Here is a 108,626-nt window from a genome sequence, read left to right on the forward strand (position 1 = left end):
CCAAAACCAAACCCGTACACGAGCAGGTCATGCATTGTGATCAATTTTAAAATGAAAATGCGTTAATACACACATCACGATATAATTTCGTGAGCAGATCGAGCAGATCTACATCACCATTGGTGCGAGCTGAAACAACAAATTTCATCCATTGTACAAGTTAAGTTTTAGTTGAATAATACATGCTTATATGATCAAGATAAGGTTAGTATTGCAATATAATTATAATTATAAATTGATATACAATTGAGTTGGGTCACATGCTATAAACAAGTCAGATTAGGGCCATCCGGGCAACAGTTTTTGGTGTTTTATTCTTCTTATTATTGTCGATTTATTTAGTTTGCTAATCGACAGCCTAAAGAATTTAAGTACCTTTGTCGATGGGAGAGTGAATGGTCAAGTTTAATACTCCTTTATGGTCGTTAATATTCAGTATCGTTAAATGAGTCATATATTCGCACACGTCAACCGCAACTTCAAATATCTCTGAACATTAAACCTTAAAGCTGCACTCTCACGATTGACCGTTTGAGAATTTTCTATTATTTTTTTTTGTCTTTTAATGAGCCATTTTTTTCTTCAATGTCTGGAAACCAGTGATAGGAGACACCTGCCAAAATAATCAGATCGCAGTTTTTCATAGTTATGGTCGAAAACTGATGTTTTATAGCAAAAAAAGCGTTTCTAGCATAAAACTTCAATTGTCAAACGTAAATTTGAAAAACTGCGATCTTATTCTTTTAGTCAGCAGTCTCATATCACTGGCTTCAGACATTTATGCTAAATTGGCTCATTCCAAGACAAACAATAAAAGGTTGTCAAAACGGTCATACTGTGCAGTGCAGCTTTAAGATGAGCATAATACTAGTATGTATTTAAATATTTGTTAAGTTAACATTCGATATTTTATCTATGGAAGAATAAAGAAGCTAGCACAATAAACAGATTAAAGTTAATACAGGACGCGTTATACCCTATTGGTCCCATATGCGAACCGCCATGAAGTTAAACGCTTACAACGAACATTTATATCGAACGAGCTCCAGTTTGTTCCAACATGTAACCATTAACCGACAAGTCATTCTATTGAAAAAATCAAATCTATAGGTTCAATTACTTCGAGATCTGTCCGAGCCGGAGACATTTTAATATGTAACTCGATACAAATGAAAACATGAACGCCGCGGGGCTTATTTGTTGTCGAAAAGAGACTTCTGGGCCATGCTATACATGCCATAATCTTATACTGGTAACATGTGTTCGAAAATTCATTAGTTATTTCTTTTTGACTTCTTCAAACAAGGAAGTTGCATAACACAAATATTATCAAGTTTCATGTAAATATATTTGAACGGCTATTGTTCAAACTGAGCATGACGAAGGATACGAAAACGAAGCTATCACGATAACTTGACTGTATATTTAAATAAAAACACACGCATAAACTAGAAATGTGTCCATAGGACACAGCTTCTCCAACTTCCGGCCTTTGTCACAAAGTTAAGGCCATAATTCCGTCTATCGTCGATAAACGTGCATCAATTACCAGTTACACAAAGACAGAGTTGGGGCAAAAAAGGCAGTACCAAACTTTCCACATCGAAATATACTAACATAACATATGTTATCACTAGTTTAATTTAAAATAAACATGAACAATCATTCTATCTGTCAAGTAGCAGCGACCTTGACCTTGATTCCAGGTGAACAACTTCACAAGTCTTATGTCACATTAATTATATCAAGGGCCATAATTCTGCTGGGCACAGCCAAAAACAAAAAACCCAGATGCACAATGCCACATGCTGATTAACATAACTCTAAAGTTTCCAGACTTATGGAAACAGAATGTTTTAACTAACTTAATGGCAATAAAACTACTCTGGTATTACTTGGGTTCAGTCACACACCGTTCCCAAAGTGCACAACTTCACTTGCTGGTCAACACTCATGTCAAGGTGTTCACACTGTACTCATACATGTGTAGATATGCAAACAATAAGACCAAAATCTACGTTTTTGTGGTGTGTTTTCCTAATGAAAAGCTCATGAAAACTTGCTTATGAAATATTTTTAGAAGACGGAAACCATTACTTTTGGATAGATGGATGGAAAAGGCCAAATATATGCCACCCCCCTCTACAAACTCTTTTTAGAGGGGGCATAAAACAAACATATAATCGGGGCATAAAACAAACATAAAATCTGAAAATGAGATATTACCATTGAGTGTCATACAATAACCCTATTTTAATATTACAAACAATGAAAAATCAAAACTTTAAGCCTTTTTTATTTTTCCTCACACTGGAACTACTAACACAATACTTTTTTTTAATGAACATGTGTTTATATATAACAAGTGTTAGTTTTATTAGTTTGTCAAACAGCATGGTGTGCAGGTTTAATGGTAATACGTAGTGTTTAGTACATGAAATGAACAGATTCAATACATTAAACTCTTGATTAAACTGTAAATACTTTGACCATACAAATCACGAATATAAACACATATATGGAAGAAACTCTTTTCGTTGGTTAATTATCCTTATTAAATGCAACAATACTTAAAGCACATCAACATAACAATAATGCTGTAACTCAAGTTATGCACACCAAACAATGACATAAATTGACAGCAGAGTTCCACTATTCCGGCTTTAACATTTAATCAGTGACCTTGCTAAGGTACATTGAAATTTTAAATAGAAGCAATTGCATGCATATAATGAGCATTTAAAATTAAACTACCAACATAAATAGTCCTTTGTATGATACTGGCAAAACATTGGTGCACTAGAAATGTTCTTTCTGAATATGCCAATAAAACTTGAAATTTACTTATATAGACTTAAAAGCTGAGAGGGCATTTGCAATGCCTTTAACTGGCTTAAAAGAACAGGTGCACTACACAGCACTAAACAGCAAAAACATTTGTTTTCAATCAACACATTCCTTCATATTCCTAATACATTCCCAATATCAGCAATAACCACAAACAACAATAATATGTTCTGAGAGTTCCTTCTTGAAACATTTTTAAATTACTATATTTATACTATACAATAACATTCTGCACAAAGCATTAAGTTCAAGGAACACAACATTTTACAACTTCCTTACATTATTGAGCAGAATATACACCATTATCTAGTCAATAAATATAGGAAGAACATATTTATCAATTACAAACATACATGAATGCTCTGTAACACATGTATCAAATAAAAAGTTCTCTGCAGTACTAATTTAAAACTGATCCGAAGTTCTGCCCTGAACAGAAGTTAGAAATACATTCAGACAATTTTTTCATGGCAAGACTAGCTCCAACATTTAGATCACACCAAATACACGCTTGGCAATGCTAGTAAAACCTAGCTGGCACTTAAAGCTAAACTTTGTTGTTCATAAAATATAAAAAATAAAACATAATACTTCCTAATTCCTTATCTCTACATTGATAAATATATGCCCTTTAAAACAAGTTATACATGTTTTAGACAATAAAAAGCCAACTGGAGTAGTACTTAGTCAATAATTATTTTGATTTCATGTAAAAAAAATTGCAACAAAAACAGTTATAAAATAAACAAAACTAATGTATCTAGGCCTTGAATACACATGACTTCGACTAGACAAGTATTACAAATGTATAAAACTTTCATATTAATAAAAAATTGATTTAAAAAAACAACAATTTACTCTATTTAAACAATTTAATCTATTTTTAAAACTAAAAATGAAGAAGACATGAACGTTTCAGTTACATGAACACGGTCATAAACAATCTTATTGTTCAGTTTAAATATACATTTAAATATACATTATGTAATAAATAATTTACAGAATCTTAAAAAAAAAATGAAAATATAGTACTAGTACATTATATTTTCTGCAAACAGGAACTTAAGTCTGTAAAATAGAACTGCATCTAATGGAGTTTACTCATGAACCAAAAAATAGAAACTGATAAACTTTTGTATAATATATGATAACAAATATTGCTGTTATTGGGTATGGGAACCTAAAGTATAACAATACTGACTTAACATCACAAACCCAATGAACTATAAGCCTTATTCTGCAATTGCTTTTGCTAAACAGTATCAGAGACGTTCCTTTATTTATGCCTTCTGTCCCCATGTATCTTTCATCTCCTTGTGAATTGAAGCCACCTCTACAATAGAGACCTGCGAGTAATAATTTCTAGTGCAAATACATGAAACATTACCCATTTATTATGTTCAATGGAAGCCTTGTTTGCTTTCAGTAAATGGATCTGTACACAGTATTATAAAGATCTTTTTTTAAGGCATACACTTTCAAGCTGTAAATATCCCAGCACTACATCTCAGTATTGAAATGCAAACATCATGAATGCTTCATTCAGCCTTTTCAGTTTTGGACGGCTGGTTTCCATTTACGTGGATTCCATTGACATGGTTCCCGTTGCTTTGGAGACCGTTGCTATCGCTGGCTGGATCCTGGTCGTCAGGTTGGTCAATGCTCTGGGAGGGGTTGACAGGGATTGGGCGACGCTTTACTCTTGCATATGGTCCGATAGCTGGGTCGAATACAAAGTCCCAGATGACCTTTACCCAAGATGTGTGGCAGGGTAGATTGTCATAGTACTCAGGTGCAATCTTCCTCACCTGAAATAACAATCAACTATGTTAGCATTACCATAACTCAAATTACCATTTGCCACTAATGCACCAGTCATTTGTAAACATGCTCCCCCCACATGGTCTTGGGAAAAGCATGGACTTTGACTATCGGTCCAGCCAAGCCCGGGCCAAGTCTCCTGCGGGGACAATCTGCTGATTGTAACCACGCCCCCCCCCCAGGTCCGGGGGTATACCGGGGAAATTGGCCGTGTTTTTACCTTTCAAGTGTCCCCGCAGTGCCGGGTGAATGCGGTGGTTTTGTCATTGCACCAAAAATAGCAGGGAATGGTCCTTATTAAGGGTCCCTGAGGGCATTTAATTTGCGGGGATTTAACCAGCAGTTCGTCCCGGCGGGACGGGGATTTTACCCGGGCTTGGCCGGACCAAAAGTCCCCGCTATTCCCCAGACCTGGAGGGGCCGTAGTTACAATTGACTGGTGCATAAACATGTACACAAGGAATGTGTAAGGTTCTCTATTCTGCTAAATAAATAGTTCAGGCCATTAATCTGCTTTTATTTTTCTTGCAATATTCGTTCTCAACACTGACACTGAAGACAATCCATTCAAAAACTTGTTTTATTACTATTGATTTGATTAATTGATATAAGACCTAGTACTTAAAGACGTTTGGCAGGATGCCAAAATATCAGAAGGTAAACTTATGCAAAAAATAAAATATTGATCTGATATTGTAATCTTTCCAATATTGTTCCTTCTTACCAACCAGCTATTTTGCCTGATTAAACATCAACTACAAACTTTATAATTTACATGGCCGATGTTTGGTCCTTTTATTCCAATTATTTGCTGAACTTGTACAAAAAATGACCTAATGATGTATGCAACTTTGAACATATTAAATTGATAATCCCGAAAACTTCGGTGTGACTCATGCCACAATAGTGACACAGAAAGGAAAGGACAATTATCAAGAAAATGTAACTTCTTCTATAATAAAAGAGTTACTTGCTAACTAACTAACTGGTTTCATGCATGTCTAGCCAATTTAATAAATGTAATACACTGGAGGGTAGATAACACAGATCACTGACAATGAAGTGTTTTAACCAAAGCACTTGTATGAACTCTCTACCATGTGTGTGATTCATGTGACAAGTTAAAACAATTCATCTTCGGCAATGATATTGAACATGCTCTCTGTATGCAAATAATCGTATCTCCTGTTATCAAACACTTGAAACAATCTAAGGGGCAAGCCATGATATTGATTTCAACTAGAAAATAATACTAATCTATCATTAAATTTCAGATAAACTCTCAAACTTCAAATGATCTATGCAAATATATGCAGTAAGGTACTAAGCAAGCAGAAATCTTTACATATAATGTTGATTTCTCCATGTTACTCAACCAAACCTGATGTACTGGCGGGTCTTTAAATAAGAACAGAAGGAAGTGGTTGGACTCTAAACACACTTTCAACAATATAACCTGTTAGCATTAGCTGAAAAATGTGGGTTGCTTTTTAACATTTTCTTGAGAAGCGATTACTTTCAGGTAAAACATACTCACTATTCAACAAACTTAAATTTCCTTATCCAATATGGATTGTCATGTTAACAATTGAGTCACACTTTATACTTTAAGGCTTCATATTTGTCATTGTGAGAGAGTGTTTAATAACTTGTCTTGTTACATTAGCAGGGTTCTGTATGTTCAATAGATATGTTTATATTATATACATATTTGCCGGCTGCATTTCGAGTGTATTTCTTTATGTAGTATGTAAGGTATTATAGCGTTATAAAACAGTTTGCCTTCTCGAGGAAATCCTTAGAAAATAGTTATTTCCAGATTTTGTTAGTAATTGATTGAAATGTAATGTTTCTCTCTGTTTACAATTTGTGGATAAATACGATAAATTTGGGGTAAATACCTTAAAAAAATAACAATCTTAGTTCTGTTTTCATGTTTCATGATCACATGTCGATAACTCAAACATTGTTTTAACTATGAAATAATAAGTGTTTCATTATAGCAAAACGTTCCTTGAACATATTTCGTCACGAAGCATGTCCAATTGACCAGGCTAATGAGGAGATGTGCACTTACCATGGGCAGACGTGAGCCGGGGATGCTGGGAAAATCGTGGTGCTCGTTGTGGTAACCAACGTTAAACGTCAGGTAGTTGAGCGGTCCGTAGTAGGAGTAGGTCTCGTACCCCTCCTTAAACATGTAGTGCTCCGAGATGAAGTGTCCAGCCATCGGGTGCATCCCCGTGGCTAGCAGCGTACCCGCGATCATGTAAACAAGCGACTTCGTGCCCCAGAAGTACACAATTAAGGCGTCTACTGAGATCTGAAGAATGATGTTAACAATCTCGAGGGGCTGTAACGCCTTTGGCCGAACAAAAAACGGACGTATACTGTAGAATAGTGGCTGTAAGATTACCCATAGAATTTTTGTTGCCGTATTCACAAAAAACTTCCCTTCAAAATCTGTTGGTATATCGACATCCTTTTCAGTGTCACCTTGGTAACGGTGATGTTCTAAATGATACTTTCTAAAAGAAATAGATACAGGAATTCCTAGTGGTAAGTTGGCTAGAAAGCCAAGTATTCTATTTGCAATCGGTCTGGCGTGCCCAAACGCGAGGTTGTGTGAGATCTCGTGGATAGCGAGAGACATGGAGTGGTTGATTGTGCCCCCGAGGCAGTAAGCGAGGGCGATGACAGTGACCCATGAAGCATCGGACACCATGAAAGCCATGAACAACTGAAAGGCTACCGCCGCCAACACGATATACTTGGTGTTGGGTTCGTGGCCCATCAACTTCTTCATCTCTGGGTACTTCCCTGAAATACATAAAACATATGCATCAGTTAGTCTAAATAACAGTTAAGACAGCTGTACCATCAATGATTTACGCAAGTCAATCGCATCTGCTTTATTTGCAAGAAAATGTTTTTATTAAACGTCATGTCAGTTTGTATTAGTACTTAATGCGCAAGTGGAGATTCGTATAAGCCGAGTGATCATCGTTTGCAAAAACCAACAGTCGACCTCTCTGAATAAAACGCAGCACATTTGTTAAATACATATCAATAATTTAAATCATATAAAAGTCACGTAATAACATATTACATTTCAATGACGCAGTATTTTGTGTCATTTAAACATCGCGCAAAAAAAAACATATTATGACGTGACTCCATCAGACAGGCCTACGGCCGTACTGCCCATGTTGTTTGGATCAAAACGCAGCACTAATTACGATATACCTTACAGGTTTAAATGACGAAGAAGACTCGTTGTAGCATGTAAATAAATGAATATTGTTATTTTACAACGAACTATATTGTGTAATATCCTAATCTAGGTACGCGCAATAATTCTTGTTATGACACGAGGTCGAAGTTTGTGAAACGTATTGCTTCCGTATATTGAAATGATTTAGCGACTAATTGTGCAAAAGCTTTGTTTGCGGTCAGGCACAATTTACCATCGCTTTCAACAATGCTTTAACTATACAAAGAAATCTAGCGAGAGTATTTTTGTCACTTTTATAGATATATCTGATTACACTACTTTGAACTCCCCGCCCTTGTAATATTTTCGAGATACACAATAAGCCCTCGGATTTAAGAATTTTGCAAAATAGCGGTATTTAAAGCGAATTATTAATACCCCATGTCACGGTGACAAACGTAGGTTGAAGTAGCTTTTTACAATCAAAGCCAGCAAAATCGGCATGTTTAGCGGACACAATCGCACTGGTGACTGGTTAACTTCAATACAATCACGCTCGTACGATTAACCAGACACACAGTGGCGCGATCGCGGCTCGCAGTAGTTGAGGTTAACAACAGTAATGTAGCAGATCTATGCTTACATAACTATGCACATTTAGGATTAGTCAAGTTCGTTGGATTATAATAAACATTGACTTAAACGAGTGCTCCTGATTAACTATGTCTAATCGAATCAAGGCAATCAATTTTGGCCAATGAACTTATATATTTAAATGATATAACTGCCACCAACAAGTGGACTAGTCTACGTTGGCTTTCATGGACGAGATACCCACCGGCCTTTACCCAGGCATGTTTCCCTACCCCCAGGCATTAGTATCGTAGCCGGGTTTCGCCGATACAATGGACAAAGATGGCCACTTTATCACCTCTCATCATTGGTATTCGCCGGTATCTCCACTATGGGAAACTTGCAAGACCTTTTATAACATGTTCCATTACAATGATTGTTTACATTTGATATCTATGGAAAGAACTATACCATCTATCATTGAACATTTATTATCATTGATTGGTCTGTGTTTCATTTCATCGCTTCCATGTAGATCATGAATTTTTGCCAAGAGAGCTCTGCCAGGTTATCGCATGTATTTGCATGCAATTTATTACAATGATTTGTGCATACTCTATCCATTGCATGCAGCATTTTAAGCATGTTACATAATGTGTATGTATTCATGTCAACAATCAAATAGTGCATGTGTATAGCAGGATATTAAAAAGACTTTCAGAGCTCTCCTTACAAGTGAAAGCAGTATCAAGGAACCAATTTATACATTCATTTTAGCATCATTCACCCGGGCTTTCTGCATCTTGTGCAAATCACAGTCCGTGAGACAATTCTCATGCATGCCAAGTGTTTTTTCTTTACGATCATACTTTATCACATAAGGGTGTATTTATAACGTGCTAGAATATCCCTCATTTTGATTAAGCAGAGATTGTTGGATAATACCAACAGGCAGACATTGCACTTTAACACAACCATGACACAGTATATGCAAGCTTATTAAAGTGTCATGAACGACATGTGTGGAATGTTCGTAATACATAAGTATGTTTGTATGTCTTGCCTTTGCCATAAAGTGGTTATAGTTTGTAAATGGTCAAATATTGATTGCCAATCAAATTTGAAACTTTATTATAACTGCTTGTTCTTATATCAATCAGTATCGTAATAGAACAAAATATTTATAACAGAACAAGATTTATTTATCGTCATTTAAGCAAATATGCTTGTATAAAAAAACAAAAAACAAAACAAAAAACATGGCATGTGATACTGGAAAATGTTATGCTAATATTATAAAGTTATTTAAGGAATAAATTGCGGGGTTGATGTCATTATCGGGGTATGAACGCAATTGGGTTGGTCAATGTGTGTGGAGTCCGAAGGACCCCACGCGTACTTTGACCAACCCAATTGCTTTCATATCCCCGATAATGACATCAACCCCGCAATTCATTCCTTATATTTACACCAATAGTTCATTATTTCATTCAAGAATTGTTAAAAAAAAACTATTTAATTTCATTTAAGAAAACTTTTCAGTAATCCGTTCTTACCCATTCTGTAAATAGAACGACCCGACTATAACCGGAAACATTTTTTTCAAATGACGTCACAATAACGCGGGAAAAGATCAACCACTTGAAATCACTTTAAAACGTAAAAATTGAAACACTTCTGGCCCCAATATATTTAAAATATAATAAAATTACACTTCCTAAAATGTTGATCTATATTTTACGGGACCTGCTGACACAATACAACCAATAACAAGATCAATGGCTTTCATGTATATTGTTATGCAATGAATTACGATCCGAACATATCCGAAGATGTTGCGTTCATCGATTGATGAACGCAATTGCCGAAAGGCAGTTCATATAAGAATGGAAGTTGAGGTGTAAATATATTTGCTTAAACACAGAAAAGAGGAAATAATTTCTTCCTTGACATTTAAGTACAACAGCGAGCTTTAACAGTTGTATAACACATAGATAAGTTGTTCAAATGTTATATTTTTACTAGTTTGCGTATGTAAATGATCGGTGAACAGTTATTATAGGCCAAATAGTTTTGTAGCATGTACTGTATGACTGTATGCTAAGTTCGACCAGCCCATAGATTTCACCAGTTTAATACAATCATCCTCATTCATCAGAGGTTCGATCTTGATAAATCTAACGCATACAGTAGTCATGGTAGTTATAGCATAACGGGAATGAATATGAGTCGCCAGTTACAATAGTGTATGTTACACCTCGATGACCCTTGATAAATATCGGACGGTCAAACTGAATCAGTCATTTATAGACTGCTAATACTAATATCTCATTCTGGTATACTGCATAATTTAAATTTGAAGTTTAATTTGCACAGAACATGGTTTCATATTTTTACAGTAGCGTTGCAGTTGAAGCCAGTGACCATATATCATCAATGATCAGTTGATATCAGGGTGACAGCCACTTCAAGTGATAATAACGCTAGGCAATGTTACATGTCAAAAGCAGTTTAAGGCACGCACAATCTGATATACATTCATGCGTTTTTCGTCAGTTGTGTAATTGTACACTTTTCGCTTTGCGAGGGTGAAATGTCAACACTGACAACCTACAAACCAGATACCAGTACATAACTGTACAATTGTGTACATACTGTACGTGTACGCTATTTTAATGCTATGTCTTTGTATCAAGACATATTTTGCATCTTCTATATTCAAAGGAAAAAAATGCCAGTAATCACAATTTTAAAGCTCGCCAACTACCGAAACAAAAAGGGACACTTACTACTGCTGCGGGTACTGGGGTAGTGTACCAGTGGTAGATGTGACTCGGGTACATGAGCTTCATAAAAAGAACCAGTATTGGTACATAATTTATTTTGTTCTTGGTGATTTGGTCGAAATCAGGCAAACATGCACGCTTAACTAATCCCGATCGCCTGATACACAAAAGAACAATCTGAGGCATCAGAACTGACTTCTGAAAATATTTATTTATAACGATACAAGTACAGACTAACGACATAATCACATAACATTAACAAGAAAATAACATGAAATAAACATACCAAGCATTTCTTTTCGTCGAGTTGCATGTGGCTCCTGTGTGTAGGACCACTCAAAATCAGTTCTTGAAACAGTAGCTCCCATTTTGAATTACTGATAATTTCTTATATAACGAATATCCAACTACCGTTAAGCGTCCTTTTAAACCCACTCCATGTGTCAGACTGCATGTAAGCAGGCTCTTCCGACATGACGTCACTACTAATTTGCATAAATACATCACGTGACTAATATGGGTCACGGTCTCGACAAGGGAAAAAACACTTAATTATCGTTTATCACCTTCACTAAGTACTACTTCCCTTGTGGTTTCTTCGTAAGGGACTCAACATTTTAAATCGTTTCAAAGTTAATCAAAAGCAACAACAACATTAACAAGAATAAATAAATGACAAAGAAAAAGTAAATATACAATGCATTTTTTTAATTTCTCGCCAACTGATAATAAATACTGTTTATTTTGACATGCCGAAATTATAATGTTGTACATAAAGAACCTAAAGTAGCATAGACAGGCCATTTTTTTTAAAAATCCAAAATATATAGTATTATATATCATTGGAAAGGTATTTTCAAATGTAAAACAATGCTTTTTATTTGAAGTGTCTATCTCTTTTGGTTAAAATTTTACAACCATCTGAAGTATCCTTACTTCACAATCACGTGATGCCATAATTTGGACAAAAAAGTTTGTAAAAATGTTTATCATTTACATGACACCATAATTCTGAAAAACAGTATATCTTTATAACATTTATTACACATACCAATCACTGCACCAGAACTCTAAGGTCCCCTATTCTGTAATCTTCCAGGAGCCTGTAGACATAAACGGACGTGTCACCTTCGTATGTGATGTTAAAATACTCCGGGTAACCAGGCACCTGAAATTATGTTAAAACAAATTATTGTTTTGTAATTGTACCCTACTTTGGCACTACATTAAGTTGAATAGGTGAATGTACATCAAGTAAATTATTTAAAATACTTTCTAAATAATGATTTAATATGTTACACTTATAGTCTATTATAAAAATATACATTCATCTTTGAAAAAGAGTAAACAATAAGCAGACTGAATGTTAACTTAAAATACATATTAAAATTTAGTCGGCGTACAAGAAGAGTTAGTAATGGAGTTATTAGTTAGTAGTTTTATTTTAGCACTGAGTAAAGGTTTAAGTAAATAGAGAACACCAGTTATTAAAAGAATACACTTGTTTAAATGCCCTTGAATAGTTTTACGCTCCACAGGTATTGGGGAATATATTGATTACTGTACGCTTCCTGTGTTGTTGACAGCTTTAACACTGAAAATTACCTGTGAGATAACTTTACCCTTCCACCATCTGCTTTCACCATCTTCAATAAAGCGATGGCTAACGGTTTTGCTGGTAAGAATGGGCAGATCAGGGTTGGGATCGTGGCATTTATCAATGGAGAAGGCGTGTCTTACAAGCTTTTTTTATATTAGATGCTAATTCATCAACAGTCAACATGCACTTGACGTTATCTACTTTCTTTGAAAGTAGATACAAGTTCTCTTTGTTCTTTGGGTCTTGTTTCAAAACATGCTTTCTAAAGTTTAATTGAGCTTTTAGAGCTTCCATTGTTTCCTTTTTGGTACTTATCTCTTTCAGGGCACTATCAACTTCATCCTCAGTTTGCCACAGACCGTAATAAATCATCTTCTGCGTGTAACCTTCCAGCCGATTCAGTCGCCTATACTCAATTGCCTCTGCCTCACGAATAGACTCTTCAACCTTTCTCCTTTGATTCGCTTCAATTTCTTCTTTCATTCTTTTGTAATTTGCCCTCACCAAAGAAACATTCTTCATTGCATCTTGTATAAGCGAGTTCTTTTCAAAGTCGGTTTTTCTTTCCAGCCATTGTTTGGTTTTATTTGCCGAGAACATAACGAAAGCTTCTGAAGCTAATGCTGATACGTTTGGCTTCATCCTAAGTAAAGTGTCCAGATAACCAAATATTGATTCCGCAAATTTGTTGTGTTTGGCAGCTCCAGATGTTCTTTGTCGCATTTCATCAGTAACATTTTCCCAGCAACCACCAGGCAAGTGGTCAGCAAAAATCCTTTTGCTTAACTGACTGAGTGCTGAACTATATATTCTAAACTGAGACATAAATATTATTCTCCATATACCAAGAGGGTCGCCGCTAAGCTGAAGACATTTACGTTGCAAAAGATAGAAGAAAGGTGAAGGGTATGGTAAGTCGGTGCTCTTATGGATTTGCCTTATTATATAGAAGTATGTGTTAAATATGCCGCAAGTTTATAGCAATAACACGTTCAAGTATGCATTTATTGGCATCGAGAAGACATTTAATCTTGACTGTCATAAAGCATTACAGATGAAACAACTAAACTCAGGAATTAGTTGTAAGATGGTAAATATGATGACAATTATATACATGTATGTCATTATTCAATCCTTTGTCAAGAACTCTCAATGATTTATCATACTCTGATATTTTCGATGTAACACAGGGTGGCGGCCTATATGTTTCTCCGTTGTTGTTCATACTTTTTCACAAATCATATTAAAGACTGTAATACTATTGACAGCCTTACTGGTAAAGATAGGTTGTTAAGTATTTGCTAACGATATTGTTCTTTTCACCAATGGTCAAGTAAGTCTACAGAATCAGTTCAATTCAGTACGCCCATCATATTCCTGTAAACGCGGAGGCTGTTAAAATGTGTGTGTGTGTGTGTGTGTGCGTGTGTGCGTGTGTGATATTCAAGAAGTAGACAAACTACATTATAAAGTCTGTTAATAAGAATGCACTTACCGTTCGGCCCATGAAATCCAGTGCCTGTGGCATTCTTGCTGAATCGGATAGATCTTCTTAAGACTTCCTTTGTAAACCGCGGGCTAAACATTATTGATTTCAAGTATTAAATTATAAAAAAAAATAACTAATTGTAGTGTTTAAACATGTGAATTGTATTACTAAGTTCAAATGTCTTCCCCATTTAAGCAATAATTGCTTAATTAATAGAGAAGTCCTTACAGTTTTAACTGCTTAGTTAAAATGACCTCGCGATCTATTTGCAGGGTAGTAATATGTAAAAAAATGACATTGCAAACCGTCCTTATACACCCGAGGTTGTTTTCGATGGAAATTCTTCATTTATAAAATGGCTACAATTACAAAGAAAGGGTAACTCATCACCTATATCTTGTTGATCAAATTAAGACATATAATTTTACAAAGAACAATAGCTGAGCGTTTTGGTAAACATAATAATAATTATCAAAACAGCCAGTTATACAGTATCAGGGGGGATCCAGAAGTTATCGTTAGAGGGGACGTAACTTGTTGGCGTAACCTTTTGACTTGCGCCCCCCTCAGACTAGAAACTGATTCAACGATTTAAATGTTGACAGGTGCCCCCCTCCCCTGCATCCGCCAGAGATTATCAATTTAAAAAAGCAGGTCTCTCCCAGTATTTTAATATTTAATTACGAGAAATGAAGTTTGGACTTTCATTATGCAGAATTAATTGCTATACATTACAAAATATTTGTTATGATTGCTTGATTTTTCCTTTGTAATGTCACTCCTGATGACGACGCATGATGCTCTTTTAAAGTTCTATCCATTTAATCGTTGGGCCATAAAAGGGTTAGGGTTACATCATTTTCAAACAGGCGGGTTGTTAGGCTTTTTAATTGTTTAATTAGATGTAATGGAATAGCGTTATTGTTATCATTGATTAATGGCGTTTGTATAATCTTCTGTATAACTTGAAGCTTTAAAGGTTTTAAACTATCCTTTTATTATAATATTGTTATAACATATTTGTATTCAACGTGAAACATTACCGTACTAGGTATTGGTCAATTATTTCAATTTTAATTTCACAGTTGATATAACAAGCAAAGTTACATGGCTTAAAATTTTGGCAGGAAGAATGGGGGTGCTCACTAAATATTTTTTTTTACAATTCAAGTCCAAAACATTTGTGCATTATTTAAAGCGTATTTGATTATTTCTTCTCCGATATCGAAATAAAAAGTAAACTATGACGAATCCCCTGAATCCAATACAATAACGTTCAATATACCTTTACATGTAGCCTAGATAGCGCTTGGCTTTCTATCTATTGACACTGCGAGTGCTTTGATAATGATATGTTGCGTATTCATGAGGTCACGTGATAACACGGATGACCTCAGTCGCACTTGTGGCCGCCATTACGGTAACAAAGATGGCGTCGATCATCGGTTCAGAAGTTGAAATACAAGAAGTCGAGATAGAAACGGTTCCCGTGGATTTACCTATTGAGACAGTTGAAACGTCTGACAACACTATAGAAGTACAACCTATGATAGCCTTACAGCCGCTTCCAGAGACTGGTCATGAAGAAATAGTGCTACAGACACGGGAAGAAGTGGTTGGAGACCTCGTGGGGGACGGGATGACAGTCCCGGCCCCGGACATTGAGCTTGTCACTGAAGATGTCACAACATCAAGGAAAGGAAAGGGTGGTAAAAAGAAGAGTGCAAGGTCGAAATTCATTTCAAATACTGGGCTGAATGAGCTTGGCCTTGACATGCCAACCACGAACAAGAAATGGGAACAGAAACAAGTTCAAATAAAAACACTGGAGGGTGAATTTTCTGTGACAATGTGGGCTTCAGGTAGGAACTAAAGCATATGAGAATCGTAAGGGTGACAGTAGTCCTGGCAATTCCAGAAACTGTCAAATTCCGAAGCGTTTCTTAGCATTTTTCAATCTGATATGTCAAAATGTTTCAATGTGATTTTCAAAGGTCACAAAGGATGTAAGACGCCAGACAGAATGTAGGTCATGTGCATTTCTGTCTATAATATCATATTCCTACAAGTGAGATGTCGATTAGTGGACTCAGCAAATAATAACACTGTATTTTATTGTTTGTTTTGATTTGATGTCCGCCATCATGAATTTCGTGGGCGCCGCCATATTCTTGAAAGATGGCGGATAAAAAAGTAATGGCGGACAGGCGCCATTTGTGTTATAAACGAGTACATAATTGGCTATTATTCGGGTTAATTCAGGGCATGCGTCGCTCAAAGATTGTCTACCATATTCTAGAAGTATGACTGCGTATTTATTTCTGCTTTATTAATTGCGAGTTTCTTCGTAACACATGTGAACTGGTGCAAATGAAAGATTAAAGCCTTTAACGTTTTTAACAAAATGGCGGACATTTATTTTCAGGTCGGTCACGTGATAGGGTGCATCGGAGGTGAACCGATTTATTTTTAGATCTCTTGTTTATAGTTTCAATGCTTACTGATTTGCATTGTTTCAGGCGATGACAAGAAACTTGAGGAGGATTCAAGTGTTTCAGAGTCTGATGCAGACTACACTGAATACATGACAGGCAGAAAGTTGCCTCCAGGTGGCATCCCAGGCCTTGATCTGAGTGACCCCAAACAGTTGGCAGAATTTGCAAGGTATTCCATGACAGATCCATCAGGCCACATTTCTATTGTTTTGGTTATGCTGTTACTAAATGTATTATTACGACCGCTTAATCAGACAAGTAATGATTCATAAATGCCATATCCCCTTGCGGAGCAAAAAAATCCCCAAATTTCAGCCGATCCCCAGGTCCCCCTCCTGGGGATCCATATCCCCTGGAATTAAAAAAATATTTTTTTTATTTTTTTTTAAACTAGCTCAAGATTGACAGTGGAAAGCATCCATAATATTATGAGTGTGAAATCCCATGAAGGACAATGACGACTTAGTCTAATTAATTGTAATTAAGAGTGTGTTTTTGTATTTATTCATATATCATGACATAAATGTAAGTATAATTTCACTTCGAAAAAAACCCTGGTGTAATATCATAATCCCCTAGAACTCGGACCAAAATCCCCTGGGAAGTCTATAAGTATGAGTCATCATATAATGGAATTGTTCCTTATTCAATGGAAGGCATGATAGTTTTAGAAAAAAAGAAAAGAACTCTCAGTGTGTGTTTTTTCACTTTAAAGGGATTGGTGACGGGGGGCTTTGAAACTGGAAAAGCTGTATTGTTTTGGTAAAAGGGGAAAAACACAAACATGATTTAAATAATGTTGAACTTGTTTCAAATCTTTTGTTCAACAAACCTAACTTAAGGGATTTGTGGCAGGGCCTTTTGATTGTGGAAAAGCTTTGTTGTTATTGCATTAAGGGTTAAATACAAACACAATTAAAATAACGTTCAATTTCTTAAAAACATTTCATTCAACAAACCTATCAACATATTCACAAATGGCACTAAATTGCAGAATTTACTAATTTCTAAGAGATCAATGCACTCCCCCCGCCTCCCAAAGGGCTGCAATAAAACAGTAATCTTCTGCTTTTGTTACTATGTAAAATATTCAAATGCCATCCAATCATTCAATATCCTGCTTATGTATTTTCAAGCATTAAGCAGAAGAAGCCCTCGGATGATGTCCCAAGAACAGTTCCATGCCCACACAAAGGCTGCAATAAGATGTTCCGAGATAATTCTGCCATGAGGAAGCACCTGCACACCCATGGGCCCCGAGTGCATGTGTGTGCGGAGTGTGGTAAGGCCTTCGTAGAGAGCTCCAAGTTGAAGCGACATCAGCTGGTACACACTGGCGAGAAACCTTTCCAGGTGGGCAACAAGTGTCAGGGCAACAATTACAATAGTATTATGATTGAAGCTGTCATATCATATGTAGTGTTCATATTGTAGCAGAACTCTGGACAGTGGCTTTAGTATTTAATCAATTTTCTGACATGATGAGGTAATTGATATCAAAGTTTTTTATGCCCCCTTTCAAAATTTTAAGAGATACATAGGTTTGTTAATGCCAGTAGGTTGGTAGCTCTGTCTGATGGTAATATTGAAATACTCTATAGAAAAAAATGACTCTGTATTTGTTAGGATTTCAATATTTTGTTTGCAAAGCTTATAATTTTTGTTAAATATTTTAGTGCACGTTCGAGGGGTGTGGCAAGAGGTTTTCTCTTGATTTCAACTTGCGTACACATGTGAGAATCCACACTGGTGACCGGCCGTATGTATGTCCGTTTGACGGCTGTAACAAGAAGTTTGCCCAATCCACAAATCTCAAGTCCCACATACTTACACATGCAAAAGCCACCAGGTAAAAATATATCATTTTTATACTAGTCTTTATGTATAAATTATTATCATATAACCGAAGGATCAATGATGTATCTTTTTACTTCAGTTTCGTTAAATAGATTATTTAATTTTATTTTCTTCCAAATTTTTGTCATTTCTGTTTTCTTATTGTAATTCTTGTCTTGACCAATAAACAAACATTATCCTGCAGTTGAATTATTTGTTTTGTCACAACCAGTATTTCCCCAAGGAATTTCTGAAAGGATTGCAGTGGATCAGGTAGAGGGGTTCCCTCCCTATGTTCGATTTTTAGTGCAATTTCACAGACGTTCTATAGACAGATTCAACGTACCTTAGCAGGAGTCTGATAGTCTAAGACTCTTTAAATATGTTTCGGAATTCTTGATTTTGCGTCATTGTTTGTTAAAAAAAAATTAAAACTGTATACAGGTGGCAGATCTGTAAAAACTTAATGTAGTCTTACTTCCCATTGTAATTGGCGCTGAATGAATAAGAATAAATGACATTGATATATACACCTCACTGACTGGGTTGCCTTAACTGTAGGTATCCCTTTACACTTCACTATTTGAGGCTATTAGAGGCACACGGCATGTCATTACACTTTACAGTTGGATTGCCAGGTGCAAATGAGGGGATTTAACTATAGGTTATGTCATGAGTGTGGAGTAAGCAGGTCACAGTAATTAAAATGTGCCAGAGTGCCAGTTCAGCTTTGTAATAGGCCTGGGGGAAATACTGGTCACAACTAAGCAGAAGATTAATTATACTAAAAAGGAAACTAAATCAAGTATTATGTTGAATGCAGACTCTTTAAATTAATAATAGTTAATAAACTCCCTTGTCTGTGTTAAGCTTTCAACATGTAGATCAGCAGTAAGTGTGCAACTGTGAAGTTCTGCTGGATTAAGTGTTTGTGATTTTTTGTCAATGAAACTTTCTGACTCTACATCTACAAGTAGTCCACTGTAGGCTATCATTGTGTGTTTTCAGTCAGCTTGGTGCCACATACTCTACTTCTCAAGAAATAGGTCACCCCCAACTAGAAATAGGGTAGGTTCACATTGTGACCTTATGCAGTGGGTCCAACGTAATTCATATTTGCGGAAATTTAAGTGAGGGAAATGTTTTACTTACACTTATATGAACGCACCCTTATTTTGATTCTGCATCCAACATAAAGTTCCACGCCAGACATAAAAGGTGTTTAAACGTACAAAATTGGTCTTCACAAATTACTGCACAAGCCGTCAGAAAGAAAAAATGCAAAACTCAACAAAACCCCCAGCTTGAATAGGTACAAAAATGGTACACTTTGACAAAAAACACAGTTTCAAGTCACGCAATTTTCTATTTTCACTTTGTAAACAAGCAATCGTTCATGCTTATACTTTCAATAACTTTTTAGTGAAGTCCTCTAGAAACATTAATAAAAAAATGGATAGAAGTTTACATGTCTGGCCTCCAGTTAGGCGTATTAATGTTGCAATATAAAGTGTTATAAACATACTTTACCAGGTCAAAATATCCTCTGAAAGCACTTAAATACTTTCACAAACGGCCATTTTGTTTCACATCTTACATATCCCTCACTTAAATTTCTGCAAAAAAATAAATTATGTTGGACCCCATGCTAATGAATCTTGCCTCACACAATTTTCCTGTTTTGAGTTCAAATCATGTTACAAATAAAAAATAAACTAACTGTCTGAAGAAAAGATTTATGGTGATAACTTCTAACTCTTATTTGGCTGCTTTGTTGTGTACAGAGTTTAGTTGAATAAGATTTTAATTAGCCAGTTATTTCGCCAAGTCACTGTGAGATTGATGTCCAGTAATTGACATTTCCTGTCTTACAGTATTGGTTGGCACAAGCTGATTTGAATACATCTTATTTATTGATCTGCATGTATACATAATATAAAGTTTGTTACTTGATCCTAAAAACTTTGCTCTTACATATCTATTTATATATATAAATTACAATTTGTTACCTGTTCAGATGTTTGTGTTTGATTTATCTTGACAAACAACAAATAAAATCAAGCTGTTGACTGCACAATTCGTTGGGTTTATGCATAAAGTAACAATAACCTATATTCTAATGTTGCATGGTTTTGACTGGTTTTAATCCCACAAATTATGTTCAACCAAGCTATTACTTTAACTTGTTTCTTTCAAAATCAGTGCGTAGAACATGGAATTTATGAAACATTGTCAACACTTAATCTATAATTTTTCAAAGATCGATACTTTTCGCCATTGTCTTTGCAAGCTTTAAGCACTGCCATAGACAAGCTGTAAGGACCAGCATAGTCACGTGGGCATAGTTGAATGAGCTATCGCTGCAGTACTTCATGGTCAATGCAGAAATGTGGGAAAGGTTATAATGCAAGCCATGTTTTTTCCTCTCAAAATTGCATTTATTGAAAACATGAAGTCTGATGGTCTTTCTCCATCTCTGCATTTATCACTGCTTCTGTTAATTTGTCTACCAATTGTAAGATGTTAAAATTGTTTTAAGTTCTATCATGAAATCATGATACTTCTGTTAGCAAAAGAACGAAATGATGCTTGTTAATCATTTAAACAGAGTCTTATCACATTACCATTTTGTGCCAAATAACAGTCAATTTGTACCAACTCGCCAGCGGCTTTGAATAGTCAGTGGCACCTCTTCAGAGCTTTGTTTGTTTTGAGCCATTCTTTCGAGCTTAATTTACATATTAATTAATCAGTTAAAGTAATACAGATTTATGCAAACTTCGTGTATGGCTGCTTACCAGGTATGAGCCCGCTTCTTCAGCGGTTAGTTGCACATGACAAGTGAAAGTATATGCAGGTGGTAGTACTAAGTAGTTGATTTCTTTGATATGTGCTGTAGATTGACACTATAGTTTTTGTGTCAAGTTCATTAGCAAACAGAACTTACTGACACATTTCAATGAAATAAGTGTCTTCTAACATGTTTGTGATAAAAATATTAGGACAGTAGTTCTGATAGTATACATTATTTTGTTTTAATCAAATTATGATGCATCCTGTTGTATTTTAACATACTGGAAATGGTTATTTTACAGAGTTCAACAAGGCTATCAGGTCCAACAGTAAGTACCAGATGTGTTTATTTAATATTTAGAAATTTTACATTTATACGGCATTTGATTGTGCTTGTGTACATGTATTTTTTGAGCTAGAAATCATATATGAGAACAAGTAGTACTTTTTTATGGATAATGAATATGATTACAACATTATAAAATGCATGCTACACTGTGCTCATGTTGGCTTAAATTCATGCAAATTAATGACACAAATTATTGATGTAAAGCCTAAAAAAAATTGTTTGGGTAGGGTTGGATCCTTTTCAAAAATAGGTAGGGAAGGTAGGCTTTATATTTTTTGTATTAGGCTTTATATAAGAATGTCATTTTCATCATTGGATAATGGTGTTTAAGTTATCTTCTGTATTAGCAGTTAAGGTTTTCAACCACAAAGTAAAAAAAAATCTTCTTTTTTTTTTCAAACGGACTATAAAAATTGTAGGGTCAGCGCCTCTATTCCGTAGGTAGGGTCGGGTAACCCAAACCAAATGTTTTTGTTTTTTTTAGGCCTAAGCATGCCATTTGTTTGTGAACAAAATATCAGGCAGATGAAATATACATTAGTTGAAGATAATTTCTCATATGTAAAAGGTATTTTTAAAAACTACAGCAGAGATGATGAAATGATTGTATGTTTGTAGGGAGACAATGTTGATAGGCTACACATACGAGGAACAGTGACTAGGCGAGGCTGTAGAACGGGCCGAGGAAATCGAATAGTAAGACTTCTGGACATACTTCTTAGTGTAGTTTAAACTTCTTCATTTTACAAGTCATTACACTATATAAGAGTGTGGGCTTGTTTGTTGGGGGAAACTGAAGTGCTCAGAGGAAACCTTGTCCAGCTTGGTGATCACAAACCAAACTCACATATGCTTGAAGGCCCCCCCCCCCCCAAACTGCGTATAGTACACAACCTCTGTTTATTGATCTTAATCTACTAGCCTTGATCCCTCTTATCTGATCTCCGATCTGAGTCTCCTGCTGTGCAGTTTTAGAAGTTTTATTATAGAAATGGACCCTATATGGCCCTGAGCCAATAAAGGAATACACAGGAAATTGGCCCAATACTTTGACACCAGTGCAATTAGCAGGAGATGCACAGCAGGGGAATATCATGCCAAACATTCCTTAAACTAGGCCTTTAAAGTAAGCAGAAATTGAACCAAGTACCTCCATGAGGCAAAACTGTAACAAAACAAAAAAAATATCTGAAATGAAAAATGCAAATGATGCTTAAGTGGTCGTTTCAAACCTTTTCCTAAGTAAGTAAGAGTAAGTATTGATGAATGATCATCGTATTAAAAATCTGTTATAATTCTCTAAGTAATTTTGTCTGTCCTTTGCTCTGCTTACTCAAAACAATTGCGTAAATAGAATTTATTGGAACAATTTTTCCATTGTCTAATACAGATTCAGTTCAGGATTATGTTCGGATGGGTTAAAGTGCAATTAAGTTAATCTTTCTTCTTTTTATGAAAAATGACAAAATTGTAAAAAAAAAATTTCACTCACTCGCTACAATATTATTTGGCAAAAATCTGTGGAACAAAATATTAATGTTGTGTGGCTTGTTGGATATTTATGATAGGGGAAAAAACACAAAAAACTGTTGTGTACATTTATGTTTTCAATTGTACACTAGAAAAAGGTTGCATGATAGGATGGTTTTATTTGTTATTAGTATATTTGTTGCATAACAGCATTGAATTTATTTCCAGAAGTTGAACTGTATTAATTTTAGTAATAAAAAAACAACTTAATGCTGTTTCTGTTTTCATTGCAGTGAGAGAAGTTTCCTTGAATCATCGTCATCATCATCATCCAAGTGACTGAGGTGGTGTATGGGTTTACGTGTATATGCCCAAGTGTTATGGACTGCAGGGCCACGACTGCCCTGGCCCTCTCACCATGTTGGAGGGCCACTAGTGCGGTCTCACTCACAGGGCTGAAGTTTGTCACAGACTATGTGTTTCTAACCACGGATGAACTGTCCACGCTAAACTTACTCTGTGTGTCACTTGTTGCTCATCTGACAGACTTAAAAGAATGAGATACGAGTGATTGAATGGTTGAAACAAAATACAATGGAAACATCAACACAACAAATTCAAATTGTTAAGGTATACACACAGATGTTACAATTACTGATAATGGTTTTGGTCCTCTTTTTACATGGTCCATTAAGGAAGTTTTTATGCCCATGTGGGCATATTGAAATCGCTCCGTCAGTCTATGCAATTTCTTGTGTTCGGACTGTAACTTTCTCTTGTATGGACAGATTTTAAAATAACTGGCTACATGTGCTAAATATACCAAGAAAAAATGTGGCTTTAAGATCCATGTCCCAACCTCTAAGGTCATGGTCATACTTAGTGCAGTGGTCTAAATTCACACAAGTCCGTAAGCCCTGCACTGGTTAAATGTCTTCCGGGCTTGCTCAAATTCTAAATAATATATAGCAGGGCTTGTTCAAAAATTGGATGCCATACATAAGTATAAAAATTCAGGCTTGTTCTAATTTTGATGACTGTTAGTGTTTGTTTACTATGGAATGCTGCTATAAGGACAAACGTATAGGTGGTCGTGTTCGGGTTGTAACTTTCTCCTGTACAGACAGAATTTAAAATATTTTGCCACATGTTTGACATACCAAAAGGACTTGTCGCATGCAAGGGCCCTGTCCTTACTTCTAGGTTGGTCCTGTCTGGGCTGTAACTTGATCATACGGAGGAATTTAAAAATTACTTGGCACATGTGTTTTGTACATTAAGACAGGTATTGCATGCAAAACTGAAGTCCCTTCCACAAAGGTGATGGCCACATGTTTATCATTAAGGAATATATATGCAGCATTCCATAATGATATATATATACACACACACAGTATAGTTGGTCATGTCAGAGTTGTAACTTTGTCCTGCACAGAAGGATCTCAGACTTGATGGCAATTCTGGGACATTTGTCACATACTGTGATGGCTCTTGTTATTTAATACACAGTCTGTGTTGACTAGTTTGTTTTCATTGCTGGTGTCAAAAGGTTTTCATCCTGAGAAGTTAAAAGCTTCAAACAAGTTTTTGTTGTATTATTTATGGTGGTGTCGAAATGCAGCATAAAGTGATGACAAATTACTGGTTTTCATCTTGATAATATGAAAGTAAGCCTCAAATAAGTTTTTGTTTTACTATTGGATGTTCTTAAACAACTCAACTCGTTGGTTTATGAAATGAGTGACCATGTATTATAAATGTTGCAGAAAAAGTGTTAATCTCTATTTGTTTATTAAGCTTTCTATTTCGAAGGCTAGTTGTACATTTTTATTATTTATAGTTGTTTGTAAATGATTTGTAATAATAGATCATGACATATTTTCACAGTAAATGTGATTGAAAATCTAAGATTTGTGTGTTGTTTTTAGTATGTGATACATTATTATCCTGTGTTTTATCGGATGATGCAGTGAAACATTATAAAAAAAGTTATCATTCAATGAACAAGTTAATTAACTGAAGTATGTAACACAATAAATATTAGGCATTAATTAAATACGAACGTCTTATTTCCAATGTTTCCTTATTAAAGAAAAGAGACACATATATGGATAAAGCAATAATGAGCATTAAATTAAAACACGGACCTTCGACCGGCGCGCGCGCGCTCTAAAATCGTCCAAGTTTTCCTTTTTATTTCAATATAGGAGAAGAGAAGTAATAAAATACGCCCAAAATGCACCTTTTCGGACTAAAAATTGTTTATAATAAATCCCTGCTTGTACCATATTGCTCACAAAACGTTACGGTAAAATTCATAAGGTATGACAAAGTAGTTGAGGAATAACAGTGGCCAAAATGAAGCATCTACATACAATTTGTATATTTGTATGTAAAGGAGGAGGACGAGCTAGGAGGTACATAAAAAATGTTCAACTCTGCTGCAATTGATAACACCAGGCTTTAACGGTCGTTTCAGTTTTATATGAACGCATATATTGTGGTAATTAAAGTGTTTTGAGCGTTCTGGAATGCTTCTTGTATTGTGTTTTATACAAGCAATACACCGTCTTGTTGATTTGTTGTATGATAAGATATCGTAATCATGGCTCGTATGTAACTAGGTGTAAGCTTATGTAATATGATTTATCTACCAAAACAGCCGTTTGATACTTGCACTTTGGTAATAGAATTATAATTTCAAAATTTGGTAGATGTTGACTCGGAAGAAAAAAAAATTAGAACGGCCAACTTTGATATCTATTTATTCAAGTTGAAGCATTACCAGTTTCATATAGTTTCAGTAGACCAGAATCAGTATAAAGAGAAAAGACTGAATGCTTCATTTTGTGGTTCCATTAGTCTGATGGACACCAAAAGTACACATGAACACAACTAGAAGAATTGGACAACATTCGAACATTTTTTAAATATAAGTATGCAAGTATGTAGAATGTCCCGCTTGTCGGACTGAAATTATGTTTTGAGTCGAGCTTATTTAACTATGAAATAACGTAGGAGCGATGGGACCCAAACGGTGCTCATGCTTTGCGATAAAGCAGTCCTAGTTTCGAATTATACTGCTCTTTTGATGAACTGTCGACTACTGTAAATATGAGTAACCGTAAGCTGTTTAGACGCTAGATGGAAAATCGGAACAAATATGCTGACGGCGCACCATTTCAACTCTGTTCAACTCATACTTTTATTGACTTAGATTTCATGACTTCTTGAGATTTATTGCTCTATTCTACATTCGCCTCGATACACAGTGTCTGATTGATATACAATGTAGTTTTCATTTGTTCTACTAAGATACATTTTGCGACTTAAGTGCAGATTTTTTTAAAACAAATCGGTATGTGTTAAATAAACAATTTGCGGTTTACCTACATAAAGCTATTAAATATTCATCAAAACACGTATAATACCGGTGAATTTCTCGAAGCTAGGCTCCCATGCATTATACAGATGGCCTGTATCCTGCCCTATCGGGTTTCCACATCTCGGATCTCCTTTCAGTTCGGCGATCGTTTACGGCCTCCAGCCGTTTTCTTATGCACATGGAAGGGCCGCGGGGACATTATTGACACTGCTTTACTATAGGTGACGGATTATGGTTTATATCTGTATTGTGTCGGGATACAATTGATCTTACATCAAATTGTGCTTCATACAATGGACACGTGATGTCATGTTTTGTTAAGGAATGCAAATGATCAAACAATCCGCGGATGTTAATTAGTTATAAAGTACAAAGTTCTATTCGAATACCCAGATTCAACTGTGCGTGATTCCTGGTTCATAAACATACGAAACGGAAATGAAGTATAGAATGTTGATTATTTATGTATGATAACTATTTAACTTGTGTTAACGATACTATTTTAAACACATATTTCTGCTCGGGAATATAAAACAGAACAGATTTTATTTCAACTTATGCATAAAGCATCTCGTTACAGTATTCGTACAAAGAAAAGACAAATGTCATAATATGTGATCAACGTGTATTAAAGAGAAATAGCACAAATAACAGTTTGTGCGTAACTTTTTCTGAGACTCCCGGTAATAATAAAGAAGCGCTAATTAACATGTCTATCGGCGATCTGCTGCCCGTCAGCTTCTTCGAGGTGGCCTTTCTGGCCACATGGCTACTACTTCCTGTGCTTGTGTGGCGCGCGGACGTGGAGGCGTACGTATTTGGCTTGATCGTCATATACATGTGCATCCGGACCATTCGCCGAAGGAGACGGACATTACTTCCGGTGACCGGAAAGGCCGTCCTCGTTTCCGGCTGCGATTCTGGTAAGTTTAAAGCAACAGATATTGCAAGGATATTACATGTAAATCGTAACATTCATCTTTGTAAATAATACATCTCCTTATTAAACATATATGTTTAGTAGTAACGTCAAACGTAGGATATCCTATATCATAAAAGTTTAAAGACCTATACGTTTATCCACAACTAGAGTACTCGGTCTTCCTTGCTTGAGTGAGACATGCAAAGCGAATTCAAGCTGAATGCACGAGCATGGTAATTTGTTATATTTCAGGATTTGGGCACATGGTGGCAAAGAAACTAGACGACCTAGGTTACAAGGTGTTTGCGGGCTGTCTGTCTGTTGACGGCCCGGGAGCGGCAACCCTGAAGGAGAGCAGTTCTGCCAACTTTCACATCGTACATCTTGACGTCACCAGTGACATCAGCGTAAGGGAGGTCGGCCAGTACGTCCGTGATAACATTGGAGACGCAAGTAAGCTGCATCTGTTGATTTCTATCTTTATGTGCATTAAATTTTCGTTTTAATCACTCCCATGTCGCAAGAATGACAGCAGACACATTTCAGCGAAATATGAGTATGCTTAAAAAGGCTTAAAAGAGGCAAGTTTCCCCGAATGCCCATTAAATTCCTCGCGTTGTGACTAGTATTGGTATTAACCACATGTTTAATCGTATGTTTACCATTAAATTGATGTATACGCGTTTACCTTAGAACTATGGGCGCTAGTTAACAACGCCGGCGTTTACGGTCACGGTGACGTGGAGCTCTGTTCGTTGGAGACGTATCAACGTCTAACAGACGTCAACCTGTTCGGGATGATCCGCGTCACTCAGGAGCTGCTCCCTCTATTGCGACAGTCCCAAGGTAGGTCACAGCTGGTCAATGACCACGTGTTGTTCTGTTATTGTCTGTTACACATTGTAGGATTGTTAAATATTGTGTTTCCATGGATATTTTAACACTTACAGCAGAACTGTGATCTGCCTTTCCCGTTGGTCAATAAGAATTTACACCGTTTTCATTACACAAAACAATGATAATATTTAAACCATGCTTTCTCACTGTTTAAAAAGTACCACATATACTGGTACTGTTTCATTTTGATTGGTATTTGAATATATTGTAGGTCGAGTGGTTACAATGTCGAGCATAAACGGTCGGTTCCCGTGGCCCAGTACTTCCGCTTATAACGCCACCAAGTATGGTCTGGAGTGTGTGTCTGACTGTCTTCGCCTAGAGATGACCAAGTTCGGGGTGCGCGTCGCCCTCGTCGAACCCGCCATGTTTGGAGGCAGCACAGACATACACAGTCCACAGAACGTGAGACACAATTCTTATAAATCGTTTTATTTGTTTGTCCTTTGGCATGATGTATTTTAAAAAATAACCAAAATAACGAGGACGAAATTGGACTAGTGGTATATGTGACCGCCTCTCCCCCAACAGATCACTGCTTCGAGCCGAACAACTGCAGCAATCCGATTAATTTCCTTGTGACCTCTCAAAATTTACACAAATGTTGGCTTCTATTCAAGAAACGAACGCGTGCAATGGTTCTACTTCCTAGTTTCTTGACAATCGAGCTTAAAAAAGTAGTCTGAACTGAGACCATTTGTTTATCCTGCAGGTCGACCGACATTACAAGGCAATTGACACCCAGTTGGAAGGTAGCAGACCGGAAGTGAAGGAGACTTACACCAGGGAGTACATGCGCACCCAGATAGACACAATCATCCATTTGAAGAAGCGGCTGAACGCGAAGTCACCGGACGCTGTTATTGACGCGGTCGTGGACGCCGTGAGCAGCTCGGAGCCGCAGTACAGATACGTCGTCCACGGCGGACCGTTCCAAATCGATCCACTGGCGGTAATTTTAATTTTAAATACGCGTATACAGAATGTTTATCTTAAATACATGTTGCGTTGTTTAATTCTATAAAAGATCATCACATTTTTTTCAGATTGAGAGGCGCGCATAAAGTGATCAACGATCTTTTCTCATTGAGCTTGTAGCAAGATAATAGGTGTTTTAACTTTTTGGGCGCACCACCATTTTCTCTAGGTATGGTGATAACTGATTGTATCAAAACATAAAACATACAACTTAAACTAGCATCGTTGTGTTTATTTAGGTGTTCGGTCAGATTTACCCGTACTTGCCCGAGTGGCTGTCAGACTGGATGATTTGCCGCGCCACTGGCCATAACTCCCTGCAGATGCTGGGAGGTGACGCGTTCGGGCATCCGGGACCGGAGAGCGTTGGGCAGAAACAGGAGTAGATACTTGGTGAATAGAGGCCCTATACACCCATTCCTACAGATAACGAGGTCGACTGGGGGTACATGTGCCCTATACGCCTGTAAGGGCCGCGGTTTGTGACACAAGGACAACGCGAAGTTGATGAGAGCACGAGCAGAATTGCGGAATTCAGATGGCAATCAAGGTTCTGTGGAGAATATTACTGTATAAACAAAGTGAACATTGCGCCGACTGATTCTCTCTCTTATGCAATAAAAACAGAGAGGATGTGTTTTGCTTCCGAATCAGTGCATGAAAAACTCAGCCGACAAACTTGATCTACTTTCTGTTTTATTTCCTTTTATCTTTAATCAAAAAGAATAAGATCAATGTGTTGTTGTTGTTTTTATTTAAACCTTATAACGGTTATACATTGGTAAAATATAGTTCTAAATAAAACTGCGAAAAATAAATGTTTCTGTTGGTTAATGTTAGCAGAAAATGAGAAAAAAAATCATATCATATTTTTACAAATTATAGTAAAACATAACAAACTAAGGTTGAAATTTTGTTTTTGTAACAAAGAAAATGTTCTATATCTGTGTAGGCACATATAGACATATAGCTATTAAATGATGTTTTTTATTTCCGAGATCAGATGTTATCTTTAAAACAGCAATTATCAGAAGGCCAACGTAATTAACAACGATAAAGGTGTAAAAGCAAAGCCAAAATTATCAAAGAATCTACATCAACGGGGAGTACAGCAAATGCATAATTAATTTTCAAGCATATCACCTACTACACATATACTCTGACTAATATTGCTAGTATTAAATTGCTTCAACTTAGATATTATTCATAAACTCTGGTATATACAAAAATAATCACAACTCTTCAACACAGTTCACTGAGTAACAACCAACACAGACATACACGCGAACGGACATCAGGGACTAGACTTTTTAACCACGTTTTTCTCACTGCCCCCGTATATTATGCTGTAAGGGTTGGCATTTGAGTCCAAGTCCTGATCCTCGGTCATGAACGGGAACATGTCTCTAAATTTCTCCTCGTAAGTCCCCTCAGAACCCTGAAACACACACTGTATGCTATAACATAGTTATAATAATTATAATTAAGTGCTACACTGATGAAACACCAACAATGCTAGTTCTTATTCACGTTTAGAGGATGCGGCTGGAAATGTGTTCACTTAGTAGACCAAACACACTTTTATTGACTATATCCATTTGGAAGAAATGACGTAAGTAAGTACAATTTGGAAAAGATACCCTTTAGAATCACAAACCACATACGAAGTACGAAAACCAACAAACTGTTAAGCTGCCTACCATGTCCTTCTTCAATTAACTAGCAATTAAACGACTTGTACTAGTATGTACGTATCTTATATAGAAGTATGCCAAGAAGAGGCTGTGGGTGGAAATTACAAAATTAACCTGATAAAGCGTGCTATGAAAGTCAAAAATGAGAGAAAAATGTACAAGAGTGTGTGCTATAACAGGAAATGTTATACGATAATTTTGCGAAGTGAAGACAATCACTCTGAATAAGTTGTGAATCGTGAAAGTATTCGTGCAAAGTACAGTAAACATTGTACATCTTGATAACTATATGTTACTACATGTAGCAAAACATTTAAAGCTGAAAAGCATGATTGCCTGGCTGGTTCAACACAACCTACGAAATGTCTAGAATATCTTAGTTTAGTTATTTTTGTTTTGGCATGGTTGTGACAGTAGTGTTTCCAAGTCCAAAAGAGATGTTATGAGCAATAACGATCAGAATAGTTAAAGACGTATGGACCAGCCGAGCAGGGCCGTACACTCCGAACTAGCGCTGTCTGAAAATAAATTCGTTCTTACGGGATAATCCATGTCTTAAAATCGTTTCCAATGTCAAATATATTTTGTATTCGTCCAGGTCATTATATTGGAAATAACAACTTCATGGACCAGGAACTCATTCGCGACGTCAGGAAAGAACATAACAGAAAAGAACAGGGATTCACTTAATGCCCGAAATCAAAACATGCAAGACAGTTCCAGATATGTATATATGATCAGCATATGCAACAATGTATGCAGCTTTTGTACTTAGACAGAAATAACATTCTGCTGTTATGAACCCTATCTCGATAACCACGGCCTTAACGATGGTCAGACAAGCTCTTTGTAGAGTGCCTGTTCAGCCCATCAATTGGCTTAAGTAGAAGGAAGATTTTGGAATGTACCAAGGGATGATAGAATTTGTGTCCACTGTAACAATTTATTTTAATGAATATGTGATAACATCCTCCTTCCTATTACAAACATGTTGTCAAATACTGTGTCATATTGCCGGCGTGAATGTATATTTAGTTATTATTATATACGTTTGTTGCCATAGATATGTTTATTATTTCTCCCTAGTCTGTTCTGTGCTGTTCTTTCCCGATGTCATTCGGGGCGTCTTGCAACAATTTAAGTAAAACATGACGTCATTTTGCCAGTAAGCCCAGAGTGTACGGCCAAATGGGTGATAGGTGGCGACACAAGCAGCTAGAGGCCCTAGGCTACCGATGTTCCACTCACCCGCTTATGTACCTCGTGAGATTTCTTTACTATAAATCTTTGACGCTTTCGGCTTGCGCTCAAAAACGGATCGTTTGTCTGTAAAACAGCAGCAACTAAGTGTTAGACAATGCTCTCTGACGTACAATTATAACGTGGGAAGTCTGTATTTCTTGGATCAATACTCGTTCTCTATCATTCCATGGAAAACATGTTAATTAAGGCCCCATAGGAGGCTGATATTTCAAGACGTACATCAAATTCAGGAAACCAATATGGCATTCAAAATTGAGTTGTTTTATGTCTCGGTACCACAGAAAGATCTCTTCCATGAATACTATCAAATTTCCTCCTCATACATATGGAATCCTCATTGCAATACGTACATAGAAATGATATCGTTGCATGGGTAAATGTCATAACATACCAAGCCAGATTTAAGATTCAATGGGTTGATATCTTCAGGCACAAACCCAAAATTGTTCTTCAATTCTTGGGAAAAAATATGATGGTACGCAGACTTATTACATAGCCCATACCAGATCAATGTCGCCAAGGGAGTCAATGGATCCCAGGTCCCCTCCGTTCATGCCGTCACTGACGAATCCAGACTTGGGGTCGATGGTTTTCTTGCCCGGGGGACAGGTGATCATGTGTTCGGCGTCACACGGACAATCTTGCCCCTCCAGCAGGCGGCGGTTGTTCTCGGGCGAATTCTCGAATACCTTTACACAGTTGTCCGGGCCTGCACAGGGATTGTTGAACACATATGTACGTGTATAGTCATTCATTTGTTTTAATTGTTGTATGATTATCATATTTAATCAATTATCCAGTGCAAAACGTGATTGCAAATTATGATACATATTTTTGCTATTATATGACCATTAAGAAATCGATTTTGTAAAATAGTGAAAAGAAAGTGTTTCTAAACAAGGCATGCTTAATGGATTACTTATGAGGTCCATAGTCACGTGTTCACACGAAAAAAAAGAGAACTAAAGTGTAGTAAAGAGCGCGGTCATACCGTCATATCCCTGGGGGCAGGGGTTGGGTGGGGTGCAGTAGGCCGGAAGAACCTTGTCTGTCTTCACCTCGGACGGGTCCTCCTCGCGCCCTGTCCCACCTGTCACCAGGACAAACATTTCATACGATAGGAAATAAAAAGCTCTGCATTAAATATTCGTATCAAGAAATACCAGTTTAAAGAGAAGGCAGAGTTTCAAGTTTTGACACAATTTAATACAACAACCAAACTACCAAATTCCAGATTGAGTAAGGACTTGACTAAACTGGTTAATCAACGTTTTGGAGCGGATAAACGAGCAATTATCATTCAACATAATTATTCAAACCAAGTTTTCATTCTCTACACTGACCAGAGATGAACTGGTATCCGGAAATTGGGAGCTGTTTCATATACTCCTGGTCCCGGAGTGCCGCCTCGCCGTAGTCCCGTGCCTCCTTGGGGGACGCCTCGGACAGAGGGTCGGGATACGCCACGAAATCACTACTCAGCTTGTCACTGTAGACAGGCACAAATGCAACGGTTAATCGTTAATGCGAATATGTGTTGAATGTTGCAAACTAAGAGAAGGGTTAGTTTTACAACCAAAATGTAGCCAGCACTAGTATTTGGAATGTGGGTTACATTTTTTTAGAATTCATGACTTATTCAGCAAACAGTGAAACAAATTATATGATTAAACTGAAAACACACACAAAATAACAACATTTCTTCAGATTAAATGAAACCATTAATTCGTGTATAACTTTCAAGAATATACAATCCTGACAGTGTTCAATTAAAGCTTCTCGTAAAAAAACACCAAGTCACTGATTCAACATTCGCGGGTAACGCGGGGTAACGCAGGGTAGCGGCATATGATTCACCTATAAGGGTCGTCTGGGTAGAGGTCCTGGAGCTTGTTCAGGTTGTAGAGGTACTGAAAGTTCGACAGGAAGTCGGTGTAGCTCGCGTCCCCGTACGGCGCCGACGCTCGCAGTCCACCCATCATGGCCGCCACGCATAACACACCATACATATACATCGTCTGTCTATATCCGGTAAAGCAGATTCAATTTATATGAAACGTCTCACGTCGCAATTGAATTACAGATAACGCCTAGAGACGTCGCATACGGATTACGTCATAATTTTATGAAGAATATAATAAACCCGATAATGCAGGTTGTTTTGCTAGCGATGAGTTCAGGCTATCAAAAACAAACATGTTTTAATACATAAACATTGACGTTATCTGAATAAAAAATGTAAAGAAATATTCAAATATATTTATCCTGTTCCAGTTAAAATATTATAATGCAGAGTTCCAATTCTCGTCCAGATTTTTTTTGTCCTAGCAAGCTAACGACCGCTTGAATTAACATTTACTACGATTATTACGGATGAACATTGTATTATCAAACGGCTTACATTAAAATCGCGATCTTGTTCGAGACTTACCTTAATATTTCAATTCAATTCCAGCTGTGATATTTTTTCCACCAGTTTCTATCCTAATATATCCAAAATGGCCGAGATTGTGTGCGTCAGTGATGCCACTCGTAGCCAATAGTTCCATGACAATTGCCATTATCGATTTGTAAGCTGAAGCTGTCACAGACCAGGCACGCGAGAACGCGAATATGATTGAAACTAGCACTAGGATTGCCACTGCAAATATTTGTGCACTTCATATTGACACATCTTCCGCGATCATGCTAAGAAATGTTTAGTTTGTATGAATTACATATGTAGCATAACCGTATGTGATTTCAAACACAGATAAGGTTATGCTACATGTACGATTGATAATGTTTGTATATTATAGTTAAAATATAGTCATACTGTCATATAAATCAATGTTCATTATTTTAGATTAAGCAGCGCTCTATTCAGATGACAGCACCAGAAATACAAACATGGGGAAATTATTACAAACACAGTCCCTGAACCTTAGCACTGCCTTGGACATTCTCATAAACTGGATATGCTGGTGAAAATGGGCAGCAACAGGCAACCTGTCAATTCTGTTGATATTTAAATACATGTTCTTCGGAAGGATGTCATTGCCTCTGCAAGAACGTAGCCAACGTTACGCATGTGCGTAACATCAATTTGAAAAGTGAAAAAAAAAAAATGCCAAAAATGGCATCAAAGTCGAGGGCTAAGCTAAAAATCAAATCAGAATAAAAGAAATATCAGCTTAAGTAAGCATTGCTTCTCTGTGCTAGATAGCATACTGAGCCTAATCAATCAGTTGATGACTACAAAGTCGGCGGCCTCGAACCTATTAATCCTTCCAAATACACCTCAGCTCAACACGGTAGTTCCATTTTCCTTTTTTCCTTGGGGAGGCCCCCCGAACCCCCAACCGGCTAAAGGGATATTCCCCCTCCCACACCCATTCGTGTGTAACATTCAGTAATGTTTGGATACGCCCCTGTATGGCAAACACTACTCTAAACAAAACATTAAAATCTACGTTGAAATTTAATTCCAATAATTGTACAAGTGTTAATATGGCAAATCCTCCCAAAGGGATTATAATAATCACAAATATCCATTGCAAACAATGTGTAACAGAATCAATGGGTGAAAAATGGGATATTACCACATTGGTGTTTACTTTTATGTTACTAAGAATAAATCAATAACAAAATAATTCATCATATATCTTTTATTTTTTATCATACAATGTTGTAAATGCTGTATACTAATATTCAAAGCATGGAGTTATATTCCTACAAGCTCTATATACTTTCAACTTTTAAACTCAATTTCTTTATCGCAAGGCATTTACAATTCATTAGTCCATTTTTGTATACTTTAGAAACTAAATCGAATTGAGAACACATTTTTTTTACATCTGTACAATACTGTTTTTGTCAAAAATAAAATAACTAGCACCTTCCGAATGTTTCCAAAAATAAGTTTGACAATGCCCTGTTTAACAAAATGAACACATTACTTGCATAAATCCATAGTGAAACAATTTAATTAGGGCCCTATATGGTTCACAAGAGTACCATAGTAGAACAAGCTTTCAAAGAACTGAACTATATATCCATAACAATCATTCTTATGAGTTCCATGAGCCTGGCTAGAATATGTGGTCTGTGTACAATTTAACTAAGGGTCTTGAAATAATTTATCTAGTGACCTACTTCTTGAATACTGAATTTGGTAATGGACTTAGACTTAAATCAGGCAAATATTCCAACTAAGACGGGGGATTGTTGCCACTAAACTGTGGCCCACTGGAAAGTTAAGAAGATTTTTTCTAAATAAATGGCAATGACCAATAAATAAGCAGAAATGATTCAAAAATGACTTGTTAAATGTCTTAAATGAGCTTGATCATTCGACTATAGTATGTCATTTGCATTTTTTGAAAAATATATTAAGGCTTTGCATGCAAAAAGGCTGTAACAAAATAAACTTCTTGTTTAAAAATCTGAATTCCAAAATCAATATCAAAATTCCTCTAAGTACTGTCATGATCCATAAATAAATGTCTCCTTAAATTTGTATAGAAAAATATTGAACAACAAAGATATTTCCAAAAAGCTCGCTTTAACAGTATGCGAAACACACATAAGATTTCAAAGAGATAACCATTTAAACAGTGTAGAAAATGTGCTTTCTAGAGTGATGTCAGTGTTTATTTTTCATGTTTAAGGGAATAGTGGCGGGGCTCTTTGACAGGAGAAAAATAGTGCCATTTTGGCAAAAATACTACTAAACATGATTCATATAATATTCAAATTTTCATTCAACAAAACTATCTTCATATTTATGAAGGGCAGTTAATTGCTGCATTTGCTAAATTTTTAGAGGACAATGCCTTTTTTAAAGGGGATTATTTTACCTGGGTAGGGGAAAATATATACTTTTTCAGGGGAATGGGCCCCAAAAAATACACTAGATGTTGATGACAGACTACAAGCGATGACTAAAGCTCACCAGCAGTAATTTGTGCTCAAGTGAGATATAAAGAAAATTAGAGATACCTAAATGCCCTAATTGATTATCATGAACAATTACTACCTTCTCAATCAATTCACAACCATTAATATATGTATAACAATTATTATGCCTTAAGCCAGTAAAGAACGAACACTTTTGATAACTTGAAATGCGTCTCTAGAACACAGGTAGTACAAGTAGACTCATAATGTACAGTAAGCTGTCCTCTTTTCCTTGAAAGCACCAATGCACAGCAAAAAGGTTATTCCAGCCCACTAGAAATTTTCACTCAGTCAATAGCCATAACAATAGGTTAACATTTCTCATGGCGGAATAAATCCCTTAATGGTTTTGTAAAGATATAAACAAAAGACTTACGGAGATAATTATGTGTAACCCAGATTCTTTCTGCTTTCATTTCTTTGATGATAAAACCTAAGTCTTCTGAATAAAACACAAGTCTATCTGGCCATTTCCTGTGCCTGTGCGTATCGCTGGCACCAATAATGGAAGAGGCGCTCATTCCAGCGAGCCCAGTATCGCTCAACCTGTTTCTTGCTCATCATGTGTACAGTTGCTGGCTCACCACTTGGGTACGCTATCACCAGGGCACCGTTCGTAATATTCTCCACCTAAATTGAAAAGTGTTACAATATGTATTTACAATATAGTGTGTTATAATCCGTATATCTATAATAATTCTCTGAGATCCTTGGAAAACCACAGAAAAGCATTTCTGTGATACCCATGATTTATAATTAATATTGTTAACTATTCTGTATTAAATCAAAAACAAGTCAACACCAGACTGATACGACGCTAAGACAATGATTCATGCAGATATTAAAATATAAATCATGAAAGAGAATTCATGATTATTTCAAGGGAAATCTAATTGCCTCTAAGGCAATGCAAACAGATAAAAACAAAACTTAAACTGTGGAAGTAGTTAAGTAACTATAAATGTATAATTTACATAAAAGGGCACCCAAGTGTAAGACTAAGTCGCAGCTCGTAAAACACAAGCTTGCCAGGAGTAAACCTTTCTTCAAATTTGCTAGGGATCACATTTTATCATCTTAGTTTCAAAACATCAAGCTCTTAAAAGCTATACAATGAGTTTATTTATATGGTATGAAGAGTATTTGGGCAGTCATTGTCAGTCAAAATTAGATGTTGCCTAAATGTTAGTATCAAATGCACTGACATTAAATATAACATTGAGATTAATATAAATGAATCCTGATACCAGGAAAAAGTAACAAAGTTTCAAAAAACAATAATAATTTTTTATTATATTTAACCAGATTTAAAAGTGACTCAAAATAAAGCTTTCATAAGTCATTATTAAGAGGTATGTGAGTTGGTGGTCACCAAGCTGGAAAAGTGGGTTATCTGCAGGCACCCCAGTTTTCCCCACAACACAAGACCACATTCTCACGCAACATTATGCCACTTGGCTTGGAATAAGTTCATATTACTTTTTTCACAATCATTGTAAAATAAATGGAAACTCCACAGAATAGCATTTGTGTATAATTAATGATTATTACCTGATACTGTTATTGTTTAAATAAACTCAAGTTACCTCCCAATTAAAATGTCTTTAAGTTAATGTTGTCTGATGGATAATCATTTCAATATTGACTCAAGGTTCAAGACACATGAGATAGGGTAGTTTCATGAAAATTGAAGACAAGAAAATATATTCTCAACAGAAATCCTACAATTAAATGAGATAAAACAAGAGATGTTTGTCAAACATTATGCCCCCTGAGCGCCAAGTTGCCAGAAATATTTGGACAATTGAATGAAATATGCATGGACTGAAATGACAGCTGATTTGTCATTGGATGCATATGAGGCAGGTCATCTACTTATGATAACTTAAGAAGGCAAATAAATGCCCAACTAAAATAGTAACATAAAAGAAAATCATTTCTATACAAACATTTATACATCAATCCCAATCATCTGTGCATGCATTAAAAAAATATGGACAATCAGAAAACCTTTTTTCAGCTTACAGTCACACTGACCTTGACCTTTGACCCACTGACCTCAAAATCAATAGGGTTCATCTGCTGGTCATGACCAATAAGCCTACCTAGTATGAGGTCCCTGGGTCAAAGCGTTCTCAAGTTATTGATCGGAAACCGTTTTTCATGTTAAGGTCACACTGACCTTGACCTTTGACCCACTGACCTCAAAATCAATAGGGTTCATCTGCTGGTCATGACCAATACACCTACCAAGTATGAGGTCCCTGGGTCAAAGCGTTCTCAAGTTATTGATCGGAAACCGTTTTTCATGTAAAGGTCACACTGACCTTGACCTTTGACCCACTGACCTCAAAATCAATAGGGTTCATTTGCTGGTCATGACCAATAAGCCTACCTAGTATGAGGTCCCTGGGTCAAAGCGTTCTCAAGTTATTGATCGGAAACCGTTTTTCATGTTAAGGTCACACTGACCTTGACCTTTGACCCACTGACCTCAAAATCAATAGGGTTCATCTGCTGGTCATGACCAATACACCTACCAAGTATGAGGTCCCTGGGTCAAAGCGTTCTCAAGTTATTGATCGGAAACCGTTTTTCATGTAAAGGTCACACTGACCTTGACCTTTGACCCACTGACCTCAAAATCAATAGGGTTCATCTGCTGGTCATGACCAATACACCTACCAAGTATGAGGTCCCTGGGTCAAAGCGTTCTCAAGTTATTGATCGGAAACCGTTTTTCATGTAAAGGTCACACTGACCTTGACCTTTGACCCACTGACCTCAAAATCAATAGGGTTCATCTGCTGGTCATGACCAATAAGCCTACCTAGTATGAGGTCCCTGGGTCAAAGCGTTCTCAAGTTATTGATCGGAAACCGTTTTTCATGTTAAGGTCACACTGACCTTGACCTTTGACCCACTGACCTCAAAATCAATAGGGTTCATCTGCTGGTCATGACCAATACACCTACCAAGTATGAGGTTCCTGGGTCAAAGCGTTCTCAAGTTATTGATCGGAAACCGTTTTTCATGTAAAGGTCACACTGACCTTGACCTTTGACCCACTGACCTCAAAATCAATAGGGTTCATCTGCTGGTGATGACCAATACACATACCAAGTATGAGGTCCCTCGGTCAAAGCGTTCTCAAGTTATTGATCGGAAACCATTTGGTATTCCGACCGACCGACCGACAGACAGACAGACCGACCGACCGACATGTGCAAAACAATATACCCCACTTTTTTCAAAAGGGGGCATAAATATGGACAATCAGAAAACCTTTTTTCAGCTTACAGTCACACTGACCTTGACCTTTGACCCACTGACCTCAAAATCAATAGGGTTCATCTGCTGGTCATGACCAATAAGCCTACCTAGTATGAGGTCCCTGGGTCAAAGCGTTCTCAAGTTATTGATCGGAAACCGTTTTTCATGTAAAGGTCACACTGACCTTGACCTTTGACCCACTGACCTCAAAATCAATAGGGTTCATCTGCTGGTCATGACCAATACACCTACCAAGTATGAGGTCCCTGGGTCAAAGCGTTCTCAAGTTATTGATCGGAAACCGTTTTTCATGTAAAGGTCACACTGACCTTGACCTTTGACCCACTGACCTCAAAATCAATAGGGTTCATCTGCTGGTCATGACCAATAAGCCTACCTAGTATGAGGTCCCTGGGTCAAAGCGTTCTCAAGTTATTGATCGGAAACCGTTTTTCATGTTAAGGTCACACTGACCTTGACCTTTGACCTCAAAATCAATAGGGTTCATCTGCTGGTCATGACCAATACACCTACCAAGTATGAGGTTCCTGGGTCAAAGCGTTCTCAAGTTATTGATCGGAAACCGTTTTTCATGTAAAGGTCACACTGACCTTGACCTTTGACCCACTGACCTCAAAATCAATAGGGTTCATCTGCTGGTCATGACCAATAAGCCTACCTAGTATGAGGTCCCTGGGTCAAAGCGTTCTCAAGTTATTGATCGGAAACCGTTTTTCATGTTAAGGTCACACTGACCTTGACCTTTGACCCACTGACCTCAAAATCAATAGGGTTCATCTGCTGGTCATGACCAATACACCTACCAAGTATGAGGTTCCTGGGTCAAAGCGTTCTCAAGTTATTGATCGGAAACCGTTTTTCATGTAAAGGTCACACTGACCTTGACCTTTGACCCACTGACCTCAAAATCAATAGGGTTCATCTGCTGGTGATGACCAATACACATACCAAGTATGAGGTCCCTCGGTCAAAGCGTTCTCAAGTTATTGATCGGAAACCATTTGGTATTCCTACCGACCGACCGACCGACAGACCGACCGACCGACCGACATGTGCAAAACAATATACCCCACTTTTTTCAAAAGGGGGCATAAAAATAATAACAAACCAATCAGAGACCCTCAACTTCATGTGAAATCATGCCAATTCATGTATTTTGGATGAAAGTCAAAACACAGCCCTAGATCTAGCATTGGTACCTGGCACTGTTTGACAAGTTGGGACCTGTTGACTGCTCCAATGTAGGCTGCCACCTGTAGGGGGTTGTCGTACGTGCTGGACAACAAAGGTTTTGGCTTACTGGACGTCTTCCACTCAATAAGGCACAGCGTGTCCCTTGGGAATATTAAAACAAATTGTAAACAATGCATTATAGAAAAGCACAATCTTGAATGATAAAACATTTTAGAACAAGATGGTTGTTTTTGTAATAAATGTCTCCCCCTCTGCACATCGTCTCTATATGATGGACATTTGTAATAAATTATAAATCCTTCAAGAGGTTCAAGAAATATGGAGCATTTTCGAAGAGCATTTTCGAAATGTATGGTAGTCATATGACCTTTGACCTCTAAGTGTGACCTCGACCCCAGCTGTTAGTAACATGCGCTCTGCACATCATCTTAATATGGTGACAAGTTATATCAAAATCCTTTAAGCTGTTCAAGACATATGGAGCGGACATGAAATATTGGCATATGACCTTTGACCTATAAGTGTGGCCTTGACCTTGAATTGAGCTGGTTGTATAACAACTTTCATCACATCAATATGGTGAATTTCTGACATGAAATCAAGTCATATTATAGTCACATGAACAATGACCTCTAGTCATATTATAGTCACATGAACTATGACCTCTAGTCATATTATAGTCACATGAGCTATGACCTCTAGTCATATTAAAGTCACATGAATTATGACCTCTTAGTGTGATCTTGACCTTGAACAAGCCATTTGTGACAGGCGCTCAGTACATCATCTCAATATGGTGAACATATGTAGCGAGTTATTTCAAAATTCTTCCACTTAATCAAGAGATATGGATTGGACACATGTATTAAGTATTTTTTTTGAATGCATATTAAAATGGCTCCTCTTAACCTTTTTGATCTTTTTAACGCCCAGAATGATCAAAAACGCAATTACAAATTGCAAAAAAAACGAAAGTTTAATCTAAATGAAATCTAAATTTAGTGGGCACAACATCTTTAAGAAATTTGTATATCATGTGACTTTCTGAATACCTAACAATTTGCAATTTTGAAGTTATGGTTGAAAAGTTTTCCCAGCAATGCATCTGAATACACTTATTTTATCATTATTTTTCTCTATGATATCGAAATTGCTGAAAAAATTACAGTTATAGTTTAAAAAATATTTTGGATCTAGTGGGTAAAGTCAAGAAAAAACAGACTATACGACACCTGATCCACTACACCAAGAGGACTATGATACATCTTATCAATATTTTGACATCTTGACCACACATACGAGGTCTTCGAGGACGATATTTGAGCAAATATCAACATTTGCTGATGGTTTCCAGCTTTAAGTATCTTTGTTTTAATGCTGCTGATGATTTGCCACACTTATTTTCTTGTAATTTCCCATCCATTTCTTTTTAATAAAGCATCGTGTGGACCTCATGAATTTATCATACATTATATGAGTCTCTAATCATAGTTATATACTCACTTTTATTTTTGTCAAGAGGTATGGACTGTACACGATTTGTCACTGACAAACTGACAGCTGGAGCAAAAACCTTATGTCTCTCCATTTATGGGGGAGACATTATAACCCAAGGATGCTGCACAAGGACTCATGATTCTTTAGTAATTTGTTAAATAAACTTACAAACCTTTGAAAAACCTTCAATAACATTATTATTAAATTGCTATATGCTAGACACCAACTTTCTTTCATGGCAGTCACCACAATTGTCAACTTTTTAAGCACTGATAAAGAACAATTCAGCAGGAGCATCAATCATATGATTCAGAAACAAAAAAATCATCCATCAAAGAATACACTTGATGAATACATGGGTTAGTGAACTACATTAATAATATTAATATATCACCTGAGCTTTGCCACGCAGTCAAATTTCCCTTGATAGAAGACATCTTGGTGAACACATGCTGTCTCAATCACCTTAACATCGGACACTTCACCAAGAGCCCTCTGTACACTTTCCCAGTGTCCCCCACTCTTGTTACTAACAGTAATCTCTGTCTCTCCCTGCAAACGCAGCTCAATCGCTTTGTGCAAGCTTGAACCAGTGTCAAAGATTTCTGAAATGAAAAGGATTTTTATCTCACGCTCAGTTACGGAAATTCTTAGTCCGTTGGAAGGATATAATCACGTCCTTTAATCTATCTTAACCTGTATAAAAGAAGGGGTAACAATTGTTTCTCCAAAATAAACAACATTTTTGTTTTAGACAGATAAACAATGTGTTTCCCAGCAAATAATTGTTTGCCGAACTGTTGTATAAACAGAATACCATGTCCACAAAGGCATGATGTAATTAACATTGGATATCGCAGACGAATTAACAATTAATCCTAGAGCATTAATAATGAATACCTCTGGATGACACCCGCATACAGGAATGGTTAAATGTCCTGTTGTGGAATAAATGGGTGAAATGAGAGCACTACTTTTGGTGCTGCATGTGGCACAAAGTTTTTCAGACTTTTTTACTTAGGAAAGGGTCTTGTTAACTAAGAATTCTGAGATAGGAAATGGCAGAAACACAACATACCATGCTGAATCATTTTTATATAAAGTTTCATGACTGAAGGTGCAATACTTTTGGTACTACATACGACACACACTTTTTCAGGCCATTACTCTTTTCAGAGTGAAAGGTGTGACAGAAATGGCAGGTGCACTACAACTACATTCATCACATTTTTTGCCGGACCTATGAAGGCAAGTGCATCACAGCCCATGCCATCAACATTCCTATGAAGATTCAGAAGTGCTGGTAAAAAAAAATTGCGAACAGAATGTTTTTCACACCATTTTCAATTATAAAAGGGCCATAATTATTGTAAGATCAATAACAATGAGAAAGGAATAGCAGGTGCACAACAGCCGCTGCTGGGTACTATTCCTATAAAGTTTCATGAGTATAGTTGATGTTCTTTTGGTACATATCATGTGATTTTTTAGACTATTTTATACTTTAAGTCAAGGCCGTAACTCTCGTAAGACCGAATGAAATGTGATAGAAATGGCAGGTGCAGAACAACCCATGCTAACCAAAACATAAAATTAAGTTTCATGTGTGTAGGAGCAATACTTTTGGAGGTACAGGCGACAAGATGTTTCTAGGCGCAATGCCATGTGACACAACTGACACAGCTCCTAGTTGTATCAATATAGGGGAGTCATAAGAAATTAAACAAGAGGTGTCACAGAGACAGCCTCTCGACTATTACGCCGCTTTTCAGTGTAAGGATTGAAAAGTTTTGGCCAAACATGGATCACTGTAAAATTAGATTAGATTTCAATGCAATACATGATGTATTTGCTGAGATATTAACATGAATATGGTAACATGCAAAATTTTAACCAGAATATCTAAGTCCAATTATAAAGGGCCATTATTTTTTGCAAAAAACATTATGTACAGTTATCTAACTTGGTTATTCAAGAAGGTTGGGTGGTTGAGTACTAATGTATAAAGTCTCATTGCAATACATGAAGTATTTGCTGAGATATTAACCTGTGTGCTAAAATGCAAAACCTTAACCAGAATTTCTAAGTTGCATAATAAAGGGGCAAAACATATAAAATATGCAAGATAGAGTTATCTTTCCTGATTAATTAAGAAGGTTAAATGGTTGGGAGCCTGATGACGTATTCGAATTTCTGTCGAATAAAAAAAGGGCCACAATTTGAATTTAATGCAAACTAGAGTTATCTTACTTGGTTAGTTTAGTAAGTTGGATGGTTGAGTACCATTGTGTAAAGTCTCAATGCAATACATCAAGTAGTTGCTGAGATATTAATCTATGTGTGCTTACATGTAAAACCTTAACCAAAATTTATAAGTCAAGTAATAAAGGCCCATTATTTGCATTTAATTCAAATAAGTGTTAGGCCAAAAAAAAAAAATATTGTTTGTTTAGGGTAACCTTCCCAAAATTTCTAGGTAGGGTAGGTAGGGATTTTTTTCAAAATCTGTCGTAAGTTCAGAGTGTTTTCTTGCACATGGCAGTCTTTCCTACAGTTCTGTCATTGCCTGACTTTGTTATATCATATAAACAATAATTCTGATTAAAATCTGCATTTATCCGCCCTTCAAAACCCTCTATTCGCTAACGAATATTTTATTTGCTCAGAAACGGAAAAAATAGTTGGGGTCGGCGCATTTTTATAGGTAGGGTCGGGTTACCCGAAACAGACATATTTTTTTTTTAGGCCTTATCTAACTTCATTAATTTAGTAGGTTAGATGGTTGAGAATACATATCTTAAGTTTCAATGCAATACATAATGTAATTACTGAGATAATGACTTAAAGGTGCTTGCATGCAAAACCTGAACCAAGGTGTGACGCCGACGCTTGGGTGAGTAGTATAGCTCTCCTTATTCTTCGAATAGTCAAGTTAAAAAAGACAAGAGATGTTTGTCAAACATTATGCCCACCTGAGCATCATGTTTTATATCATATCATTTGGACAATTGAATGAAATATGCATGGACCAAAATGACAGCAGATTTGTCATTTACATTGGATGCCTTTGAGGCTGTTTATGACCATTTAAAGTTTGAGGATAGAAGGTACAGTAATCATGTTCAGATGATAAGTGATCTCTGCAGATAAAAATATATCCTCTTAGCAGCAGGGAATAAGTAAATTTGACGAAATTTTAATGATGAATATGAGTAATGACCTTCACCGTTGACTTTATGGACCTCAAAATCCATTGGGGTCATCATCTGGTCACCCCCAACATAAATGTCACGTTTGATGGCCATGGGTGCAGGCATTGTGGATTTATCACTCAAACATTCAAGCATTCAAGGTCACTGTGACCTAGATCTTTGGCTCGATGACTCCTAAAATCACCCCTAACCTAAATGTCAAGTTTGAGGACCATGGGTGCAGGCATTGTCGAGTTATCCCTCGATCACCTTGAGCATTAAAGGTCACTGTGACCTTGATCTTTGACATGACGACTCCTAAAATCACCCCAAACCTAAATGTCAAGTTTGAGGGCCATGGGTGCAGGCATTGTCGATTTATCACTCTATCACCTTGAGCATTCAAGGTCACTGTGACCTTGATCTTTGACCAGATGACTCCTAACATCAATAGGGATCATCTACTGGTCAGGCCCAGCCGTCAAGTCAAGTTTTATGACTATACGTCCAGAAACTGTTGAGTTATCACTCAGACAAGCTTTGGTCTTCTGACAGACCGACCGACATGAGCAAAGCAATATAAAACCTCTTCCAAGGGGGGCTTAACAAATAAGAGGCTAATAATGAAAAAGGACCTTGTTTGTAAGCCTCAAACTGCTCCTCTCCTCCAAGTTCCTTTGTTTTCTGCTTTTGCCATCGGTCAAGGGCTGCTTTTTGTGCGCTTGGTTGTGTCTGGGTGATGATAGTGCTGACTGAGGGGAGATAATTGATGTTCAGCTCCTCGATTACCTCCCTGAACTCCAACGCTCGATTTTGATCCACCTCCATACCACTATACAACGGCATGTCCAGCACAAACGAGAAACACTCAGGAACAGCTTTTAGTTTTGGGCTCTCATGGTTAGGGTCTTTAACAGTCTTTGATGCTGCTGCTTTTGTAAGCTGTGGAGCTTTTGCCACTTTCCTAGTCTTAGACTTAACTTTTTTATTTAGGTTGACAATTTCATTTATATTAAAGTCAGGAGGAACTGTACTCAGACAAACAATACTTTCTGTATGCACACTTTTTCGCAATGTGTATCTCAACAGACACCAAGTCAGTGAAACAGTTCTCATTGTATTGATTTTAACTTACATTTAATGCATCTCTCTTATGACAGTTGACAAAACACAATTGTTTCTGTTTTTATCTGAAAATAGAAGAAAATAAAAAATACAAGTTAAAAGAATACAAAATCACCAGCAAAACAAAACAAAAAACAAGTCGGCATGTTTCTCTACCCTATTGTTCATATCTATCAAACATTTGCGGCATAATGAGGAAATCCTACCAGAAGACAAGCCCCAAATCCTGTTCATAAATTTTCCCGAGTTTAAGACTTTCTTTCATGAAGGAACAACATTAAATCAGACACCTAGATTCTCTTTTATTTTCATACAGGGGTGACTGTCCAATTCACAAACCTGAATTTATTACAAGCCAAGCTCGATTTGGACTTGCTTGTTAGTACTAATTTTGTTCACTTCATATTTTGTGCCCTTTATATGCAGAGGTGATTAATCTTGATCGAAGAAAAAACCTCTGGAATTCAGAACAAAACTGTCAAAACCCTCTGGAATGGTCTCCGAAATAAAGCATGTATTTGACATGTTCCCTCCATCACAGTTTCCAACAAACATGGGCACTAAACTTGGAAAGGCAAGGGCATTTGAGGGTCCTGCAGTGGATGGTTTGTGTTTAACGAAGCACTCACATTTGGGCAAGGCCCATTTGGTGAGTGCTTCGATAAGATTGTTAGTCATATTTGGTTTTTGAAGCACAATGCTCATACAGAATGTTACCCTGGTTCTTTAACCTGCACCAGTGTATAATACTGCCACACAGGTGCCCCATTAATGTCCCTCCCGGAAGCCAATTAGTATATTTTTGTGGTGGGATGGGGAATTGAGCCTGTCACCACTGGATTAACAGTCAATAAAGTTTGTTATCACTGTATCACATGTCCACCAATACAGTTTTGCTAATATAAGTCCATAGTGGTGCATTCTGGTAAAAATTGTACTAAAAATGGTCTCCAATGTAGATATGAAAACTTCAATAAGACAATTTAACAGTTTTAGGGACAAAAGACTGAATAGGGGTGGGGGGCTCCACCTCTCTCACTTAATCTGCTAGTGTGGTCAGCATTTCTTACAGTCTGATCTCTACCACATATGATGCTACAAACAAATATGCTCAAGGACAGGGCCAAGTACACTTAGAGTTACAGAATGCACAAATTGCTTTGTGCACCTGTTGGGGTTCAAACCCACGACCTCTTGCTCTGCAGGCGGACACTCTACCGCGTTGCTATAGAGCTAGCCCTAAAGCGAGACAGTATAAGTGCGGCTATATACACATCGTATGTATACCCCGTTACATTAGTCTGGGATTACATCTAGCTACAATAATGAGCGATCAGGGATACTTTTTTTTATAATTATTTTGACATTTGTTATGTATCCCTGTCTCGAGTCTGCCATAGTCTTAAAATCTTCAAAAGACTCGTTGACGGCCATTTAGGTGGACTAGGATTACATCTTGATCATTTAATTTTTGCACACTGCATTTCCTTTTTCTTTTTTAAAGCATTAAAATGGGTATACATTAAACTGTAACATATTGAACTTGAGAAATGCAACGCTTTACATTGAAATATATCATAATCTACAGAAGTCATGTATAACATTTATTTTTTTACCATTATTATTTCATTTTTTTCCGCGAAATCTCCATATGGGCCGATCGGAACATCTCGGCCATTTTCGATAGGCGCCACTGTAAAGGTGACATACCACCATTTTTGTTAGTTTGAAAAATCAAACGCAGTGATGTCCCCTGGCTCTGAATCTGTCGGTAGGCAATCAAAGTTGGTAAACTGCATCCATGTTAAACTAAACAAAGAATTAAATGGGAACTAAAACAAATAATAGTTCAACACTCGGACCATTTACTTTGATTTTGAAAGTAGTTGTAGTGCAGAATTAGGAACGATACAAACTAACCTATTACTTTAGCAATCTATTTAACACTGCACTGGTAATGAACAAAAGTACCGTTTTGGGCTTAATGATATTTTATTGTATATGCACAAGATATTGTTTGTTTTTTTGTTTTTGTTTTTATATTAATGCACTTTGGTGGTTGCACAAGTTATAAACAACATCAGCTATCAAGCCCTTCCCGCATTTTTCATAATAATCAATAGATTAAAAAGTTACTATGCGATCATTTTGCATGCGCATAACAGGAATACATTTGATACAGTACAGCATAGTTTTCATAATTGAAGGAGAAAGGTAGACTAGAATGGGGTTGATAAATGAAAAGTTGAAAAATCTGTTGTCGCATTAATGGCTGTTTGATAGTATTTTAGGTATATTTGATGGACAGACACCCCATACCCGCCATTTGGGGCATACGTAGCGGATCTGTGGTCTAGTGGAAACACACTTGACTGTCAATCCAGGGCTCTCAGGTCCGATTTCCCTCCGCATCACTAAAATAATTATGTTCTATTCGTCTTCCGGGAAAGACGTTCAATGGGGGTCTTGTGTGACAGTGCTATGCACTGGTGCAAGTTAAAGAACCAGGGTAGCTCTAACCAGGGTTACTTTTTGTCTGTGCACTATGCTCCAACAACCTAATATGACTACAAATGTTATCGGAGCACTCGCCGAATGGGTCTTGCCAAAGTGGAAGTACTACTAAGTTTACACACACTTTGGGTCATACTGTGCTCGTCGAATGGGTGAATTCCGATGGCGAGGGTAAATAAGCTTACCCCCTCTTTTGGTGAAACTTGTGCTGGCTGTTGCTAGTGAAACAACTGTCCAGGGATGCGTAACCAGGGGGTCCAACGTAAGTTACCTTTGCGGAAATTAAGTGAGGGAAATGTTAGATGCGGAGAGTATTTTTGTGTTTTGGGAGGATAATTTGACATGGTAAGTAAGTTTATATCACTGTTATCGTAATATAAATACGCATACCCGGAGGCCATTGTGTAAGCTTCTCTCGTTTTTTAAACTATGTTTCTAGAGGCTTAACCAAAAAGTAATTGAAAGTATAAACTGAAAGATTGCTTTTTTACAAAGTTAAAATAGAAAGCTGAATTATTTGAAACTGTGTTTTAGTCTAAGTGTACCATTCTTGTACATACTTTAGCTGTTTTGAGTTTTTGCATTTTTTTCTTTTCGATGGCGTTTGCGCTTCACATGGACACTTTATGGCCATTTTTTATGTTTAAACACTTTTCTATGTATGGTGTGGAAGTTTTATGCAGTTTTTGTTCGATGCAGAATTATAATAAGTGTGCGTTAATATTAGTGTATTTAAGACACGAGCTGTCCGTGGTTAAGTAAGGCAAGAAAAAGAAGTCCAATTAAGCATAATTGACCAACAATGATTTTTACCTTTTAATCATTTCATAATCGTTTATTTCAAATCAATGGGCAACGAAGACATTAGGACATCTACAGTTGGAATATAGGCTAGCTCTGAACGTTACAGTGTTATAAGTGTAATAAAAACAGTAAAATTATGATATTTTTTTTTGATATCTATTTTTAAAATCAATGGTAGTGACGTCCCTTCGATAAAAACTGAGTACCTAACTTTTTGAACCAGTAAATAAAGTCAATAATAATCATGTTAAAAGAAATATTTTTAGTTTTAATATTAATTTATCGTTTATTAGGGAAATGGTTATCCTATTTTTCATGATGCTGAATTGCTTTCTTACAAAACAGTTAAACCGAAAACTAAATCTTCGAACACAAATTCATTTTGATATCATTCTAGTCTATTTAATATATTACCAAACTGTTTGACTTTATAATACGACCTTCCCTGAAAATAACACAATTTAAACATTGTGCAATATGCATACCGAATGTCAAACAATCGTGTGGAACTCCATCATTGCTGTAGATCCATCTGAAACTAATACATTGATCTGAATTATCGCTAGAAAATGTATGTGTTATGTTTAAAATTAGAAATAAAAATATAATTTTGACAACAGGTTTTACTTCCACATATGATAATAATTCTTGCTCATTTTAAAATTCCGAAAAAATAGATAAAATGATCGGGAATAGTTTTGGTATGGTAATGGGTTTATATGAACATGTCTTGCCACTAGCTTTAACATTTGTTGCATTAAATGATTACATTTATTTTTAATGACAGATATCCATTGTATATGAAATAGAGAAATTAAACGTGCATATATGTTTATACTTCATTTTAATTTAGTTAAACAAAAACCGAACAGGGACTGCATCGTAGAGGTTATCACACACCAGATATTCTATGCTTTCCTTAAAGCTGCACTCTCACAGATTTAACGTTTTGACAACCGTTGCCAACTTTGGAGCTTATCAGGTTAACGACGGTCTCTATCGATTTCTCCACTCAGTGTAATAGTAGCGTTAAGATACTCTAGTTTAGCACTTATTTATCAACTGGACGCAGTGTAAGATTAAGGCAGATAAGAAATACAGAATTTATGAGGGTCATAAAGATGACCCGTCCTTTTATTATAAGTTGCGATAGAAAATTTCAGTTTTGGAGGATTTTAGATTTAGCCATTATTAGGTGGGGTTGTTCTATAGGGGAAACGTTAGTTGATTAAGTACTGAAATATCAAATCATCTCTGATAAACTTACTTTTTTTACATATCTTATTCCGTGTCTTTTTGTCGAAGTCTATAATTGATCGTTTATCAAGACATTTAATTGGGGCAATTTCCACACCTTTATATTTACAGGTTTTTTAGACTATTTTATACTTTAAGTCAAGGCCGTAACTCTTGTAAGACCGAATGAAATGTGATAGAAATGGCAGGTGCAGAAGTGTAATAAAAACAGTAAAATTATGATATTTTCTTTTGATATCTATTTTTAAAATCAATGGTAGTGACGTCCCTTCGATAAAAACTGAGTACCTAACTTTTTGAACCAGTAAATAAAGTCAATAATAATCATGTTAAAAGAAATATTTTTAGTTTTAATATTAATTTATCGTTTATTAGGGAAATGGTTATCCTATTTTTCATGATGCTGAATTGCTTTCTTACAAAACAGTTAAACCGAAAACTAAATCTTCGAACACAAATTCATTTTGATATCATTCTAGTCTATTTAATATATTATCAAACTGTTTGACTTTATAATACGACCTTCCCTGAAAATAACACAATTTAAACATTGTGCAATATGCATACCGAATGTCAAACAATCGTGTGGAACTCCATCATTGCTGTAGATCCATCTGAAACTAATACATTGATCTGAATTATCGCTAGAAAATGCATGTGTTATGTTTAAAATTAGAAATAAAAATATGATTTTGACAACAGGTTTTACTTCCACATATGATAATAATTCTTGCTCATTTCAAAATTCCGAAAAAAATAGATAAAATGATCGGAAATAGTTTTGGTATGGTAATGGGTTTATATGAACATGTCTTGCCACTTGCTTTAACATTTGTTGCATTAAATGATTACATTTATTTTTAATGACAGATATCCATTGTATATGAAATAGAGAAATTAAACGTGCATATATGTTTATACTTCATTTTAATTTAGTTAAACAAAAACCGAACAGGGACTGCATCGTAGAGGTTATCACACACCAGATATTCTATGCTTTCCTTAAAGCTGCACTCTCACAGATTTAACGTTTTGACAACCGTTGCCAACTTTGGAGCTTATCAGGTTAACGACGGTCTCTATCGATTTCTCCACTCAGTGTAATAGTAGCGTTAAGATACTCTAGTTTAGCACTTATTTATCAACTGGACGCAGTGTAAGATTAAGGCAGATAAGAAATACAGAATTTATGAGGGTCATAAAGATGACCCGTCCTTTTATTATAAGTTGCGATAGAAAATTTCAGTTTTGGAGGATTTTAGATTTAGCCATTATTAGGTGGGGTTGTTCTATAGGGGAAACGTTAGTTGATTAAGTACTGAAATATCAAATCATCTCTGATAAACTTACTTTTTTTACATATCTTATTCCGTGTCTTTTTGTCGAAGTCTATAATTGATCGTTTATCAAGACATTTAATTGGGGCAATTTCCACACCTTTATATTTACAGGTTTTTTAGACTATTTTATACTTTAAGTCAAGGCCGTAACTCTTGTAAGACCGAATGAAATGTGATAGAAATGGCAGGTGCAGAAGTGTAATAAAAACAGTAAAATTATGATATTTTCTTTTGATATCTATTTTTAAAATCAATGGTAGTGACGTCCCTTCGATAAAAACTGAGTACCTAACTTTTTGAACCAGTAAATAAAGTCAATAATAATCATGTTAAAAGAAATATTTTTAGTTTTAATATTAATTTATCGTTTATTAGGGAAATGGTTATCCTATTTTTCATGATGCTGAATTGCTTTCTTACAAAACAGTTAAACCGAAAACTAAATCTTCGAACACAAATTCATTTTGATATCATTCTAGTCTATTTAATATATTATCAAACTGTTTGACTTTATAATACGACCTTCCCTGAAAATAACACAATTTAAACATTGTGCAATATGCATACCGAATGTCAAACAATCGTGTGGAACTCCATCATTGCTGTAGATCCATCTGAAACTAATACATTGATCTGAATTATCGCTAGAAAATGCATGTGTTATGTTTAAAATTAGAAATAAAAATATGATTTTGACAACAGGTTTTACTTCCACATATGATAATAATTCTTGCTCATTTCAAAATTCCGAAAAAAATAGATAAAATGATCGGAAATAGTTTTGGTATGGTAATGGGTTTATATGAACATGTCTTGCCACTTGCTTTAACATTTGTTGCATTAAATGATTACATTTATTTTTAATGACAGATATCCATTGTATATGAAATAGAGAAATTAAACGTGCATATATGTTTATACTTCATTTTAATTTAGTTAAACAAAAACCGAACAGGGACTGCATCGTAGAGGTTATCACACACCAGATATTCTATGCTTTCCTTAAAGCTGCACTCTCACAGATTTAACGTTTTGACAACCGTTGCCAACTTTGGAGCTTATCAGGTTAACGACGGTCTCTATCGATTTCTCCACTCAGTGTAATAGTAGCGTTAAGATACTCTAGTTTAGCACTTATTTATCAACTGGACGCAGTGTAAGATTAAGGCAGATAAGAAATACAGAATTTATGAGGGTCATAAAGATGACCCGTCCTTTTATTATAAGTTGCGATAGAAAATTTCAGTTTTGGAGGATTTTAGATTTAGCCATTATTAGGTGGGGTTGTTCTATAGGGGAAACGTTAGTTGATTAAGTACTGAAATATCAAATCATCTCTGATAAACTTACTTTTTTTACATATCTTATTCCGTGTCTTTTTGTCGAAGTCTATAATTGATCGTTTATCAAGACATTTAATTGGGGCAATTTCCACACCTTTATATTTACAGATTTTTTAGACTATTTTATACTTTAAGTCAAGGCCGTAACTCTTGTAAGACCGAATGAAATGTGATAGAAATGGCAGGTGCAGAAGTGTAATAAAAACAGTAAAATTATGATATTTTCTTTTGATATCTATTTTTAAAATCAATGGTAGTGACGTCCCTTCGATAAAAACTGAGTACCTAACTTTTTGAACCAGTAAATAAAGTCAATAATAATCATGTTAAAAGAAATATTTTTAGTTTTAATATTAATTTATCGTTTATTAGGGAAATGGTTATCCTATTTTTCATGATGCTGAATTGCTTTCTTACAAAACAGTTAAACCGAAAACTAAATCTTCGAACACAAATTCATTTTGATATCATTCTAGTCTATTTAATATATTATCAAACTGTTTGACTTTATAATACGACCTTCCCTGAAAATAACACAATTTAAACATTGTGCAATATGCATACCGAATGTCAAACAATCGTGTGGAACTCCATCATTGCTGTAGATCCATCTGAAACTAATACATTGATCTGAATTATCGCTAGAAAATGCATGTGTTATGTTTAAAATTAGAAATAAAAATATGATTTTGACAACAGGTTTTACTTCCACATATGATAATAATTCTTGCTCATTTCAAAATTCCGAAAAAATAGATAAAATGATCGGAAATAGTTTTGGTATGGTAATGGGTTTATATGAACATGTCTTGCCACTTGCTTTAACATTTGTTGCATTAAATGATTACATTTATTTTTAATGACAGATATCCATTGTATATGAAATAGAGAAATTAAACGTGCATATATGTTTATACTTCATTTTAATTTAGTTAAACAAAAACCGAACAGGGACTGCATCGTAGAGGTTATCACACACCAGATATTCTATGCTTTCCTTAAAGCTGCACTCTCACAGATTTAACGTTTTGACAACCGTTGCCAACTTTGGAGCTTATCAGGTTAACGACGGTCTCTATCGATTTCTCCACTCAGTGTAATAGTAGCGTTAAGATACTCTAGTTTAGCACTTATTTATCAACTGGACGCAGTGTAAGATTAAGGCAGATAAGAAATACAGAATTTATGAGGGTCATAAAGATGACCCGTCCTTTTATTATAAGTTGCGATAGAAAATTTCAGTTTTGGAGGATTTTAGATTTAGCCATTATTAGGTGGGGTTGTTCTATAGGGGAAACGTTAGTTGATTAAGTACTAAAATATCAAATCATCTCTGATAAACTTACTTTTTTTACATATCTTATTCCGTGTCTTTTTGTCGAAGTCTATAATTGATCGTTTATCAAGACATTTAATTGGGGCAATTTCCACACCTTTATATTTACAGGTTTTTTAGACTATTTTATACTTTAAGTCAAGGCCGTAACTCTTGTAAGACCGAATGAAATGTGATAGAAATGGCAGGTGCAGAAGTGTAATAAAAACAGTAAAATTATGATATTTTCTTTTGATATCTATTTTTAAAATCAATGGTAGTGACGTCCCTTCGATAAAAACTGAGTACCTAACTTTTTGAACCAGTAAATAAAGTCAATAATAATCATGTTAAAAGAAATATTTTTAGTTTTAATATTAATTTATCGTTTATTAGGGAAATGGTTATCCTATTTTTCATGATGCTGAATTGCTTTCTTACAAAACAGTTAAACCGAAAACTAAATCTTCGAACACAAATTCATTTTGATATCATTCTAGTCTATTTAATATATTATCAAACTGTTTGACTTTATAATACGACCTTCCCTGAAAATAACACAATTTAAACATTGTGCAATATGCATACCGAATGTCAAACAATCGTGTGGAACTCCATCATTGCTGTAGATCCATCTGAAACTAATACATTGATCTGAATTATCGCTAGAAAATGCATGTGTTATGTTTAAAATTAGAAATAAAAATATGATTTTGACAACAGGTTTTACTTCCACATATGATAATAATTCTTGCTCATTTCAAAATTCCGAAAAAATAGATAAAATGATCGGAAATAGTTTTGGTATGGTAATGGGTTTATATGAACATGTCTTGCCACTTGCTTTAACATTTGTTGCATTAAATGATTACATTTATTTTTAATGACAGATATCCATTGTATATGAAATAGAGAAATTAAACGTGCATATATGTTTATACTTCATTTTAATTTAGTTAAACAAAAACCGAACAGGGACTGCATCGTAGAGGTTATCACACACCAGATATTCTATGCTTTCCTTAAAGCTGCACTCTCACAGATTTAACGTTTTGACAACCGTTGCCAACTTTGGAGCTTATCAGGTTAACGACGGTCTCTATCGATTTCTCCACTCAGTGTAATAGTAGCGTTAAGATACTCTAGTTTAGCACTTATTTATCAACTGGACGCAGTGTAAGATTAAGGCAGATAAGAAATACAGAATTTATGAGGGTCATAAAGATGACCCATCCTTTTATTATAAGTTGCGATAGAAAATTTCAGTTTTGGAGGATTTTAGATTTAGCCATTATTAGGTGGGGTTGTTCTATAGGGGAAACGTTAGTTGATTAAGTACTGAAATATCAAATCATCTCTGATAAACTTACTTTTTTTACATATCTTATTCCGTGTCTTTTTGTCGAAGTCTATAATTGATCGTTTATCAAGACATTTAATTGGGGCAATTTCCACACCTTTATATTTACAGGTTTTTTAGACTATTTTATACTTTAAGTCAAGGCCGTAACTCTTGTAAGACCGAATGAAATGTGATAGAAATGGCAGGTGCAGAACAACCCATGCTAACCAAAACATAAAATTAAGTTTCATGTGTGTAGGAGCAATACTTTTGGAGGTATAGGCGACAAGATGTTTCTAGGCGCAATGCCATGTGACACAACTGACACAGCTCCTAGTTGTATCAATATAGGGGCGTCATAAGAAATTAAACAAGAGCTGTCACAGAGACAGCCTCTCGACTATTACGCCGCTTTTCATTTCAAGTTTTTTATTTTTTGTCTTGGAACGAGCCAATTTTTGCGAAAATCCATGGACACCGGTTTTATAAGACTGCTGACAAAAATCATATCGCAGATGTTATATTTAAGTTCAAAAAAGATGTTTTATGCAATTTTCTTAAACCGTTAGAAACAGTTTAGGCCATAAAATATTAATTTTCGAACGGAAATAGGAAACTCTACGTTCTGATTTTTTGTCAGCAATCTTATAATGTATATCTTATATTATTTGTTTGCAGATATTTACGCAAAAGGTTGCTCTTTCCAAGACAATTTTTTTTATAAAAGTCGTTAAATTGTCAATCTGCGAGTGTGCAGCTTTAAACAAAGAATTTATATTTAAAAAAATTTAACATTTGAAAAACAAACAAAAAAGACCTGAAATATTTCACGTGTCAATTTCCATCATTTGTTTTTAGTTTTTCATAAATCATTTATAACATGCAGATTTATGGTTTGAACCAATAAATATAGACCTATTTAAATCTTGTAAAGATCCATTTAATTCATGACATTGGCAGATAATATTTTTTTATAAAGAATATCATCATTTTGTTTTCATTCATAGCACGTTACCCAATCTTCTCAACCCTCCTCTAAGTCATGACATATTTTCTGGTTGTTTTGCTAGTGTATTATGTTTGTGTTTGTATGTGTTAAGGGAGGCGACGAAGACAAAACAGAGGGGAAATTGAGATTAGGATTTATTTTTAATGCTCTTTTACTTATTGACCCTGAATGCTTACATCATAATCATGTATCATCCTTCATTTTGTTTCTTGTTTTAGATTTGATTATTTTCCTCGCAACATCCATCATCCGCCTTGGGTTATACTCTTTCATTGACATCCTTATTGAATTATATTAATTAATTTATTCCTACATGATAAGATATTAAGAAAGTTTGCAAATCCCGACCAATCAACAGGAGGTACCCATTGTGAGACTGAAGACAGCCTAAACGTTTAGCCTATAATTTCATCTATTGCCATTTTCTTAAACAACCACATTTTTTTTTTTTTTTTTTTAAGTGATTAACAAGTATTAAACATTTTCTGCTATTATATATATGTTTATTTACGTCTAACCCATGTACATACGATTTAAGTTTATAATTATGTATTATAAGTTTATTGTTTATATTTAGATTATAAAATTAATAATATTCCTTGTATTTATTTTAATTCACTAGCAATAAATCATTTTTGTTATCATAATTCTCTGTGTACATTTTAATTGTTGTTCCGTCTAGTCATTCCTTAACTGATCTTCATTAACTTTTTTCAAATGAAACCATTTTGATAGTATGCACATTGTTTTTCATTTTGCTAAAATAGCTCAACTCAACTCAATATTCAATATTATATATATATATATTCAAATTAATGCTCCTTAACCTGTATTTACTCAGTCCTGGTAATCACCATAACTAAAAAGTGAAAAAGAAAAACATCATTGGTATCATAACTTTTGTGTTTACATTTTCAAACTGTTTTTTTTTTATTACAAAAACACTCATACTCATAAAAGGTTTGATATTAAACATTTTAAAATCATATATATTGTTTTTATAATGCTCAAATAGATGTACAACTGTGATTTGTTGTTATTTACAGTCTTGTACATTTCAATCTCCTTAACTATTATAAAAACTAGTCCTTGTCATCAATAAAAAATAATTGATGAATAATAAAAACAATTTGATATCATAGTGTTATAGTAGTGATAATTGGTTTTATGTGTGCCAGGTGCTATATTTGATGGCAGATGTTTTCCATGTATATGAGGCTTTCAAGACTTTTTACATTCCCGAAGAATGAAATGTTTTTATAATTATGTAGTTTTTTTGCAATACTCTGCTAAAATATCAAAAAAACTATTTTGAAAACATTTCTCTTACCTCAGGAACACAGTTAATGTTTCTATGCTTTTTTCATGGCATCTTCAATCCTTTTTTTCAAAAGTGAGGGAAAATGTTAAGACGTATGACCTTTACATGACACTGATATTATTTAGCAAAGCTCTTTTTGCATCTGCTTAAAAACAGGTGGAATGTTAAAATGTTGTTTTAATTGTTTGTAAAATCATTGAAGTGTTCCCTTATGTTGTTATTTTGTGTTAAATTCCTCGGTTATAATATAAATGAAAGTATTTAAAAGCATTAAAGTGACACTCTTATTCAAAATCAATATATATGCAAAAAGCTACAGAAACATGCTCAGTAGCAAAAAGTTTAAACATAAACTCGGTTTAGTGGCAATGGGCAATGCCAAAGACATAGAACACAAATTCACAAACAAAAGAAACATAGAACAGCACACAACACAGTTAAGACATACACATGCATTTTAAATATAAAGTTTGACTGATAAACCTTAAACTACATACTAAATAAAGCATTTATGGAAAACATTAACTACTGATAACAAGATTGTAACCGTGAATTTAATAGCAGAAAGCGCAAAAATAGCAAATGATTGGTGAATGCTAAAAGATTTTCTGTGGCCTACTATTGCCTCATAAGGTAAAAAGACTGTGTCTTATGCTAATTTCTTTCAAATTGAACTCGATATCATTCATAAGACCCATTGGTTTTGATATTTATTCATCTTTTTTTTCAATATTAAAACAATATCATTAATTGTGGTAGATCTTATTTGGGAGTTAAAGAGTGCTTACATGTACTATGATTTCTTCGTCTGAGTTAAAAAAAAAATCATTTAACATTTTGTTATTTATTCTCAAGTCCATACTCACATACGAAATATGGTCGCACATGTCAATCGTCCATTGACATTAATTTGTAATACCACAGTGCTTTTTGTGAATGTGTGAACTTCTTGCCACATCGATACCTTATATCATCTGGTAATACAACACCCGCCTACATCGATTATGTTGAAATCATTAAAAGTCCGACCCCTAAAAAGTTTCGCCATTTTACATGGCCTCAGAAACACCGCACGTCCTCGGCGACCACCTTGTGTTTCAATTGGTTTCTACTGTGTCTGAAAACAAAATGGTCTTGGAACCCCGTTTCTACCCTACCGATATTGTAATATAGGAACAAACATGAAATCTTAACGTAACTTTGTTGTAGCGAATTACGATCCCGTGATGCAAACTATTAAATAACACAAAGGGCATGCTACACTAAGAGATTTAAAAAAAACACCATCGGGGCCCCAAACTCTTTTTAACTTCAATAAATTATGTCGGAATCTTCCAATGAATTATTGGTTTTGGCTACATGTTTGAGACAGAAACAACTCTTATATGTGGGAAGGTCATTTAATATACGAAATTACGTAATGATATGCTAAAATATAAGAAAACACGCATTATCTCCCTTTATGATTCATGTAAAAAGAAGCTTTAACGAGTACTCAAAACACTGTTCTAAGCAGTTGGATCAAACTTGGAATATTTAAGGAATGAATTGCGGGGTTGATGTCGTTATCGGGGTATGAACGCAATTTGGCTGGTCAAAGTGTGTGGAGTCCGAGGGACTCCACGCGTTCTTTGACCAGCCAAATTGCGTTCATATCCCCGATAATGACATCAACCCCGCAATTCATTACTTATATTTACACCAATAGTACATTATTTCATTCAATAATTGTTACAAAAATACTTGATTTCATTTAAGAAAACCTTTCAGTAATCCTTTCTTACCCATTCTGTAAATAGAACGACCCGACTGTAACCGGAAACATTTTTTTTTCAATTGACGTCACAATAACGCGGGAAAAGATCAACCACTTGAAATGACTTTAAAACGTAAAATTGAAACACTTATGGCAACAATACCTTTAAAATATAATAAATGAACACTTTCTAAAATGTTGATTTATACTTTACGGGACCTGCTGACACAATACAAACAATAACAAGATCAATATTTTGCATGTATATTGTTATGCGATGAATTGCGATCCGAACATACCCGAAGATGTTGCGTTCATCAATTGATAAACGCAATTGCCGAATGACAGTTCATTTAAGGAATGGAAGTTGAGGTGTAAATATACACTGTTGATAATAGGCAGGACTTTACAGCTCCAGAATGATAATTCCTGAACCACAGTTGCAAAGTTTTCTCCCCTCCAATTTTGTCCGAAGCATCTGTCGCAAACGATTTGAAGGAATTAAAAGAAATTAGTAACTATTGTCAGACTTAAGAAAGTTGTCTACGGACCAAAAATAAAATCTTTTCATATAATTACTCTAAGAAAACTAAATTTTTAAACAAACGCCCATTTACACATACTGAAATATCATTGGTAGATATTCACTGGAACGTTTGTATTTAAGAGAGTTCATAGAAAGTAGATTTGTATTGCCGGGAAATTGCCTATCCAATAACTGTCCAAGTATGTCTCCTCTCATTATAAATTCTTAAATAAACGCAGCTCGCCTTTTAAAAGATGAACACTTTGAAATACACAGTGCTGAGAAGAATATTTAAAACATGTCATATTTCAAAGTATACTATCTGTGTTTGTGCTTCTTTGAGGGTATACTTGTATTACCCGTGTCAGCAGATCAGCAGATAAACATTTCTTCCATCACTAAAAAAGAATTGAAAAAAAGTTGTTGACGGTTGGTGCAGAGAGGAATGGAAATGTGGCCAGGGATTAATTTCCCTGGTGAGACCAGTTGGCTGCTGCCAGCCATGCTTGTGTACCGAACCATGTGTTCCCGGAAACTGCTGCCCGGAAGTGGCGCTCCATCCCATTATCGCAACTCATTGTCGCTCACAATATGACATGTTTAATATGGGGAATGTCCAACACAGTGACTATCCTGAAACAGAATTTGAAAGGCTACATGTCGTTGACCAATATTTTTACAGCTCTGACGTTGACACAGTTAGTCGTTGTAAACAACCGGAAACTCTAACTGATCGCGTCATTGTTTCCAGTCTCGACGGGTCTGTGGTTTTTAAGAATGGCCATTGCGCGAAATGCAATGGATTTAATGCATTTATGGAGTGGGAACTTTTTGTGTATCCAATAAAAGGCTCTGTAACTACTGACATATATATAGAAGACGAAGAAAGTTTTAACCAAAATGTTGTGGTTATTTCAAAGCCCCCCAATAATTTCATACCTTTGATGGAGTTCATAAGTGTTCTGTTGGAAGGGATTGTGACCTTACTAAATGGGTAATGGCGAGCGGCATTGTTATAGAGACTCTACTAGATAAATGTTACAGCCATTCTGTCTTACCTATGTATTACGATCTATCAAGTGTCTTTGCAAATTTATTCTGTGCAGCTTGTCCGTTTGGACCAGAAATTTTCGGATTCCAGTTTTTCAATCATTCTTAACAGCAACAGACTGAAAGATTCTAGTTCTACTGGTTCAGCACATGGGCCATTCTTCTGTTTATTGGATGAAGTCTTTAACTCTTTGACGGTAAGATAGCATGCATGTTATACAGGCAACGATAAATTCATGCAATGGAAAACAAATTAAGGATGAATTACACATAGACGCCATCATATTGCTTACTTTGAATCTAACTCTTTTTTTGTTCATTAAATAACAAATAACAGAATTATAGTAGACGTAGTTTGTTTTTCAAAAATGGCAATTGTATCATGCTTTGCTAACCGGGGCGAACGGAAATAATAAACGACATTTAGCTGTATAAAAAGTCGCTCCCTGATTAAGTTCCTTTGCAGCTGGTGCTATTGGATATATAAACGTATCTATACAAATAATGTTAATAATTAAAATAATATTTCTTATTAGCTTGTCAAAACCATCAGGCAAATATGATGAACCACGAAGGAATTATAAATCATTATATTTTAATAACTTTTGTTATTAAATTTCCTCAAGGACAAGCAGACAGTGGGTTGGTCTATGTGGCGAACTTTCTCCTTTGAATAAGGATAATATAAAATAATCTTCTACCCAAAGCTTGGTGGAAATGCCGCAGTAGAGCTTTGAAATTTTGCAGCCCACACACAATATTTGTAAGCAGTTCTTTCTTCTTATGTTTTTATATACTATGAGTCATGAACTCATTTTGTGTATTAATTAATAATGGCATGAACTTTATCATTTCAGCTATGCTTTTTAAATACATTTGTATTATTAAATGGCATCAGCTGCAAATAAACTAACAGTTTTTCTGAAAGTCCACGGGTTATTCACCATATACCAAGAAAAACCTCTTAGAATGATAGTTAGCAATACCCGTCAGAGATGGAGAAACTTTATAATAGTAGCAATCAGTATAACCAAAAAAGAGTTTTCATAACATCTGATTGCTAATATCCCCTATTTTGTTTTAAAAAGTATTTAAAAGCAGAGATTGGACACGCCCTAGGAGAACTGTACAATTTGGTTCACTGTCCTACGCTCATGTTTAAACCCAAGATAAAGACAAATTAGCGCTAGGAGTGCTGTGATTTGTTGGGTGTCTGTGTGCATTCTGCGTTTTAAGCCATAGGGTCTGTAATGATTTTCTTCATCATCAACTTTGCTGATTATAAGTTTTAGTCAATAATATAACAACAAAGAGAACCGATCGTAAAGAAAGTACAGTGAAATCAAAATCTTAAAAACAAATGTTATTTATGAACATCTGCTATAATAATGAATGACATATTATAATCGATTTTTTGTTAAAGGTAATCAAATATCAAATATTAAATAATGTTTTTGTAATCAGACTACAGACAAAATAAAGTAATAACAAAAGAAAACAGGAAAGATGAACTTCCACTATATTTTGTATAAGCTTCATATTAATTAATATACAATACGATTATAAAGTAAATGATTGTAAAACTTGTTTCGTCGTTAGAATACAAGTTATTTGTTACAATCTATTAAATACTTTCTGTAATTAATCTGCCAATAGGAGGCATACTGCCATACTGTATCTGGTGGTGTTGATGTTTTTATGATAAAAACATAACCTTTTTGTAAAAGGGCATTTAGTTCGTTTTTCATGACGGCCATATCAATACCCACCTTTACTCATACTTGTGCAAATATTTTTTCAAGAAATTACGAATCACTTGTTAGCATTTTGAAGAAAAAACAAATATTAATACATTTATTTAATACATTATAAACATAATGCTGCTCTATTTATAACCTAACTTTGTTTCCAATATTTTTTTTTTGATACAATTAGTTATAAAAGTATATATATATATTTGACTTGAGATCCATTGCTAGAACATAGGTTGTACGGTCATAATGCTAACTATCGAAAGGCGAACTTTTTTTATTTAATAGTATAGACCCTTCAAAGTAATGTTAAAATCACGTGTTGTCGCAGTGTAAGATTAATTTTCTAAATACTTTCAGGGATAATATTATTTGTTAAAATGGACGAGTTATTGTTATGGAGAAAATATGTTCTAATGTTGTTTTTCACTGATTTACCCTTGCTTTTTAAATGCTTGCTTGAAGAACCACTGTTTTGTAGTTAATATTTTCTAAGCGTTACGTTGTATCCCAAACTATTGGAAATTTATTTCTGTGTACTAATTAGTTAGTTTAGAACATCGAGGTCGCCGTATGGATGCCTTATTAAACATTACATATCGAAGAATTATAACATTTTGAGTAATGTTATTGTCCTTTTATTCTGTCCTTTTGTATTTCATGGCCGTTGCGTACAACTGTTTTGTCCTCTTGGCCATTACCCCGTGTTCGGAATGTGCAAAGAGCTGCCGTTGTTCACGACGAATAGAGCCATAAAGGCAAACTTCATGTTCACGTTTAAAAAAAACCTTACTCGAAACAAATACTGACGCTTTACACCATTTAATCATAAAAGGTATTGAAAGCGGACTTGGGGACTGCCGGTTTTGCAAGATTGCATTTTTTGAAGATATCACATCTCCAAATACTATGTTTCAAAATTCAATTGTATTCTTAACCAATTCAAAATGCATTGATTCGCAAGTCGCTTCAACGGTCGTTGAAATAGAGAAAAGCCTCAAGAATGTTTCTTCTGTGTAAAACCAATCACAAGATGGCACCTATTTGAGCGTAACATTCGACGGTACACAGAACTCTGCATTTAATAAAGAAGTCCTTATTGTAGGTAAAGACACATGTAAAGAATCTATCACATTTGGAAGTCAACATTTCTGTCCGTCTGTTAAGGCTGACAATGAAACAATGGAAGCTGTAAAGAAACATGGCATTTTCGATCAGCCAGATACAACAAACGGAACGGTGTTCATTTGTACATCAGAACTTCCATCGCTCAGCCAAGGTTCAATGGGCTACCAAAATAATTGGCTTTGTCTGTTGCTTGATTTGATTATGTTCATGTTCACAAGTTAACAAATCTGTATATTGCTGAATACATTTAGAACAGATCTTGTTATAATCCTTTACTATAAAATATGGCAGCCAAGAAATAAAAAGATACCATGGGCATTAAGACATCAAATCGCTATGAATCCGGACTTACTTTGATTTCTTAAAACACACAGCCATAACGCCTCATAGTCCACTGTTGTGAATTAACCCAAATAGTCGCATGCAATATTTTAATTGAGACCCTTTTCAATAAGCTCTCATGAATAATGTATGAGCTAACTCAGAATGTGGCTAAGATAGGTAAGATTGTAACACAGCTGATAAGCCAACATGGCCAGCTACAGCAATAGAGATGTAAGTCTCTTCCACAAATGATTTCTCTTTCGTTGAGAGCCAAGTAAACGTAAACATATTCATGATCTGGAAGGTAAGACCATACGTTTTATTCATATGATTAAAGTACATTAACCTAAATTGCTATATTGAATTTGCATAAGTCCCCACACCGTTCTTAATTGTTCGGCCAGCTCATTTAGCTAATGATGCTTAAAGGGATGTAAGATTACTGTCTTCGGTAAGGTCGTAGCATAGTGTAAAGTACATAATTTCATTAACTCACTTCTTAAACACACTATTTATGATAGAAGAATAACAATAGATCTTAGTAGTCGTACGTTGGTAGTGTAAATGAATTTGTTCCAAAGATGCTTTTAAGGGATTCAGTTACATTTATTTTCCCAAGAATGGGGGTTTATTTGAGGGATTAGTGGTCGTATCTTTAATACTCGTTGCATTATAAAGTAAAAATGGTAACATTTATATCTCAAAAACTGAAAAATTCGAAAGTTAGTGAGCATTAGGTTTCAGGCTTCTGAATGGCTTTTTTTTGTTTTTACGGAAAAGGGTTTTTGTTTATGGTGGGATGGTTACACTCACTGGGCAATATATGGTATTCAAATGCCATTAAAGTCTTCAAGGAACTTTATGTTATTTTGCTGATAAAGGTTTATTTTTAATTTAACAGTTTTGCATTGATATTTTTGGGGTTAGGAAATAACTTAGTAGGTTAAACATGCTGCTAAAATATAGGTACTTTTGTATATATTGCATATAGTGTAACAATATTTATATAAATTTATGGCATAAAATTATGTTTATATATGTTTGTTTTTCAGAACTCCGTAGGGATATAATTGTCACATGTCGAGGGAATAGACGTACATCCATTTCCGGGGACAATTATTTCAAGCCTGGCGCGACAAGTTGCTGGAATTAGTCTGCTACAATTTAATTTAATTTTGATTCATGTTGGTACAAATCATGTGTCTAGAGGCGAAAACATTCAATTCACGTGCAGTGCTTTTGTCGATCGGTGTCGGGGGAAATAGATCACATTATTCAAACATTCGTGTGATAGTGTCGTAAGTGTCATATAGGCCATTTTGTTACAAAGGAGAAATTGAAAGATATCTGTTTGCTCGTTCAGATGGAGGTCTTCATTTGAAATTGGAAGATATTAATCGTTTGATAAAATATTTCTTCGAGTCATTTCGAATCTGTAGTAAATTTGTGGCAGGTCGGTATAATGTTGGGGAAGTAAGCCGTGGCCCTTTTCATTTAATGAATATTTGATTATGTTTCTTAGCTATAATGTTATTCTATTATCGTAGTTTTAGCATGTTTGTGTGTGTTTCTGTTGTTGTAGCTGAATTGATGAAACGTCACATGTCAAAAAAGAGAAATGAACATCTGTATGAATATTGTTCATACGTTCATACGAATACCTCACACATTCCATAAAACATTCTATGCCACTTTGATAGAACAGGGGTTATATTGTTTTTGCTATTTTCGATATAGCCCTCATATTTACAGGATGCTTGGACATATTGAGTAAATGGCCCAGGTACAATATTAGGTCATTGGACCAAAGGTCAATGTCACAGGGGGTTAAAATGTCAAATTCATTAACACTCAATATTCAGTCTCATTCATCACAGGTTTGATAATGATAAATCTATCATCTGATTCAATCGCTTCAAAATCGAGTGCAAAACTGTAAATATATAAATTTCCTGATGTCATCGTCAACCAATCAAAAAGCTCGCTACATTAGGCAGTCTTACCTATTGAGCACTGAACATCGATATGCTGTTTTGCACAAAGTAAGACTTGATACGAATATGACTTTAAGCAGATATCATTATTCAGCGATTATCATTAGCACGCAATGCATTCAGGTTTCTTTGTACAGAATGGGAAAATATTTCATTGAAGCAATAGTTTCAAATGAAAACTAGTCAATTACCAATATTGAAATAAAGCTTCGAAACATAATATTGATCTGAAGCAATAAATATAAGATGTTTATATTTCATAATTTTTTGTTCTATAACTATAACGCAAGTGGTTTTAAGGTCAATTTGATTTATTTTATATCGGGGATATACTTTAGGAGATTGGGGGAGGTGGGGGAGTGTTTTTCGGGGTTTGTAGCTGTAGAGGGTGGTGTATTAATGTTGACACAGTAAAATGTACACTCACTTAGGACAATGAAATATATATTCAAATGTTTATAAAATATCAAATCAAGTTCCATATGAAAAGTTAATTACGGGATAACCGCCAAAGTATAAACAATCAAGCATACTTACACATGAAAATCCCTTAAATTGTTTCGAACAATAACTGTAGTAATTATAATTACTATCGCATGTTATAACGATGGGCCAATATTACATAATTTGCCCCACAAAGATGACACAGCTGGAGGGGCCTTAAACCAATATTGTATATTGCAATACAACACTCAAATTAAATGTGAAAAAAGACTCAGATTGACATATCTCATTCTATAACGGAAAATTGCATTTGAAAATACGTATTATGAATTTATCAGATAATTTGAAACACATGTATGTGAAATATCGATAGCAGATATCTCCTATCTGTCCCTTCTTATTTCAATGTACCGACTTTTTTTTTAAATAAAACCTTAAAAAGGACCAATTACATGATCATTAAAAAACTACAAATGTAATAAGACAATATCATAGAAAGTGGGACACGGTTAAGATATGTTTCTCCTATATGGATTATGTACGAGCCTAATCAACGCCGTATTGAAATTACAACGGATTGAAGATGTAAGAAGGAAAATTGTGGTATAGGTACCAGTGATCAACGTTCAAGGTAACAGGATTGTGTCTGCCGCAAACAAGTCGTAAACCCTTTGAAAGATTTTCCTAAAAGTTTGGTCAAATGCTCAACGAATCAATATTTATAAGGATATAGGCAGAACAAAAGTTCCAGGAGCTTTAGTTCAAGGTCAAGGTCATCATTAAGAACAGAAGCCATTTGTATAAGACTTGCTTATTCTATGGTTTGGTGAAAATATACCTAAATGCAAAACCAATTATAACTATTAATCAATAAAATCATTTAAATGTTCAATTTCAATAATCCTAATTAAGAAAGTTATGATCCACCAAAGGAAAGCTCATTTTTATCTTATATGATGTTGACAAATTGTATGGTTACATCATGTCACAAAAAAGTAACAGGTTTGTCTACAATTTTGAGAGCTAATGAAATTTAAAAAAAATATGTTCAAACGGTACCAGAGGAGTAATTTAAAGGATACATTTAAGAAGTAGATATAGGATGTCCACAGTATCCCACAATTAGGCTACATAACTCAAAATTAATCCTAAATATAAATTTTGGCCCCTGATTGACTTTTTTAATGTTTTATTTATATTATTTTTTATGGCTTTTGACAGGCACATTTTCATATTTTTAACCAAGTTTTAAAAAAGTGAAATCTGATTTTTAAAATGACATACGCCGTTGTTCGGGTGGGCCGGCATGAGCGCGGTGTTAAACTCACTTATGGTATCGAATAATTCGGGTTAATATATAAAGACATATATACATTGATAAATGGCACCAAACTTAGTATATGGGAAGAGACCTTTCATGGGGTTGTGTTTCGGGCTACGACTGAATAAGTTAAGGGTTGAAATAGTGTGACCAAACTTGGTACAGTGTATATAGGACGAGTTTATGGAGACTCGTGGGATTGCGTTTGGGGCCAATTTGGACAAGGTCACTGTTACTTAAAAATAGAAAAACGATTATGGTCTCTAGAACTTTAGCAAGGGTTGACATATTGCAGCCAAACGTGATATATAGGAAGAGATTATGAAGATCTTTCATGGGATTATATTTTGGGCCCCTAGGGTCAAGGTCACATTTATTGTTACTAAAAATAGATTTAATAAATAGTTTATGTTTAAACTTTTGGCTACTAAGCTTGTTTCTGTAGCATGCGCGCAGGTAGTCTTAAGACCGCAAAATCCAAAGAACTACTTCTTTTCATGTCGTAAATAACCCATTTTTGTCTCTAGCGCTCTATGTTTAGCAGAATGACGACGAAATCATGAAAATAGATTAGTTGTATTGCGGTCCGAGTATGAGTTCTTGCTTGTTCGGCTATTTCCGCGCTGTATTTCTGTAACCCGGCGTTATATTTTTAGCAGAATATAACTATTTTTAGATCGTTATATTTATCAGATTAATGTGGGTCAAAATAATAGAGGCTCTGGTAGGAAGGTAACATACTGATATTTACTCTGAGTTTAGCCCAAGATGTTCTAGAAATTATTACCGACCGCAAGTGTCCCATCGCCTGTAGGGTTTGATATTATAACCTGGTGTGACCCTGAAGCACGCTCATTTGTAGTGGTGTATTTTTCATATTACTTTTATGAGATAAAAAACAAAAATGATTGTCTGAAAGTCAAAATAGTTGTATCTCAGGTTTCGCGTTGCTAATGCTTCAAATACTATGATTTGCCTGCTACACAATAACAAAATAATATTCATTCTATGATTTTTAGGCGTATACTTTTCTAATAAGATGTTTTTATTTTTTTGCGTAATAGCTTCGTTCCGGTGTATTCTTGGCATATAGTTTTGGACATAAGTATTCTAACACACATGCCCTGATACGATAGTGAGTTATGCATAAGTTTGATGAAGCAAGGTAGTTCGGATTTAAGCTGTAAAACATCTAAAGAGTGCGAAGCATTCATAACAGCACTAGTATTATTTCTACACAGATACTTACATAACACATAATTAAATAACATTTATTTATCAATAAAACTTGAAAAAGCACAATCATGTTCCCATTCTTAGAACAGACAATTTCCGATAATTTAAAAATAGTTTCAACTACATTAACAGTAGTATAAAAGTAAGAGGAGCAAAAAGTTACCCTATTGGTTTTGCATAAGTAAGAGGAGCAAAAAGTTACCCTATTGGTTTTGCATAAGTAAGAGGAGCAAAAAGTTACCCTATTGGTTTTGCATAAGTAAGAGGAGCAAAAAGTTACCCTATTGGTTTTGCATAAGTAAGAGGAGCAAAAAGTTACCCTATTGGTTTTGCATTAGTAAGAGGAGCAAAGTTACCCTATTGGAATTGTATTAGTAAGAGGAGCAAAGTTACCCTAGGGTAACTTTTTGCTCCAAAGTCTATAAGAGGAGCAATGTTACGTTTTTTCAAAGAACACATTGTGTATGGGAAACAACTCGTACTCACCAGGATAAGCCTAAGTACAAAAGTTGCCCCCTCCCGATTTTCATATATGAATTAAATATGGTTAGGATACCTCGGAACATGACACAGTTTTAAAAGTTTATTTCACCTGCTGTGAAAAAAACGTTCCCACGGTGTAAATAATGATTTTATTATGAAATAAAATTATGAAAAAGTGACACTGGCATTTAAAATATTTGGTACTCTTTTCATACAAATAAGATTTATAGGTTAATTACATCGCTGTTTATGAAAAAAGACGTTATTATATCGTGAAATGAGTTGTATAATGTTGTATTTAAACATTACATTACCATAAATTTGTTTATCTTCAATACAGACGAAAAATGATTTATTTAAAACCTCGTTTTTGAATGTCACTGTGGTAACCCATTTTTTAATTAAAAATAATTTATTTTGGGTTACGATATGTTTTGCATTTATGAGGTAGAATTCTGTTTCACAATCACTTGTGTAAAAGTCTTCCAACTAAAACATGTCACAAGACTATCAAGTGTTGATTTCCCAATTATTAAAAACGCAAGCGGAAGTAACCATGTTACTTCAAAAGGTATGGTATTGTTTCACTATTATACGGGAGATTTAAAATATGCTTTTATTTAACATGAACTGTCTTTAAAAACTTTAATTTTACTTTCTATGTTATATGAATTCCATTTTCAGTTACAACCTTGTTTTAGAGTACATCCATACTTTAAATGCTTGTAGATTGAACCAGTGCCTATTTCTTTATTATAACTTTTTTCAGACTACTGCCTTGGAAAACGCCCTCCAAGGGGCTAAATTTTAATTGGTCGTTACAAAGGCCAAATTACGGCATGCCCAGGAACAACTGGGCATTGCTGAGCAAGTAAGTTGATGTTCAATGTTATTGTAACCGACTACTATTTGGATTATCGAATTATTAGGTAATTTCCAGTCATTTCTATTTTACTGTAAGAGTGATCATTGGATATGTATCATTTTTATTCACTGCAAGAGTGACATTGGGTACATATTTAACAATAATCCAGACATATACACGCATACATTGACTTAGCTGACTATTTGTGAGACATCTACTTCTACTAGTTTAACACTTGGTGTATGTGTGTCTGTGGTTTATTTCAGCTCCAATCCATATCAAAGCAAGTAGAAGAAGTAAAAGAGAGGTAGGTTTTTTTGCTTTTTAATTTTATTAGAAAATGCAACAAATTATCAAAAAATTAAAAACAGTGAACAAACATTAACACAATAACTAAACTTTCATTGTAGAAAATACCCTTTTATATCAAATAATACTGTTATTGGTGGTAATTTGACACAACCAACTTGAAACAACTTAGGAAAAATGTTTTATGATAGAGAATGTTGAAAATTTTCTAGTTGTTTTGCAACGAATTGTCGAGCCTTGCGTCTGTCGTGACATATTCCGGCTTGACTTATGTCGTCAAAACGTCCCGTTCTCAGAAGAATGTGAATGTGGTCATGATTAAACAATTGCGTAACATATGGTCGCAACATGTTTAAGCCGTCATAAAAATGAAACCAGTAATTCCAGTTCCTTCGCGCTCGCTGGCTATGTGCTCGATCCAAGGTAGTGGATGGATAGTATCCAGCGGGAAGAGGGACAGCTCTGAAGTTCGACAGATCGGGCTCCAGAAACAAATTGAATGTTGTTGGAGATGGTCTTTGCATAGTAGAAGGAATAACTGATGGTAATGGAGTCATTGGTAAATCCCAAATAAACACATGTCTACAAAAAGGGCAACTAGTTAATCTTTCAAAACATGTTTTGCAGACTAGACCCTTGCATTGACACGTATTTTTGAAATAAATTTCAGTGTCTTCACAACATATATCGCACGTTTCCAACCACAGTTCTTGAAACATGTTGAAAATTTTTAATAGATTCGTTCACAACTATATATCCAGCTTACAAAACTCGTATTTTAAGTTTACGTTTATGAAGTAGAGTTGCTACCCTCTTTATATTTGGGATTGGCAGCAACTTTTCCCATTGGCATTTATGCTAAAATAAACGTTTTTAAAAATAATAATTGGGTGTAACCTAAGCTATTACCCAATCCTATTAAAATGGTGTGTTGGCGCCATCAATACATCATTCAAAAGTGTACCCTATATCCTATTACTGTATAATTTTTAAATTAATAATTTTTTAGTAAGTGTTGCTAAATTTATTTCCAAATTAACCCTTTTTTAATTATGAACGCAGGTGTTTTTTAATATATCAGCATCAGGTTTAGACTTGTTGACGCCCTGTACGTTTATTTTAAAATGTACGTTTAGATATTATCTCTGAATATTTTCAAAAAATTACATGTTTATGTAATGACTCAGCATCAGGTGTAGACTTGTTGACGCTATGTTTTCAATTAAAAGTGTACCTTTAGACGATATCACTGTATAATTTTAAATGACGATAATAACAGGCGTTTTTTTTATTTCTATGAAAAATGCGATTATCAAAAAATAAAAAGTGTACTTTTAGATGGTATCACTGAATATTTTTAATTAAATTATATTAATAACAGGCGTTTTCTTATTACTATGAAAAATGTGATAATAAAAAAAGTTTACATTTTTTTTTAAATAAGTGAACTTCAGGTGTAGACTTGTTGGCGCTATGTTTTAATTAAAATTTACGTTTAGATGGTATCACTGAATGCTTTTAAATTAACTTATTTCGTAATAACAACAGGTGTTATGTTGTTCGTGTGAAAGAATGTGTTTTTTTTTAAATAACGATCGAGTCAAGATTCAAAAGAAAAAAGTCTTCTTTTTAAATTCTTTATCAATTATATGATGCTATTGGTGGATTTTTGATTGGTCTACCTCCTTTGTGGAAGGGCGTGTTTTTTCTTACCTTGAAATGTATATAAAGATCCACAGTTTTTTCAAAAACACTACACATGCAAGAGGTGTTCTTACATTTCGTCAATATTTCGTCGACATTTTCGCTTAAAAACTTGAAGCAACTCGTTGTAATTTTAAGTAAAAATTATGGACACATCGATGAGATTAAGTATTGGATATAACAAAAGTATCACTGTAAAGCCAAGCGGAGGATACTTGAACGTGTATATTAATGACAGCGCGTTTGAAAACGGACAGTTAATAAAAGAACGCTCCAAGTACGTATGGCTTCAGTGGAAAGAGATGCTCGCTCTACGAGATGCCATTAACACGCTAGAGGAGACGTTCATGGTTCAACAGACCGAAGAGGTGGAACAAAAATTGGTAAGAATGTTATAGAAATCTCTCTTTCTCTCTCTATAGATATATTTTGTCATATATATAGATTTACTTTATTTTTTTAATATATATTTACATATATCCAGGTTTCAATTTTGCATGGATGGTGTTACAATTTGTTTATAAAGAACTTGTATGTCTTGACATAGTGTGTATTAAGAATGTTTATAGTTATGTTGTTGTTTTTAGGAAGTCGCTAACAGTGTAGCCGCTAACAAAGTAGCCGCTAACAGTGGAGTCGCTAACAGTGCAACAAAGTACAACAAGATGGGAGCAGGACAGCAGCGTCCTAAACCGTATTAGGTGAACAAGCATGGATGAGTGCCCGAGGTGTGGAAACGAGCGAGTCAATCTTTTGAAACAATCCGCTTATATCTCTCTGGCTAGACAATCTGTTAAACTGTGTCGTTGTGTTCAGTGTCGATTATATTTTATAACTGTAGTTACATGCATTGAACTTGTAAATGATCAAGGACTCGCTGACTCTATTTTATACTTACCAATGAGAAATGTGCAGCATGGTCGTAGACTTTATAGAGAAATAGTGAACGCTCCTTTAGACTCCTAAAATTATTATAAACACAAACATGTGTGATATTTTCGATAGCTCGGTATGTCCCATAAGATTATTACTTACTTCAGATAGTAATTGTCACCAAAAATTACGACGTTATTTAACTGATCATATGATTCATTTTGAAAGCATTTCTTTTCTTTATCCGGCACAAGGTATTATGCTGTTTTCTTTGAAAGCTAGAGAAGATTGTTCTGAAATCATTAGAGAAGTGTCTTTGTTATCTGCTCAACGCGGATGGTGTTTTCACGAATACTCACTGAATGAAATAACGTGGCCTACCATCTCTGAATGTGATAGCACTTCATAAAAAATGTTTTTGTACAATTGGTCTTCACCAGTTCAATTTTGATGAACACCTCATGCTAAAGTGTAAAGAATGTCATTATGGAATTTATATCTGCGATGACTGTTTATTTCGAGTAAAACGTGAGGATGGACTTTTATCCTCCAGATTTAAAGATGTCGGTTGTTTTCAAAGATGTTTAACTTGTATTGATCAAGAAGTATTTGAAAAAAGTTTTCCTTTTTATCGTGAACAGTAATGTCTTTTTACATAGATAATAACATACGATTTTGTATCATATGTAAGAAACAACAGACTACTTGTTTAGTAGAATTACGCTTACCAAATAAGGTCATTGTAAAAAGAAATTGTATGGTATGCGGTAATGATGTACATGAACCTCTATTATGCTACGAGAGTATGTAATGATACAAGGCATATAAACCAATCATATCCAAGGATGCTCTAGGAGGCGTATCTATAAGCTAAAACTGCATGTGTTAAAAAAGCTGTATCCCTTGACATTTTTATTTCGTGATCAAAACTTATGCATTATGGAAGTAGTCAAAGATAATCGTGAGATGAAAGTGGTCAAGGATAATCATAAGACAATTTTTTGTGCTCCATGCAATGCCTGGATGACGGAATTTTACGTGTCACGACATATACGAAGCAGGTCGCACTTTACTAAGAAACATTTTGAAAATGGTGATACACGCAAGAAGCCGTCTGCCACAAAAAAGCGCGCCAAACATTCAGATGATAGAAGGAAAACACATAAAAAGACTTCTGAATCTACACGATGTATTATCCAGGGGAATATGATAGCGACTGTCAATGAAAATGCTTCATACAGCGAGCTTGAGGCATTGCAATCCGTAAAACCCTCATCAAACGAGCAAAGGACTAACATTGTAGAAATTCCACAAGAGACGTTAACGTCAAACGCACTGTCAACAAACGAGCATATCCAATGGAGTGTGATTGAAGAACCTCCGCAAAATGTGTTGGGTCAACCCGAATGTGACACATATTGGGATTTTGGATTTGAATTAGTCGAGGAGAGCGCTGACTCAAATTCAATAGCGCAACACACTTCATCGGTAAACGATGATAAAGGATCGCCCATTGAAGTGCTGAATGGTATCGGGCAATGTCCCTATTCCATTTCGGACTGTAATCAAATGCCTTTTGCCCAGTATCGTTGCAACTGCTCTACTCAGAAATCATCAATGAAATAGAGTATCTGAAAATGAATGCGATGAAAGAAACTGTACTTTTTGGATGTGCTGTTAAATATAACAATAATGCTAAATATGAGACTCGCTTAGCCACCTTTCTACTTTGGCCAAAACAAATAAAGCAGGATAAATTCGAGTTGGCAAGAGCGGGATTCATTTACACTGAAAAGGGTGACACTGTGGAGTGTTTTGCTTGCGGAGTAAAAATTAGTGAATGGGACGTTAGTGATATACCGGCAGTGGAACACGAAAAACATTCTAGCGAATGTCATTACATGAAACTTACCGGAGTTGGAATGAAACAATTAAGTGTTGATAAAACGTGGAGTTATGGAGCATTTTCATCTGTGAATTTTGACATTTGATATTATAGTTTCTTTACAGTGACATGAACGATGAGCAATGAATTATTACTGGAGTCTTTTTTTAATTATATTTATGCTAGGGAAATCGCTTCCAAAATGCATTGTATGTTTAGAATAAAATGTTTCGGTTGTCAAAATGCCTGTTTATCTCAATTAAAGCACGATTGTCTTGTTCTTACCAAGAAACAGCAACTGGAAATGTATTTAGACGACATTCTTTGCATGATAGAAAAAGAAAACGTATTGCGTGAATGGGAAACGGCAATATCCACCTTAGACATTCTCCCAGATGAAAAACAATGTTTCGAAAGGAAAGTTTATTCAGAGTGCTATCACAAATCAGAGACGTGGAAATTTAAGATATTACAAATGACTATAAATGTCGTAGTGCTAGACAGAAGATTAAAATTAAATTGATTTTGTTTGTACTTTATCATATTTTTCTTTGCTGTTGTATGTTGGTTTGTGTAATTCTTTTCATTGTGTGGGTGTTTTTGTATATGTATAAATTTATATTATTATTGTATTATATTTATAATCAGATATTTGTATGACGTTGGTGATGGTAATGTAATCAATAAAATTATTAAAATATCTATTGCGTTATTTAATTGAATATTTTGAGATCTAATATAAGGTGTCATGTATGGTTTAAAAATCATTCATTCGTAAGTCATCATTATGGAAAGTTTGGTCAAATTAGAAGTCGACTCGACAGCGCAAGTCATAGGTTAGAGTTATTTTTTAGTAAACAGCGACATTACTAAAATATTGAATTTTTGTTTTATCGTAATAGAAGATGAAACACGAAAATATATATATTTTACATAATGTTTTTGTTTAAATATAAAAAAATATTAGACAACACACGTTGATACACTGATGATATTATTGGTATTGATTATTTTAGGACCCAGTAATGTGGGAAAGAGTACATTCGTCTTTCAACTGTTAAAACATGCCAATGGAGCTTTCACCAAACCAATCCAAGCCATTTACTATTGTTATGGCGTAGATCAGCCTCTTTTCGCAGAAATGAAGAAAGCTATTCCGCACATGACATTTTTTGAAGGACTGCCTTCCAAAACTGAACTGGAAACTTGGAATATGAAGTACCCCAATGAAAAAATCTTGATCCTAGACGATATGATGAGCGAATGCGCCAAAAGTAAAGATGTGGTTGACATTTATTGTAAATACGCCCACCATTTAAAGTACTTTTGTCTTCTCATTTGTCAAAATGCGTTTTGCCCTGGACGAGAGTTTCGTACAATAAGTCTAAACACGCACTATTTTTTCCTGTTTAAAAACGGTCGAGATGAAATGCAAATTCAAACCTTAGGTAGACAAATTTTTCCGGGTAATGTAAAATATTTTATGGATGCTTACAAAAAAGCTACTGCCGAAAAATACGGATACCTGCTGATTGATTTGTCGCTTCACTCCAATCCTGAATATAAACTAAGAACGAACGTTTTACCTGGTCAGTTAATGATAGTGTTTCAACCCGAAAAATAATCAGTATGGATTCATTAGTGAAAAGGGAAAAATACTATTTATTGTTGCTTTTGCATTCATCCAACAAACAAAAAAAGGTTTTACTAAATAGCATACACTCCTCACAGCTAAGGGCTATTGTGCAAATTGTATACAACATTATGCATGGCTACATCGCATTGGGAGATATCGAGAAACGGCGATTAAGCAAAAGAAAATTTGTAATTCGTCAGTTTATTAGCAAAGGAATTGCCTTAAAAAAGAGAAAAGAATTACTATTAAAGTATCACAACTACATTCTACCTTTTATTCGGGTCATAGAGGAGGAACTGTGAACAATATGGCTCGCGCGATGGTGCTCGTACCTAAAGTTAAATACGATCAATTGCTAAATATGACAGACAAACGTTCTGAATCTCCCATTCAACAATCTGGTGGACAAGTTGCGGAGGAAAGCCCCTCCAATGACACATTGAAAACGGACGATAGTAAAGCAATTTCAAAAGAAAACGTATCATCAACAATTGGAAATAATAATGTTAAAGTGCCAAACGAGTCTGATGTTGTTGACGTTAGCCGACAAGAAAAACGACCGCAATTATTCGTGAACAAACCATTGGTTAAAATGCCGTTTGGGAGGCAACTGGTTATCAAAAGGAAAGCAAAACTAAACCCAAAAAAATCGACTAAACAGACCAATATCATTCAAAGTGGTGGTAACAAGAAAAAGGACGCAAAATGGATTAATTACTTGGTATAACAAGGTAAGAGGTGTTGTGTATTAATTATATAGATGAATTAGATACATATTTAAAATGGCATTATAAAATTTAAACGGAAAAAATAGATATTGAAATTACAAAAAATAACAGCATATTAAATACAACATATTCTTGTCTTTTAGGCGTGAAAAACATTAAAAAAAGTCCATAAAGAAAACTCATCACCATAGGCATTACTATATTCAACATAATATTTATGTAAATACCAACAATACGCCATTAAAACATTTTTGAAAGTAATTTAAATGCAAATAAAAATAAAATTTTATCGCCTTTTATACACCAAGATAATAAATTTCCATCGAAAATTCATTATCATAATATCAAAAAAAAAAAAGGAAATTAGAAATAATAAACCACGTAATTTAAACTTCAATAAAAAAGGGTGTAACATTAAAATATTTTTTTTTACGATTTGATATCATTTATTTATATGGTAGGATAATTACAAATATGTACATTTTGAACCCAACAATTTGATAAATGGGATAATTTAAATGCAAATGAAAAAATGGAATTTTATTTTCTTTTATATACCAAGATATTAAAATTCCGTCAAAAAAAATTATTATCATAATATTAAAAAAAATAAATTAGAAATATAAAAACGACGTGATTTAAACTTCAATAAAAAAGGGTGTAACATTAATGGGTTTTTAAAAAAAATATTTTTACGATTTGATATCATTTATTTATATGGTAGGATAATTGGAAATATGAACATTTTGAACCCAACAATTTGATAAATGGGATAATTTAAATAATCTAAATGTAAATTATATAATTCAAAAGAACAGAGTCCCATTCAAAACCTAATATATATGGTAAATTGTCGCCACCTGAGAATTCGCGGAATGTTAATATGCTATTTATGGCTTTCATCTAAATGTAAATCAAATTTGTCCTCTTTTATATACCAAGATATTAAAATTCCACCCAAAACTCATTATCATAATGTATTTAAGTAATTCAAATGAATTACAAAAAATGTGATTTATTTTCTATGGAAGAATATTTTCATAAATGGGAGGCTCTTAAATTATTTAAAAAAAGATCAAGATACTGATTTTTACTTAGTCAGTCTTACAGACATGTAGCTGGTAAATAGTATTATAATGTTTTAAAAATCATATTCTGTTTTATATTGACAGGAGTTGCAGTGATAGTTTGTCAACAACAAAAAATGGATAATAAAAAACAAACTAGTGACGATGATAATTCACATCATCAGCATCAACTAGAAAATAAAGCAGAAAAAACTCTTCTGACATGTAAAATATGTGGAAAACAGTTTAAAAAAATGAACACATTGAAAAAACACATAAAATGTCATTTAACCAAACAAAAGTGTGAATTGTGTAATGCTCAGTACATGCATTTAAAGGATTTGTGTAAACATCGTAAACAAGTACATGATGTACAAAAACACAAGACACCAAAAGTAAAGCATTTGAACTGTCATTTGTGCGGTAAAAGGTTTGGAACAACTTATAATCTAAAAAGGCATATGACTCGTCTCCATAAAACTAATGGTAGACAATACGCCCGAACTGAATTTAGGTGTAGACATTGCAATAACCAGTTCCCGAATTATAAACAATTATATCAACATGTGGTGGAAAATCACCCATTACGACAGCAACGAGGAGGTAGAAGAGCACCAGCATCTCGTCATTTAGATGTCAATGAACTGCCTCACCATTCAAACACGAATAATAGGAATGCATCTGCTCCTCATACAGCAGCTGACTCAAATTTAGCGAATGACATGGATGTACCCATGAACGACATGGAACACAGTGATCAAACAGACAGCAGCGAATCAAATGACGAAAATGAGCACGTTAATAATAATCAAGTGGACGAGTCAGCGTTGGGTAATAGAGTGGTCAATAGATTAATACATCCCATTGGAAACGAAAGGTACGATCTTCTGACATTCTTTGGCAATAGAAGAGATCAAGTGAGATCATTTTTGCATTCACGCGCTCGCCAAATGAGAGGTATAAAATGGAGTTTGTGTGTACAAGTGGAAATGGAACGCACAGCGGATGGCGAAGTCACTTCAGCTCAACCATACTTTCGCAGCAATACTTACATTATTTTCTCAGTAGATGACTGGAATGAACACGATTTAAATGAGGCTATACAAAAAATGTTCGCAAGTTTGGAAGAGTTTATACGTAGAGGTTCTGGATGGTACGTCAAAGAGGTGTTGAAACTTGAAATCCATACAGTAGGGTACCGACCATTAAGAGGTTCCAGTTACCTTCCACTACCAAAGTCTTTAGCATATAGTAGAAGTCTGTTGAATATTAAAAATGACGATGACAAATGTTTCCTATATTGTCTGCTTGCTTCCATGCATCCTATAACCATTCAACCGGAAAAGGTAGAGCACTACCTTCCTTACGAACATGACATTAACATGTCGGAGATCAGCTACCCAGTCAAGTTAGCCGACATACGAAAAGTGGAACGCAGAAACGAACATGTCTCGATCAACGTATTTACGTATGAGAACGAAACCCTCGTGCCTTTACGAATCACAGAGCACACCCGACGTCTACATCATGTTAATTTATTGTGGTTAACCCAGGGAGACATTTCTCATTACTATTTGATAACGGACTTGAATCGGTTTTTGTCTCGTACAAAGACCAACAACAATCGAACCCATTTCTGTCCATACTGTTTGCATGGATTTGTAAAAGCAAATTCGCTTCAGGAACATCAACAGCTGTGTGCACGAAACGGTGCACAAAGGGTGAACCTTCCAACTCCGGGAGATAATGATATATTGAAATTCAAGGACTATGAAAAGACCCTTAAGGTTCCCTTTGTCATATATGCCGATTTTGAAACCATCAATAAGAAGCTTCCCACCTGCGCCTCAAATCCGACACGTTCTTCTACTACACAAAACACAAAATTAGAAGTGTGTAGCTTTGGTTATAAAGTCGTATGCGAAGACAATCGATATACCAAACCGACTGTGGTGTACACGGGGGAGGACGCAGGATCAAAGATGATTGAATGCCTTCTAAATGAAGAAAGGCAAATACTGGAAATACTTTCGCACATACAACCGATGGATATCAGCAAAGAAGAACGTGAAGACATCATTAGCAAGGCTACCTATTGCTGTATTTGCAAAAAAGCATTTACCTTACACGACAGGATGTACAATCGAATAGTTTTGCACCACAACCATTTGACATCAAAATTGATTGGACCAGCCTGCAATGATCCTTGTAACTTGAAATGCTGCCAGGTGAAGTTTATTCCGGTCATGTTTCACAACTTGAAAAATTTTGATGCTCATATTTTATGTCAAAATATTGGCAAATTCAAATCGTATAGACTAGGCTGTATCGCGCAGACTACAGAGAAATATGTCAGTTTTTCTCTTTCACATTTAAGGTTCATAGATAGTTTCCAATTTTTACCGACATCATTGGAAATATTGGTAGACAATTTAGCCCAAGATGGTCTGGAGGCGTTTCCTCATTTGCTGTCAGAAACGAAAGATCAATCGGAAGCTCAACTCCTTCTTCGAAAAGGTGTCTATCCTTATGAATACATGGACTGCATGAGTAAATTCGATGAGGTTGAATTGCCTGCAAAAGAAGCGTTTTATTCGACGATAAAAAAAGAACATATATCTGAAGAGGATTATCAGCACGCGAAGACCGTGTTTGAAAAGTTCAACATGACATCATTACGGGAGTATCAGGAAATGTATTTAAGAATGGACTGTGTTTTATTGTGTCAGGTCTTTGAGTCATTCAGAACATTGTGTTTAAAGCAGTATGACCTTGACGCGTGTCAGTTTTTCACTTCACCTGGGCTCTCTTGGTCTGCATGCTTGAAACTCAGTCAAGTGGAACTAGAGTTGCTGACAGACATAGACCAAGTGTTGATGATAGAAGCCGGCATTCGCGGAGGCATATCTCAAATATCTCATCGTCACGCGAAAGCCAACAATCCCTACCTACCAGATTATGACGCTTCACTGCCTACGATCTATTTACAATACCTGGATGCAAACAACCTTTACGGCTGGGCGATGAACCAACCTCTTCCGGTAGGACAATTTAAGTTTATGTCAGACAGTGAAATCCAATCATTGGACATCAAGAGCATTCCAGAAGCTGGAGACACGGGTTACATATTAGAAGTGTCCTTGGAGTATCCAGAAGAATTACATGACATTCACAACTGTTTTCCTTTAGCGCCAGAAAAACGAACGATTTCCAATGAAGAACTCTCTCCATATGCTCAACATCTTCTTAAAACACTATACGGATTAACGGAAGAAGATCCATTGCCCAAAAGAGGAAAAGTGGAAAAATTATTAACCACATTGGAAAACAAAAATCATTATGTGCTTCACTACAGAAACTTGCAGTTGTATCTCAGTTTAGGCATGAAACTGAAAGACATTCATAGAGTACTCAAGTTCAAACAAAAGGCGTGGATGAAAGAGTACATTGATCATAACACAGTTATGCGACAAAAGGCTACGTCAACATTCCAGAAAAACTTCTACAAGTTAATGAACGTCTCCGTGTTTGGAAAGGTGCGTTGTAATAATATTTTTTTCTAAACATATTTCATGAACAGTTTAGTAGTTGCATAAAAATTTAAGTAGTTACTAGTTACTAAAATGTTTTATTCTGAATAATGTTTGTTGTTTCTATTGTTTTAACCTTTTTTCTCTTTAAAGACTATGGAAAACGTTAGACGCTACAAAACAATCGAGATCATTCACAACAAAAAACGATTGGACAAGGTGACAGCCAAACCCACGTATAAGGACACAACCATCTTGAACGAGGACCTTGTGGCAGTGGAGCTGTACAAGTCGAAGGTCAACTTGGTGAAGCCAATATTTTGTGGAATGAGCATTTTAGGTACAAATGTTACTTTTTACTCTTATATGTTATTGTAATAAAATATACAAAAATAAAACAAAACAAAAACAACGTATTTTATTAGTATATGTATATATGACCTTACCCTTGTTTTTTTTTATTTTTCAGATTTGAGTAAATGTCTCATGTACGACTTCTGGTACAATCATATCAAACGAAAGTACCCCACAAGTACTCTTCTCATGTCAGATACCGATAGTATTCTAGCATGTTACCAAACTGAAGACATTTACAAAGATATGAAATCTTCAATGTGTCATTTTGACACGTCGGACTATCCAAAGGATCATTTTCTATGGAGCGATAAAAACAAGAAAGTGTTGGGCAAAATGAAAGACGAAACAAACGGACAACCGATAGCAGAATTTGTAGGACTTCGATCCAAAATGTACAGTTTTACGTGTAAAGATAAGGAAGAAAAACGAGCCAAGGGTGTGGCTAAAGTATCTGTGAAAAAGGAGTTAAAACATGAACATTATAAAAACACACTGTTTAATGAAACCAGCATGATCTCCTCTATGACTGTCCTAAGAAGTCATAAGCATGAACTTTATGGGGAAACCATTCATAAGCGAGCGCTCTCGGCATTTGATGACAAGCGTTATCTTATTGATAGTGTAAACAGCTATGCCTATGGACATTACAAAATCACCGGACAAAACAGGAACCAAAACTCCAATCAATTCCAAGAGAAACTATCATTTTCTATCGTGCCAACCCGTCAATGTATGAAGCATCAATATGAAGAAGCTATGGAGATAGATGGTTTTAAAATCACTCCATGCTCATAAAAATTGGACACGTGCGCAAAGATATGCGTGGACACATTGTTTTTCATTGTTTATATCATTAAATCACAAACACAATTATTTCTTTATATTTAATAAATATAATATACATATGTATTGTTTATTTACAGCTTACAAACGCAAGTTTGGTTTTTATTCTTCCCCGTATTAAACAGACATAATGGATAGGCATTGAGTACAGTTTGATACACAAACTCATCATTAGAATTCACATTTACATGATCAAACATGTTTAAAAAGTCTTGATAAGAATGTCCAAGAAGCCGCTGTCGCAAAAACAAAACGCAGTAGAGTCCGCACACGTTGGAACGATCACTTTGTAATTGCTGAGTATTTATCTGCACGTGATAAGCGTGAGTGTCTAACCAAGACTGAAAATAAGAGCTATTTTGACTTGGCACTCTTCCATAGCTATCAAAAAAATCCACATTTCCGAAGCCGTCACTATAAAATCAACACCAATGTTGACCGTGCTTGTAATGAGGGTGGGTGTTGGATATAAACCCAAAACTGGTGTTTGGCAAACTCTGTGGTAGTTTGTCAGCGGCAAATACACCAATCACGCGGTGTTTTAACACAGGGTCACAGTCAATCATACATGTTAGCTGGGAGGTGTCCATTATGACAGTATAATATCACGCTCCTTGTTCACTTCGAAATATCCTGGACCCTGACTGTAAACGATACAGCTCATGGGCTCTGTCAAGGGATCCTTGAACACGACATCTAATCGTACGTTCCCAGTTTTAGCCAGAGACAAATACTCGCCGTGGTGTGAAAAATCTGGTTCAAGTTCAAAAACAAACAAGGTAGAACCGCTGATATAGTGAGCTCTCTCTAAATGACTGCCTTCATCCTGTCTCCATTTTCCTGCAGACATCAGTAAGTCGGTGTAAGGGCGTATGGTCGAGGTACCACCAGTAGAGGAGAAGTCCAACTTAAGCGGGTTGCTTCCAACAGCGAGACCGTCACAATACACCGCGATTTGCTGAATGCTGCAATTCTCAAAGTTGAAGGGGTTGGTTTTAATATCTCCACTCACAGCTTTACTCTTGACAAAACCCAAAATCAATTTGTTGGGACGTCTGCCCTGATACATGTTATCCCAACTGAAAGTGGTGGAGCCCGTTGCAATACTGACAGACTTGACCTCCGTTTTATTGTACGGGTACAGAGCATTCTGTTTTTCCAAAATCTTGGAATGACCATATATAACAGCCGGGTTCACACGAATTTTTCGTGTAAGAATGTAAATGTCCTCAATGACCAAACGATAAGGCACGGCATCTCCAGCCATTAAACAGAAATCGATGGAACTCTTGTACAGCTTGACTTTTACGTCCACTTCATTCAGCAAATACCGGTCCATATCGAACAAATCGTGGAAAATGGGGCCCTGCATATCGACGCACTTGCTATCAGCCACCAGTTTATTCCTCGCATAGAGTCCATCGTTAGTACCGTTAGGATCGGTGACGTCTGTAAAGCAAATGATTATTTTGTTTAAGATATAGCGTTAACAAAACTCAAACAAAACATTATAACAATACAACTATAAAATACATGATCAATTAATACAATATCTCAAAGTAATAATACCTGGAGCATCGGCATCATCCATCTGGAACAGCTGTGTAGTCAGCTGATTGTTAGCGTCTGGTCCATATTTCAGGATTGTAGGAATGTAGGCTCTGTACGGATTGTAGTTACACGTGATGGTGGCTTTGTTTTGAAGGGTGACTTCCACAGTGGAAAACAACGCTTGTAGAAACAGATTTGTGGGGCCGACCTTATTGGTCGACTTATCCCCGATGGCGGTACCATCCGCTTTGGTGATTTTCGCCTTCACGAACAGCCGCGAATTTTTCAAATCCAAATAATCCATGGAATTCTGACCACTAATTCTGAACTCAAAAGGACCGTCGCTAGAAGTCTGCGACATTGGCCGAATTTCCTCATCGTAGATGTTGGTCACACTTGTCTGTGTGCTGGGAAGATCGAACAAAGCCAGTTCGGAAACGAGTCCTTCTTTAAATTTTTCTTCATTAAACACAGACATTTTCTATTTTATTTCAAATATGTCCTTTTGTCTTTTGTCTGAATAATGACTCTTTTTCGAGTTCTTCTTTTTTTGAAGGCTCTTTGTTTTACCACTTAAACGTCGTCGCTTTGTTGGCGAATGACCTCTCGAGGAGCTTCGCTTGCGTTTGATCCCTCGACGTCGACTTCTTGAGGATGACTGAAGCATGTCAACAACACTACTCGGGTTTATATCCTGTCTTTCAAGCTCAGACTTGGCTTGCGCTGTCGTCTGCTCCGCCGGTAGGACCGCTTTTATAGGGTAGGTGTTATCGTGGATCGGTTTTGAGTAATTCACTGGTATCACTGATAAACGCCGTCCACCTCCAGATTGGTTGAGAGATGCATTTCCACTACTAACGCGATCAAAGAAATCCACCCACTTTTGAGGATTGGGAACGTATAATGTCATGTCTTTACTTCTTCACAAAAAAGGATATTGTTTAAAATGAAGTGTGAGGTATACAGGTTCCTTCAACTCTGTGGCTAAAGTGTCACTGCTAGATTTTATATAAATAAGAAATTCTCTGGCTTCCGTCTTTTTCACTGGTACATAGTAGGGAGTATCCAAAATGTAATCCCAACCTCGTTCATTATTTTTCTCAAGCCGTCGTAACAGCGGTTGTTCTGCTCCATGCACAATGCTTTCTTTACATAAATCGGTGTAAATGTATAAAACGTCATCTGCCGATTTCAATTTTGAGTTTTCAGATGCATAAAACTCCGTAAGGGCGACTCTCCAGGTTCCATTCAAACTCAGTGGGGAATTCAAATGCACTTTAAAGCGATACACTTGGTTATCCGAAAAATAAGCTTTACTTTCATCGCTTCTTATGTACACATACCGTTCCATGATAATTAGCTTACCGTTGCGGATATGTCTTTGATATCATCAGCATCCATCCAACTGTTAAATGTTTTAGGAAATCCTTGCCACTCCACTAAGTACTGCAGTTTGTTATTTCTTTTTCGTTTTTTCAAAGTCCGCTCAATAAACCATAAACTGTTTTCATCTTTGTTAACTTTTTGCAGTTCTGAGGTATAAAACAATCCTTGAATAGCGTCACCTTTAAGATCTCGCAGTTTGTACATAGGTATCCCTTGTTTCAAAAGTTGATCAGCGACTTTAAACACTTCAGTGGTAAACTGTTCCTGGTAGGCGCGTTGAAACGGCTTTTTGGTAAAACTGATTCTCACTAAATCGCCTCTTCTAAATAAAATCATGGGTTTTCCCGGCTGTCGATTTGGCGATTTCTTCAGGTACATTTGCGCCCACACATCCGCCTCATTGTCTTTCGTCACATCAATAGGAGCCAAACCCTTTAGACCTCTATGAGGTGTTGCATTATAGCTAGCCACGACATTTTGCAATTCATCAATGTATCGGTAGGTTCTTTTATGTCTCATCATTCTGTACAATTTCTCTTTCAATGTCCGCTGAACTCGTTCCACAAAATTACTTTTAGGCGGATTATTGGTGGTAAAAAAGTACACGTTACTGTCTTTCATGTATTTTTTAAACCAACGATTGTTAAACTCTGACCCCCTGTCACATCTCACCTTCTGTATTTTGATTGGTGCTATGTCATCCATAATGTCTTTCATCGCGTCTAACACTTCCTTAGCCGTTTTGTTTTTCAATGGTCGTACCCAAAGTTTTCTTGACAAAATATCAATAGCACATAGCAAAAATCGAACTCCATCATTCTCATCTGCTAGGTTTGCCATTGACAAAAGATCTACATACAGTTGTTCACCGATGCTAGTCACCCTCACATTGGCTGTTTTAAATTTGTGTCTTCTAGGTTTTTGAAGCGAGTAGGCATCTTGGTTTCCTAACCATTGTTTAACGTAAGACAATGTAAATTCTCGAGGGTACTTTTTGGCAATCACACGAAACAATTTTTGTGGACCAGCATAGGCAGCTGGGTTATTTTCATTAAAGTAAAATTTTGCTAAAATATTATTTTTTTGGTCAATATCCATCATCATAAGTCCAGCTCGATCGCAAATGAAGCCAAACCGTAAACCGCCGTTTCATTTATACACAAAAAATCACTAAACCGTGATATATCGTGTTTACATTTGTACTCTTAAGAAAAAACTATGACTTAATTCATATATGAAAATCGAGAGGCAACTTTTGTACTTACGCTTATCCTCGCGAGTACGAGTTGTTTCCCAAAGCTTATCCTCGTGAGTACGAGTTGTTTCCCATACACAATGTGTTCTTTGAAAAAACGTAACATTGCTCCTCTTATAGACTTTGGAGCAAAAAGTTACCCTAGGATAACTTTGCTCCTCTTACTAATACAATTCCAATAGGGTAACTTTGCTCCTCTTACTAATACAATTCCAATAGGGTAACTTTGCTCCTCTTACTAATGCAAAACCAATAGGGTAACTTTTTGCTCCTCTTACTTATGCAAAACCAATAGGGTAACTTTTTGCTCCTCTTACTTATGCAAAACCAATAGGGTAACTTTTTGCTCCTCTTACTTATGCAAAACCAATAGGGTAACTTTTTGCTCCTCTTACTTATGCAAAACCAATAGGGTAACTTTTTGCTCCTCTTACTTTTATACTACTATTAACTGACCGATTTTCTAAAAATAGTTTCTACATACATTAACTGACCACATGTTTGTCCTCACCGCGGGAAAACGACCATCTGATAAGCTCTGCATTTTGATAGGATATATTTCTAAAGTTGCTCGTAAAAATAAAATCATTTTCCTTAAACAATTAAAACGTGTATGTTCATAAAACTTGCCTTACGTATGATATCTAATCAAAGCACCGAAAAAACTTTAGAAGCGATTGAAAAGGGCATGCATTGTAACTTTAAATACATGGGGATGGGGGATTACGACGATTGAAGTGACATTTACATAAACAAAATGACACAAGACGCCATGAAATAGATAAAGATATTGTTGTTTCCTCGCCCAGTGTGGGCACAAGCGCTCTTGGCCCTCGGCACATTTTTCACTTATATCTATGTGCCCTTAACCATTCCCATAGTTCAAAATGTTTTTTGCAACTCTCACATATTTGCCCGCAGATAGTCTTTCAGCGCCTCGCGCTTCGATTCACATAAGTATTGCTATCATAAGTTTTTTTAAAGATAAAAAAACCCCAATTTCTTGTAAGTATCTAGACTATCAACCATTATGTTTCTTAACTATTATAAAAACTAGTCCTTGTATTTTCATAAATAAAGAAGAATGCAAGAAATATAAAAACAATTTGATATCATGTGGCTAAAGTAGTGTTAGTAGGTTTTATATGTGTCAGGTGTTATATTTGATGGCAGATGATTTCTTTTTTAATGAGGCTTTCAAGCTTCTTTACATTCCCGAATTATTAAATGTTTTATGGTTTTGAGGCTTTGTTTGAACATTTTAAAACATTTTCATCACAAAAACACACTTTTGTTCCTTGGAATCAATTATTGTATGGTATCTTAAAAAGGCATTTAAGTGAAAGGAACTATTAAGATGTATGAAATTAACATGACACTGATATTGACTTATTTAGATAAGCTCTTTTTACAACAGCTGGAATGTTGAGATATTGTTTTGTTTGCAAAACAAACAACGTTGAAGTGTTCCTTCATGATGTTTTTGTGCTTTATACCTAGGTTAGAATATTAATTAAAGCATTAAAAAGCATCAAATGCCTATTATGATTTCGTTGACTTGGTTATAAAAAGAATTAAAAAAAATCTTAGTTTGTCATTTATTCTCAAATCCATTCTCGTATGATAATATAGTCGCAATCGTTCATTCACGAATAGTTTTTAATACCACAGTGCTTTTTGTGACTGTAGGAATTACCAACCAACCAACCACATTGATACCTTATAGCATCTAATGAAACAACACTCGCCAATTTCGGCTATTTTGAAATCATTTAAACTACGCCCACTTAAGGGATTCGCTATTTACCAACACACAGGGGAGTATCACGTGATCATTATAGTACATTGGCCGTACAAGATGGCGAATTATTCGACCGCATCAACACATAAACTTGGCGTTTACGGATGGTAAATATTAAGGTAAGATCTTTAGAATAGGCGCAGAGTACCCGCATTTTAACACAGTTTACTCGCGTGTGTTTTGTTTTTCGAAGGTTTGTTTAGTTTAAGCCTGAAACTCGATACAGGTTTTATTTATGTGAGTACATTGTCCGTATCAGTCTGATTTTCGTGTGTTTTAGCGCAAAAAGCAGGAGTACGAAACAAAAGTCTACAAAATATTGATTAAATTTGCAAATATTTACTTCGTTGTAAGTTTCAAGTGATAGTTCCGTGTTAAAAAAAAGTTCTGGACAATTTTCAAAGCAAGTACATTTTCCGTACAAAATATTTATGAGTACATTGTCCGGACGATTTTTTAATTAACCTATAAGTGACATTTACATTACTTTTTCTTTATTATGAAATATTTATGAGTGCATTGTCCGAACGGTTTTATGCTTAAAGCATTTCTCATTAATAACTTTAAACTGTTCCCTTCTTTGTAGATTATGCTGCACTACAAGTCTGTCCGGCCTACTTAAAACGCTTTCCAGACGAGTTCTGAAATGAGTCGGATTAATATTTCGTGTAAGTAAGCACTATTTTATCTGTTTATTATTAAATTTCTTCGATGTGTATTTTAATAGAAATATTCCCTATTATAATAAACCCCTTTACCTCATTAAACAACTTTCGATGTGCAAAGTGAACGGAGAACACTTATTGTATGATATTAAATGTACTATGCATTTTAATTATAGTATAATATACATACAGTAAGAAAACAGTACACAACATGCCCTAGTATTTAAAGTTTATAAATATATTATACCTCCATCCAATATGTCAAGTTATTGAAACGATGCTTAATTAAGAATAAGTCCACCGTCTATGATTGGCATACTCATTTGTGTTGCTAATTTAATGTATAGCACGTGTAAATCCATGCCATCTATTAAAATGATTTGTATTAGTTCGTCTGTTTGTGGGTTGAGAGTCTGGCTGTTCGTTGACTGCGACTCCTTAAGAACCGGTTATATATTCAGCCAAACTTTGGTACACATATTGCACGATAAAGTATACACATGTCCAACAACAACATTTATACTTCTACATTGTTTTATTTACGTTCATTTTTCGACTTTGAAACAACATACGAGGGTGATCGTTCGCTCTTGTTTAGTAAAACGATGCATAGTCGTACAATGCTTTGCATTTTATTTCAGAATGCGACAGAAGAAGTCCACACTTTCGCTCCATAGACCCAAACAAAAACGAACTAGAAGAAATACCACTAAACGAGGCATGCGAAATGATTTAAACCGTGAAACAAAAAGCGGAAAACATTTTTACCCAGCAAAATTGTTTTCTCCATCAAAATGTCATACACAAGTAATTCTCCAAGGAATGATACCAGTTCTATCTCCTTTGAAATCACCATTCCGTTCCCCTCTCTACAAGGTTTCGCCATCAAAATACAATTGAAATTGCCTGAACTGTAATACTGAGAATTAGAATCAATGTATAATATGTTAGTTTGACAATTTCATTGAAGTTATCGTTGTCGCTGTGTTGTCACGTGTATGTAAGACATTCGAAACCGTCAAATAGTTTACGTGTGATGTCTTCTTTTTCACCACAAGCATAATAGTGCATTGCTTTTTGATATATTCAGCTTGTGTTAACCGACGAATAGGTGAATAAAAAGAAACTATTATGCATTTATTTTGATTGTATTCATCACAGACTATTTATCACTATAAAACTATATGCATTAATATGATTCTGTAAAATAATATGGCAAATATATGGCATTGCATGGCACCACATGAATAAACGTTAAATTTACTACATCTAGATTATTATGCTCTTTAAAGTGAAATCCAATATCTCTGCATTTTTGATTTGCTGCAGAACGGCTTTCCACAGCAATGGTATGGCGCCTTTTTATCATGGATGTGCTCGTGTTCGTTGAGCCCCGATCTGCTTTTAAATACCTTCCCACAATGCCGGCACATCAATTCTTTTCTAGACTCCTGAAATTAATTTCAATTGGTTTATTACACATTTGCATGTTTATGATAGATGGTGGCAATGAATTTAAAAACACACCAAAAATACGTTGGATCAAAAATGATCAGGCTTAGGCGAACCCCTCATGTCACCTTTCGCATATCGTGTCGATATGGCATGTGTCGTATTCATGTAAAATGAGTCACGCGCAACAACGCGCAACTTCTTTTTCCATTTGTTGTATGGTTTATGAAAGATATATTACGCCATTCCAATAAAGTACAATCAAATAATTGTATATGTTTGCTAGACTTCTAATTAAAATTGACATAAATAATCGTTAAAAAAGGCTATATTAAGCTACTTAAAAGCACTGCGCTCTATGGCGTCAGTAAACAATGTCGCACGCGCTTTTGGTGTAATAGTACAAAAGTTCGTTTTAAACGTCATTTTCTCCACAAATTGATAAATTTACATATGCAAGAAAAAGATAAAATCATGTTTTTCTGGTCCAGATTAAAAAATCCGACCCTCAGACACGCTGCGAGACCGGTAACTCGGCAAGCCTCGTTCGCACGTGCCCTCGGGTCGCATTTTTCTGCAAACATATATATTTGATTGCGCTTTATTGAAATGGCAAAATATATATTTCATAAACCATACAATAAATGAAATAAGAAGTGGCGCGTTGTTGCGCGTGGCTCATCTTACTTGGGGTATGTAATGAGGTATTTCTGATATAAACTTATCTTAAGAAATTGATTCCGACAATAAAAGCCTTTTTAATTTTTAAACAGGCATACGTATACGATGACATGTATATTTGAAACATTTACGTACCATTGTGGTGAATGAATAGTGATCAGATCGTGAAATAATAAAGAACACATTTAAATCGGATTATCAAACTTGTTTGTTTTAAAGAAATCATTTCATGCAAATGTCACTTATAGGTTAATTAAAAAATCGTCCGGACAATGTACTCATAAATATTTTGTACGGACAATATACTCGCTTTGAAAATTGTCCAGAACTTTTGTTTAACACGGAACTATCACTTGAAACTTACAACGAAGTATACATTTGCAAATTTAATCAATATTTTGTAGACTTTTGTTTCATATTCCTGCTTTTTGCGCTAAAACACACGGAAATCAGACTGATACGGACAATGTACTCACATAAATAAAATCTGTATCGAGTTTCAGGCTTAAACTTAGCAAACCTTCGAAAAACAAAACACACGCGAGTAAACTGTGTTAAAATGCGGGTACTCAGGCACCTATTCTAAAGATCTTACCTTAATATTTACCATCCGTAAACGCCAAGTTTATGTGTTGATGCGGTCGAATTATTCGCCATCTTGTACGGCCAATGTACTATAGTGATCACGTGATACTCCCCTGTGCGGCCATTTTGACTTTCAACTGGTTTATACTGTTTCTAAAATCAAAATGACATCGGAAGCCCCGTGTCTATCCTACTAATATTGGAATAAACAAAACGAACATGAAATCTTTGAACATAATTTTATTGTAGCGAAGTTAAGAGGAATTGTGGCGTCCTGATCATTTGTATATTGTAGATCTTTTAGAATAACATACCATTAGAATTATTATATTATTCTTGAGAACTTTAACGTAATGCAAACTGTCAAATAACACAAACGGCATGCTACACTAAGAGTTTCTTTAAACAAACATTCATACTTATATGATGGAATCTTCCGCTACCTCAATAACCACTATTTTTCGTAAATGATTACTACTCGAAATATTCAAGAATGAGTTCTTGTGCATGGTCATATGTGTGAGACAGAAATAATTCTTATGTATGGGAATGCCATTTTATTTACGATTTTACGTAATGATATCTTAAATATAATGAACATACAAGACAACATCATAACACACATTTTCTCCCTGTATGAATCATTTAAAGAGTAAAATGAAAGAACACTCGAAAACTATTCTAAAATTGAATTGAATGAAACTTGGAATATACAATGTTGATAATAGGAAATAATTTACAGCTCAAAAATGATAATTCTATGAACCACAGCTGCAAAGTTATCACCCCTTGACTTTTGACCGAAACATATTTCAGAAACGATACAAAGGTTGTGTACGGAACAAAGTATTCAATCTTTTCATAATATCACTTTTAGAAAACTAGTTATTAAAACAAACGCCCATTTACAAATACTGAAATATTATTGGTAGATCTTCATTGGTACGTTTGTATTTTAGAGAGTTCATACAAATGAGATATATATTGCCGAGAAATTGCCTATACAATAACTGTCCAAGTATGTCACCTTTCATCATAAATTCTTCAATAAACGCAGCTCGCCTTTTAAAAGATTAACACTTTGAAACACACAGTGCTGAGAATAATAATAAAAGCATGTCATATTTCAAAGTATACTATATGTGTTTTTTTAAGGGTATACTTGTATTACCAGTGTCAACAGATCAGTAGATAAACGTTTCTTCCATCACTTACGAGGACTTGAATACTGTTGTTTACGGTTGGTGCGGAAAAGAATGGAAATGTGGCCAGGGATTAACTTCCCTGGTGATACCAGGTGGCTGCTGTCAGCCATGCTTGTGTACGGAACCATGTGTTCCCGGAAACTGCTGCCTTGAAGTGGCGCTCCATCCCATCATCGCCACTCATTGCCGCTCACAATATGACATGTTTAGTATTGGGAATGTTCAACATAGTGACTATCCTAAAACAGAATTTGAATGGCTACATGTCGTGGATCAATGTTTTAACAGCTCTGACGTTGACACAGTCAGTCGTTGTAAACCACCGGAAAATCTAACTGATCGCGTCATTGTGTCCTGTCATGACGGGTCTGTAGTATTTAAGAATGGCCATTGCGCGAAATGCAGTGGATTTAATGCATTTATGGAGTGGGAACTTTTAGTGTATCCAATAAATGCCTCTGTAAGGTCTGACATATATGTAGAAGACGTGCAAAATTTGAACCAAAATGTAGTGGTTATTTCATTGTCACCCAATAAACTCATACATATGATGGAAGTCCATAAGTGTTCATTTGGCAGGAACTGTGACCTAACTTAATGGGAAATGGCGAAAGGCATTATAAAACAGACTCTACAAGAAAAATGTCACAACCATACTAACATACCTATGTATCAACAAAGATCAAGTGTCTTTGCAAACGTTTTCTGTGCAGCGTGTTCCTTTGGACCGCAAATTTTTGATTTTCACCGATGCATTGGAAAAAGAGACAGTTCTTTTCCTGATCCCAGTTTTTCAATCTTTCTTAACAGCAACAGACTGAAAGATTCTATAACTTTCAATTCAGCACATGAGGCGTTTTTCTGTTTATTGGGTGAATTCATTAACTCATTGACGGTAAGATTACATGCATGTAATATAGGCAAAGAATGCGCTATAATAACAATAAATTGAAGCAATGAAAAACAAATTAGGGTGAATTTAATCCTCGATTAATTCGTAATTTAAATCCTCGATTTATTTACCATATACCACGAACAAACCTATTATAATCATTGTTAGCAATACCCGTCAGAGATGGGGAAACAATTATAAACAAAAATGTATTTTCAACATCTCTGACTGAACATACCACCTATCCATAGAAGAGGTATTGAAAAGTAGATATTTGTCAAGCCCTATGTTAAAAATCAAAGGGAGAATTGAACAATTTGGTTCATTGTCTGTCACACAGGCATGTATGTCTAAAGTCAAGTTACAGACAGATTAGTGCTAAGGGTACCGTGATTTGTTGGTGTCTGTACACATTCTGGATTTCAATGATTTTCTTTATTATTAATTTTCTGATTATAATTTATTAAATATAAGTCATTATTATAATAAACAAGGCAACCCGACAATAGAGTAAGTATGGTAAAATACGATAATTCTGAATAAAAATCTTAACACAAATGTTATTTATGAATGTCTGCTATAATCATGAATAAGATATTATAATCGATTTTTTATAGATCGTCAAATATTAAATAAATGTTGTTATTCTGTATTTGGTTGTGCTGATGTTTTTTTAAGGGCATTAAGTGTTTTTTTCATGATGGTCATATCAAGTTCAACATTTAATCACATGTGCAAGTTTTTTGTTTGTTTTAAGAATACGAATCACTTGTCGAACTTTTGCAGAAAAAATCAAACATTTATACATTTATTTTATACATTATAAAGTTAATGCTGCTCTATTTATAACCTAAGTTTATTCCCAATAAAAAGTGTATTCCCAATAAAACTGTTAATACATTTAGTTAAACATGTATACCCTTTGACTTGAGATCCATTAGTAGAACATAGGCTGTACGGTCATAATATTAATTATCGAAAGGCGAATGCATTTATTGAACAGTAGGGACCTTTGAAAGCAAGGTTAAAATAATGTGGTGTCGCAGTATAAGATTCATTTTTTAAATATGGCATTTCAGGGACAACATTATTGGTTAAAAAGGATGAGTTATTGTTTTAAAATGTGTTCTAGTGTTTTTCTTCATAAAGAGGCACATATGATTATTTATTCACTGATTTTTCCTTTCTTTAAAGATGCTTGCTTCAAGTACCACTGTTTTGAAGTTATTATTTTTGAGCGTTACGTTGTATTCCAAATTATTGAAATGTTACTTCTGTTTACATATCAGGGCATAGATAGTACATAACATCGAAGTCGTCGTATGGAGGTCTTATCCAATAATACATATTGAAGCATTATAGCATATTTAGTAATGTTATTGTCCTTTTACCCTGCCCTTTTGTATTTCAGGGCCGTTGCGTACAACTGTTTTGTCCTCTTGGCCATTACCCGGTGTTCGGAAGGTGCGAGGAGCTACCGTTTTTCACCACGAATAGAGCGATAAAGGCAAACTTCATGTTCACGTTTAAAAAACCATTGGTCGAAACAACTTTTGACGCTTTACACCTTTTAATCATAGAAGGTATTGAAAACGGACTTGGGGTCTGCCAGTTATGCAAAGTTGCATTTTTTGAAGATATCACATCTCCAAAACCTTTGTTTCAAGTTTCAATTGTATTTTTAACCAATTCAAAATGCATTGATTCTCAAGTCGCATCAACGGTAGTTGAAATAGAAAAATGTCTCAAGAATGTTTCTTCTGTGCAAAACCAATCACAAGATGACACCTATTTGAGCGTGACATTCGACGGTACACAGAACCATGTATTTCTGGATGAAGTCCTTGTAATAGGTAATGCCGATTGTAAAGAATCTATCACATTCGGAAGTCAACATTTTTGTCCGTCTATTAAGGCCGACCACAAAACAATGGAAACTGTAAAGAAACATGGCATTTTCGACCAGCCAGACACAACAAACGGAACGGTGTTCATTTGTACATCAGAACTTCTATCGCTCAGCCAAGGTTCAAAGGGTTGCCAAACGCATTGGCTTTGTCTGTTGGTTGATTTGATTATGTTCATGTACACAAGTTAAAAAAAGCTTTATGTTGCTGAATACAATTAGAACAGATCTCGTAATAATATTTTACTATAACATATGTCAGCCAAGGAATAAAAAAATAACATGGACTAATAGACATCATATCGCCATGAATCCGGAGCTACTTTGATAGTGCCTCAAGCACACAACCAAATGCCTCATAGTTCAACGTTGTAAACTGACCCAAATAGTTGTATGCAAGGAACTAATAACCATATGAAATAAGGCCATACCTCTGTTAATACTTAAAAGATCTTCAGATATAGTTGTAGCGATTTTTTTTGCGCGTTTGATTTTGTTGTAGCTGAAAAGATGAAACAAAATGCTCTTTTAAAAATTACTCTTTGTAACTGAATAACCAGTACAGTGCCTCGAACTAAAGTATTGTTGCTGTGTATCTTATGTTTTATCTTAAAGGGGCACAATATATGTTGCTGCAAAACAATATGAAAAATATTTATAAACGGGGCTGTCAATTAACAGCTACGTGACCACAATTCCGCAATTAAAAAAAAGCCAAAATATCGTTAATACTACCTTTAACTGTACACATTTTTATTATTAACGTCAAACGTGATAAACATAACAATGTATTAAAATTTAAAAAATGGCATCTATCAAGTGTGTAAAGTGTGCAGCTTTAAGTATTAGAATAACCGACTAAGAAAGGAATTTAAGTCGTACACGCACGAATAAGTGTCTTTAATAAACCTGAGGCCAAATATTCGGTGGTTCAATAATATCAGATACAATGAAAATGAATTACAAGATACATGAGATGCAAGAATAATTAGAATCTTTATGTAAAAACCAGGTTTATGATAAGATGAGCGTTTTTCCGACGTGACCAACAAACATACATAACAAAGCATAAAAATAAACAGGTGACCTGAAAATAAAAGCATATCGTTTGAAATAGGCTTTACATTGGAAAAAATATTAACAAAAGCCGTTGTTAATAATAAACATGCAGGCAATTACAAAAAGTAAGATAGATTAGAATAGTGTAAAACCGTAATTTTCTCACGTACGAGTTCCTCACACGTGTGTGACAAATTTGTATGAATATGTCGGACATTTGTGAAAATTCAATTGTAAACCTCTTCCCCCCTCCACCTCTCAAAGCAAACACGTATACGTCACATATAAAAAAACAAGCCATCTTTAGGCCATACCAAATTAATGTTGCGTTCCTCGGATTCCCCCCCCCAACAAAAAAAAATGGAGCGTCCTCTTATGGACATAGGGAAAATGTCTGAATACATACTATTTATTCATCCGTTTTTAGTACACACATTATATGGATAAACCAAATTTCTAATATAATTAAAACATATTTTAAGTAAAACGATCATTCATAATAAAAAAGAACGCTGCTTTTAGGAGAAAGTTTGAAACGACTAATATAAATGTACCTGAATCACTTTAACATTATTTGCAACTGTATTTAGACATTCATTAGGATTGATTTCGGATGTTAAAAAATCGTTTTTACACTGGCATCATCTCCTTTGTTAATGGCTAACCGTCAAATATGACTATTATGGCCATGCGTCATCAAACATCAGACTCCATATACATTTAAATTTCTTGGCTTAATTTCGTTTTGAATATCACAGTAAATGCAATGGCATTTGCTTATCGAAACGAAAAGTACAAGGGTATGTTCAGAGTACTTTTATGGTCAGTGAGATGTTTTAAAAATCCCCGATTATGCTGTAAAGTAAAATAAAAACAAGAGATGTTTGTCAAACATTATGCCCCCCCCCCCCCTGAGCGCCATGTTGTCAGGATTATATGGACAATTGAATGAAATATGCATGGACTGAAATGATAGCTGATTTGTCACTGACATTGGATGCCGTTGAGGCAGTTTTAAGATTATGACCATTCAAAGTTTGAGGATAGAGTGTGTTATGACCATGACCTTTGACCTCAAAATCCATAGGAGTCATCAGCTGGTCACCAAAAATCTAAATGTCAAGTTTGAGGGCCATGGGTGCAGGCATTGACAAGTTATCACACAGACAAGCTTTTTTCGTTCAAGGTCACTGTAACCTTGACCGTTGACCCGATGACCCCTAAAATCATAAGGGGTCATCTTAAGGTCAGACACAACACCAAGTCAAGTTTGAGGGCCATGGGTGCAGGCATTGTCGAATTATCACTTGAAACATTTTCACATTCAAGGTCACTGTGAACTTGACTTTTGACCCAATGACTCCTAAAATCAATAAGTGTCATATCCTGGTCAGGCCCAACTTCCATGTCAAGTTTGATTACCATAGGTTCAGGCATTGTTGAGATATTACTGGGAGAAGATTTAACTTTTTGTGATAAAGGTTACTGTGACCTTGACCCGATGACCCCCAAAGTCAAGAGGGGTCATCTGCTGGTCAGGCACAACCTTAATGTCATGTTTGATGACAAATGGTCCAAGAATTGTCCAGTTTGCTTTCAAGGTCACTGTGACCTTGACCCCTAAAATCAATAGGGGTCATCTACTGGTCAGGCCCAACCTCCAAGTCAAGTTTGAGGGCCATGGGTGCAGGCATTGTTGAGTTATCACTCGAACAACCTTTTACTATTCAAAGTCACTGTGACCTTGACCTTTGGCCCAATGACCCCTAAAATCAAAAGGGGCCATCTATTGGTCAGGCCCAACCTCGGAGTCAAGTTTGATGGCCATGGGTGCAGGCATTGTCGAGTTATTACTAGGACAACCTTTTACCATTCAAGGTCACTGTGACCTTGACCTTTGGCGCGATGACCCCCCCCAAACAATAGCGGTCATCTTCTGGTCAGGCCCAACCTCCAAGTCAAGTTTGTGGGCCATAGGTGCAGGCATTGTCGAGTTATCATATGGACAACCTTTTACAATTTAGGGTCACTGTGACCTTGACCTTTGGCCTGATGACCCCCCTAAACAAAAGGGGTCATCTACTGGCCAGACCCAACCTCCAAGTCAAGTTTGAGGGCCATGGGTGCAGGCATTGTCGAGTTATCACTCAAACAACCTATTACCATTCAAGGTCACTGTGACCTTGACCTTTGACCCGATGACCCCCAAATAAAAGTGGGGTCATCTATTGGTCAGGCCCAACCTCAAAGTCAATTATGAGGGCCATGGGTGCAGGCATTGTTGAGTTATCACTCGGACAAACTTTTACAATTCAAGGTCACTGTGCCCTTGACCTTTGACCAGATGAGCCCCAAAAACAATAGGGGTCAGCTACTGATCAGGCCCAACCTCCAAGTCAAGTTTGAGGGCCATGGGTGCAGGCATTGTCGAGTTATCATATGGACAACCTTTTACAATTCAGGGTCACTTTGACCTTGACCATTGGCCTGATGACCCCCAAAAACAATAGGGGTCATCTTCTGGTCAGGCCCAACTTCCATATCAAGTTTGATGACCATAGGTCTAGGCATTGTTGAGTTATCAATCGGACAAGCTCTACAATTATTTTACCATTAAAGGTCACTGTGACCTTGACATTTGACCCGATGAGCCCTAAAATCAATAGGGGTCATCTACTGGTCAGGCCCAACCTTCATGTCAAGTTTGATGACCATACGTCCAGGATTTGTTGAGTTATCACTCGGACAAGCTTTGGTCTACCGACGGACCGACCGACCGACCGACATACCGACATGCCTGTGCAAAGCAATATACCCCTCTTCTTCGAAGGGGGGCATAATTAAGGTGATAAACTTACATTAGTCTTACCTATTTTTGGTCTATCCGTATTAATATCGATATTTGTGAAAAGTTGTTTGTTTGAAACTGTTGTTTTGTCAGAATTTGGTCAAAAATGACTTTGATACACTAATTTTGACCAAACAATGAACCATGAGCATCGACGTCATTTAAGATAAAATTATGGTCACTTGTATTTTGACTTGAATCAAATTATACTTAAATGAGTCATTGTTCATCATTCCGATTACGATCTAAAAAAAGAATCCTTAATAACCCAATAATATAGCTCCCAGTGTCAGATACACATGTTTAATTGCATAATTATAGAATTCAATTAATGATCCTTTAGTGCATGAGAAGATGAACAATGACTTCCAGCATGGTCAAAACACATTTATTGAAAAAAAATCAGATTAAATTTCGAGCCACAGTGTTTCTACCGGAAGCCGCCATTTTGATTGATTTTTTGGAACCAATGCTGAACCGATCGATATACAGTAATAAACACCACGCTTCGGTTACTTCCCTTTACAAAAAACACTAACTAGCGTAGAAAAAATATAATTGATTATTTTTTCAGACCTTGAAAAAATATTTTAACAAAAAAATCTGGCTGTCGATTAAAAAATAGGAGAGGGCGCACAAAAAAAATAAATATATATATATATATTTTTTACATTTTCAAAAAAATAAATCGCGGAAATATTGTAACCCTAACACTTTATCACCAAGCCATTAAAGTTTGACCGAATAATAACCACAATAGCCAGTTGTTTCAGTCAGACAGAAGTTGGAGTTAGTTAAAGTCGGTACTCTGGACAGCTTTTTATTGTATCCCTAACTAGTATATCAATTTAGACACTCGCTGTATGCACATAATTCGTAAAAGCATGCAACCAGCGTCGATATAGTTTCGTAAAACTGGACTAATTTTGTTCAGATATTTTATTACCGCAATATGCGATACTTATTTTTTCGTAGGCGAAGCCCCACCAAATCAATATTTCGTGCAGCGTATTTACCGTGCCTTTATTAGGATTTTCTTTTTGTGGTGATTAGCTTTTTCGACAGCTGCAATTTAATTAATTATAACTTACCTCGCAATGACTTTCCTTCACAATTTTATAGTATTATTTTATAAAGGGAAGTTACCGATGCGTAGAGTTATACATTTTATGGCATTTCCTTTAAAACGGCGGCTCCGGTAAATATGCGTTATAATTTTCAATCGTTGTCGAAATCTTGTTTACCCACTGAAATGAAAAAAGGCAAGTCCATTTAAAAAAAATGCGTATCATTTCACAGTGAAATATTTGTCAAGATGTAAATAACAAAAGTTGATGCTATTCCAAGCATTTCAATATTTATTATCTAACTAGAGATTGCTTTTTTGGAAAAGCGCTTGTCTCCCCTATTGTGTGGTCGTAGGTGAGAAAAAATAAATGATGGACATGAAATTTGTAACTTTGGACTGGAGACAAACCAACAGTGAAGTTTGGTTTATTCGATTATATTAAATAGTGAAGAGAAGAAAGTGTTGTTGATTAATCATGGAAAATGTAAACGAAGTTTGCATTGTATGAAGTTCCTGGGCGCAAGCGTTATTCAATTATTGATCGGAAACCATTTTTCAGCTCACAGTCATCGTGACCATGACCTTTTACCTACTGATCACAACATCAATAGGGATCATCTACATAACCAACTTGCATACCAAGTATTAAGTTCTTGGGTGCAAGTGTTCTTTAGTTACTGAGCGGTAACCATTTCTTCAACTCAAGGTCATGGCAACCTTGACCTTTGACCTACTGATCTCAAAATCAATAGGGGTCATCTACTAGTCATGACCGACTAGCGTACCAAGAATGAAGTTCCTGGGTACAAGCGTTCTTAAGTTATTGAGCAGAAACCATTTTTAAGCTTAAGGTCACCGCCAACGTATCATTTTTTACCTGAAGGTAACCTTGACCTTTGACCTTTTGATCTGAAAATCAATAGGGGTCATCTTCTAGTCATGAACAACTAGCTTACCAAGTATGAAGTTCCTGAAACCAAAGGATCTTTAGTTATTGAGCGGAAACTTTTTCTTCACTTCAAGGTCATGGCAACCTTGACCTTTGACCTAGTGATCTCAAAATCAATATGGGTCATCTTCTAGTCATGACCAACTAGCATACCAAGTATGAAATTCCTGGTTGCAAGCGTTCTCTAGTTATTGAGCGGAAACAGTTTCTTCACCTCAAGGTCACGGTGACCTTGACCATTGACCTACTGATCTCAAAATCAATAGGAGTCATCTACTAGTCATGAACAACTATGAAGTTCCTGGGTACAAGCTTTCTTTAGTTATTGAGCAGAAACCATTTTTAAGCTTAAGGTCACTGCCAACATAACATTTTTTACCTGAAGGTAACCTTGACCTTTGACCTTTTGATCTCAAAATCAATAGGAGTCATCTAATAGTCATGAACAACTAGCATACCAAGTATGAAGTTCCTGGACCCAAAGGATCTTTAGTTATTGAGTGGAAACCGTTTCTTCACCTCAAGGTCACGTTGACCCTGATCTTTGACCTAGTGACCCCAAATTCAATAGGGGTCATCTACTAGTCATGACCAACTAGCATACCAAGTATGAAGTTCCTGGGTCTAAGAGTTCTATAGTTATTGGGCGGAAACGAAGTGTGACGTACTGACTGACTGACTGACAGACTGACTGACGGACAGGGCAAAAACAATATGTCTCCCCATGATTGGGGGAGACATAAAGAAATTACACGCAAATGATTTTTACATGGAAGGTCACCACGACCTTGACTATTGACCTTGTTACCCCCAAAACAATTGGGATCATCTAGACATCATGACCAACCTCACTTCAAAGTTTGGTGAACCTAGATCAAAGCATTCTCCTGATATTGCACGGAAATATTTTTTTACATTAGAGGTCACAGCGACGTTGACCTTTGACCTTGTGACCCCCCAAAATATAGGAGTTTTCTAAACCTCATGATCAACCTCCCTACCAAGTTTGGTGAACCTAGGTCAAACCATTCTCAAGATATTGAGCGGAAATGTTTTTTACATTGGGGGTCGCCGCGACCTTGACCTTTGACCTAGTGACCCCAAAAACAATAGGGATCTTCTACACCTCATGACCAACCTCCCTACCAAGTTTGGTGAACCTAGGTCAAACCGTTCTCAAGATTTTTAGCAGAAATGTTTTTTATATTGGGGGTCGCCGCGACCTTGACCTTTGACCTAGTGACCCCAAAAACAATAGGGATCTTCTACACCTCATGACCAACCTCCCTACCAAGTTTGGTGAACCTAGGTCAAACCGTTCTCAAGATTTTGAGCAGAAATGTTTTTTATATTGGGGGTCGCCGCGACCTTGACCTAGTGACCCCAAAAACAATAGGGATCCTCTACACCTCACGACCAACCTCCCTACCAAGTTTGGTGATCCTAGGTCATGCGGTTTTCCAGTTATCGATCGGAAACGAAGTGTGACGTACGGACGGACTGACGGACTACCGGACTGACGGACAGGGCAAAAACAATATGTCTCCCCCAGAGAGGGGGAGACATAATTAGCCATGATAATTACGACAAGAGTTTCATTTTTAGGGCCTCTACTTTTTCTTAAATATAAAAATGACATAGCAGATTCTCAACTAAGCATAACTCGTCTTTTCGCAGACGACAGTTCTTAAGCTGTTTCCTTCCGTGACGTAAATATGATAGAAGACACAATAAACCACGATCTAAATTCAATCTTAGCATGGTCTAAACAATGGTTGGTTAACTTTAATCCCGCTAAAACAGAAGCTATGTTTCTGACATATTGTCAAAGAAATAGTTCAAAACTTCTTTTCGATAACACCGTTGTTCAGTTTGTTGATCACCATCATCTCGGCTTAACACTCAGTAACGATAGGTCTTGGCACCAACCTATCACTAAAATCATCGAAACAGCGTCAGTGACGAACAGAATACATATATTTTTCAAAGAGTGCATACATATATTGTTGCATCTAAAAGATTTAAGACAACTGAAGTTCAATAGGATGCCTGTCTACTGAACACTTGTAGGATTAGCCCAAGTGGACTTGGCGACAACGGATTCGTTTCAGATACCATTTCTGTTCCTATCTTTCTCCCTCTCCCCCCCTCTCTCTCTTTTCTGCTTACTTATTCATAAACCAATTTCGTACTTATTTGAACTAAAAATATGTAACAATTTTGAGTTACTTATGTATTCACATGAAAATAGACATTGTCATAACCTTTTAATTTCAACGATAGTCTGACACATTTCGGGGAGGGACATTTTCTAATGTTGTCAAAACTTGTGGCCTAACCCAATTGTACAATAATATTGTTTGTCGAAAATATGTATACCACGTGTACTTATAATTTGCAATAAAATACGATTAAACTAGAGCTTCAATCGATGACGTCGATAATGTAGAAGAGAGCTTTCATCCCACTGTAATATATTTGATTGTTTGGTCTGAAATGATAATTGAAAGTGATATTTGACAAAATACTGAAACCCCCCAACTTTTTCTGACAAATATCTTGACACAAATAGCATTCCATATAGAGCACTGATTCGGACTGACCGCAAAATAGGTACGCCTATTTTGATGTTATAATCTTGAATGAATATTCAAGTCCCTACACATAATATAATCCTGGAAAAAAATCATTTTGGTAAGAACATGTCATTGCTGTTACAGTGCTATCAAAAACGAAATAAAATCAATTAGTGGAAATGTAAATGGACTTCTAATAAAAATATCGAAGCTCCTGTAAGTTAGCTAACCAATCATTTTTTTAAATATCCAAAATCAATCAAAATAAGAACAGCTGCAAATGATGTAAAAGTGATTCAGAAGTTGTTTCATACCCTTTTCCTAAAAACAGGGTCACTACTTATTATGAATAAAAATGTGTTGTTTTTTCTTCTAAGACTTAAAATCTGTTATAATTATCTTAGAAGTTTGGTTTATTAATTTCTGTACTCAATGCTAATTGGATCAATTAGCCATTGCAAATAGAGAAAATTTAAGGTTTGAATAGGCTGAGGGCAATATGTTGAACAAAATCCTTTATATTCTGATTGTAAGAAGGAATAATCCGCTCTTATATTATGCTGACACATTGAACGTAAGCTTCCTTGGCTTTCTATCTGGACATCGATCGGAAGAATTGGAAAACTCCTTATGCCACATCAATTTGTCTACTTTGATTGTTTGCATCAAATAGTATCAGAAACCTTTAATCGAGTACATTAATGACCTATGCAGATACCGCCTACAGAAAGGGCTGATTTCTGAGTAGGGTACAAACACATCTTAACAGAGATGCCTTTGATCTGCGCGTTGAGCTTCATTTCGACGCGATGAGCATTTTGGAAATAGTAAAATACTCAAACGATAATTTTAGACATCAGCTTGACCTTAGACCAATGCAATTACATTCAATCAAAGCGCCTCTGTTGTGTATAAAGCTATTCAACTGGTTCGAGTTTATTGAAAACCTATCGATGACCAATGTTAGTTTCGTTTCAAATACTGTAATGCTGTAAAGACAAAAAGAAAAAAGTATAACAAATTTATGACACACGTAAAAC

At 35.5% G+C, this 108,626-nt stretch overlaps 7 protein-coding genes across 12 annotated transcripts; 3 read left to right on the forward strand and 4 right to left on the reverse strand.

Annotated features, from left to right (window-relative positions):
- Window positions 1–2,279: 2,279 nt before the first annotated feature.
- LOC128208947 (sphingolipid delta(4)-desaturase DES1-like) lies at window positions 2,280–12,312 on the reverse strand. Of its 2 annotated transcripts, none has more exons than XM_052912682.1 (3): window positions 12,293–12,312; window positions 6,746–7,488; window positions 2,280–4,655 (listed from the first exon to the last, which is right to left on the reverse strand). In XM_052912682.1, the coding sequence occupies exons 2-3, from the start codon at window positions 7,472–7,474 to the stop codon at window positions 4,386–4,388; spliced, it is 999 nt and encodes a 332-aa protein (XP_052768642.1). In that variant the 5' UTR covers window positions 7,475–7,488; window positions 12,293–12,312; the 3' UTR covers window positions 2,280–4,385. The 2 variants fall into 2 exon arrangements, with proteins under 2 accessions (XP_052768642.1, XP_052768641.1); XM_052912681.1 differs by lacking the exon at window positions 12,293–12,312 and adding an exon at window positions 11,528–11,706.
- A 3,416-nt stretch (window positions 12,313–15,728) lies between these two features.
- On the forward strand, window positions 15,729–25,181 carry LOC128208886 (transcriptional repressor protein YY1-like). 2 transcript variants are annotated; one of them, XM_052912565.1, is made up of 8 exons: window positions 15,729–16,192; window positions 16,850–16,994; window positions 17,962–18,178; window positions 18,502–18,674; window positions 19,670–19,729; window positions 21,757–21,783; window positions 22,422–22,499; window positions 23,567–25,181. In XM_052912565.1, exons 1-7 carry the CDS (start codon window positions 15,760–15,762, stop codon window positions 22,459–22,461), a joined length of 1,095 nt encoding a protein of 364 aa, XP_052768525.1. In that variant the 5' UTR covers window positions 15,729–15,759; the 3' UTR covers window positions 22,462–22,499; window positions 23,567–25,181. The 2 variants fall into 2 exon arrangements, with proteins under 2 accessions (XP_052768525.1, XP_052768526.1); XM_052912566.1 differs by lacking the exon at window positions 19,670–19,729.
- A 1,549-nt stretch (window positions 25,182–26,730) lies between these two features.
- Window positions 26,731–30,273, forward strand: LOC128207168 (D-beta-hydroxybutyrate dehydrogenase, mitochondrial-like). 2 transcript variants are annotated; one of them, XM_052909945.1, is made up of 7 exons: window positions 26,731–27,187; window positions 27,285–27,581; window positions 27,833–28,033; window positions 28,274–28,426; window positions 28,689–28,882; window positions 29,190–29,429; window positions 29,695–30,273. In XM_052909945.1, the coding sequence occupies exons 2-7, from the start codon at window positions 27,368–27,370 to the stop codon at window positions 29,839–29,841; spliced, it is 1,149 nt and encodes a 382-aa protein (XP_052765905.1). In that variant the 5' UTR covers window positions 26,731–27,187; window positions 27,285–27,367; the 3' UTR covers window positions 29,842–30,273. The 2 variants fall into 2 exon arrangements, with proteins under 2 accessions (XP_052765905.1, XP_052765904.1); XM_052909944.1 differs by having other exon boundaries at window positions 26,731–27,581.
- A 28-nt stretch (window positions 30,274–30,301) lies between these two features.
- Window positions 30,302–34,947, reverse strand: LOC128207169 (uncharacterized). 3 transcript variants are annotated; one of them, XM_052909948.1, is made up of 7 exons: window positions 34,844–34,947; window positions 34,270–34,434; window positions 33,756–33,901; window positions 33,404–33,502; window positions 32,916–33,121; window positions 32,410–32,475; window positions 30,302–30,893 (listed from the first exon to the last, which is right to left on the reverse strand). In XM_052909948.1, the coding sequence occupies exons 2-7, from the start codon at window positions 34,425–34,427 to the stop codon at window positions 30,750–30,752; spliced, it is 819 nt and encodes a 272-aa protein (XP_052765908.1). In that variant the 5' UTR covers window positions 34,428–34,434; window positions 34,844–34,947; the 3' UTR covers window positions 30,302–30,749. The 3 variants fall into 3 exon arrangements, with proteins under 3 accessions (XP_052765908.1, XP_052765906.1, XP_052765909.1); XM_052909946.1 differs by having other exon boundaries at window positions 32,398–32,475; XM_052909949.1 differs by lacking the exon at window positions 32,410–32,475.
- A 1,016-nt stretch (window positions 34,948–35,963) lies between these two features.
- LOC128209925 (mitochondrial genome maintenance exonuclease 1-like) lies at window positions 35,964–49,351 on the reverse strand. The gene is made up of 5 exons (XM_052914190.1): window positions 49,268–49,351; window positions 47,162–47,716; window positions 43,730–43,940; window positions 41,844–41,979; window positions 35,964–37,980 (listed from the first exon to the last, which is right to left on the reverse strand). The coding sequence occupies exons 2-5, from the start codon at window positions 47,640–47,642 to the stop codon at window positions 37,810–37,812; spliced, it is 999 nt and encodes a 332-aa protein (XP_052770150.1). The 5' UTR covers window positions 47,643–47,716; window positions 49,268–49,351; the 3' UTR covers window positions 35,964–37,809.
- Window positions 49,352–82,358: 33,007 nt separating this feature from the next.
- On the forward strand, window positions 82,359–85,658 carry LOC128208317 (uncharacterized). The gene is made up of 5 exons (XM_052911875.1): window positions 82,359–82,436; window positions 82,659–82,987; window positions 83,354–84,512; window positions 84,660–84,846; window positions 84,976–85,658. Exons 1-5 carry the CDS (start codon window positions 82,359–82,361, stop codon window positions 85,656–85,658), a joined length of 2,436 nt encoding a protein of 811 aa, XP_052767835.1.
- Window positions 85,659–86,295: 637 nt separating this feature from the next.
- LOC128208318 (uncharacterized protein F54H12.2-like) lies at window positions 86,296–87,735 on the reverse strand. The gene is made up of 2 exons (XM_052911876.1): window positions 87,276–87,735; window positions 86,296–87,155 (listed from the first exon to the last, which is right to left on the reverse strand). The coding sequence occupies exons 1-2, from the start codon at window positions 87,733–87,735 to the stop codon at window positions 86,296–86,298; spliced, it is 1,320 nt and encodes a 439-aa protein (XP_052767836.1).
- Between the last annotated feature and the right edge of the window lie 20,891 nt (window positions 87,736–108,626).

This window comes from Mya arenaria, chromosome 11 (assembly GCF_026914265.1).
Source record: "Mya arenaria isolate MELC-2E11 chromosome 11, ASM2691426v1".
NCBI classification, from domain to species: domain Eukaryota; kingdom Metazoa; phylum Mollusca; class Bivalvia; order Myida; family Myidae; genus Mya; species Mya arenaria.

Bases quoted from the DNA above. Each gene is read 5' to 3' on its own strand.
- LOC128208947 (XM_052912681.1), bottom strand. From the start codon at position 11,609: ATGGGAGCTACTGTTTCAAGAACTGATTTTGAGTGGTCCTACACACAG. The intron at 7,489-11,527 runs GTATGTTTATTT...TATGTATTTCAG, and splicing joins TCGACGAAAAGAAATGCTTG to GGAAGTACCCAGAGATGAAG. The intron at 4,656-6,745 runs GTAAGTGCACAT...TTGTTATTTCAG, and splicing joins CCGGCTCACGTCTGCCCATG to GTGAGGAAGATTGCACCTGA.
- LOC128207169 (XM_052909946.1), bottom strand. From the start codon at position 34,427: ATGTATATGTATGGTGTGTTATGCGTGGCGGCCATGATGGGTGGACTG. The intron at 33,503-33,755 runs GTCAGTGTAGAG...TCCTGGTGACAG, and splicing joins CGGATACCAGTTCATCTCTG to GTGGGACAGGGCGCGAGGAG. The intron at 32,476-32,915 runs GTATGGGCTATG...GCTGTTTTACAG, and splicing joins CCCTTGGCGACATTGATCTG to ACAAACGATCCGTTTTTGAG.
- LOC128208317 (XM_052911875.1), top strand. From the start codon at position 82,359: ATGTCGGAGATCAGCTACCCAGTCAAGTTAGCCGACATACGAAAAGTG. The intron at 82,437-82,658 runs GTATTTACGTAT...AATTCGCTTCAG, and splicing joins ACGAACATGTCTCGATCAAC to GAACATCAACAGCTGTGTGC. The intron at 84,513-84,659 runs GTGCGTTGTAAT...TTCTCTTTAAAG, and splicing joins ACGTCTCCGTGTTTGGAAAG to ACTATGGAAAACGTTAGACG.
- LOC128207168 (XM_052909944.1), top strand. From the start codon at position 27,368: ATGTCTATCGGCGATCTGCTGCCCGTCAGCTTCTTCGAGGTGGCCTTT. The intron at 28,034-28,273 runs GTAAGCTGCATC...CGTTTACCTTAG, and splicing joins TGATAACATTGGAGACGCAA to AACTATGGGCGCTAGTTAAC. The intron at 29,430-29,694 runs GTAATTTTAATT...GTGTTTATTTAG, and splicing joins TCCAAATCGATCCACTGGCG to GTGTTCGGTCAGATTTACCC.
- LOC128209925 (XM_052914190.1), bottom strand. From the start codon at position 47,642: ATGAGAACTGTTTCACTGACTTGGTGTCTGTTGAGATACACATTGCGA. The intron at 43,941-47,161 runs GTCCTTTTTCAT...TTTTCATTTCAG, and splicing joins GTTTGAGGCTTACAAACAAG to AAATCTTTGACACTGGTTCA. The intron at 37,981-41,843 runs GTACCAATGCTA...TTTTCAATTTAG, and splicing joins AACTTGTCAAACAGTGCCAG to GTGGAGAATATTACGAACGG.
- LOC128208318 (XM_052911876.1), bottom strand. From the start codon at position 87,735: ATGTCTGTGTTTAATGAAGAAAAATTTAAAGAAGGACTCGTTTCCGAA. The intron at 87,156-87,275 runs GTATTATTACTT...TTTGCTTTACAG, and splicing joins GGATGATGCCGATGCTCCAG to ACGTCACCGATCCTAACGGT.
- LOC128208886 (XM_052912565.1), top strand. From the start codon at position 15,760: ATGGCGTCGATCATCGGTTCAGAAGTTGAAATACAAGAAGTCGAGATA. The intron at 16,193-16,849 runs GTAGGAACTAAA...GCATTGTTTCAG, and splicing joins TGTGACAATGTGGGCTTCAG to GCGATGACAAGAAACTTGAG. The intron at 21,784-22,421 runs GTAAGTACCAGA...GTATGTTTGTAG, and splicing joins CAAGGCTATCAGGTCCAACA to GGAGACAATGTTGATAGGCT.